Source organism: Enhydra lutris, unplaced genomic scaffold, assembly GCF_002288905.1.
Source record: "Enhydra lutris kenyoni isolate GAN:26980312 unplaced genomic scaffold, ASM228890v2 scaffoldscaffold18, whole genome shotgun sequence".
Lineage (NCBI taxonomy): Eukaryota > Metazoa > Chordata > Mammalia > Carnivora > Mustelidae > Enhydra > Enhydra lutris.
Window position 1 is genome coordinate 20,625,471 of NW_019154102.1, and position 144,179 is coordinate 20,769,649.

The 144,179-nt window shown below is 44.5% G+C and overlaps 1 protein-coding gene, 1 long non-coding RNA gene and 1 pseudogene across 3 annotated transcripts; 2 read left to right on the plus strand and 1 right to left on the minus strand.

Annotated features, from left to right (window-relative positions):
• Nucleotides 1-54,328: 54,328 nt before the first annotated feature.
• On the plus strand, nucleotides 54,329-54,592 carry LOC111148012 (annotated as a pseudogene).
• Nucleotides 54,593-71,277: 16,685 nt separating this feature from the next.
• On the minus strand, nucleotides 71,278-104,572 carry LOC111148013. Its single transcript, XR_002640667.1, has 5 exons — nucleotides 103,906-104,572; nucleotides 83,705-83,883; nucleotides 79,622-79,928; nucleotides 73,794-73,931; nucleotides 71,278-71,555 (listed from the first exon to the last, which is right to left on the minus strand). It is a non-coding gene; the product is annotated as an uncharacterized LOC111148013 (long non-coding RNA).
• A 1,422-nt stretch (nucleotides 104,573-105,994) lies between these two features.
• On the plus strand, nucleotides 105,995-107,527 carry LOC111148011 (poly(rC) binding protein 1). Of its 2 annotated transcripts, XM_022504346.1 has the most exons (2): nucleotides 106,018-106,655; nucleotides 106,812-107,527. In XM_022504346.1, exons 1-2 carry the CDS (start codon nucleotides 106,152-106,154, stop codon nucleotides 107,220-107,222), a joined length of 915 nt encoding a protein of 304 aa, XP_022360054.1. In that variant the 5' UTR covers nucleotides 106,018-106,151; the 3' UTR covers nucleotides 107,223-107,527. The 2 variants fall into 2 exon arrangements, with proteins under 2 accessions (XP_022360053.1, XP_022360054.1); XM_022504345.1 differs by having other exon boundaries at nucleotides 105,995-107,527.
• The last annotated feature ends 36,652 nt before the right edge of the window (nucleotides 107,528-144,179 follow it).

Here is a 144,179-nt window from a genome sequence, read left to right on the forward strand (position 1 = left end):
CACTGCAGTGACGGAGCTGCAGAACTCCTCACATTAATCCACTCTCCTCACACCCACCCGAGTCCTGAGATGAAGTCCACTCATGTCATCCTTTGGCTGCTCATGCCAAAATAAAATCTCAACTCACAACATAGCACGTGAAGGCCTCCTCCCTAATTCACGCTCCACATACCCCAAGTGCCTCATGGTTCCCCAAACATGATGCGCTTGCTTGTGCCTTCTCATAAGCCATTCACCTGACCAGGCTAGCCTTCCCCACAGGCCTGTTCTTCTGGAGAACCCCAACTCTTCCCATCTGAGGCACTGCCCCCTCTGGGAAGTCTCTCTCGATTTCCTTGGCAGACTTAAGGGCTCCCCATTGAGCTCCCATCACAGGGCCTGGAACCCTTATGCCACCTGCGAGGTACCAGTGGCATGACCCAGGCCCTCTTAAAGTTGGAGACACCATCTCAGCATGAAAGTCATGGTCTTTCTGACTTGGCTCATCCTGTTCCCTCTGTTCATCCATAACCGGGGCATCCTCCAATCACTGCTCACTTTCACCTTTTTCCCAAGAAGTCATGCTCTCCTCTGGACTTGGGGCGTCAGGTCTGGTGCTGTGGTCCGTATCTGCAGGGCAGTGACATTCAAACATCTGTATTTACTGGGAGTGTGGAAAGACCTTTTTCACCATATGCTAGTAAACATATGCAGTATACTACATGAAATAGATAACTGAAACAAAAGTGCCTTTTCTTTTTTTTTTTTTAATGCTGATAATTACACATTCAATTAAATTCCACAAACTGGTCCCCATCCACCATTTGAAACCTCTCGTACAGCCAGTGGGAATCACTAAGGGTTTCTAGCAGGGGAGAAATGGGGTTAGAAGAGGGGGCTAGAGGGGCACCTGGTGGCTCAGTTGGTGGAGCATGGACTCTTCATCTCAGAGTTGTGAGTTTGAGCTCCACATCAGGCACAGAGATTACTCAAAAATAAATTAAATAAATAAATAAGGCTTAAAAATAAAATAAAAAATAAATTTAATTTAATTTAAATTAAATTTAAAATTTAAAAAAAAAATAAAATAAGGGGCGCCTGGGTGGCTCAGTGGGTTAAAGCCTCTGGCTTTGGCTTAGGTCATGATCCCAGGGTCCTGGGATCGAGCCCCATGTTGGGCTCTCTGCTCAGCCGGGAGCCTGCTTCCTCCGCTCTCTCTCTCTCTGCCAGCCTCTCTGCCTACTTGTGATCTCTGTCTGTCAAATAAATAAATATATAATCTTTAAAAAAAAATAAAATAAAATAAGGGTGGGTTAGAACAGTGCTTCTCAAATATTCTAAAGGCAAGGACCAATTTTGTAAGTTCCCAATCTGTCATGCACTTTGTTTTTTAAAAATATAATAAAATGAATTATTAGAAAATAAAGTAACAAAGGTGTTAAAAAAAATGCAAGCCCCTTTCATTATTATTAGCTTCCAGTAGACACTGTTGAATGGCACAGCAAGGATGTGCTGGGAGGTAGACATGGGCCTGGGCTGCAGGCTGAGGAGGCTTTGTGGGAACTCTGATGCCTGTAAGCCCTTGGCATGTGGCCACACCTACCTGCTCATCTCTGCCCTGAAGAAATTTCTATTTGCACAGTGTGAGGGGTTCTGCCAAGGAGAGAAGTGCCACCATGCAGGTCCTGCCTTGTCAAAAGAGCCTGGTGCCTGAGTTCCCTCCTGACTCAGCCACTAACCGGCAGGGTGCTAGGGATAAAGGACTTAACCTCTCCCAGACTTGGTTTCCCCTAGGATTGTCCTGGAAGATAATACAGCAGTCCTCACAGCAGGGCTTGGCCCATGGCAGGAATCTGGTACACACCCCATCTTCTGGCCCTCACAGTTACACATCTGTGCTGTGGTCTCTGCTGTCTTCCTGAGTCAGCCTCATCCTCCCAGACCCCCCTTGGTGTTCCTCACTGCCTACTTCGGCCAAACCTCCACCCAACCTCACTTCCTCACCCATCTGCCTCTCACTCTCAAGACATAGTTTGCACCCTCCTTGGCAGAGGAAAGAGTGGGGCCCAGCTGCTTCCCACCCCAGGCTCCCTTCACTCCTACAGCCTTTCTCAGAACTCTCTCTCCAGCCCAGTCCCTCCACCTGAGCCTCACTTACCTGCCCCCAGTCTCTACACGGATGGAACCTTCTTTCCATCCATGATTCCCTCCCTCTTCTGGGAATCTTTCCAAGGAGTCCAATCTGGTCTCTGGTCACTCCTTAGCCTAAGGCAATCTGCCCACTGGTGTGCTGGTAAAAAATAACAACAGGCCCTCTGGAGGGGGAAAAAAAATGAACTCATATATGAGTTCATTACAAACTTAACTGACATTTAAAGATGTTTAGCAATTTATAAGTAGTAATAAAATATACAGTAGTCTATACTGTAAATTGCATATAGCAAATTGAGTCTTACAGAAAACTTTCATTGATTTTTACCAACCTGCTAAATCCACAACTAACCTATAATTATAACTGACAAATGAGTGTAGTTCTAACATGAATATTGGTTGCTATTTTTGCTTGTGCCGACTAATAAAAAAAAGTGAAACAATGAAGATACATGTTGCAACTTCACTCCTTTGTCAATAAGCAACTTCTTTACTGAATCAGGTAATACTTATTGAATATTGGAAGACCTTCTGGTCAATTTCTCTGGGCCATTCACAACATAATGGCTAGAGGCACAATATATATATAAGTTCAAAGTGCATTATTAACATTTTCTCCATAATTTTCCTAAGTCTAGGCAGTCAACAAAGCAATACATCAGGCCCCCATGTGTAGTGTTTATCAGTTTCCATGTTACAATTATTCCCACCATGGCCAATTTCATGCTATCAATGTGATGCCACTGAAGGCATTAGGAAGAATAGCAGAGTAACACAATGTCATATAGTATTTCCAGAGACCTAACAGATGTAAATAATTAAAGCCATAAACAATAATATTCTGAAATTCTTAGAAGTGATGAGTTGAGTACCTTTGTTTTTAATACAATTTACTTAATTGTAATTTTATGAACTTAAATGTTTTAATAATAGGCAGATTTAACTACGTTCTTGCAAATCCCTGAATATTTAAGATCAGCTCTTGGGAGCTAGTATCTTCTGGGCACACCTGGATCTGAACCCATCCCCACAGATCTGCCTTGAACAGGGACCTCAAAAAGCTCTCCAAACCTGATGGCCCCTTCTTCTGTACAATTTTCAGGTCTTTTTTTTTTTTAAAGATTTTATTTATTTATTTGATAGAGAGAGATCACAAGTAGGCAGAGAGGCAGGCAGAGAGAGAGAGAGAGAGAGGAGGAAGCAGGCTCCCTGCCAAGCAGAAAGCCTGATGCAGGACTCGATCCCAGGACCCTGAGATCATGACCCGAGCCAAAGGCAGAGGCTTAACCCACTGAGCCACCCAGGCACCCTACAATTTTCAGGTCTTATAAGCAAATCCAAACTCATATTCTTGCTCTCAAATCAGCTCCTCTCTGGGCTGATATCTTGGTGAGTGGCTTCGCCAGCCACACAGGAACCCATGCCAGAAACCACAATGTCACCATCCCACAAGCCCCACACCTCCTCTGGCTGTAGGTCACAGTCATCTAAACCCCACTCAAGTCTGCCCCTGCTCTTTGTCCCCTGATCTGCTTTGGCTCACCCCCCATTGCCTTCTTCCAGTCCCCCATGGCCTGCCACTGCCCATTCCTGCCCACCTTCCTAGTGGCATCAAAAGCACTCTCTATGTCCTGCTCTGTCCTATACTGGGTAGAGTCAGGCTTCCCAGATCCCGACAGTCACTGTCCCTTGTCCTGTCCCTCAGATCCATCTCTGGCATATCCCACACACTCACCTTCTGCTTCAGCTACAGAACTAGCCATAGCTTCCTTAACACATCCCATTCTCCCAAACCTCCATGCTTCGCACCTGCCATTCCTTGTCCCAGAAATTAAAATTCCTGCTTCACAAATTCTTAGTCATTCTTTTGGACTCAACCTCAGATATTATCTCCCTAGTGAGCACCCCACCTCCAAGCAGAATTCATTCGTTTGTTCACTGATGCATTCCTTCAGTACTGATCTTTACTTATTGCTAACTATGTGCCATATTCTACGCTAGGTACTGAGGAAGCAGAAATGAGCCAGGCTTTCAGAAAGCTCTATAGGGGAAGCAGAACTAGGGCAACCAGCCCCCTGACAGACATAGTTCTGTGGAGGGTGCTGGGGAAGAGCAGGAGGGGGATGCCCTTATAAAGGCTCCTGGAGGCTGTAGCCCTTGATCTGAGCTTTGAAGGATGGGATGGAGTTGGCTAGGTGAGGAATGTGGGAGAGTGCTCCAGGAAGATGGTTCAAAGGCCCTGAGGCATGAGAATGCAGGCCACTACAAGTGATTCACTTTAGCTAGCCCTTGGGGGTCAAGAGAAGACCATGAAGGAAGGCAAGACCAGATCTAGAGGGGTTTTAACTGGACCATGGAGAAAGCTTGAAAAACAGTGATTCTGATAGTAATGAAGGCAATGGGGAGCAATGGAAGCCTTCCCAGTCTAGAATTACAGGCCTTGGGGCGCCTGGGTGGCTCAGTCGGTTAAGGGTCCAACTCTTGATCTCAGCTCAGGTCCTGATCTCAGGGTGGTGAATTCAAGTCCCAACTACTTAAAAAAAAAAAAAAAAAAAAGAATTACAGGTCTTTCGGAAAGATCAATTTGAGAAATATAATGGAGAGATACAGGTTAAGAATCAAGATGCTAGGTAATGGACCACTGGCTTCTCAGAGTAGCTATGGTGGCAGTTTTCCTTGGAAGCTAAGATGCCTGAATTGAGATCTGCGGAAGGAAAAGGGTGTCCTAGGTGAGGAGAAGTGGGATCATGAGTGAGGCTCAGAGGGCCCCCACTTACCCACCAAGAGCCCAACCTGCCCTGCAAACTCACCTTTCCTTCCTTGTCACACTGCCTTCCCTCAGGTTTTTAAAGGGGCCTCGCTCCCTTTAACAGAGGGCCTTTGACCATTCTGTTCCTCTCCCTGGAGAGCCTCCTGGCCTCCTCCCCCATTCTTGAGGGAATTGGTAAGTTTGGAAAGCACCCAGAATTACTTGAGGAAAAAGGATCTGTTTGCAGCAGACACATTTGAATTTGCCAAGAAACTGCCACCAGCTTCCCTCACTTAGAAACAGAAGCCAGGTCGTGGTTTTCTCCCTGTGGTCCCATGTCTTCCTGGGTAAGATGTGGGCCTTGACTTTCACTGTGCATTGCACAAAATAAGTGCCCCCAAACTCTCTGCCAAATGAACAGCCAGATGAATGCAAGCTCCTGGCCAAGGTTGCATCTATATGTAGTGTGTGCCTGACCTTTCCCCATGGTCAATGAATTTGGGGTTTTGTTTTTGTTTTTAAGATTTTATTTATTTATTTGACAGACAGAGACCACAAGCAGGCAGAGAGGCAGGCAGAGAGAGAGGAACGGAAGCAGGCTCCCTGCTCTTTCCCTCCCAAGCCGATGGAAGGCTTGATCCCAGGACCCTGGGATCATGACCTGAACCAAAGAGAGGCTTTAACCCACTGAGCCACCCAGGTGCCCCAATGAATTTGTTTTTGACTGGACTGAGCCAGGGTCAATTTCCAGATAGCCTCAGGGTCACAGGCATATGTGTTGGAGACTGCACACCTCAGGGCGCAAAGGGTTATACCTGTTCTTGCTCAAAAATTACAGGAAATTGCTAAATGGACCAAAAGAAGAACCAGCATGCTTGCTGCTCTCTGTCTCTCCCCTGGCCCCCAGCTGTTGCCTCATGGAGGGTCAAAAGAAGCAAGATAAAATCTGTCCGACTCATAGCTCAAAAAAAAACAACAACCAGGAGTTAGAAATGTGACCCAAGCGCAGTTCTGCCCCACCCAGCTCTGTCTCTCCCCACTGTGTGGCCTAGGGAGGCTCTGACCCAGGACTGGCCACTCAGGCCTGCATCTGCACCACGTTCCCCAGCCTTCTGTCTTGAGACTCTATCCTGATCTCTCATGAGATCCAAATCTGGGTTCATTTCCAGGTAGTGGGCCTGGCTTTCATCTTCTCTAACAAAAAGTCCAGTGTAAGTCAGGGAGGGATGGAAACTCATGACCCTCCAACTCCGGAGGCTTGGCCCCCTGGCTTGCTGTGGTAGTACTTTCCCTGAGAAGCCAGGCCCAGCACCACAGTACATCGCTCCCTCCAGTCTGGGCTTGGTGAGGCAGCAGATGGATGTGCAGTCTTCATCCCTATCCCAACCCTGGGAGCCAGGAATCAGCTCCAAAGCCGATGAGATTGAGTTGGGAGCCCTCAGAACCCCAGCCCACAGGCGACGGGACCTGCAGGAGACTGATTCTCTCCTGGACCACAGAGACCAGCCTAGACATTTCCCTGGATACAGAACACATCCTTCCTGGGACCTGACACAGCGCCTTTGCCCAGAGGGGATTTGTTGAATGTTCTCCAGAATTACTTGAGTGAATGAATGACTAATACGGACAATGAATCAGGAGCCTTCAAAACTGGACACTTCTGGGTTAAGAAAACCCCTCATCAGCCTCTTTCTTCTCACCCTGAGACCTCACTTCACCCCACCAGGGGAAGCCATGCAGACCTTCTCTCCCTCCCCATTCAGACGATCCCAGTTAGTAAGATGGCAGGACTTCTTCCCATTTGGGCCTGAGTTAGGTCTTCCCCACACTTCATTGCCACTTTCCTCTTTGTCACTGTGCCCTGTGCAAAGCACATATGGGGCACCCTAACCCAGATCAACCTATGTGAAATTGCCTGAGGACAGGAACTGCTAGAACACCCCATAACCACACACACACACACACACACACACACACACTCACTCTGAAGAAGCACAAACTGGGCAAAAATGTAGGAATTTAATTTCACCAAATCGTTTTTTTAAATTATGGGATTTCCCAGTGTCTCAAAAGAAAATTACAACTCCCAGACAAGCATCTATAAGCAAAAAACATAAAGATACTGGCAGCAAGCCCACTGTGGGTGGGAAATCACCAGCAAGGGGAACTCTGCTCCCCTCTAAGAGTTCTAGAAATTGTTCCAGAGCCAGTGTTCCTGCTCCTGCAACCAACTGTACTATAAGTTGTGTAAGATGCTGTTGAAAGAGCACAGGGCTGAAAGTCAGGAACCTCACGTTCCAAACCCACAACTGCTCTAAGTAGCTGTGTGACCTTAAATGAGCTCCTTAGCATCTCTGGGATGTCCTGTTTCCATCTGTTAAATGGAAGATGGGCTTTAGATCTTCTGTCTTGGATTTCCACTATATTCATAGTGCCTGGCCCAGCACAACCTAGGAAGGACTTAATATGTACAAATGAGAAGAAATGATCCAATGTGATTTTTTTTAAAGATTTACTTATTTAGGGGCACCTGGGTGGCTCAGTGGGTTAAGCCTCTGCCTTCGGCTCAGGTCATGATCTCAGGGTCCTGGGATCGAGCACCGCATTGGGCTCTCTACTCAGCGGGGAGCCTGCTTCCCCCTCTCTCTCTGCCTGCCTCTCTGCCTGCTTGTGATCTCTCTCTCTCAAATAAATAAATAAAATTTTTACAGAAAAAAAAAAAGATTTACTTATTTATTTGAGAGAGAGAGCATGAGTAAGGGGAGAGGCTGAGAGAGAGAGAGAGAAAGAGCATGAGCAGGGGAGAGGCTGAGAGAAAGAGAGAAGCAGACTCCACGTTGGGTATGGAGCCGGACGCGGGGCTTGCTCTCACAGCCATGAGATCATGACCTGAGCTGAAAGCAAGAGTCGGAGACTTAACCAACTAAGGCACCAAGGAGCCCTGTCCAACATGATTTTTGAGTGATATAACCCCAAACCTGGCTTAAGATACCACTTCCCAACAAGTTCATCAGGGAAGTTGGATAGAATGCATCTTTGGAAGGTCACAAGGTCTTGGGGTTTTCTCTTTTTCCATAGCCAATGTTTAGCCCATGGGGTGAAAAGGAGAGAAGCAGGAGTAACTCTGAGGGGACAGTGGAGGGACTGGTGGGCCAGAACCACTGAGGGGGAGACTTGCTTGTGTCAGTGTGAGCTACACCATTCCAGGCTGCCTTGGACCTGCCTCTGCATAATGAGCCTGCATGTGCGTCCCTGCCCTTGGGTGGTGATGACAGTGGCAAGTATCTGCCCAGTGAATGGGTGTAAACCCAGACATCATCGCTCCCACCCCAGCCCAAGAAGGAAGCACGCTGGCGCACTCTCAGACCACCTTTGCATGAACACAACTAGCCAGGCACCTGTCCCAGCCACTGGAGAGGGGAGGACAGGGGCACCTGGGTGGCTCGGTCAGTTAAGCATCTGCCTTCGGCTCAGGTCATGATCCTAGGGTCCTGGGATTGAGCCCCGTGTCGGGCTCCCTGCTCAGTGGGGATTCTCTTCTTCCTCTGCCTCTCCCCCAACCCCTCTGTCTCTCATGAATGAATAAATAAAATCTTTAAAAAGAAAAAAAAAGGAAGGAAGGAAGGGAAGATGGAAGGAAGGAAGGACAGCCCTCTGCAGGGTCAGCATGCAGCCAGGGTCCCGGGCCTTACGTCCAGGTAGCAACCCACCCCCAGAGAACTCTAGAGAGGGGGCTCCCATGCTCCCCCCAACACTGTCTCCATCTCTGCAGGCCCCGGGGAGACATGAGTACCTGGCAGTTGCTTCACGGAGGGTTTTCTAGACTGGTTCTTAGGAAGATCACACAGTCTTCCCAGGACATTTGCCTTCCAGTTCCATCTGCCTCCCTGAGGGAACACAACCCAGTGGGCTAGAAAACTCAGCTTCAGAATCAAGCCAGCTCTGTCCCATACCTACCGTCTTGCTGTGGGAAAGCTACTTGGCCTCTGTTTCCTCTTTCATACAATGACAACAGTAGGACCAACCCAACAAACAGTTACATGGATTAAATGAGATAATGCAGAGACAGCACTGAGCCCAAGCCCAGAGCTAGCTCCCATTTACCATGATGATTACACAGAGCAACAAAAGAAACGATCATAGATCCGACCAACCACAGGCCTCAGGAAAAATCTGTTGGCAATGCTGCTACAGGGGTCATGTTCAGGTCACGTGATAGTGACTACAAAAGACCAAGAAGGTCAAAATAAAAAAAAAGCTCAGCCTTTCTCAGGAAGTATTAACTGTAGGATGGTGAGTGTCCAGGGTTGCTCTAGAGGGTATGAAACCAGCCCCTCACTGCACGGTGGAGGAAACAGCCTCGGAGACAATGCATGACATGCCGGAGGACACAGGTCTGTGACAGTATTTGGGCAAGAGGACATATTTTCCAATTTCTTCTTGGTGTGGCCAGATTATTTTCTCAGATATTAATTTGTGTTTAGAAGGTTGTGGTTTTCCTTTGCCTTCTCATTCCAATAAGGCCTGGGATCTGTCCTCTTGGAGTCTCAGGACTAGACAGAAGCCACCCCTAGGTCCTTCTCCCCTTTGCATCTGTTTTCCTGAGCCTGAGCTCCTTGCAGACTCAGAGGAGTGTTCTAAAGGCCACGCTGGGAGGGAAAACGTGAAAGGGGAGAGGAAGAGGGGTCTTGGGAAGTGGGAAGAGGAGCCAGACTAGTGCTCTGCACCTTCAGAGAGCAGTGGGCCTCAGCGGTGGGGAGGCATGGCCCTGGGGACGAAAGCCTCAAGCGAGGCCTGCGGGCAGAGTCTGAGCCTCACAGGGTACCAGGGCCCATGAGAGAGAGCACAGCCTACAGAAGTGCCCCTTTCCTGGGCAGCACCAGAAGCCTCCTGGATTCTGGGGTGACCCTTATTAAGAGGGGGCCTATAATGACAGCAATAAATTTCCTCCCCGTCAGGTAAGATGTGAGTTCAGGGTTGGAACTGAATCGATCTCAGGAGCATTTTTTGCCCTCCCGGGATGGTGGATTGAGACTCGCACTACCCACATAAGGCACTCCTCAGTCTGCTTCAGGACAGCATCTCCTAGGACTGTACCACCTACCTGTCCAGTGCTTTTCAAAGTGCTTTGCAACAGTCCATTTAGTCCCTGAGATCCTGACCATTAACCAGACGAGAAAAAGAGAGCCCAGAAAATGGGCCAGATTTGCTTAAGTTCGCACAGGTAGCAAGAGAACCGGGACGAAACTGCCGTGCTGCGGACTCCTGGACAGTGCTGTTTAGGACATGTCACTGCCTGCCCTGTACCACTCAGGACACAGCTGGCCTCTGGGTCACCAGCAGAGCTCGCTCCCTCAGAGAGCACCCAGGTTCCACAGCCCTGGGCAGACCCCTGCAGGAAAAACAAGGCCATCAGGAAACATCTGGCAGGCCTCCCTTCCTGGGTGACACTGCCTCGGTGCCTCTGCAGGATCCCGTGGTGGCTTTCTGGATGTTCATCTGACACTGGCTCTATGTCAGCTTGAATGGAAGCTAAAGGCTTAGATGTTGACAAAAGCCCCTACCGATGACTGGGAAATAAAAAACAAGTACAAGTAGTTACCAAACAGATGAAAAAAATCTGTAAAGCCTCTTGCCATTCAGAAATGCTCACTAACTTAAAAAATGGTCAGGAGACACCAACGGACATTTCTCCAAAGAAGACAAGCAGACAGCCAACAGACACATGAAAAGGCGCTCACCATTACTCACCACTGGGGGAATGAGCATCAAAACTACAATGAGATATTACCTCACACCTGTCAGAATGGCTAAAATAAAAAATTTCTTAATAACAACTGCTGGTCAGGATGTGGGAAAAAAGGAGCCCTCGTGCACTGTCAGTGGGAAAGCATATCAGTACAACAACTGTAGAAAATAGTATGGACGTTCCTCAAGAAGCTAAACATAAAAGTACCCTGTGATCCCGCAGTCGCCCTGCTGGGTATTTACCTCAAAAATACAGAAACACTAATTCAAAAGGATACATGGATACGTGCGTACAAACCCCTACGTTTATAAGCAGCATCTCTGCAACAGCCCAAGTACGGAAGCAGCTCGGGCATCCGCGGATGGAGAAATGGGTATATGGCAGGCAGCGCGTATGCAACGGAACGCTACTGAGCTGCCCCAAAGAACGAGATCTTGCCGTGTGCAGCAACATGGATGGAGCCGGAGAGTATTACGCTACGTGGAGTCAGTCAGAGAAAGACAAATATCGTATGATGTCACTCATGCGGAATTTAAGAAAGAAAACAAATGAAAAAAGAGACAAACCAACAGCCGGAGAACAAACTGAGGAAAGACGGGTGGGGGATGGGTGAACTAGGCGACAGGGGCAGAGAGCGCACTTGTGACAGGCACCGGGGGGATGTACAGAATTGTGGAATCTCCGTACTGCACCCCTGAAACTAATATAACACTGTATGTTAACTATACCAGAACTCACATTTTTTAATTTTTTTTAATTAAAAAGAGAAAAAAATCCAGAAAGAATAATATTTTAAAAGACTGACAAACATTGTTTCCAAAACTGTATGTTTATTTCTATAACTGGCATCATACTATTTAAAGGTCCTCATTTACGAAGTGGTTTTAAAACTCTCCTGCATAGGGGCGCCTGGGTGGCTCAGTGGGTTAAAGCCTCTGCCTTTGGCTCAGGTCATGATCTCGGGGTCCTGGGATCAAGCCCCGCATCAAGCCCCGCATTGGGCTCTCTGCTCAGCGGGGAGACTGCTTCCTCCTCTCTCTCTGCCTGCCTCTCTGCCTGCTTGTGATCTCTGTCTGTCAAATAAATAAAATCTTTAAAAAACAAAAAAAAAAACCCTCTCCTGCATATATTCTTTAATAACATATCCATATACTTTAAAAAAAGGAAAAATAAATGTCCACTAAACTGATGTTATTGCTGTTGCTATAATACCTATTAGGTTGACAAAGTCTTTCCCCTATACTATTCTTTTAAAAGATTTTATTTGTTTATTTGAAAGAGTGAGAGAGAGCATGAGAAGGGAGATGGTCAGAGGGAGAAAGAGACTCCCCATGGAGCTGGGAGCCCAATGTGGGGCTTAATCCCGCGACTCTGGGATCATGACCTGAGCCAAAGGCAATCGCCCAACCAACTGAGCCACCCAGGCACCCTCCCCTATACTATTGACGGGAATATAAATTGACACAACTTTCCTAAACACACACACACACGCGCACACACACACACACCCCAAAGACTTAAAAATATTCACACGCTTAAATACAACATGGTGTCTTGGACTGAATCCTGGAATGGATAAAGGACATTAGTAAGAACACTAATAAAAGGCAAATATAGTCTGGAGCTTAGTTAATAGTAACGTATCAAAGTTAATTTATTAATTTTGATGAATATACTCTGGTTAGGTAAGATATTCACATTAGAGGGAGCTGTGTGAAGGCTACATGGGAACTCTCTGCACTATCTTTGCAACTTTTTATAAATCTAAAATTATTTCAAAGCAAAAGGTTTATTTTTTAAAATGTTCATTCTTTTACCCAAAAATTTCATTTCTAAAATTTTTTTTTAAGATTTTATTTATTTGACAGACAGAGATCACAAGTAGGCAGAGAGGCAGGCAGAGAGAGAGGAGGAAGCAGGCTCCCTGCCGAACAGAGAGCCTGACGCGGGGCTCGATCCCAGGACTCTGGGATCATGACCTGAGCCGAAGGCAGAGGCTTTAACCCACTGAGCCACCCAGGCGCCCCTCATTTCTAAAATTTTATCTCAAACTTTTCAGAGATATATGGGGCTCCTGGCTGGCTCAATCAGTAGAACATGCAACTCTTTTTTTTTTTTTAAAAACATTTATTCATTTAGGAGAGAGAATGCGAGCAGAGGAGGGGCAGAGGGAGAAGGAGAGAATCTCAAGAAACTCCCAGCTCGAGCACAGAGCCTGATGTGAGGCTGATCCCATCACCCAGAGATCATGACCTGAGCTGGAACCAAGAGTCGGACGTTCGACCTACTGAGCCACCCAGGCGCCTTGATCTTGGGGTCATAAGTTCAAGCCTCATGTTGGGCATAGATCTTACCTAAAAATATATATTAAAAAAAAAAAACAACACCTAGCAGATTAAAACAAAACAAAAAACAAACCCCCAGCATATTAAAAAAAACTTATCAGAGAGGTAGATGGACATTTACATACAAAGATACTGCACCACCTGTGATAATCACAAAAATGTAGAAATTATCTACATGTCCAAGAATAGCCAGTTAATTAAATAAGTTATAATACATCAGATGATGACAGAATGTGGTCAGAAATAATATTATAATATTTGTTGACATGGCAAATGCTTACAACAGAAGGTAAAGTGAAAGAATTAAGACACAAACTATATATATTTTAAACTCAATACAATTTTTAAGTGATATATGTAAACAAGACAAGAAATACACTGATATATTAAAGGTAGTTATTAATGGGTCATATAGAGAATCTTACTTTCTTCTCTGTACATTTGTATATATTGTAAATTTTCTACAACAAACTTTTGTTTATAATCAGGGAAAAAAGGTATCAAAAATCCCCAACCATGGCAGTTCCTCAAAAACTTAAACAGAATTACCATATGACCCAACAATTCCACTCCTAGGATACACTCAAGAAAACTAAAAATGAAACAAAACCAAAAAACTGAGAACATATGTCCACAATAACATTTGTACATAAATATCCATAGAAATATTATTTATAATAGCCAAAAACTAGAACCCCTTCACACATCCAGCAGGATAAACAAAATGTGGCATATCCACACGATGGAATATTACTCAGCAGGAAACAGGAATGGAGCACAGACACAAGCTACAATGTAGATAACATTATGTTAAGTGAAAGACACCAGACACAAAAGGGCATTTATTACAGGATTTCATTCCTATGAAACATTCAGAATAAGCAGATCCACAGAGACAGAGAGTACAGTCTACTAGTGGTTGCTGGATGCTGGGGGACAGGGAGCAACTGCTCATGGGTCCAAGGTTTCTTGTTGGGGCAATGAAAATGTTCTTCAGTTAGTGACAATGGTTGCACAACCTTGCAAATGCACTAAAAACTATTCAATTTTACACTTTAAAGGCTGAATTTTGTGATTTCTGGATTTTTATATCTCAAAAAAAGGAAAAGGAAAAAATTCCCGTCTGGATGCCACATTTCACTGCTTCTTACAGTTTTCTTTCACAAAATCCTTTTCCTTATTTTTAAGTGATGCTCAGGCTGGTAGAGTCCAGCTGCCCCCCAAGCCAGGCCCATGTAGGCAGACACCTAGGTGGCCGTTCGTTTATGTGATGGACAAACTTCTGAGAAGGTGACTGTGATTATGAATCTCTCCCCATTGGTTCCTTCCATCCTCATTAGTTCATTTATCTGTGTGTCCTTTCGTCCCTCCCTCCCTCCAGCACTAAAACTATACTATCCACGGGGCCCCCACAATAAGGAGCTAATCCTTAGAGCTACCCTTTGAAACTGACACTCTGTCCTTTTAAATGTCCCCTATAAAATACAAATTTTCTGGGATTTTGAATTTACCACCTCTGTGGGAATAACTGATCTAACATAGAGCAGGCTGATAAGAGATAGAGAAGCTTTAATAGGGGCAGAAGGATGGGGCAGGCTCACAGCAGGCAATAAGTTCCTAGAATGGACAAGCCTTGGCAGGGTATGAGGGCACTGGAGCTAGGAATCTTCTAGGAGGCAAATATTCTGACTGGCCAGTACTGAGAAGGTGGGCCTCTCTCCCTTATTGGGCCTGAGGCGGTCATCACGAAATCGTCCACCTCCCAAGTGCCACCCTCAGGCTTAGAGGCCTTTTAGACACCCCGACTGGATGACATTGTTGCAGTAGAATATGGGGCACGGAAAAAGGGGAGAGGAGGAAAGCAGAAAGGACTGGCAACGTGGGGAGTTGATCCCTCCTCCGGCCCTGTAGAGGGCTCCATACTGAAGGACGCTCGGCAAGCCTCAGTACTCGGGTTTTCCATTAGTCTCAGCTGAGCCTTCTCATCCTACTGGAAACCCAAGGTCTCCCAGCAGCCTTCCTAAGAACACATTTCCTGCAGGACTGGGCCAAGGGTAAAGTAAAAAGAAGAGTCAGTACTGAAAAAGTAAAAGTAGGAAAAAGCTAACGAAAAATTTAAAACTGGCCTGAGGTTCTTTTCTGTAGGGCGTACGGAACTTTGTAAAGAGCAGGTGAGGATTTGAGTCTGGGACCCTTTGGGAGGGTCAGGGAGGAGGCTGGAGGCCCTGGAGCAGGGGAGCCCTTTGAGTAAAGATGCCACATTCCCGCTCAAGGCAGAGTGGGCCCCGGCTGAGCAGAGTGTGTTGAAATGGAAAACTGATGGAGGAATTAAAAGAAAACAGGGGAGGTGAGCAGTAGTTACATCGTTTTGCACTTGAAGGCCCACCTGGCAGGCCTACAGGAGCACCAGGATGGGGGAGAGGGGAGTCTCGTGTGTGATGGTCAACAGTTCTGCCTGTCTTGCAATCTCCCCCACCATTCTTCTGGATTCAGCACCTCACTTTTCTGAGGGAGAACTCCATCTCCCTCAATCCCCAGTGGGACTGTCTGGACAGGATCCAGACCAGCCAGTGAGACTCTGTCTCGATCACACAAAGAGGCTGGCATGGCTTCTACCTAATGGCAGCCTTCTTTTTCTTGAAAACCCAGGTCCAAGTTTTCTGGTCTTCCTGAAGCCTCAGAGCTGACCCTTTCTTCAAGGCTACGAGCTAGAAGTCTTCCAATAAATGACCCTTTCTTGGCTTATGTTAGCTGGACCCTCACTGAGAAAACATGAGAAACATGATGCCAGGCACCTGGGTGGCTCAGTCGGTTAAGCGTCTGTCTTCAGTTCAAGTCCCAATCTCAGGGTTCTTGCATCAAGCCCTGTGTTGGGCTCCCTGCTCAGCGGGGTGTCTGCTTCTCCCTCCACCAGCCCCTCTCCGCTGCTCATGCACGCACACTCTCTCTTTCTCTTTCTCTGTCAAATAAATAAAAAATCTTTTTAAAAAATTAAAGAAAGAAAGAAACATGATGCCATGGTACTAATAATTCCCATTATTTACTGTCTGCCATGTGCCAAGAACAGTTCCACAGATCCAGAAACTAGGACTCTGAGAGATTAATACCATGTCTGGGAGTTCCTTATTTAAAGGAGATGAAAAGGGGAGTCAGATCCACTTTGATTTAGCTTCCAAGCCCAGGCTCATTCTCTCTCCTTCTCCTTCCCCTTCCCCTCCTCTTTCTTTTAAATTTGGACACTGAGGGGAGAGAGCTGAATTAACCAAATTTCTCAGTTTCTGGCACTTGAGCACCACTGGCCACCTCTCCTGTTTCACCACCCAAGTGTTTCCCACCTCACCACACCGCCTTCCCAATGCCCAGGATCACAGCACACATGCGGTAGGGTCTGACCAATCCCTGACAGACATTCCTGATATTTGGGAGTCTAGACTTTGGTTTCTTTGTTTCCTTGAGGATCAAAATCTAGTTTGACCTGAGAAACTTTTCCCGATGACTCTCCAGCACTCCCATCCAACAGCCAACCTATTAGCCTTATTATTGGCTTAGCTCTGGGCAAGAATGAGATGTGGAACTGGTAAGAAACAGGAAGACTCAGTCTGTACCCTTAAGAAGTTTAAAACTCATACAATGGCCCACTGAACAAATACATATGGAGAACTGACCTCATGTGCCAGCCAGGGATAGGAAGGATAAATGCAACAGTGGCTGCCCTCTGAGAGCTAAGAGTCTACTAGGGGAGAAGACAATTAAACAATTAGACCTTTGTCACAAGGCTGTGGTAGGAGATAGGCAGTAAAGCTGGGTAGACAGAATCCAGGCCTGGGCATGACTCAGATAGTAACATTAATCCAGAAATCATGAAGCAATACAAATCTATAAATATATTTGTTTCCGCTCATTTGCCCAGGTGTCATGCAACAGTGGTGGGTGGAATTTCCTTGGAGGGGAAGTGTGAGACTGGCCAGAACTAAAATGAAGACTATGTGGCATGCAGTAAATTAAGTACAAGGAGTCTAGAGAGACACTTAGAGAAGGAAGCAGTCATCCTAGACTAGCCCTGGGGAGACTGGGACCAAGGGAGACCTGCCTATCGGGTGGGACAAAGATGTCCCCACATACAGATGCCTTCACTGGAGAAAACAAACAGAGTACCTAATACAAATCCCACTCAAAGGACACAGAGGACTCTGCCCTACAGGTGAGAACAATGTCTGGGCTGCTTCTCACAAGGGTAATTCCTCATGTGGTCCAGGAAACGTGGCAGTGGGGGCAGATTAGCTAATAGTGGTGAATGTTCTCCTGAACAGCCCAGCTGCCCAGCAGGTAAGAAGGCAGCACTGAGAACCCTTATCACTACCACCTCCGGTTAGATACAAGTGTGCTCAGGACACAGCATTGGGGTGGCTCAGTCAGTTAAGTGTCTGACTTCCACTCAGGTGATGATCCCAGGTCCTGGGACCTAGTCCCACATCAGGCTCCCGGTTCAGTGGGGAGTCTACTCCTCCCTCTCCTTTTGTCCCTCCCCCAGCTTGTGCTCTCTCTTGCTCACTTTCTCAAATAAATAAAAAAAAACTTAAAAAGAAAAAAAAGAAAAAAAGTGTGGCTGCCCCCTGGGGTAGGCTGAGGCCACCCAGATCAGCAAGTCCACATGGAGACACTTAGAAGTTTCTTTAACTTGAGTCTTTATGTCCCCAGTCCACCGTTTCTAGCAGTAGAAAGCCCTCATTTGGAAGTGGGATGAGAGTTTCCCAGACCTCATCCAAGCAGACCCCAGGAGGTGGTTCTGACATCAGTCCCCAGCCTCTCCTCCCTCAGGGCCTAGGGATCACTTACTTGACCCAGATGGTGAGGGACATGAAGGCCATCAGAACCTCCTCTGGGGACTTCACAGCTGGTCTTATGCTGACAAGAACACACTGACTGGGGCCCCTGCCATGTGTGTCTCTCACTGGGAGCCAGGAGAGTAGGAGGGGGTTGTGAGGTCATTCAATGGGGGACACTCTCATCCTGTTCGAAGCTGGAGCTGAAGAGGGTTCCCCATAGGGGCAGTGTCAGAACACAGGCCACTATTCTTCCCATTCCTGCTGGCCACAGACAGAGGGGAGCTGGAATGGTGGGGAAAGCCTTACAGAGGATGTGGGCCTTCATCTGGGCCTTGAGGGAGGAGCCACCTGGGATTATGAAGAAAGAGAAACGAGGAGGAATGGTGTTCCAGGGAGGGTGAACAGCCTGGACAAAGACACAGAGGTGGTAACACAGTGTTCAGTTAGCAGTCCAGTCCGAATAAGAAGAAACCAGGAAAAGGATTCTGAGGAATAAAGTAGAACTCTCCTCCCCACTGTCTGCCCTCTGGCAGAAAAAAACAGTGTTTCCCCGAGTGTCATATCCTCTGGGCATCTCCTGTCATTTCTATCCCCAACCTCAGGTCCAAACAGTCAAGCTCCAGCATCCACGGAAAACAAGGGTGGTCTTTCCATAGCCCCTCACTGCCTCCCTTCCTTCTGTTCCTCTGGACCTCCCGACTCTTGATCTTTGCCCTGGATGTACTTTTCCTTTCATGTAGAAATAAATAAATAATCTCTCTCAATCTTTCCCCCTCTCCCGTCCCCATACACCTACATACCTACACACACACACACACACACACACACACACACACACACACACACACCCCTGGTTAAACTCCAATGGCTTCTCACTGCTCTTGGGATAAAATCCCAAATCCTTCTTCTAGTCCTGCCACATCTGGTCCCTGGGCCCTCCCTGGGCTGGCTCAGCCATTCCCACCCCTTCTCTCACTGCCTCTTGCTCTGGGCCTTCCGCACCTCGTGGCCTTTGCCCATGCTGCCTCCTCTGCTGAGAAGGCTTTTCACCTGCAGGCTGCAACTGAACCATTACTTCCTCACAGAAGCCTTCTCCCCCTAGTCTAAATCAAGTACCCCTTTCACCCTTTTCCACAGGACCCTGTTATTTCCCATCACACTGTTCACCTCACTTTCAATATCCATCTATGTTTCTTTACTTTATACCAGCTCCCTATACAGGGATGATGGTTTCTCAGGTTTCATTGACCCGAATTCCCCAGAGCCCAGTATACATCCTGACAAGCATTTGTTTTCTAAATATTGAAAAGACACCCCTTTGCCTGTAGGATGAAAATCTAAGCTCTTGACACAAAGACCTTTTCACATCTGAGCTTTGCCTACTCTCTTGCCTCACGTCCCCCAAAAGTTGGCCATCCCTACTCCTGACCTCCTTAGGAACCTTGGACTCAGGATGCCTGGGTGGCTCAGTCAGTTAAGGGTCTGCCTTCGGTTCTGGTCATGAGCACGGGGTCCTGGGATTGAGTCCCACACTGGCTCCTTGCTCAGCATGGAGCCTGCTTCTCCCTCTGCCTGCCATTCCCCCTGCTTGTGCACGCTCTCTCTCTCACAAATAAATAAAATCTTACCAAAAAAAAAAAAAAAAGGAACCCTGGACTCCAGCCAGACCAGATTACTTGCCATTTTTTTAACACAATTTGCCCTTCCTCATCTTCATACTTTCCTGTAAGTTTTTCTCTTGGTAGAGAGTAGCAAATCATTATTCAACCTTAAGGCTCATTTTGGCTCCTTCCTGGACTCCTCCAGGCAGCATTCCCAGCTCTCCTCTCCCCTCCCTTCCCACATCATTCTGTCCCCTTATTGTTCTCCTACCTCTCTTCTCCATTAACTCCTGAGGGCACCTTTACTCTTCAACTCATGTGCCCACTATGCATCCTAGCACACAGAAGGACCTCAAAGGAAAGATCTTTCAGTGGAATGGTTTCTGCTCAATAAAGGAAAAACATTCCAATATTCCAACAGACCCCCAAGCAGCATGTGCTCCCTCGTAAGGCAGTAAACCCTCCCTGGCATAGGGAATTCTTTAAGCAGAGGCTGTATACCTTATCCAACAGTGTTTTTCAAATTCTTTGTGATCCATTATAAACATACATAAATATCACACTAAAAACAAAAGTTTCACAAAATGATATTTACTCTTTCTTCCATGGGGTATCCATGGAATTTTTTTGTATTTCATTTTTTAAAATTCCTGGTTTTAACCCTTAAAAATGCGGTTTCCGGAGCCAGAAATGAGTCAAGACCCACAGTCTGAAAGCCTCCCACGCGTGTTAAGAGTCTCAGATCTCCACAGTGCCACCATTTCCTCTTTGACATCAGTGGCCACTTCCAGGTAACTTACCCAATCAAAAGGGGGATTCTCCTAGAGCAGAGCAGGGACTGGAGGGGAAGGTTCTGTTGAGTGGTTAACAGGTAGGAGGTTTCCTGGGTACAGATGCCCAGAGACCAAGGCCTCCCACTCATTCAACCCCACACATATTTATTGAGTACCTACTATGTGTGAGGCACTGTCCCTGTCTCAGGAGATACAGCCATGAACAAGAGATTAAAAATGTCTGCCCTGATGGCAAGGATGTGGAGAAATTGGAACCCTTGTCCATTGCTGGTAGGAATATAGATACATCCTTTATGGAAAATGGTTTGATAGTTCTTCAAAAGGTTAAACATATGAGGTGCCTGGGTGGCACAGTTGGTTGAGCAGTTGAGCTTCTGACTCTTGGTTTTGGCTCAGGTTGTGATCTCAGGGTCATGGGATGGAGTCCTGCATCAGGCTCCTTGTTCAGCATGGAGTCTGCTTAAGACTCTCTCTCCCTGCATGGGATGCCAGGGTGATTCGGTCAGTTAAGCATCTGCCTTCAGCTCAGGTCATGATCCCAGGGTCCTGGAATCAAGCCCCTCATCAGGCTCCCTGCTCAATGGGAAGTCTGCTTCTCCCTCCGCCCCTCCCCCCACTCCTGCTCACTCTTTCTCTCAAATAAATAAAATCTCTAAAATTAAAAAAAGAAGACTCTCCCTCTCCCTCTGCCCCTTCCCCCCAATCCCACTCTCTCTCCCTCTTAAACAAATAAATAAGGTTAAACATTGAATTATCCCATGATCCAGCAATTCCACTTCTGGGTATATACCCCAAAGAATCATAAGCAGAGACAAGAACACATAACAAGGTTCATAACAGGATTATTCACAACAGCCACTAAGTGGAAGCAACTCAAATGTCCATTAGCAGATGAGTGAATAAACAAACATGGGATATATATACAACGGAATATTATTTCACCTTAAAAAGGAAGGAAATTCTGACACACGCTACCACATGAACAAACCTTGAAGACATTATGCTACGTAATATAAGCCACACACAAAAAGACCATTATTGTTTGATGCCATTTATGAGGTACCTAAAACAGGCAAATTTACAGAGGCAGAGTAGAATTATGGTTGCCAGAATCTGGAGGGAGAGAGGGTAAGGTGTTATTGTTTAGTGGGGACAGAGATTCAGTTTGGGATGATGAAAAAGGTTTGGAGATGGATGGTGGTGATGGTTGCAAAACAATATGAATATACTTAATGCCACTAAACCATACACTCAAAAAGGGTTAAAATGGTAAATTTTATGTTTATATATATATATATATATATAATCCTAATTTTTTTTTAAGCCTGGCGCTTAGAACGTTCTAGAGGCACAGCTGGGGAGAAGAGCTCGTTAATAGAGTAGCATTACTTCTCCCCACATCAGAACAGGAGCCATAAACTATATCTGGGTCCTGGAGAATCTGGGTGGAGTAGTAGGAGGGGGTCAGGAAACAGGAGGCATGCACAGGTTTCCCCACAATCTCCTCACACAGAATAGTTCCCTTTGTATCTGCGTTCAATTTTAAGCATGTTCAGAGGAAATTCTGTTGGGAAAAAAAGAGCCATTGCATAGATTCATCAGTTGGAACAAATGCACAGATCTGGTGGGGGATGATGATGATGGGGACAGCTCTGCATGTGTGGGGGACAGGCGGTATATAGGAAATCTGTGTACCACCTTCTTTTTATTTTATTTTATTTTATTTATTTATTTGAGAGAGAAGCAGTGAGAGAGAGCATGAGTGAGGAGAAGGTCAGAGGGAGAAGCAGACTCCCCGTGGAGCTGGGAGCCCGATGCGGGACTCGATTCCTGGACTCCGGGATCATGATCTGAGCCAAAAGCAGTCGTCCAACCAACTGAGCCACCCAGGCGTCCCATGTGTACCACCTTCTTAATTTGCTGTAAACCTAACACTGTTTCTAAAAAATTGTTTTAAGGGGCGCCTGGGTGGCTCAGTGGGTTAAGCCTCTGCCTTCGGCTCAGGTCATGATCTCAGGGTCATGGGATCGAGCACCACACGGGGCTCTCTGCTCAGCAGGGAGCCTGCTTCCCCCTCTCTCTCTCTGCCTGCCTCTCTGCCTGCTTCTGATTTCCCTCTGTCTGTCAAATAAATAAACAAAATCTTTTTTTTTTTTTATTGTTTTTAGGGGAGGAAAAGGCCACCACTACCTAAAAACATGTTTCTCAACTACTGCCTTCCTTCTCCAAAATGACCACTGGTTGACAGAACCTTTCATGAAGAGTGAGCCGGCAAGGAACACTCTGCAGGAGGGATCCCCTAGACACACTGCAGGCAGGTTCTGGCTCTGTGAGGGGTGGGGGTCCCATGAGCAGATCCAGGGATCCAGCCCTGGAAGGGTAGGACTCTCAGAGCCTCTCTAGCCCTTCCCCTGGGCTGAGGTGGTCAGTTATTGGAGCTCTGGCTCCATCTCCTCCCAAGGGCACATTTCTCAGCTGAGTCACTTCTGGTCTAGACCAGGGTGGGGTATAGAAATGGCATCCTCCCCCCGCCCCCCAATTTTGGCCTTGGAAATCTTGGTTCCAAGTCCAGGCTCTGCCCTTTATAAGACACTGAACGTCCCACCCTGTTTATTTAGCTGTAAAATGGGGATGGCCCGACACCACCCATCTCCCAGGATATGATGTGTCAGGACACCACCAGACAACGCCCAGCACAGGGCCAGGCACAGAAGAGACACACACAGGGAACTTTATGTTTGGGCCCTGACGCTCAGGAATGGTGTCGTGGGCCCCAGTTGTGGGGTGGGCCCTGCGCCCTTGAACCTGCCAGGCCAGCCTGGCCAGTCCTAGCACTCGTTCGGGGTGCATTTCTTGCACAGCCACCCCCAGAACAAATAGCCAGAGAGAGCACTGGACTGACAAAGACAGCAGCCTTCAGATGCTTAAAAATGCTTTAGAGCCAAGTCACGGTTTCAGGAGCTGGTTTCCAGGGAAGGAAGCCTCTGCCTGCCACCCCCAGGAGCCTCCCCTGAGGGGCCACACCCTGCACTGCCCTGAACTCATCCCTATTCGTGGCAGTTTTCACACTTGCCTGTGATTTCTTGATGACAGGTGGACCTTGCCCCAGGCTGGGGTTGAGGGAGGTCCACTAACATCTCTACTACTGGGTACTTCATTTCACTCCCTGTGGTCCCCCCACCCCACCCCCACCTCCTGCCATTTGAGGACTATTCTCAAAGGAGACAGAACTGGAAACATGAAAATAGGGCAATTTTTCTCTCTTACATTAACACTCTGTGCCTCTCCCTAACAGAGGGCCTGTTTTTGCCTTGTTCATCCCCCTACTCATACAGACGTCAATAAGGAAGGAGACAAGCAACCTTTGTGCTGGACAGGCTTCCTCTACAATCACCGCTAATTCTGGACTTTGGTCCTTCTGGATACACGCAGGGTATGACATACACGTGAAAAACCAGTAGGTTCATTAAAAATCTAAGCTCATCTGTCTTCTTTTGCTGCTGCCCACCCTTCTCCCTATAAAAATCACTTTGACTTCATCATCAGAATCTAATTTCCACTAGAAAGAATTGGGTGTTTTTTCTCTACCCCTCACATTTTACTTCTACTGAAAAAAATAAAGAATTTTATTACATAGTTTCTTAGAACCACCACTTGACCAAACCCTATTCTACTTCTGGCCTTGGGGACACATCAGTGAACAGCTGGGCTCGGCAAACCTCTGAAATCTTTCCAAAGACTTTTGAGATTGTTATCTTAGTTTGTTATTATTATTATTCTCCCCCATTAGAAGAAATGTTTCATCGTTTTGTAATCAAACAGCATTTGCAAATATCAACACGAGGATGTGTAATGTATTATGCATGCATACTATATAATCATCTATTGTTAAGATAGAAGCCTCCTGGTGGTGTAACACATCTCCAGTCCCACTGCCTTCCACTTAACATCCCTTTCTCAGATGGTGTGGAATAAATCATCTTTGTCTCAGAAATACTTGGCTTCTCTTTTTGCTCACTGATAGCAACACCCCTGCAGTCATTCGGGGTGACTCACAGAAGCGGATCTGGGGACTTGGTGGCCAGAGAGCCTTGAGGGGACAGGCCACCAAAGAAAAAGATACCGGGCCCTGCCCCAGTGACTGGGCAATGCAGGGTGAAGAGGGGGAAATTGGTCCTCGCCCCGCCCCGCCCCCCCCCACTACTCCCTAAAAACTCACTCCAGGCCAAAGCCTGGTGGCTTTGTCCTGCCCTCTGGTCATAGATCACCCCACCCAGGCCTGCCATCCCCAGGGAGTGTCCATCTCAGAGTCTCCTCTCTGCATCTATCTTTAGGACATCAGGGAGCCACTAACAGCAAACTTTCAGGTAAGAAAGTATTTATGCACAAATTCACTCTGATGATCAACAGAATCCAACAGAAATGGAAGGATTTTAGGCTGTGAGGCTGGGTGTGGAAGACCTGCCTTGTGAACCTGAGATCACAGCATGCCTCAAACCCATGAGGAATATGGTTAGCTCTAATCAGGATCAGCTCAACGGCATCAAATTTATCCAGATTCACTGAGGTTCCAACAAAATACCTTCTCTAAAAATGGAGCTTCGAGCACCTGAGTGGCTCAGTCGGCCTTCAGCTGACTGGAGGATCCTGGGATCGAGCCCTGCATTGGGCTCCCTGCTCAGAGGGGAGCCTGCTTCTTCCCCTGCCTGCCACTCCCCCTGTTTGTGCTTTCTCAGTCAAATAAATAAATAAATAAGTGAAGCCTAAATTGCCAAATAGTACTTTAATCACTTTAAAAGGAAATCTTGCTGAAATCTGGCCCATAATTCCCTAAAGCCTTAAAAACTATCCTTTTTGCAGCACCTTATGTGGCTCAGTCAATTATGCATCTGCCTTCAGCTCAAGTAATGATCCCAGGGTCCTGGGATTGAGTCCCCTGTTGCATCAGGCTCCCTGTTTAGGCAAGGAGCCTATCTCTCTCCCTCCCTCTGCTTGTGCTCACTCTCTCGCTATCTCTCTCTCTCTGTTGAGTGAATGAATAAAATCTTTAAAAAACAAAAAAACTATCCTCTTCCAGGATGCCTGCATGGCTCAGTCAGTTAAGTGTCTGACTTTGGCTCAGGTTATGTTCTCAGGGCCCAGCTTCAGGCCCCATGGGCTCTGAGCTCAGCGGGGAGTTGGCTTCTCCCTCTCCCTCTGCCCCCCAACCCTGCCCTGTGCTCATGCTCTTTAATAAGTAAAATCTTTAAAAAACAAACAAAAACCTATCATTTTCTCACTGAAGTGGTCATCATTATGAGCATTCCCTATGGAACTAGACAATAATGTGATTATGTTTCCTTATTGTTGCTCTGTTCTTCCCCACGGCCTTCACTTTCCTGTCATCTACACATCAGTGTCTAAAAACAACCTGCCGGCCCCACCCTTCCAGGTGGTTTCTTTTCTTCCGTAGTGGTTGGGAAATCAGACAGCGACTCTTGTTAGAACAGTGAGCTAAACACAATTTTTAAAAAAAGAAGAAGAAGAAAACAGTGTGCTAAGTGTTACCAGATCTGAGACCCTCAGAAAGCTAAAACACTGGGTTGAGAATGCAAGGATTTTGATGTAGTTTTTGCTGCAGATCCTGTTTTCAATAACTTCCAGTTCAGGGCTAAAGTCCAAAGAGACGTTTCTATTACTGTGATGTGCATGCAGAGCTCCGTGTTTTGCCCTTCTTCTGTTTGTTATTCAGAGCCTTGCTGGTGAGAGGCCCTGAGGAGCCGCACTCGGCCTGGGAACTTCGCCTCCACACGGAGCTTCAACAAGAAGGATGAAATGTACGGCCCCGTGATACTGACACCGAGCTGGCATCCTTCAGGTTTCTGGAGCCCTTTACAGACTTCAGCCTCCTGTCACAGCACCGAGACGGCATCTGTGACCATGGCCACTTGACAGTATGACCAACTGGCCCCTGAAAGGAGACGCAGGGCCACACCAGGCAGACTGCCACCAGGGGTACACGGCTGCCGGTGCCATCGTGGGGCAGCTCAGCCAGGAGCCCGGAGGGTGAGGAGGTCTAGATGGGGCCATGGGGCCTGTGTTTTCAGCTGTTCTAAGCAATGAGCTCATGCTGCATTTTTCACCCCATGGGCTGTGACCCATTACTAGGTTATGAAATCAGTTTAGTGGGTCACAACCAGCAAATTTCTTTAAAAAAATAAGTAGAATAGAAAATATCCAAGTGCATCACATACAGCGAGGATGTTATTTTTATAAAACTTTTGCTTCGGTTTTATATATCTGCATGTAGGTGTGTGGTGGTTGGGACACGAGATGGATTTCTCACAGGGAGTGGTGATCAAGTAAGTCTGAAATGCTGTCATCTAACACACATCCATCCCGCAGCTACATCTTCCTGAGACCCAGCCCTGCCACCTCCCCACCCCAATGAGAAGTGCAAAGGAATCTATTCAAGGTCCTAAAATTGGCCTCACCTGAAGGCACAGGCGTAAGGGAAGCCTTCTTGGGGGAAGTGGGGCTTGCTGTGGCCTGAGCAGGAACAGGGAGGGGGCAGCAAGGGCAGAAGGAAAGGCATGGGCAATGTACTATGGTAAGAAGGAGTTGGGTGAACACAGGGCTAAGAAAGGCCTGTGGGGGATAGCTATAGACACCTGCACTCCTGGGGAGGTAAACTGAGGGGCTGAGGCTAGAGGAGTGGGAGTTCCTGATTTGATTCCAAAGACCTATTTTCAAAATTACCTTTGGGGGACACTAGAGGGTGGGAGAGTCGAGTGGGGTGGTGTCCAGCCTAGTGCCCCTATCTTTCAGTGAGAGTGCCTGCTTTCCTTTTGTCAATTTAAATTTAACTTTTAATTAATTAAAATGAAAAATTCAGTTCCTCAGTTATACTGGCCACTTTTCAAACTCTCAGTAACCACATAGGGCTCACGGCCATCATGTTGTATAGCACAGAGCATTTCCACCAGTGTAGCAAGGTCTACTGGACAGGGGTATTCTAGAATGAGCAAATGATTAATTCATTCCAGGACTGCCTTCCCTCAGGAATCCAACAACTTCCATTATTTCTATTACCCCTGTAGTTCTAAATGCAAATGTCTCTGGGAGGGGTACTGGAATGACCTAAATTTTTACCAAATAGTAACTGGTTGATATTAATGGCCTGAAGAAAGCCAGAGCCTTCGAACCCATCCATCATAGACTGAGTTTGTGTGACAGCATGTGGGATGAAGGGATGTCAGAAGACGCTGCCCTAGCCGGATGTGCGGTCTGAGGGTACTGAAGATAAGGATAAGCTCCTCTATCAGGGGATGTGGAAAACTTGGAGAACTCTGAGGAAGTCACCCACAGTTATTATTCCTCTTCAAGTGAGAGTTTATTCCCAAAAAGTCCTCAGCAAGAGGGTTATTACACAAGAAACAAGCACTTCTCTATTTCTAGGGAGGGAGTAAGAAAGAGTGGACACAGGCCTTCCCAGAGGTGGATGCCTATGAACTTGGCCATCTTCTGCCCTTAACATTTGCTCTGTGACTAGGTCCATGGCTCTATCTCCTTCAAACCAATGACTCCCTGAAAAATATCATCAGCCCAGGCCTAGAGCCCCAAACACTAACTTGTTATTTCTACCAGGAGCCTCTATCAGCAATCCCGAGGAGAACTGTAACACTCTCTGGCCCTCCGTCCCCCTGCCCTGCTTCCTGTATTCTGGTTTCTGGCTCATCCTCCACCTGCTCACTCCATCATCCAGGTCAGCACCCTATGAGTCACCCCAGACTCCTCCCCTTCCTTCTTTGCTCCCCACCCAAGGTCACCACATCTTGGCCACCTCTCCACTCTGCCATGAATCTGCCCAGCTCTGACCCCTCCAGCCCTCACAATCATAGGAGCCACCCACAGGTCTTTCTGCTTCCCGTCAGGCCACCTCCAGTCCAGTGCTTCTTAATCACAGATAAGCAACAGAATACCTTGGAGAGGTGTTTAAAATATAGATTCTGACTCAATAGATCCGGCCAGGTTGAGCACGTGTATTTTGCAAAAGTGCCCCAGGTGATTCTGATGTGTACCCTTCATTAAGAATCACTGCCCCCCCCCAAAAAAAGGAATCACTGCCACCTCCTCCTCCTCATTATTAATAACAACAAAAACAGCAATTAACATTTTTTGTGCACTTACATGTACCACCTCGTGTAATCTTCATGACAATCTTGTGAAGTAGGAGCTATCATCTACTCCGATTTTACAGGTGGTGAAACTGAGGCACAGAAGTCCCATGGCTAGTGAGAGTAGGACCAGAACATAACCCACCACTCCTTACCGTTCTGCTCTCTACACCACTGTATAGACCTGACTTGAAGTGTGGCTCCCTTCTAAATACCCTTTAAAGACAGTTCTAGAAGGGGCACCTGGGTGGCTCAGGTCATGATCTCAGGGTCCTGGGATCGAGTCCCGCATCGGGCTCTCTGCTCAGCAGGGAGCCTGCTTCCCTCTCTCTCTCTCTCTCTCTCTCTGCCTGCCTCTCTGTCTACTTGTGATCTCTGTCAAATAAATAAATAAAATCTTAAAAAAAAAAAAAAGACAGTTCTAGAAAAAGATGTGGGGTGGGTACTTGGATAGCTCAGTCAGTTAAGCATCTGACTCTTGATTTCTATTCAGGTTATGATCTCAGGGTTGTAATCAAAGGGCTTGAGCTCCCACTCAGTGGGGAGTCTTCTTGAGATTCTCTCTCCCCCTCTTCCCCTCCCCCCTCCTCAGGCACTCTCTCTAAAATAAATAAATAAATCTTTAAAAAAAAAAAAAAAGGAGAGGCACCTAGGTGGCTCAGTCCCTTAAGTGTCTGCCTTCAGCTCAGGTCATGATCTTGGGATTCTGGGTTCAAACCCCACATCAGGCTTCCTGCTTAGCAGGGAGCCTGTTTCTCCCCCTGCTCCTGTTTTCTCTCACGCTCAAATAAATAAATAAAATCTTTAAAAATAAAAACATTTTTTTTAAAAGATAGGAGCTTAGGGACACACTATTGATTTCCCTCTCCATCTAATCTCCCACCACAGCTTCTTAACTCTACAAGAAATATTTTGATCACGGTGGTGGTTATAGAGTATACACATTATATATATTCACTGAGATGTATGCTTAGGATTTGTAGCTTTCTTGTATGTTCATTACTCCTCAGTAAAAAAGATTCTGGAAATAGTCACTTAAAAAGAAAGAGAAAAAGAAGGAAGGAAGGAAAGAGAAACAAAGAAAGGGAGAGAGAGAGAAAGAAGAAAGGAGAGGAAAGAAAGAAAGAGGGAGGGAGGGCGGGAAAGAAAAGAGGGAGGGAGGGAGGAAGAGTAAGAAAGGAAGGGAAGGAAAAGAAAGGAAGGAAGGAAAGAACGAACGAAGGAAGACAAGAAAGGAAGGAAGGAAGAAAAGGAGGGAGAAAGAAAAGGGAAGGGAAGGGGAGAAAAGGAAAGGAAAGAAAAGAAAGAGAGGGAGGGAGGGAAAGAAAGGAAAGAAAGAGGGAGGGAAGGAGGGAGGGAAGGAAAGAGGAAGGGAAGGAAGGAAGGAAAGGGGGAGTGAGGGAGGGAGAGAAGGAAGGAGGGAAGCAAGGGCCAAGCAAATGTGAAATAGGTAAAAACATGCATGCTCAGAAAAAACTAGGAAGAAGCCATTACAATGTTCGTGATTATGAAGAATTCTTTCTGGAATAACACATTTAAAAACAGATTAAGAAAAGATCCCCAGAGCTAACCCAAAGGAAATCCTTAGAGAAGACCAGGATTGAAGAGGGCACTGCCTGGAAGCAGGGTCCCCCGCAAGATGGACAGGAAAACCCCAGTATAGAATGGTCGGGCTACAACGGGGAGCACACGGCTAGGTATACAGCAGCCATAGCAGCAGAGACACAAGAGCTCTGAAGGTCCATAGGGCTGTCTTTGGGTCAGAGACTACGGAATGTCCCACATGGAGGTCAATGCGAGGGAGGGGCTTCTTCCTTAAAGAGGCCAGGTGATTTCTGCATCGTGAAGAAAGTCCAGCCCCATCAAATCCAGCTCCAAATCCAAATGTTTGGTGCTTATGAATATAAAGGACTCCACTGGGATGACCCATGTTTTCAGCTCCACTGTGCAGTCCAAAGGAGGAGGACTTAGCACACTGATTTTGAAGTCTACCTTAAAAGAACAAAGAAAATTCTGAGAAAAACAGTGTGATGGCATATACCTCACACTAGCATCTATTAAGCTATATTAAAAAAAGGTGATCAAAACAGAAGGTACTGGTGTATGAACAGACCAATTCACTGGAACAGACCAGAGTCCTAGAGCAGACCCAGGTATGTGTGGAAATATACTGTAAGATGTGGTCAGTATTTCAGATCAAGAGGCTAAGGATAGATATTTTAATCATTACTGACTAGGAAAAAGAAGTTAAACTCTTAATTCTCAGAATTTACCAAAATGTTACAAATTCCATATAGGTTAAGAACTAAATGTATTTTTTTCCTTTTTTACTTATAACTGTAACTTGTTAAAAAGAAACCATTTAAGTATTGAGAATTGATATGAATATATAATTCTGCAGCAGAAAAAAAAAAATTTCTAAGCCTGACACAAAGACAGAAACATAGGCTCCGCCTAGAGATCCAAGTATCAATGAGTTCTCTCCACCAGGAACCTCCATCAACAATCCCAAGGAGGATTATAACAATCTCCACACCAGCTCCCCACCCCAACATTTTCATATATTTCTGATTCCGGCTCATCCTCCACTTGCTTACTCTGCCATCCAGATGAGTACCTTTGAATCACCCCAGACTCTTCCTGCTCCCTCCTCATTCCCCCCTCCCAAGGTTACCATTTCTTAGCCACCTCTCATTCTGCCTTGAACCTGTACAGCTTGATCCTCACTAGCCTGGCCCTAACTGAAGGCCTCATCCTACCACCCTGTTACCAGCTCAAGGACTGCCATGGGCCTCTCTACTTCTAGTTACAGCCACCTCCAGTCCAATGGCTTGGAAAGCCTATAAAGACCACCTTGATTGCATGGACATTTTAGATTAATGAATACTTAAATATGCAAATGACAATCTAGGATAAACATTTGTTATATAAGAAAGGCAAAGAGTTAATACCTTGAATATATATCAAGTTCTCCTTTAAATCAAAAAGACAAAAAAAGAATAAGCCACACTAAACAATAATAAAACACTGCACAAATGAAATGGAAAAAATATATACCAATAGAAAACTAAATAAAGCACATAATCAATCCTTCAAAAGAAAATTACCAATGATTAATTGGCCTGTAAAAAAAAAAAGAGTCCCACTAATAAAATAATAATTTTTTAGAAAGAAAAGCAAAATAAGGCAGCAACAATAAATTACTATTTTTGCTTATCAAATTTGCAATTAAAAAAAAGTAGGGGCGCCTGGGTGGCTCAGTCATTAAACATCTGCCTGCGGCTCAGGTCATGATCCCCAAGTCCTGGGATCAAGCCCTGCATCAGGCTCCCTGCTCAGCGGGGAGTCTGCTTCTCCCTTTCCCACTCCCCCTCCTTGTGTTCCCTCTCGCTGTCTCTCTCTCTCTGTCAAATAAATAAATAAAATCTTAAAAAAAAAAAAAAGTAGTGGGGTGCCTGGGTGGCTCAGTGGGTTAAGCCGCTGCCTTCGGCTCAGGTCATGATCTCGGGGTCCTGGGATCGAGTCCCGCGTCGGGCTCTCTGCTCAGCAGGGAGCCTGCTTCCTCCTGTCTCTCTGCCTGCCTCTCTGCCTGCTTGTGATCTCTGTCTGTCAAATAAATAAATAAATAATCTTAAAAAAAAAAAAAAGTAGTATTCCCTAATATTGGGAAAGCTGCAGGCAAAGAGATGCTCTCATAAGACTGGGGGTAAGAGCCTAAGTTGATCTGTCCTCTCTGGAGGCAACTGGGCAATATAAAATGAACCCATTGAAAGTGTGCATATTTTTTGATCTACCAATTGTACTTCAAGACTGTATCCTAAGAATAAAAATAAGGATGTACACAAAGTCAGTATTTTATAGAAGCCTTACTATTAGTAACCCAAGGGGCAATAATAAGGGATTAGTTAAATCATGGTAGATATACAGTGAAATACTGCAGATCCGTAAGAAGTGTGTTTATTGTCAAGGAAAACTGTTTACAATGTATTGCTAAATACAAAAAGCAAGTCACGGAACCGTATGTATTAGACGAACCCAGTTATGTAACAAAATACATGTGTGTACACATCCACGTAATGTGCACAGAAAAAAGGTCTTTAGGCATGTAATCAAAATAATAACACATACCACTGACTAGTATTAATAATATGACTCCTTACTTCCTTCTTTGTTCTTTGTGTTTCCCACTTTTAAAAGAACCATGGTGGTGTGATATAGACCTCCTTCCCTACCATCTGCCTGGTGGGGAGTCCCTGTCCAGAATTCCCATTTAACTCTGAACATCTACATCCCTTACACATGACATATATGGTATTTCTTATGTTTCTGTTTAACTTTTCAAACTTAATCTTGTCTCTTCAATTCTCTAAACCACGGGTAAGAGTCTCACAGTGCCTCCAGGTTCTTGGCAAATGGCCCAAGAAAGACCATGTCACCTCTGTGCCCATGATCCTGTGGGCTGCCTGAGCACAGACTGGTTGGCTCCACAGGTGTGGCATTCAAGCTCAGCTCCAGGCCAGGCTTGAGGCTGCAACTTGTGGGCCACCTGTCAATTTCGATCCATTGAAGATGCTTATTGTTGCTGCTCATTACTGTTGAGTGACAAGGCTGTTTGTTTAAAGCACAGGTTACTGCCCCCACACCCAGAGGCAAAGCCAATCCTATGGCATCCTATAATTAATGAACCAATAAGTATTTCCTCTGGCTTTGATCCAACAGATCCCCTCCCACTTCTTCCGCCACCCTCACCCCATTTACAACTTCCCATTTGGCTATTGGAGGCCTCCTTTGGAAAAGCAGCCCCTTCATCAAAACTATGGGCCTAATCAGAGTAGTCCTGTGTCCCTGGTGTCCCGAGCTTGACTCACCAGCTCCTCCTTGTCCTCCTGTGTGATTAGGTCTGCTCTCATATTTAAGCGAATCTACCACCCAAGCAGTCCAGCCTACAGAATGAAAGAGCCCTAAAAGACCACTGTAGGAAGGACACAGGATTTTTTATGCAAATTCACTAAGTTAATTTTCATGGTTGTCCATAATCTCTGTAATCAGCACTTACTTCAGTTAAACTGAGTGGAGAAAAAAAATACAAAAGCCATCAGAAATGGGAGAGTCAGAATCTGGGAGAAAAGACCAGTCCTGCTTTTTTTCCCTCCTTGTATAGCTATGAACAATCCCTGGTGCTTCCAAGGTTCTAGAAGTCGCAAAGAAGGGAGGGAGGTCCTGCTGTGCTTACCATGAGCATGTGCAGAGGCTATCTGGAGACTGAGCCTAGACTGCCACCATGGGAACCGTGGACTAGGTACTTTACAGCTCCATGCCTCGGCCTCCTCATCTGCAAGATGAGATGATAACAGTGGAACCCACCTCACAGACCTGTAAGGATTAAATGAGTTAATGAAGATAAAGCACTTAGAACAGCTGCAAGCTACAAGAGAACAAGACATAAACATGCTTGGCACTGTTAACAGAAGGAGGAGCCACACGGTGACAGTCATGTTGGGAACTGTCTAGCCTCTGTAGCCAATGGTTTCTCAGCCTCAACACTAGTAACATTTTGGGCTGGTAACTCTTCCTTGTGAGCAGCTGTTCTACACACTGAAGGATGTTTAGCAGTAGCCCTGGCCTCTCTACCCACTGTATGCCAGTAGTACCCCCGCTAACCCTCCCACATACCAATTTGTGACTACCAAAAATAGCTCCAAACATTGCTAAATGTCCCCTGCTAGTGGTGTTGGGGCAAAAATGCCCCCTTTCAGACCACTGATACAATCCTATAAAAGCCACTGTCATAGGGGCACCCAGCAGACTCAACAGAGCACCAACTCTTCTTTTTTAGAGGGGACAGGAAAAGGGAGAGAAAGAATCTTAAGCAGGCTCCATGCCCAGCATGGATGGAGCCTGATGCAGGGCTCAATATTGCAACTCTGAAATCATGACCTGGGCCAAAATCAAGAGTCAGACGCTCAACCTACTGAGCCACCCAGGTGCCCCTAAAGCAAGTGACTCTTGATCTTGGGGTCATGCGTTCAAGCCCCACATTAGGTATAGAATTTACTTTTAAAAAGGTAGTGGGGAGGCGTCTGGTGGCTCAGTTGGTTGGGTGGCTGCCTTTGGCTCAGGTCATGATCTCAGGAGTCCTGGGATTGAGCCCCACACTGGCCTCCCTGCTCAGCAGGAAATCAGCTTCTCCCTCTCTGTCCACCCCTTCCCCTGCTTGTGCTCTGTCTCTCTCTCAAATAAATTAATTAAATCTTAAAAAAAAAAAAAAAAGCCACTGCTATGGAGAAGCTATGCCACACACTCCGCAGGTCTGGTATGGATCCAGGACTAAAGGTCCCACAATGGGGCCCTTTGTGGCTTGATGTAGGAGCTTCAGGTGGGGAAGTACAGAGCAGCCAGTTCTATTTCTGTAGGTGGCTGCCATTTTCTTTCCAGGCAGATGGAATGGGAAACGGGGGCCTATTCTAGTCGGAAGGTACCCTCACCCCTGAGAGACTAAGAGGGTGTGGACAGAAAGGGAGTCGAGGAGCTGACTTCTCCGACTTCTCTGGCACTTGTGTCTGTGTCGTTGAGAGGCCTCATGAGAGCCCTGTAGAGCCCAGAAGGGAGAAGGCCAGAGAGGACTCAGACCTAAAGCCCTGGCTATGGCAGAAGAAAAGGCTCTCACCTAGTGAGGCCTCTGGGCCCAGGAGCCTCTGCAGCCCCTCTGTTTTCAGGAAACAAGCAGGCTCTGCACGTGATTATTTAAAGAAATACATTATCTTTTCATAAAACAACCTCCTGACCATTCAGCACTATTAAAGCTTAACACGCACTTCTTTTGACCCAGGAGTTGCTACAAATGTATTCTATATTATTCTATATATATTCTATAATATTCTGTATTAGCACAGGTGCACAGCATCTACACAGGGCCTGTGGTGTACTAATCTAGAGTATAGGCTTGGGACCACACTGCCCGGTCCAAATCCCAGATCAATGACCTACCAGATATGTGACTACAGGAAAGTTATTGATCTGTTTGTGACTTAATTCAATCATTTGTGAAGCAGGGGCAATAATTAGGGCCTATGTCACTGGACTATTACAAGGGTTATGTGACTTACTACATGCAAAAAATAATGTCTGTGGTCAACAAATGTTAGATATTATTATGTTCGTTGTGCCCTTAACTGGTAATAGCTAAAAATTTGGAAATTTATGCCAATCAACTGGTTACATACATGTGGCACATCTATTCTACAGAATACTGGGCATCATTAAAAAAAAAAAATGAAGTTGAACTGTATCTACTTAAATGACACAATTCATGCAATAATATCAAATTGCTAAATAAAAAATACGTTGCAGATAATAGTTTGGGATTGTTTGTATACAAAAAGAGCTATATAGAAATGGATACATGTCTTTATCTGCATAGAAAAATTTCTGGAAGAACCATCAAGAAGCTGTTATTGGGGCGCCTGGGTGGCTCAGTTGGTTAAGTGTCTGACTTCGGCTCAGGTCATAATCCCAGGGTCCTGGGATTGAGCACCATATCAGGCTCCTTGCTTAGTGGGGAACCTGCTTCTCCTTCTCCTTCTGCCTGCCACTCCCCTAGCTTGTGCTCTCTCTGTCAAATAAATAAAATCTGAAAAAAGAAGAAGGAGGAGGAGAAGGAAAAACCGTTAGCAATAGTTCTATCTAGAGATAGCAATAGTTCTATCTAGGAACAGAGGACTGGAGAACTTTTGCTTTCTCCTTTGGTACTGTTAAAATTTTCTACTATGAGCATGAATGTTTTCAAAAATAATATTGTTTTTTATTGGTTTTTAAGGTTTTATGTATTCATTTGTCAGAGAGAGAAAGCGCAAGCAGGGGCAGCGGCAGGCAGGGAGAGAAGCAGGCTCCCTGCTGAGCAAGGAGCCCGAAGTTGGGCTGGATACCGGGATCCCAGGACCCTGGGATGATGACCTGAGCTGAAGGCAGACACTAACTGACTGAGCCACCCAGGCATCTCTGATATTGTTTTTTTTTTTTTTTAAAGAACAAGATAAATTTGTATCTACTGATGGAGAAACATTTTTAAGCTACATTGCAATTTTTTTGAATAGCACAAGCCATAGGAATGAATCTCAGTTCACAAATTCAAGTGTGCAGGACACTAAACTTTAGTTTCTATAACTCAACTCAAATATTTATGGTAAGCTCCCATCGTGCCAACAGGAAACTCAACTGTAGGTGTATCTGAGTTCTCCTGAATACTGAGAAGTGCCAGGCATAGAGCAGAGGAGGTGGCTGTGAAGCTGGCTGAAGCCAATCTAATACCTCTGCTGCTCTCTGCCACCCATGGGCATCCAAGAATCTTGGACCAGGCTGACTGTGTCCCTACAGCTCGGTGGCCACCCCTCTCTGGGATCTTACTCCTGCCTGCCCAGGTGATCTGCTAGAAGGCAAGTGGACTCTGGAGACCACAGATCTTTCTGCCCTGTCTCTCCTGCCCTGAGCCAGTCTGGGGAGGAGAGGTCTGCAAAGAACTGGGGGTTCTTTCCACTCCCGGTGAAATCCTTCTTTCTCGTTTCTAGTCAAGGTATTCAGTCTGTGCAAGAGAATCCTTTTCCTTCAATGAGCTATTCCACAAACCCTAAAGTTCTCGTAAGTGCCTAAGTTTTTGGCACACAAAAGCCAGAAACACCTGAAACTTGATTCTATTTTCTAATCTGGGGAGCTAGCTCAGGAGGAAATGAGCTCCAGGAATGTGAGAGTGGGAAAGGGGAAAATCCAAGAGGAAAGAGATTTCTCCAATATTATGCCAGCCAAACATATGTATAAATATGGAGCAAAAAGTCTGAACATTCCCACCAAAGAATTAACAGTGTCTACCAGTAGGGTAAGCTTTTAGGATAGGGAAAGGGCTAGAAGGGGGGCTTTACCTTTTCACTTTATGTATTTCTAAACCGCTTTTTTTTTTAAAGATTTTATTTATTTATTTGACAGAGATCGCAAATAAGCAGAGAGGCAGCTGGCGGGGGGGGGGGGGGGGGGTGGAGCAGGCTCCCCACTGAGCGGAGAGCCCGACACGGGGTTCCATCCCAGGGCCCTGAGATCATGACCTGACCCAAAGGCAGAGGCTTCAACCCACTGAGCCACCCAGGTGCCCTTTTATATTTTAATGATGACGCTCTATTCAGTATCGCTTGTATCATCTACTATTTTAAATATATAAATACACATATATTTTTCCCTCCAGGCTAGAGCTGAAGGGTGATGCAGGTCACACCTATTTAGTCCACGGAAGGGCAGAACCTTGGGGAGTATATGTGCATGAAGGGTTGCGAGACTTGTCAGGAAAGAACTCTTCCTAAAGGAAGGAGACAAGCACAGTGAACTGAACCAGGGCCAAAGCTTTGCTCAATGGAAAGGGGGGAAGTAATTCTGAGCTGAAGTCGTAGTTATGACGTACACATATCCATGGGACCAAACCTCAAAGATCTGTGAAGCACTGGGGACGCCAGCAGCCTCCCAGCCCCACTCCTACAGTGGAGCCAGCTGACCTTGTGCCAGCAGGAGTGTCAGTGGCTCCCAGCAGGCGCGGGGCATCTAATGGGTGTGGCAATGTCCAGCAGAACTGATAGCTCCACGGGGTGTGACAGGGGCAAAGGGAGGTTGTGGAGTGGAGGAGGGGAAAAGATAGCTGGGAGTGGGAGGGTGTAGCTGTCTAACCTTATCCAACAGCGCTGGGGAGACACATACCCTGGGGACGCCCAAAATGCTCACAGGGTGAGGGTGTGGGAGGTAGGCAAGACCTGGAAATCTGCACTGGCAGGTAGGAGCAAGAGTCAGAGATACACGTGGATGAGCTCTAATGATGTGACAAGTGCACAGGTGTGCAGGTGTGTGCACAGGTGGGGAGCACAGAAGAGGGAGCCACAAAGTCTACATGGGAGGGGTCATAGACGGTCTCCTGAGTCAACTGACATTGGTAATTCAGAGTGGGTGGGAAGGGTGGAGGGCATGAGGAACTGCACGTGCAAGGCCTGGAGCTGTGGGGGAGCTAGCCAGAGGCTGGGGGAACTAACTTAGAGTACCACAGATTCAATACAGGGGAGTGGTCAGTGAAGCCACGCACATTGGGTTCCATGATAAGGAATTTGAACTTTATCCTGCTGGCAATGGTGAAGCTCAGAAGAGGGCTTTTATGCAGGGAAATGAGATGAACAAATTACCAGGCAAATTTTCACCACCGCACTCCCACCACTCCTAGCTAACTCTCACCGAGTGTGTAGTCTCATAGTGTTGTTTCCTCCAGGAAGTGTTCCCTCACCACCTTTTGGGCTCAGCTAGCCCTCAGCTCAGGCTTCTAGAGGCTTGCGAACACTGCCCTCTCTTCCTTCCCCATCACGTTGTGTCTTGATTACCTGTGCCCTGTACTTTCTTCTGTCCCCTCATACACTGCGAGTGCTGGATGCCAAGGACTACGCCTGTTGTGCTCTATGTTCTATCCCCAGCACCCCACACAGGTCCTGGCATGATAAGTATTCAATATGTATTTATTTAATAGGAAATTTATTCGTAAATAAATTTATTTAGGAAATTTAATAGGAAATTTATTTAATAGGAAATAAAACAAGAAAAAGAAGATATGTGTGAGAAGATAATCTTGTGGTTTCCAGCCAGAGTTGCAGATTATAAATTGGAAAGGGGAGATGAGGGGGCCCAGGGAGAAGGTTCAAGCTATAGTTTGATTAAGGAGTGACGAGGGCCTGACCTGAGGCAGTGGTGGTAGAACTGGAGAGTGGAAAAAGATTGAGAAAATCTTTAGGAGGCAGCACTGATAGACTTGGGTGATTAGATGAGGGAAGTGAAGGGATCAGATAAGGAGAGGAGGGCTCCTGGGCTTCTGGCTTAAGCAGTGGGTAGATGACAGATTAACCAAGACTGGCTATTCTGGACGAGGAGGCAATGTGTTGGGGAAGATGATGAAATCAGTTTAGACATGTTGACTTTGACATGCCTGTAGGGCATACAGGTGAAGAGGTCCCAAGGGCAGCTGGAATCACAGCACTGGAGCCCAGGACAGACATCTGGACTGAAAATAGAGATTTGGGAGTTGTCAGCCTACAGGTGATGGCTTAAGATCAAGGAAGGGATAAGATAGCCCAAGGAGCAAAAGAGGAGGGAAAACAAGGAAGATGCCCACCTCTAAGAGGTAAGCTTGGGGTGGGGAGATATGAAGGGGAAAGAAGACATAAGAAAGGAAGGAAGAGAGCAGTATCCTAAGGGAGAAGTGGCTTCAAGAACTAGTTAACACAGTCTGTGTGTGTAGAACCCTGGCTCCCCTTAACAGCTGAGAAAACTGAGGTCTAGGGATACCGAGGTGTTCAAAGCCACAAACTATTATTGCCCATGATCACACACACTGGTGCCTCTCAAATTATGATCCCTGGAGTCCTGGGGGTCCCAAAGGCCCTTCCAGTGTGGCCCAAGAGATAAAGACCATTTTTATAATAATACTAAGACTTTTTTGCAGTACTCACTCAGTTGACATTTGAACTGATAATACAAAAGCAACAGTGGGTAAAACTGCTGGGGACTTAACACAAATCACTGAAGCCATATTCTTCACCCTGGGCACTTTGGTTTAACAAAAAGGCTAGCTTCACACAAGAATGCCCATGATAGCAGAATAATTACTGATTTTTTAACATGACCCTTGGGGTGCCTGGCTAGCCTGTGACTTGTGATCTCAGGGTTATAGATTGAGCCCCACATTGGGTGTAGAGATTACTTAAAAATAAAATCTTAAAAAAAAAATGAGGGGCGCCTGGGTGGCTCAGTGGGTTAAGCCTCTGACTTCAGCTCAGGTCATGATCTCAGGGTCCTGGGATCAAACCCCACATCAGGGTCCCTGCTCTGCAGGGAGCCTGTTTCCCCCTCTCTCTCTGCCTGCCTCTCTGCCTACTTACGATCTCTCTCTGTGTCAAACAAATAAATAAATCTCAAAAAAAAAAAATCCATGAGTACATCTTGTTAATAGTCTGTACATAAAGCACTTCTGCTATATACCAAAGTACTAGATAAATTTATGTGATTGTTTGCATTGAGAAATGAACCACCTCCTTTTTCCATGAAACATTTTTATTATAAAAATTAATAACCCCCACCCCCCCACAAAAAAAGGAAAGAACTGACAAACTACGATTACTCAGACATGGGCATTTCACAGTCATTTTCTTAAAAATCAATGAAGTGAGCTTGTCATATCAAGGAAAACTGATAGTATGTTTTGCAAAAGATAAAATTCGATCTGGCAAGTGAAAATTAGAATTTCAGAAAACTTGTCTCCACACCATGAGCTTCACAGCTTCCTGGTACTTAAAGACTTTGCTGATGACATCAGCATTAATATTAAGGAATGTAATACTATGGACCGAAATGTGTCTACATTGGGAAGATCTGCAATCACTGAGCCATTATTTTCCAAATGACCAATGCATGATGTCTCAATCATGGCTAAAGAACCATTCAAAGTGCAAGACAGAGTAATGGATTGGAATATAGCTGAGGATGAGAAATTCTCTGATATGGTTTCAGATCTCACATTGCAACTACCTATCAGAAAATACCATTTGTCCAGTTTTGGTGAAACATCAAAGAAGATATCCATAATTATCTGAAAAGCCTATTAAAAATACTCCTACTTTTTTCAACTACAAATCTGTATGAAGTGGGTTTGTATTCACCTACTCCAACCAAAGCAACATATGATAGACTGGTAAAGAAGGAGATACAAGAATCTGAATGTCTTCTGTTTAGCCAGTCATTAAAGACATTTGCAAAACTGTAAAATAATAACTCTGAATTTTTTCATTTTAGATAATATATTTTTGTTTGTTTTTATTTTAATCATTTTTTTTAATTTATTTTCAGCATAACAGTATTCATTGTTTTTGTACCACACCCAGTGCTCCATACAATCCGTGCCCTCTCTAATACCCACCACCTGGTTCCCCCAACCTCCCACCCCTCCATTTTTATAAAAAGTATCTTACATGTAAAGGATTTATTATTGTTATTTTTACATAATTAATAAATACTTTTAAAGTCTTTTTCTAATATTCTTTTCCATATTTGTATTATGGTAAATATCTACAGCCACAGCCCACATAAATAAAGATGTTTGAAGTTCTCAATAATTTTTAAGAGTGTAAAAGGGTCCTGAGACCAAAACATTTGGGAACCACTAATACAGAGCCCCCCTTCCTGCCTCCCAGTTCTTGGAGCTCATTTTTAGCACACCCACCCCTTCCATGTACTTCTCTGTAAAATACAGAATTATAATACAAAATCAAAAATAAAACTTAGCTGAAGAAGAGATGAGACAACAGGCACAGTGAGCTAAACAGAGAATAAGACCCTCCCTTCCCTTCAAAATAATGTTCCCTTAAGAGCCACGGCCTGGTAACCAACCCTGCCAAGGTAGGCTGGGTTCCTCTGCAAACTCTTCGTACTCTGCTAACTGCAGGGGAACAGACTGGGGGCAGAGGGCTCAGTGGGAGTTCAGGTCTCAACTCCTTCACTTTCAGTATCTAATCAGATACAACAGCCAATGAAGTAAGTAAGGCAGGTGGGGCCATTCTGTATTAGTCACTATTTACAGGGGAGGAAACAGAGGTCTGTGATTCCCTGATACCAATCTTAAATAAAAGATGGGGGGGGGGCAGGAGCACTGGGTTACTTTCCAGGGTTCCCTCCACTGAGCACTAGCTCTAAGATGCCTCTTTTTCCCACTCAATCCTAGAGGTCCATTATTACAGATGCATTATTTTACTTGTAAGGTCTTCTCTTACTATGTTTATAAGCCATATGTAGTTCTTTTTTTAATCCTCTCTTCTTTTGGGTAACTGATCTTTTTATAATAGTTTGTAAGAAAAAGTGATCCTTTGTGTTGCTTTTTTTTTTTAAAGATTTTATTTATTTGACAGAGCAAGGGAGAGAGAGCACAAGCAAGGGGAGTGGCAGGCAGAGGAAGAGGGAGAAACAGGCTTTCTGCTGAGCAGAGAGCCCAACATGGGACTCTATCACAGGACCCTGGGACCATGACCTGAGCTGAATGCAGACGTTTAACCCACTGAGCCACCCAGGTGCCCCTGTATTGCTTTTCAATTATAAAACTGGTTTTAAAATGGTTAAGAAGAGGGGTGCCTAGGTGGCTCAGTCAGTTAAGTGTCCAACTCAAGCCCTGTGTTGGCATTCTCTCTCTCCCTTGCCCCTCCCTCCATCTTGTACCCCCCCAAAACAAATAAATAAATCTTAAAAGAAATGATTAAGAGGGGCACCTGGGTGGCTCAGTGGGCGGAAGCCTCTGCCTTCAGCTCAGGTCATGATCTCAGGGTCCTGGGATCAAGCCCCACATCGGGCTCTCTGCTCAGCGGGGAGCCTGCTCCCCCACCCTCCGCCTGCCTCTCTGCCTACTTGTGCTCTCTGTCTGTCAAATAAATAAATCTTAAGAAAAAATTATTAAGAAGGAAAAGTTAATGAAATAAAAGGCAAAGAAACAAACAATAGATATAACACAAAAGCTGGTGCTTACAAAACAGAACTCCAACAAAACTAATGAAAAAAGCATGAAGCATTAAGTATGCAACTTTGCGAATGAAAAAGGGAAGATACAGTAGAGATATAAAAACAAGACTATGGAAATTTTATGTGGATAATTTTTAAATTTTGAGAAAAAAAATTTTTTAAGATTTTATATATTTACTTGACAGACAGAGATCACAAGTAGGCAGAGAAGCAGGCAGAAAGAGAGGGGGAAGCAGGCTTCCCACCGAGCAGAGAGCCAGATGCGAGGCTTGATCCCAGGGCCCTGGGACCATGACCCGAGCTGAAGGCAGAGGCTTTAACCCACTGAGCCACCCAGGCTCCCTGAGAAAAAAAATTTTAAGATTTTATCTTAAAATCTATCTGAGAGAGAGAGAGCATGAGCAGAGGGAGGGGAAGAGAGAGAGGAAGAAGCAGGCTCCAAGCTGAGCAGAGAGCCCAATGCAGGGCTCCATCCCAGGACGCCAGGATCATGACCTGAGCCAAAGGCAGATGCTTAACTGACTGAGCCACCCAGGGGCCCCTTGAGAAAATTTTAAATTACCAAATTACTTGCCTAGAGGAAAAGTAACAGTTATAGTAAAATTTATACAGCAGGAGTAGAAGTAATATTCTGGGGTCTCTCAAATGCAAACCCCTCAGGGAAGTAAGTGCTAGTGAGCTGGTTGCCTTTTGTGACACAAGAGATGGGTCTTTGGAACCCAGGTCTATCTGGATGGACAAGGGTGCTGAGAGACAGAGGAGGTGCTAGTACCGCTCCTTGTTTGGCAGCCCTGGTTGGCCTGAAGTCAGATCACCAGGCTATATACCAGGCTGCCAAGACATCCCTGCTCGCTTCCACAAGATTTGGCACCTTAAATAAGAGATTTATTTATTTATTTATTTATCCCCCTATCTGTCCTAGGGGAACACTGAGATGTCCCTGTTAATCTGGCTCTGCCCAGCCCAAAGGGTCCACCTACAATCCCCTCTTCCCTTACCTGATTCTTCCTTCCCTCCCTTCCTCACTCCTCCTCTCATTCTCCTCTTCTTCCCTCTCCCAACATCCTCTCCCGGACCTTCTGTTGGAAGACACAGGAACTCCAGGAGTGCCTAGAGTCATTTCAGGTGCTATATCACCTCTCCCCACATCCAGCCTCTTCCCATGCCCACCACCCAGTACTTCTGGCCACAGGAATTGCAGCAAATAATGTGGAAGCCTGAAGCCTAACCCTTGCCTGTCTTGGTCCATTCCCCAAAGTCATTTCTTTCTTTTTTTTTTTTATTTATTTTAAAGATTTTATTATTTATTTGACACAGAGGGAGGAAGAGTACACAAGCAGGGGGAGCAGCAGGCAGAGAGAGAGGAGAAGCAGGCTCCCCACAGAGCAGAGAGCAGAGAGCCTGACATGGGGCTCCATCCTGGGACCCTGGGATCACGACCCAAGCCAAACGCAGACGCCCAGCCTACTGAGCCACCCAGGCGCCCGTCCCCAAACTCATTTCTTGGTCTGATATTGGAATGGGATAGAGAAGGGATCCAAGGAGTGTGATGGTGTGTGTAGTAAAGGGAAGTAGTTGCCTAGCTCTGAGTCCTGTTAGTGGGAGTTAATGCAAGAGATCTATCCTTTATACCTTACAGTTCTGTGGCCCAAATGACTGTCCAACACATATAAGCACTACTGTGTCTCTAATTTGTCAACTGGATGAATAAAAGTTAAATCTGTTAAAATGTGTTACTCTGTCTATACCAGTTTGTGACTACGAGCCTTCTCTCAAGCAACAGGCACCAGAAAGCACCACGACTACAGTGTGTGTGTGTGTGTGTGTGTGTGTATGTGTGTTTGGGGAGTGGAAATCCATTCAATATTATAATAATGATAGAAAAGGTGATCTCCTTCAGGATGGGAATGACCGATGTATGTAACATTCCTGTGGTCAAACTGTAAGGTCATGGGCGGGTAGGAGTGGGAAGGAGGCCACAATAGAAAGTTGAGTTCAGACAGAAAAGGTTCCTTGTGGACCTTGCAATGATTTAGCATCTGACTGACCCGAAGGCAGGTGCTTCTGTGGACTCCTAATCTTGCTCAAAGCCTCAGGGATGTAGAGGACAGATACTCAGAAGCCGGACAACTTCTGCTAACTATCTGGGTCTGGAGTAGCCAGCCTGTCAGATAACAGAAAACCGATGCTGCAGTGACACTGACCACACCCAAGGTTGAGTCACAGGCACTTCCTAGTCCAGGTTGGTATTAGGATTCGAAAGGCCCTACGGAAGAGTGAAATTATGCCAATAATCCCCAAATTAGAGTTCTCTTCCTTTCACCGTACTTCCACTAATCGGGGCAGTGCTGGGTGAAGCTAGGACCAGTGTTCCTTTGAGCTGCTGGCACTCCTCCACCCCAGCTCAGACAAAGACTGAGGAAGAAGTGGGATGGAAGTAACAATGAGGACACAACTTTCTAATATTGCCTGTTACCAATCCTATCGCTGGTCTAGACTCTCAGGTCTCTCGCCCTAACCCCGCCAAAGCTATCTGGGTTCAATATTCAGAAACAGTAAGCTGCTTCTTCGAAGCACCCACCACTCCCCGCCCCCCAGATCTACTAAATCTGTGCTCTACATAGGCCCAAGGGCTAGAGGTGATTAACTCAAGACTTGCCCCTGCAGCTTGCCTCTGTATCCAGAATGGAGTGAGGGACTTCGAAGGTGACACAGTAGAAGCCTGGTATATTTTGGTATGATCTATCAGGCCCTTACATGAAGTTTCCCTTCCAAAAATATCCCCCCTACTCCAGACCCACCTGGCACCTAAAATCTCACTAGAGGGCCCTTAAAGTTACTCAGTAGGTTCCCAGAAAAACACAGAGATCTCTTCACTTGGGGTGAGGGTGGAGGATTAGTGAGAAGTCACATTAGAACAACGAATGGCAGCCCTGGAACTGCCAGATGAGGGTTTAGGGATGGCAATCCAGTGGGAAGAGAGTGACGGTGGGCAAGTTGGAGGGTTGGCAGTAGCTATAATAAAAGTGGATTTTCATAGCAAATAGTTTTTAATCACATCAAAATCAATCCCCTCCGCCCTTAGTCATTTCTCCTGTCAGAGGCAGGCAAACACCCCAGGCTTAGCTGAGAAATAAAGGAATTCTCCTCAGGGTCCTCTCCCTGGAGGAGGCCAAGGAAGAGTACAGCCCCTTGGGCCAAGAATGGCAGGAAAAGAACACAGTAAATTGTGGGCTGGATTGCCCAGTCACATGACGGGATCTCGCTGCTTCTTGTCACGTAAACTCTTTTTCCCTCCTCCTCTGGTCTCTCCCTCTCCTCCTTTCCCCTCCCTCTGCTCTGTTTTGATTTGGTTAAAATAGATGCAAACTCTGGTCTTTTCTATTTTTAATACCTAGCCATTACATAATCCACAACGTAATTGCTGACTTGAAAAAACTATTGGCAAGAGTAGAAAATCCCCAGAGTTTTAAACAGGAAAAGGATTATTACAGCACAAAGCCTTTGGCAGTTTTACTGACTGGTAAACCGTCTGTAATCGTCACTTGCCAGTGGAAGTCACATGGGCCCTGGGAAACACTCCCCACCTCAGGGAAAGCAGGCTGGGGGAAGGGAAGAACCATAGCCTAAGCTGGAAGGAGGCTGCTTTTTGTGTCGGGCAGGGGTTGGGTTGGGATGCCCCTGGAGATGGCACTGGGCCCAGATACCAGGCCCACAGGAATGAGCTTCAGGTCACCTGCCCTCCCCAGGCCACCTTTTAACTGCTTTTGTTCCTTGCTGGAGAGTGAAGTCTCCAGCATCCACATCCCTCTTCAATTTCCTGGACCTTCATACATCCTCCAACACACTCCTGAGCAAACCTAAGTGAGAGTGGACTATCCCAGTTAAATATATGATTTTATTAAGACACAGGAGCAAGGAAGACTGCTTGTTAATCACGGAGACCTGACCTACTCCTCTGCGTTCCATTTATTTCCAACCACCATACTATTCGATTCCTCAATAAAATGAGCCAATAAAAATATAATAACTAGAGATTATAAGTACTAGAGATTCTGTAAAGGGTTGGAAGGGGAGATTTTGCCACCCCCAAACATGTCTCTTTGGCATAAGGATTTTTTCTGAGCTAAAAGCAATCAAAACACAGCAAATTTAGGGGATGCCTGGGTGGCTCAGTTGGTTGGGCAGCTGCCTTCGGCTCAGGTCATGGTCCCGGCGTCCTGGGATCGAGTCCCACATCGGGCTCCTTGCTCTGCAGGGAGCCTGCTTCTCCCTCTGCCTCTGCCTGCCATTCTGTCTGCCTGTGCTCGCTCTCTCTCCCTCCCCCTCTCTCTCTCTGACAAATAAATAAGTAAAATCTTAAAAAAAAAAAAAAAATTTTTTTTTAAATTTAAAACACAGCAAATTTAGGAAAAGCTCTTTACCTCCCCCGCCTCAACTGCCTAAATTGACATTGGAAGGGTGCCTATACCAGGACGATATTACCAGAATACTTTTTTACCTAAGAAACTTATCTGCACAAAAGGGTAACCTTCGTTTTCCAAACATCTCCTCTTGTGAATAGCCTTCCTTCCCTTTGTATCCCCAGACCTCAAGCCCTTTCCTTAGCTCAGGATGTTATATAAAACTTCAATTACTTGACTGCCCTTTGGGCCTTATGTTTTTATGGGGCTCCCATATATACAAAATCTGGTTTTCTCCTGCAATCTGTTTTATATCAATTTAGTTATTAGACCATTCTAGAAAGTAAAAAGGGAACATTTTCCCACCTCTCCAGGTTTCACAACCAAATCAAAATTATCCCATTAAGACAAAATTGTCTGTATGTGTGTTGGGGATATCACTAGTGTAGGAGATACAGAGGGGACAGGGATAGCTTTCCCTGATTTTGCCAATTCTGCCACAGTCCCAACCCCAATAATCGAGGATAGCCAGTCCAATTTAGCCACCTAGAGGTGACAATTCCTTCAAAAAAATGTTTGCTGAGGGGCACCTGGGTGGTTCAGTCTGTTAAGGTCAGACTGAGCCCTGGGTAGGACTCTGCACTCAGCAGGAAGTCTGCTGGAGATTCTTTCCCCCTCCCTCTCCCTTCCCCTCTGCTCCTCACCCCCTCACCCCCACCCAACACACACACACACACTCTCTCTCTCTCTAAAAAAATATATTTAAAAAAAATGTTTGCTGAATGCCACACATTTAACTACCTGCTATGGACAAAACAGTGAGCAAAAATCACTGCCCTCATAGAACTACCAGTTCAGTGAGAGAGGTGGACGGTAACCAAAACATTACATAAACATATCATTACAAACCATGATAAAGGCTTACGGAGGGTAAAGTGTAGGGCACTGGGGCATTTAGATCAGGGGGACCTGATAGGGCTTGGGGGTTTCTGGAATATTACCCTAGGGACTTCAGGGTCCTTTTAATTCAGCATGTGACCTTCCTTCCCTTGCCCCTCGATCCCTCCCTCCTTGCTTCCTGTAGTCAATATCTACTGGGTTTCTTCCTATGTACAGAGCATAATGCTAAATTCTTTATATGTATGGTCTCATTTGATTCATATAACAAGCTTACAAGTCAGCACTTTAAGAAAAAAGAGTCTGATGAGAAAAGCCAAACCACACTTTCTAATAAGAACTATATACAATTCATAACATGAATTAAGACTCTACTGGCTGTAGGTGACAAATATCCAAGCACACTTTCAAAAATAAAACAGGAAAGCCTGGAGTCATGTAAATGGCTGGTTAGATCCAGGTGCTCTGGGGTGCCTGGCTGGCTCAGTCCTTGGGCGTCTGCCTTGGGCCCAGGTCATGATCCGTCCTGGGATTGAGGCCTGCATCGGGCTCCCTGCTCAGAGGGAAGCCTGCTTCCCCCTCTCCCACTCCCCCTGCTTGTGTTCCCTCTCTTTGCTGTCTCTCTCTCTGTCAAAAAATAAATAAAATCTTTAAAAAAGAAAGAAAGAAAGAAAGAAAAGAAAGAAAGAAAGAAAGAGAAAGAAAGAAAGAAAGAAAGAAAGAAAGAAAGAAAGAAAGAAAGAAAGAAAGAAAGGAAGGAAAAAAGATCCAGGTGCTCCAAAGATGCCACCTAGGCTCCATCTCCACCTCAGAACTCAGCTTTCACCTGTGTTGACTTCAGCACTCCCGGACCTGGGATGGCAAGATGATCACCAGCAGCCTCAGAACTATGCACATTCCACAGGCTTGGCAACTCAGTTGGAAAAAAAAATGAGAAGTCACTTCTTAATAGTTCTGACAAAAGCCCAGAGTCCTAATTGGCCTGGATTTGAGACCATACCAACATCAACCGGTGTTCTGATTGGCAGTCATGTGTCCTCCATCTAGAGCCAAGGGATGGACCTGACTACACCAGAATCCAGCCTGAGGGACACCTGCGTGGCTCAGTTGGTTAAACGGTGTAGATCCTCCCATCCAATGACCCTCCCACAATTTCTGCAAATTCCCACCAGCTAATGCTCTTAACAGCCTCTTTTGGCTCTGACTCCAGCTCCTGCTGTATTTTTTAATCTCACTCACTGAGGCCGATCTCTTCCTTCTGATCTGAGCTGTCCCAGAGGTGGGACTCAGCTCCCTTTTTTCCATGCTTTATCAAAAAGAAAAAAATACACATACACAAACTGACTCGAAACACTATGTCCTCATCAGACTTTCCTAAGTTATGAAGAGACAGAGGGGCTTTATATTGTTACCATGCTTCGTGGTTCCTTTCCCCTCCCCAGACACTGCTCATATTTGGAAGAGGTCTCCCCTTTGCTCAGGAAACTAAATTCCCCTTATATTATTCAGAGCAACTTAGCTCTCCATCCCCCTTCCTCTGACATCCAGTGACCCATACCTGGAGTCAGCCCCACTGTGAACCATCAGTCCAGGCTCCACGCCTGACCAGCACTGAGGAACAAAAGGAAGTTTTGAAATTCACTCTCTCACCACCACCATTCTATACTGGTGAAGAGAATGGAATGATTTTTCCCCCTAGAAATATGAATTAGGCCACCCCTCTTTCGAACACAACTGGCTAGAGTTGATTTTGGTTTTTTAAATAGGTTTTTATTCTACTGCTCTTTGTAAACTCTCCAGCTCACAGAAAAGCCTATGTTACAAGTCTGAAACAATCCTCACACACCCATGCTGGGGTCTACTGACACTGGTATTATAATTAAAGAAAGTGGTGCTTCTGTCCCATAACTGTTTCCTGTCTTTGAAAGACAAAGAGATTTTTGGCCTTGAGCCAGCCTCTGATGGAATTCTGTTGTTTTCAGGCTTGAGTTCTAGAGCCTGATTCCAATGAGATAGGCAAAACTAAGCTATCTGCTTCAAAGTCTGCTTTCACCTAGGTTGATGGGGGGCCTGAGATCAAGACTAAAACTGGCTGAGAGGCTTCTCCAAAGAAGAGGCAAGGACAAATGCTAGAAGCAGGTTTCCTCCCAAGATTCAGGCTGGCTCTAAGTCTTGCCTCCCTGGGCCGGTCATGTAATTTTCCTTTTTCTTGCAAGGGCAGGAGCAACAAAGCCCTCCAACCAGAGGAGGTCTCAGCTCCTTCAAATGCGTCACAGGCAGGAAGCAGAGAAGCTCTAGAAGGCTGTGAATACCAAAATGTAGCAAATCCTAAGGAAAAATAATTCTGAGCTTTGAATTCCTTTGTTCACACCAAGTGTAATTGCAGACACCATGGCCCAGTAGCCTCCTTCAGGAATTTTTTTAGTTTCTGGAAAGAGAAAGGTAGTGAGAAGTCTTGAAATTCTCAGAGGCTAAGATCAATCTTTACATAAGGGGAAGACAAAAGTTGACATTTCATTCATTAATGTAATTAGAAGAATATAATCTTAATATCTTTTTAAAGACTTTGTTTGTTTGTTTGTTTGTTTATTTATTTATTTATTTGTCAGAGAGAGCGAACACACAAGCAGGCAGAGTGGCAGGCAGAGGCAGAGAAGCAGGCTCCCCACCGAGCAATGAGACTCAGTCCCAGGACCCTGGGATCATGACCTGAGCTGAAGGCAGAGGCTTAATTAACCCACTGAGCCACCCAGGCGTCCCTAATCTTAAATATTTTTTAACCTACAGGAATCCTTTACAAAATTCAAAACAGAATAAATACATTCCAAATCAAATAGCAATGTTTTTTAAAAATAAATGGGAACATTCTACTCGTATTTCTCTATACTTGTTCCTTTCACTGATACAGAAAGTTAACTTCAAAGTTTTCACAGCTGGGGCGCCTGAATGGCTCAGCTGGATAAGTGTCTAACTCTTGATTTCAGCTCAGGTCGTGATCTCAGGGTTGTGAGATTCAGCCCTGTGCTGGGCATGTAGCCTGCTTGAGATTCTCTCTCTCTCTCTCTCTGCCTCCCATACCCACTCATGGATATGTGCACTCTCTCTAAAGAAAAAAAAAGTTTTCGCAGCCACATAGCATTTCACAGTACCCTATTCATGGATATTTACCAAAAGAGTGAACATTCCTATCCAGAGAAGTCTGTGCTCATTTTTTTTTTTAAGATTTTATTTATTTATTTGACAGACAGAGATCACAAGTAGGCAGAGAGGCAGGCAGAGAGAGAGGAAGGGAAGCAGTCTCCCTGCTGAGCAGAGAGCCTGATGTGGGGCTCGATCCCAGGACTCTGGGATCATGACCTGAGCCAAAGGCAGAGGCTTTAACACACTGAGCCATCCAGGCGCCCCTGTGCTCATTTCTTAAATGAAATTCTAGTTTCACCTGGAATGGATGAAATGAATAAGCATTTTCTAAGATGAAATTACAGTTTGCCCTGTTGTGTCTCACCTATTGTATTCTTACCCATGTTCTATTGGGTCTGTCTTTTCCTTATTGATTTATAGAAACCCTTTATAGATCATAGATATTAACCCATCACTTATTACATATATTGCAAAAATTTTCTCCCCGTCTGTTGGCTGTCTTCTAACTTTTTTTTAAGATTTTATTTATTTGACAGAGACAGACACAGCGAGAGAAGGAACACAAGCAGGGAGAGTGGGAGAGGTAGAAGCAGGCTTCCAGCCGAGCAGGGAGCCTGATGCGGGGCTCAAGCCCAGGACCCTGGGACCATGACCTGAGCCCAGGGCAGACACCCAGTGACTAGGCCACCCAGGCGCCCTTTAACTTTGTTTAAGACAGATAGACAGAAGTTGCCAGACAGAAGTACCTCATTTTTATGTGGCAAAAGCAATTAAAAATTATTCAAAAAGTACTGCCACAGGAGCAGTACACCCAAGCTCTGAGCCTCACAGCCTCTTCTGTTGGAGACCACACAATCTTGCTTGGGTTCCTGTGATGAAATGGCTGATTAGGCAATCATTTTCTTTTTTTTTTTTTTTTTTAAGATTTTATTTATTTATTTGTCAGAGAGAGAGCAACCATGCACACAAGCAGGCAGAGGCGGAGAGAGAAGCAGGATCCCTGCTGAGCAAGGAGCCTGATGCGGGACTCGATCCAAGGACCCTGGAATCATGACCTGAGCGGAAGGCAGCAGCTTAACCAACTGAGCCACCCAGGCGCCCCTAGGCAATTATTTTCTGAGCTACTCACATTGGCCAGAGTGGTGGTGTAAATGAATCAAGTAAAGAAGGAGCAAAAAGAATTGTAAAGACTTAGTTTGCTTCCAGCTGTTTGGAAGCTCTTTCTTAAACTGTTGGAATCATGTACTAACAATGTCAAAAGAATTCTGAACCATTAAAAACCCAAACTCAGATAATCTGAGTATCTCCAGACGCTTTCAAACCGTGTGAACTTTAGGGCATTATTTGCTGTCACTATGGAAGGAAAAAATAAATTCCAGACCCCACAGGAATAGAAAGCCTCAAGAGTCTATTGACTTGTAGAATTTTAAGCAAGAAACCTTCACAGTTTCCCTTCAGCCTCTCACAGATTAGCACTGACTCAATCTGATCCTGAACAGTTCAAAAAACCCTCATGGCCAAATGGGATTTTCCCTGCAAAGAGTACTTAGTCCTTACTCCTGCAAACTCCACCTAAAGGCCCAGTACTTTGTAGCGGTTGTTCCACTTGGCCAGAATCTCTCTCCTACCCCCAGTCCACAGCACTGAGGCACACAGTGCAAAAAAAAAAAGTAGGCCTAAAAGGTGCTTCCGGCTTCCCTCCCCCTAGCTGGAACCTGGCCCTCCCTGAGGAACTTGGTTCTGAGCAATGAAGATGCTGCCATAAAATCATTCTTCAGTACCCAGTGGTACCAAGAAGAAAAACAGATAGTCTGTCTCAATGTGTCTTCAAAGCCATTATTCCTACCACTTTACAAAAAAAAAAAAAAAAAAATCCTTCCTTTGCCAACATCTATACCAAACAACTACACTCCTCCTCCCTACTGTTGACTACTGACTTCTTGGTCATCCAGACCTTTGGATCCTTGATCACAGTGTGCTTTACACTCCAAGTCAGACCTTTTGCCTGGTCATGACCTCTTATATCCTTCCATATTTCCACCTCTCCTTGTCTTTTTCTTCTACAGTTTCATTCTTCAACTTCACTGACACTTCCAGCCCCTTGACACCCACCCCCATCATTCTGCTGCCTATCAGCCCTCCTCTGGAGTAACTCTTTTCTCTAACCATCTTAACAATTACCACTCTGCTACCAATATTCTAGACTCCTCTTACTCCAAGTCTTCCACTTGGATCACAAAACACAGCCCCTATTTGAATACAAATGTCCTCTGCTTTAACCCTCAATTGCTGGACACTGCCAAAGTAACCATTAATTCATGAGGGCACTCTTCGTCTAGAATGTCATCATCTCCAACATTACCCTTATCTTCTCCCTCTTAACTAGCTCTTTCCCCCACAGCACAAGGACATGCTGCAGTCTCAAAGCTCCCTAGGCTCTGTGTTGCCCCTTCACTAACTGTCCTTACTTCATAAATAAGCTTCTTGTAAGAGTGGCCTCTCTGTTCATAGCCTGGCCTCCATTCACTAGCTGCAGAGGTACTGTCTCGTAAAAGAGTGGACTGCTCTTATTTTCCAAAGGTCTGTTCTTTGGAAAACTGCTTTAGAGATTAGCAAAGAAGCTTAGTAAAAGGAAATACATTATGTTGCTATTTATTTAGTTTTAATAATATGAATGAAAATAAATTTTAATAATATAAATGAGAATAGATTTATCTTTGTATCAATACTACCTCTGACTAGAGTATAAGCAAGATTATTTAAAGTGTTCTTTAAGGGAGTGGCTCAGTGGGTTAAGCCTCTGCCTTCGGCTCAGGTCATGATCTCAGGATCCTGGGATCGAGTCCTGCATTGGGCTCTCTGCTCAGCAGGGAGCCTGCCTTTCCTCTCTCTCTGCCTGCCTCTCTGCCTACTTGTGATCTGTCAAATGAATAAATTAAATCTTTTTTAAAAAATAAATAAAATAGGGAGGCATCTTTGAGCTCACCGAGTAGACACCATGAGCAAAGCTCACCCTCCCGAGTTGAAAAAATTTATGGACAAGAAATTATCATTGAAATTAAATGGTGGCAGACATGTTCAAGGAATATTACGGGGGTTCGATCCATTTATGAATCTTATGATAGATGAATGTATGGAGATGGCAACTAGTGGGCAACAGAACAATATTGGAATGGTGGTAATACAAGGAAATAGTATCATCATGTTAGAAGCCTTAGAACGAGTATAAACAATGGATGTGTTCATCGGAAGAATCAACTGCTTCCACATGTCCCCTCTCCATAGTACCTGTTTTACTACAATATAAAAATCAGATTGTGTGCATTTTCATACTGAGCTTTTTGTTAAATAAACTTTTATAATAGCCAAATAAATAAATAAGTAAATAAATAAAATAAAGTGTTCTTTAAAACAAAGAAATCTGTTTTCCCAAAACGATCCTGATTCTCTAGATCCAAAAACTAGAAACAATCTGAGTTCCCACAGCATTCGTCTGTATCTGTCATAGCCTACCATTTTATCTCAAGTTATCACAGAACTCTCTGCAGTTAATCCGTATTTGATAAATGAACCAAATTTACAAGTACCGATTATAGACTGGATAATTCTAATCTAATCTATCTAATCCACTAATTAAATCAGGCCATCTAAAGAACCTCTACTGACATTTTGCTTAGTATAAGGCCTTTCTCACACACTGAATTTTAATAAAGTTACATTCAGTCACTTACCTCCTATAAGTTTTCACTTACTTAAATGTACCTTGCAATTTCAAACTGAGGTATTACCTTGTCGTTTTGGGTTCAATCCAAAAGGACTAAGGTAAAAGTCAGTGAGGCAGGAATTACCCAACCCAAGGGCTGTGAGCATTTGAGGAGAAGGAATGCATTCTTCCTCTCCCTAACCTAAAAATACCCCAAGAGGGACGCCTGGGTGGCTCAGTGGGTTAAGCCTCTGCTTTTGGCTCAGGTCATGATCTCAAGGTCCTGGGATTGAGCCCCGAATCAGGCTCTCTGCTCGGCAGGGAGCCTGCTTCCCCCCCTCTCTGCCTGTCTCTCTGCCTACTTGTGTTCTCTCTCTCTCTCTGTCAAATAAATAAATAAAATCTTTAAAGAAAAAAAACAAACAAACCAAGAAATGCTCCTGCAGGGGGAACTGAGACCTCCTCTCACACAATGTCTGTTCCCCTCTGCTTCAGTTCCTCTCAGATAATGTGAATATCAGCTCCTTAGTAAAGGCACAGCTTTGCCCTTGTTGAACCTCCCAAAGTTTGCTCGTATCTAAAACAAGGAAGTTCGCCTAGAAAATCTAAAAAGGTGTTTTGTGTGGTGTGTGTGTGTGTGTGTGTGTGTGTGTGTGTGTGTGTGTGTGTGTTTTAAGGTAGGCTCCACACCCAGCATGGATCCTAAGATCAAGACCTCAGCTGAAATCAAGAGTGGGATGCTTAACCAAGTCACCCAGGTGCCCCTCAAAGGTTTTTTGACGTAAGTAACTGCCGCTACTTACAGTGTAAGAATCAAATTTTATTTTGAAAAGCAGTTCAAAGGAACCCAGTGGTAAATCCTTTCATGATACTGAAGAATCTTCATATTCCAACCATCCCCAACATAGCCATTAGATCACCTAAATGAGACCAATAACTCTCCTTAAGCAGGACACAGAGATTGCTATCAGGAGCTTCAGCCAAAGCACTGACATTCTTGCTTCCCACAGTCCCTCTGAAGAAGCCAGTCCTTAAATCCTTACTGAGGCAGAATTATGGGTGTAGAGGACCATGGTAAGGGTAAAAAGGTGGCCAGGAATACATGCCAGGAAACACAGGGCAGGGCCAGGTAGGTGACAGGCTCCAGTCCCTCTGGAGCCAGAGTCAGAACCTCCCAGTTTGCTTTACCCTCACAGAGGGTGTAATTTCCAGCAAGGCTAAAAATCACCAATGGCACACAGCCAGAGGGCAGGGCCAGGCTGGGTAGAGCAAAAGCCAGTGATGAGCCAGAAAGGCTCCTGATTTAGAAGCTAAGCAATACAGAAGAAGGGTGGTGGAGAGCCTCCCACAGAAGACTTACAAAGTAGTTGCCCTCTTTGGGTAAGATCCAGGTTGCCAACAGGAAATCTCTCACCTTCATGGGCCTCCTCACTTGCTCCAGAAGCTTTCTCAGCAGCCTGATCTTTTTAGAAGGAGAGACCATGTGACTGGGACTCAAGTGACACCAGCTGATTTTGGAAACATCCACAGCTCACAGAGCAAAAACTTCCATGGTACTTGTTTCCTCTCTCCCTAACACAAAATCCAAGTGATAAGACTAGTCTCAAAACCACCCAAGTCAAACTATAGTACAAAGATTGTTCTATACAGCTCAACATGCCTCAGAGATAAAGATTCCTTCAGTCCTTTCCTCACTCGCTCATTCCTTCCTCACATGCTCCAAGCACTGGGCAGCAAGAATGCCTTGCAGAATTCTTAGCAGACACCATTCTAGCAACTGCCCAAGAACCTCTCTAAAGTGGACCTTGTTGGTTCAGAATTTCTGACAGGAGATAACTGCTTTTTGTGTTTATGCTATCAGAACCGGCTAGCTAACATATTTAATTGCATAAATATGATTGTCAGTCGGAAAACTGAAGTAACTTGAGACTTCTGATTTTCTACTGATTGAAGCAGGTCCTCTTAGGATCTCAGCTAGTTAGTACATACATGCATAAGTGAATTAACATGTGATTCCAAAACTAAACAAACTTAATGAATCCACAAAAAAAATTTTTTTCATGTAATTAAATCAGACAAGCTCTTCCCTCATGGGTCTAAGTTGATATACTTCTACTGTATTGCTTTCAAAAAATGAAGCCAGAATTCAATAAACTCTGCTGTAACCAAACTGGCCAAGCTTACTTCCAAAACACCTCAAGCTATTTATGAACAGATTAGGACTTTTTTCCCCCTTAAATCAAAAGAACATCCCACATTCTCTGGTTTAGAGAAATGTCAGGACCTACAAGGGCCAGAGGACAGGACAGTGACTGTGAATAGCATGGTATCTTCCCTGACTCTCTTCTTCCTTCCACCTCTTCACTGTGGGTATCCCTAGCTCCAGATGCTGCTTTTGCTCTAGTCTTTCCCTCCATGGAAGATTCACCTCAAAGAAATGCAAAGTGGAGAAATGAGAAATGGAATTTGAGGCCTGAATACCTGAGTCTAATTCTACTCTCTAACTGAGATTCAGTGTCCATATAAAAGAAGAAAAAAAATAATGCATAGCATACTGGACCCTATTAGCCATGTCACTATACAATGGCCTTCGTAAATTGCAGAGTGACCTTTAAATAATGTTATGGCTGTTGTTTTACTATAGTGATTAATGCCCACTCGTACCTCCCTTCAAGCTCTACTCTCAGATTCCAGTGGAGACCACTGCCATGCACTCCTTTCCACCATCTGTCAAGACTACCCAACAAGAAAGGGAGAACTAGGATAAGACCACTCCTCCCCTAAACATCTCAAGGGTGTCAAATCTAGAGTCCCACTCTTACTTACTGCTTCTACTTTAGAAGTACCTTTTCCTCTAAATGGGAATTCCCAGTCCACAGAATACTTTCTTTTGGATGTAACTCTGGCCCTTCAAATTCAAATCCAAGAAGCAAATCTGTCTCCCCTTTCTAGAAGAGTGGTTCTGGGGCACCTGGGTGGCTCAGTGGGTTAAGCCTCTGCCTTCGGCTCAGGTTAGGATCTCAGGGTCCTGGGATCGAGCCCTGCATCAGGCTCTCTGCTCATGGGGAACCTGCTTTCCCCTTTCTCTCTCTGCCTGCTGCTCTGCCTACTTGTGATCTCTCTCTGTCAAATAAATAATAAAATCTTTTGAAATATAAATTAAAAAAAAATTAAAAAGTGGTTCTCCTTTCCAGTTACCCCTTTCTGTCATGACAAGTAATTTTCCAACTTCACAGGATAGAAACATACCTTGGCATAATATAACTGTGGTTTTGGCCCACCCACCACCCTCAAGTCAGAATCTATTTCCTACTTTTTTTTTTTAAGATTTTCTTTTTTGGGGGACACCTGGGTAGCTCAGTCAGTTAAGCAGCTGCCTTCGGCTCGGGTCATGATCCCAGCATCCTGGGATCGAGTCCCACATCGGGATCCTTGCTCAAGAGAGGACCCTGCTTCTCCCTCTGCCTCCTGCTCCCCCTGCTTGTGCTTTCTCTCTCTCTCTCTCTTGTTCTCTCTCTGGCAGATGAATAAAATCTTAAAAAAAAAAAAAAAGATTTTTTTCTTTTTAATATTGTTTTTAAAATTCATATATTTGACAGGGAAGGAAGGAAGAGAATCTTCAAGCAGACTTCCCGCTGAGCACAGAGCCTGACAGAGCACTCAATCCCATGATCTATGAGATCATGACCTGAGCTGAAAACAAGAGTTGGACACTCAACTGACTAAGCCACCCAGATACCCCTACTGTATGATTTTTTTAAAATACATACATATAGTCATGGATGTATTTATTTCATCTGAAACAGGTTCATATGCTATATATTTTTTCATGCACATATTATAGCCAACTTTATGTGTAAATAATTATAGATTTACTTCATTTATCATTGTATGGATTTACCAGTTTATCTGGCCAATTCCCTACTGATGGCCATTTTGATGGCTTTATAAATTCTGTAGTGACATTTATCCTCAAATATATATCTCTGTACATTGTCCTGGGGATAAATACCTAGAAGTCAGATTGCTGATCTGAGAATGTGTGTACTTCAGGGGCACTTGGATGGCTCAGTCAGTTAAGCATCTGACTTTGGCTCAGGTCCTGATCTCAAGGGTCCTGGGATTGAGCCCTGCATCAGGCTCCCCGCTCAGTGGGGATTGAGCCCTGTGTCACAATCCCTGCTCAGTGGGGAGTCTGCTTGTCTCTGCTTCTCCCCCAACTCATACTCATACTCTCAAACAAATAAATAAAATCTTTTTTAAAAATTTGATACAGGGACGCCTGAGTGGCTCAGTTGGTTAAGCGGCTGCCTTCGGCTCAGGTCATGATCCCAGCGTCCTGGGATCGAGTCCCACATCAGGCTCCTTGCTCAGCAGGAAGCCTGCTTCTCCCTCTGCCTCTGTCTGCCTGTGCTCACTCTCTCTGACCAAAAATAAATAAATAAATAAATAAATAATTTGATACATATTGCCAAACAGAACTTCAGACAGACTGTATTAATTTAAATTCCCAGAGTATGAGTTCCCCTTTCTTCAAACTCTCATGAGCAATAAATACTATTAGTTTAAATATTTGTCAATCTAACAGTTGAAAAATGATGTCTTGGGCGCCTGGATGGCTCAGTCACAGGGCATCTGCTTTCCGCTCAGGTCATGATCCCAAGGTCCTGGGATCGAGCCTCACATCGGGCTCCCTGCACAGCCAGAAGCCTGCCTCTCCCTCTCCTACTCCCCCTGCTTGTGTTCCCTCTCTCACTGTGTCTCCATCAAATAAATAAATAAAATCTTTAAAAAAAAAAAAGAAAGAAAAATGATGTCTCATTTCTTTTTTTCTTTTAAAACCTTTTATTCAATAATGTATACTTTTTAAATTGTAATATGTAACTGCCCATCATGCCATAGATTTCCCCCATGCCCTCACTGTAGAGTCTGTGGTTGGCTAGTTAATGTGGTCTGCTGGTAAAACAGGTGGCTACAGGCTGAGTCAAGGGGGCTCAGGGGAGCAACAATAACTAACAACCATTTTTAACCCTTCACATTTCCTATGCTTTCTGGGTCAGGAGGTGAGGTCTCATTTCTATTTGTGTCTTCTAGATTATAAGGTAAACACCATTTTTCTATGGGTTTTATAAGTCATTAGTATTTGTTCTTCTATGACTTTTGCCCATTTTTTGTTTTTGCTTTTTTTTCTATTGATTTATAAGAGCTTTGTGCACGCTGAGATATGCTGAAAACTAATTTTTTTTTTTTTAAGATTTTATTTATTTGAGAGAGAGGGTACAAGAAAGAACAGAACAGTGTGGATGGGCAGAGGGAGAGGGGGATGCAAAATCCCTACTCAGCAGGGAGCCCAGGACCCCAGGATCATGACCTGAGGTGAAGGCAGCTGCTTAACCAACAGGCCCCAAAACTGTTCTTAACAACAGTTTGTCATCTACTTTTTGTTTATGGTGTTTGTTTTTTGTTTTCGTTCTTTTTGGCTAATACTGTACTTTTTCTTTTATAGTTCCTGCCCTGGGTGTCATACCAAAACAAATATTTTCACGGTGCCTGGGCGGCTCAATCGGTTGGGCATCTTCTTTTGGCTCAGGTCATGGGTGGCTCAGTTCGTTAAACATCTACCTTTGGCTCAGGTCATGATCCCAGAGTCCTGAGCTGGGCTCCCTGCTCAGCTGGGAGTCTGCTTCTCCCTCTCCCTAGGGCCCTTCTCCCTACTTGTACAATCGCTCACTCTCTCTCCCCCATAAAAATAAAATTCTTAAAAAATAAAAATTAGGGGCGCCTGAGTGACTCAGTGGGTTAAAGCCTCTGCCTTCAGCTCAGGCCATGATCCCAGAGTCCTGGGATCAGGTCCCATATCGGGCTCTCTGCTCAGCAGGGAGCCTGCTTCCTCCTCTCTCTCTCTCTCACTGTCTGCATGCCTCTCTGCCTAACTGTGATCTCTGTCAAATAAATAAATAAAATCTTTTTTAAAATAAATAAATAAAAATTAAAAAATAAAAATAAAACAAGAAATGCCTTTTTAAAAAATATTTATTTATTTATTCTAGAGAGAGAGAGAGCATGGACAGAGGGATAGGGAGAGAGAATTTCAAGCAGACTCCACATTGAGCTTGTAGCCTGACACGGCACTCAACCTCACAACTCTGAGCTCATGATCCTGAGATCATGACCTGAGCTAAAACCAAGAATCAGATATTTAACCCACTGCACTACCCAGGCACCCCAAACAAGAAATGCTTTCAAAGGAAAGAAATAATGTAAAAGAACACATCAGAGCTTCTACAAATACTTGGTGTGGCTGAAGAAGTAGATGAACTTTTAATTCAGCAAACCCATTCCAGTAGTCTTTGGAGGTACGGAGGGAAGTTTGGAGAGAGAGTAAAATTCAACTGCTTTGCATAATAGAATAAGAAGTATCTAGAATGCTTAGTGACAATAGAGTTAGGAAGGCTTACAGAGAAGAGATTATAAGAGGCCAAAGCCACACACATAGGTGATAGGAATAATGATGAATCCCTAATGCAGAGGCAGACAAAAATATATATACATATTTAAGGGACAGGGACAGCCAGTATTAGAATTTAAGTTGCTTGCTTTGTGGCAATGTAAAACAATCCCCATTACCCTAAATCTTTAATATAAAGTCTGCTACACACAAAGGCTGTAGCTGGGAGATATTTGAGTTCTACATTTGGGTGAATGTGGATAGAAACAGGAACAGCATGCTTGAGTTGGTAAGACCATCTATAATCTGAACTAATTTAGAAGAAGCAAGAGCTCAAAATTAGAATGACCATAAATACATGAGCTCCCAGGAATTTGAAGAATCTGGGTGAAGGAATGAGACTCTCTACAAGCTGTAGAATGACACTTTGAGCCAAATTTTTAAGGGAAAAGATGGTTCCAACTACCTAATGGGTGATATTAGGATACTCAATCCTCAAAAGCTTTCAAAAAGGACCAAACTACATGATGTTCAGTGGTGATTTACAGAAGAAACGAGTGGGGGAGATGCCAATTACTCTGTTTGCACAAAAGATAAGGTGAGGATTATACCTCAAACCTTCTCCATTCCACATGCTCCCACTGAGGTGTTCTGGTCCCTACCCTACTTAGCATGGTCTACTCTCATCTCTTCCATGAAGCTTTCTCCCCAGGTTTCAGCTGTCAGATGATTCCTTTCCAAAACTTCAATTTTACCAAGAATCTGAACCTCAGTGTAACCTTTATTTGTTCTTTTTTTTTTCCTATTTGTTAACTTATCTATAGAATTCAACTATAGATGCCTTGTAGACAAGAACCCCAACAAGAGAGAGAGACAGAGTGTGTGCACATGCACAAGCGAGGGAGGGTGGGAGGAAGGGACATTCTAAACATATTACATTACACTCAGAGCCTACTTAATTCCTGGTAGGGAAATGGAAGACGGTGATGCAGAAGCAAGTTTACTAATGACCCTGGATGGCAATGCTCCTGAGAACAAAAGAGGAGGAATAGGAATAGGAAGGAATAGAAGAATGAGGGGAAGAGGATGGCATAATGAAAAATACAATTTGGCTTGAGACATGTTGAATTTTAAATACCTATGGGCCACCCACGTTATGATGGTAATAGTGTTTGGCCATCCTGAGTCTGGAACGCAGAAGAGAGATTTAGGTTGGAGAGGGAGATTTAAGAGTTCCTGACATGGGGAGCCTGGGTGGCTCAGTGGGTTAAAGCCTCTGCCTTCGGCTCAGATCATGATCCCGGGGTCCTGGGATCAAGCCCCGCATCGGGCTCTCTGCTCTGCAGGGAGCCTGCTTCCTCCCCTCTCCCTCTGCCTGCCTCTCTGCCTACTTGTGATCTCTGTCAAATAAATAAATAAAATCTTAAAAAAAAAAAAAAAAAGAGTTCCTGACGTATCAGTGATGGCTAAAACCATAAGCACAGGTGATATCACCCAGGGATAATATATATACAGATGGAGGAGAGAAGGAGACTAAAAAGAGAATCTTAAGAAATGTCTTCATGTAGGAAGCCTGTTGGGTAAAACAAGCCTTCCACAGTTATACAAAGTTACAGGTACCACATCTATATAGTTATGTGCCAACTAATACTTATAACAGATGGACCAAATAACTGACTCTACTGAAGACCTCCAAATGCCCATTTCAAGCCCTCTTTCAGTCTTCCTGTAAGCGAGCTCACTCCCTGATCTTCAGTTAAAACTTGAGCGTTTCAGAGGAAGTGGCAAGAATGGAAAAGGGCCCTGGACCAAGGCCCCTGGGGTGGGGTCTGTGGGTAGAGGATGCTAATAACTGGATGAACATCATACCTAAAGGCAGGATCAAAGCTAAGCCTTTGCATATAGTTTATTTCATGATTAGCTCCTACAACTGAGTTAAGATTGGCCAGTAAAGATCTCATTTATGACAGTAAAGACACATACATACATCAAGGTCTCAAAGGGACCTAAAATTTCTTAATCAGGAGTCTTAGAGATTTCTGTCTGCTTCAAGTGGTCTTTTCCTGGCTGTACTGGTTGAGAATGGCATATAGAGGAAGCAACTAGTTTCCTCTTTGGGGACCAGCTCTGCCAGCTGCAGCTCCTGGCTCTTGGTCACCCACCTGGCCAGATTTAAATGATCTCCACCTGCAAGACTGCCTGCCTACAGGGCATGGGTTTATCTCCACTGAAGGGTTGAAAAAAAATAATAGTCTGGACTACCCATGAGCTATAAAGGAGGGATTTCATAGGCAGAACAGAAATTTACAATGCCATAATCATTCCACAAGAATGAGCTCCATCCTACTTGGCACTGATTCTGTAGGCGAAGTTGAAATCCTGAACTAGCCGTAAGACCTGAGACTGATGCTGAGACAAATACTCCCAAAGTAAGATGGAAGGGGGTCTCAGGAGTGCTAGAGAAATCCTGGAAGAGGTCAAACCTGGGCAAAGCAGCCTCAGAGAAGCTTCCTTCTTTGGATCCAGAAGCTGATGATGGCATCACCTCATTCACTACTTCCTGTTTTACTTGGTGGAAAGAGGAAGAAGATCTGAATGTGGGAGAAAGAATGTAGAATCCCTACGTCTTCCCCACCTTAGAGCTATACTCCAGATCAGAGCTGTCCTTACGCAGACAACACAGAGTTAAGCAGTCGACCACATGAAGTGATTCCTCCAGAAAGACTGGTAAACACCAGGTGCTCAGTAGGCATTTGCTGAATGAAGGGCACCAAGAGAGACTTCCTACCTGCAAACAGTGTTTTTTCACTGATTGTCCCATTACCTCCACCTGGAATTCCTCCATTTGATGTCCATTCCTTTAGGATAAAGCCTCATACTATCCAAAACTGTGCTCCACCAAACACCATATTCTGTGAGAGTTTAAAATTCCTTCCAAAAAAAAAAAATGGCTCTTTAGTTAAATAACTTTGGAAAATATTATATTCTCTATCTCCCTTCTGAAACTTTACAAATGCATATTAAAAGCTGTTTTGGGGGCAGAGGCAGTTGGAGAACTAACATGAAATTCAGGACAGAGCCCAACTAAGCTAAGAAGCTTGTTCCGAAAGTACAGCTGAGCAGACTAGCATAACATCCAATTAGCCCAAAAATGAAGAGTAGCAGGCAGAGTTCAGGATAGTCAACAACTGGGAGATCTGTGCATGGGCAAGACTCTACCCACAGAAGCCTAGATGGAACAAAGTCTCTACTGGGGGGATGAAGGGGAAAAAATAAAAGTCTCTAGTATCAGAGAAGGGACCTGGCCTGAGAAAGGCTGGAAAGCAAAAGCCCCAGCCTCTGGTAAGGTGTTGACTGAGCAGACTTATAGTCCTAGACAAGACTAGGGGGTCCAGGCAGGGCAACTGGACGGAGCCTGATGCTCTTAGGAAAAGGCCAAAATAAAGGTGAGATGAAGGAGAGGCAGAACGTAATAGAGCTGTCACTCACAGTATGGTACACCTATCCAGGAGTCCCACCCTGCTGGGAACACTGGCTCCAAAATCCTGGTGATAGCAGATCTAGCTATATTACTAGATCTTCTGTATGGGGCCATGATGGTTGGGAGGGATGAAGGGGTGTATTACATCCAGAAACTCTACAGAGCTGTGCTAATTCCACTAAGGAGGGAGGTCCAGACCCTGTCAAACTTCAGGAGGTGAGAGGTGGAGACTATTCCTAGAAGAGCCTTCTAGGGAAATGTGCTAGAAGAACCCCAGAGGCCTGAACTGAACCAAAACAAAATGCTCTAGACTTGGGGTAGGAACATGGACACTGTAGAAGTTCAAGCCTGAAGTGGAGGGCATCCATGAACCCAACTGTGAGGAGCTGGAAAAGGCACTGAAATTTGAGTTGCTTCTGTCAAAGACTCCCTGGGGGAGAAAAGATGTGAGAATTCAGATCACAAAGGCCGTCTGAAAGCAGTGCTAGATGAAAGATGATGAACAGTGAACTAGAAAGGCTCTCAGGTCAAAAAAGTTGTAGATCTGAATCACAGGTGCTATTCTGGCAGCCTACGGATTAGCTATTTTGGCTCCACAAAGTTATAGGACAAGGGGAAACTGCACCTTTGTGTGGACACCCCAAATGCTTTGTCACTGCTTTTGACATGGCGTATTTTGCTTTCTGGTAAAGCCTATCTCAGCACAGCATATTGGGAAATTAAGACCAGAAGTTGTCTGTGACCAGCAACCTCTGAGGAAGTGCCCTGCCCATGTTGTCATCAGCAGCCTCTTTTGCGCCACCATTTTACATCACTTCTGGGAAGCTGCCTCCTACTTCCTAAGATCTGTGCTGGTCTTGTCTGAGGACATCACAGCAAACCACAGACCCAAAGGTCCTACACTCCTTGTTACATTCTGCTTGTCCGCTGTCCTCCAGCTAACATTCTGCCTGAATACCCAGCATGCTCACAGCAAGTTTCTCCATGCAACACTCCCTCTTGGAATCATGAGCCTCCAACCCCATCACCCTCGGCTGCTTGTCTTCTCAGTCAAAACTGTAAAGAAAACAAAGTGTTTCTTTAGGGACCCAACTTCTCTTTTCAGGGCTTTTATCTCAAACTCAATAGTTTCTCCTTCCTGTCCCTATGATGAGGGCAGAGTGCCCTTTCCTCTCTGTCCCTGACTGAGTTCAGTTCTCAGAAATCAATCACATACACTCACTCACACTTCCATTTACAAAATGCTTCACAGTCAGACCCCTTCCTGGAGTCTCTTCATTTTTAATAGGGTCTCGAAGACTTAAATCAAGGGAAATAAATTTCACTTGTGGAATTCCGAACACTAGCAAAGAGCTAAAGCAAGTCTTTGAGGGGCAACACACATTTTTGGTGCCCCTGAAATGATTCCACTTGACAGTCCAGCTTTGTCTCTTCTTAGTCCATCACCTGACACACTCAAGCTGTCTCCTCTGTCAGCCCAGAGGCCAGGCTCCCCTGGACCTGGGCCAGCATCCAATGCCATCTGGTCTCCCTTAGAAAGGCAAAAGAGAGACACCTCTCGTTTACTCAGTAATAATTCACTGTAATAGTCACATAACAGGTGTCACCAGCTCCAGAACATACAGTAAGGGCACACCACACCCTCACCTCTGCCCCCATCATGGCTTACTCCTTGGGACATATCAACAAATTTTATTTGGAGAACAGGACAGGGCCTCTGAGTCACCAGTGGTGTTTTGACACTTGTAGATTACACTGCAATGAAAACTTACAGGTAAAGAACAAAGGCTTTCTTTTAATCCTCCCCTACGGCCAATTGGTATCCTTCCCACATATGTTGTTGCAGCGTCTCTATATATAGAACCTAGCATCTATAAACAGGATGCTCTGGCTAAACACATCTCAACGAGTAAAACTGTGAGGTAGAGAAAGATGTCATCTCTCCATCTTCTCTCCTCTCCCCAAATCTTGTCAGAGACAGAAGAGCTCTGTGAAAACAGCATACATAGGCTTTGGAACTGGACAGACCTGAGGAGAAATAAATCCTAGCTCAGCCTTTTATTAGCTATCTGACCTTGGACAAGTTACATAACTTCTTTGACCTTTAGCTTGCCCATGTGCAAAAGTGAAGATGATACTTTATTGGTTTGCATTATGATAATTAAATAAGAAAATATATGAAAAGCATCTAATACATGCCTGGCTCTCCAGGGATAAGAGTTTGTTCTCTCCCATCTGGCTCACCATGCACCTGGTGCCCAAATGTTACTCTCTGGCTATCCAAGGCCAAGGTATGTGCCCCACACAAACCTAACCTTCTTTTCCTAAACCTTATTAAAGTTCGCATCCCTTAGATGAACTGATTTAGGGGCACCTGGGTGGCTCTGTCAGTTATATGTCCAACCCTTGACTTTAGCTCCAGTCATGATCTCTGAGACCTGGGATCAAGACCCGTATCAGGCTCCTTGCTGGGCAGGGAGTCTATTTGTCTCCCTCTCCCTGCTCATTCACTCTCTCTCAAATAAATCTTGGGGGGGGGGGGGAAAGAACTGATCTAATCACACTACAAAGCAATTCTGATGAAACGAATTCAAGTAAAATGTAGGTATTAATACTGTATTAATTCGGGGCGCCTGGGTGGCTCAGCACGTTAAAGCCTCTGCCTTCAGCTCAGGTCATGATCCCAGGGTTCTGGGATCGAGCCCCGCATCAGGCTCTCTGCTCAGCAGGGAGCCTGCTTCCCTTCCTCTCTCACTCTGCCTGCCTCTCTACTTATTTGTGATCTCTGTCCGTCAAATAAATAAATTAATTAATTAATAAAATAAAAATCTTTCATTAAAAAAAACAAATACTGTAGGGGCACCTGGGTGGCTCAGTGGGTTAAAGCCTCTGCCTTTGGCTCAGGTCATGGTCTCAGGGTCCTGGGATCGAGCCCCGCATCGGGTTCTCTCTGCTCAGCGGGGAACCTGCTTCCCCCTCTCTCTCTGCCTGCCTCTCTGCTTGTGATCTCTCTCTGTCAAATAAATAAATAAAATCTTTAAAAAAAAAAAAAGAAATACTATATTACTTCTGCGGAAGAGGGGGAGGATTTCTACATTACATTAGAGTTAGGGCACCTGGGAGGCTCAGTCATTAAGCATCTGCCTTTGGCTCAGGTCATGGTCCCAGCGTCCTGGGATCAAGTCAAGATCAGGCTCCCTGCTTGGCAGGAAGCCTGCTTCTCCCTCTCCCACTCCCGCTGCTTGTGTTCCCTCTCTCACTGTCTCTCTGTCAAATAAATGAATAAAATCTTTTTAAAAAAAAAGAAGAAGAAGAGCTAGAGGGGGGCCCGGCTGACTCTGTGCACACCAACTCTTGATCTCAGGGTTGTGAGTTTGAGCCCCTAAACTGGGTGTAGAAATTACTTAATAAAAACCTTTAAAAAATTTTTTGGGGTGGCTCAGTCAGCTAAGCATCAGACTCTTGATTTCAGCTCAGGCTATGATCTCAGGGTGGTGAGATGGAGCCCTGCATTAGGCTCTGTGCTCAGTGTAGAATCTACTTGAGATTTTCTCACTCCCTCTCTCTCTCTGCCTCTCCCCTCACTTGTTCTCACTCTCTAAATAAATAAAACCTTTTTTTTTTTTTTTTTTTTTAAAAACACGAGTTAGATTTCCAAGGTCAGCTGATTCTGGAATCCTGGCTTTTTTTTTTTTTTTTCCTTTTTTAAGATTTTATTTATTTGACAGAGAGAGAGGGAGAGAGGGAACACAAGCAGAGGCACAGGGAGAGGGAGAAACAGGCTTCTCCCTGAACAGGGAGCCCAATGTGGGGCTCAATCCCAGGACCCTAGGATTATGACCTGAGGCAAAGGCAGACACTTAACAACTGAGCCACCCAGGCACCTCTAAATAAATAAAATATTTTTAAAATTTTTAAAAAGAACTAGAAATTCAAATGAAAGAAAGGACATCTAATGATGAGGCTCCCCTAGATCACAGGGGACCAATGTCAGCCTCTCTCTCTACAGGCATGGCCCACATCATTCTCTGTGCTGAAGATGAACCATCAGAGCTATAGGACAGCATCTCAGATTGTCGAATATCACACCCCAAATCAACAGGTCCAGAAAAGAACTTGGGACCTTGGCCATTGCTTCTGCTCTGGCCAGCACACACTGCTTCCTTAGCCAAGAAGTTACAGTGGTGCTTTTTTCCTAGGAAGTTTCCAACACTATTTTAAGCTCTTTGAAATGAAACAGCAACAGAGTTGATTACGGTCACAGCCTTGGAATAGCCTGTAGGAGGCCTGGGCTCTACACTTCCAGAATCATACCTTGCTCCTCTGAATGGTTTCAACAAAGCCAGAATAACAGAGATTAATTAATGGCAGAGTGGGACTGCATCTTCTCAGTGATGCAGGAAGGAGGACCAAAGGGATATTTTTCTGGGGTTTCCACATACAGGATCACAGAAGCAGATTATTACAACTAAAAATGGCCCAAGTGTAATCACTTGGCACAATGCACTATGTTGACTATAAATAGTAACCCAGCATGCAAGTTCCCTGAGGTACTCTTTAGCAGTGTGCATGTTCTACTTGACTTTCTTGGCAAGCCCTCAGTGAGCCCAGGGCATTCAGCCTAGGCTGGGGGGTCTCAGAAGCCAGACACCCCTACAGGGGTGAAAGGGACTGGCTGGCAACTTTAGCAGATGGAATAAAGACGAAATGAAGTCCAAAGGGAGGAAAGGACTGGTCCAGGCAGGATTATCCAAAAGCATGTGCTTAGAAAACTGGCAAAGCAGAGACAGTAATTGCAAATATTTTAAATTATATTTATCTAATTAGTCACCATGATAAAAAACAGAACTTTGCTAGACTTTCCTTATAGTTTGCTCAATTTCCTTATACTGATTCTGTGTTAAATATTGTTTTTCAAATACATATTGAGGGCTGAAAATATGAGGGACATCATAATCTTTCTATTGCTGAGGCCTCTGAAGTTCTTAATCTGGTTGCTGGCTTTATCAAGAAGCAAGGAAAACCAGGATTCCAAAGCTTCAAGGTCAATATTCAGTTCTTCATTCAATAAATACTTCTTGAGGGCCTAGAGAAGTGTCAGGTCTTTGCTCAGTCCTGGGATACAGCGGCAAACAAAATAAATATGGTTCCTGAGTTCCTAGAGCTCAGTCTTGTGAGCGTTGTTAAGAATAGGAGCAGGACTGGGGCATCTGGGTGGCTTAGTAGGTTGAGCATCTGACTCTTGGTTTTGGCTCAGGTCATGATCTCAAGCCCCACCTCCAGCTCCGCGTTCAGGACAGAGTCTGCTTGTCCCTCTTCCTCTTCTCTTCCCCCTGCTCACACTTTCTCTCACTTGTCCTTCTCCCTCTTCTCCTACCCCTGCTCGTGCTTTCTCTCGCTCTCTCAAAGTAAGTAAATAAAATTAAAACAAACAAACAGAAAAGAGTAAGAGCAGGATCCAAAGCAAAAGGTTCATATTGGAAAGTAGGCAAGATTCTGCAGCCAGCAATGGGATGCCAAGGGAGGAGATCCCTTCTGGGATGCCAGCAAAAGAGGCCAGGGGCAAACAAGGAGCTGCTGTTTAGGGGGATGGGCTGGGTCAGATAACATCCTTATCCCCTCCGCTCATTTGGCAGAGAAGAGAGCCACTGTAGTATGTTGGGTTAATCAAGAACAGGTGACCAGGGCCCTCAGAGTCAATGCAGTCATGATGCTGCTGCTTCTCTGCTCACAGCCATGAACTGGTATGTGCCATGTGAGCTGTGTGAGACACCCTGAAGCTCCAAAAACGATCAAGACATGAGTTGCCTACTGACAGGAATTCTAGGAAGTATAGCAGACCAGAAATGGGAAGCATTATAATAACTGCCAGAAGAAGCTGAGTGACCCTCCCCACAACTGTCACCCACATTTCTCTGACATTGCGTGGAAATGAAAAATAAAAGCCTGATTTCACCTGGAAGAGTGGGGCCACAAAGCAACCTGCTGAAATGATCAGGCTACAGCCAGAAGCCCCTGAGAGGAGTTTTGGCTTTAGGGCATGAAATGGGCAAGAATGGGGGAAAGGCTGTGGCCTGCTGTGTTAGAGAAGGAGCCATTCCAGCAGCTCAGTGCCAGCACTACCAGAAGGTGTGATGGCCATTGCGAAGGTGCAGAGCTGACAACAGCAACATCAGGAACTTCAGAGTAAGTGTCCAGCCAGCAGAGCAGCAGCCTAGACAGATCTCAGAGTACCTGACCTCTCTGGGCCTATTTTCTTATCTGAAAATGGAGATAATAAAAGAGCATGTGTTGGTTTCCCAGGGCTGCTATAACAAACACTACAAAGTTAGTGGCTTCCAACAAAGGACATTTATTCTCTCACAGTTCTGGAGGCTAGAAGTCCAAAATCAAGGTTTCAGCAGGACCATGCTCCCTGTGAAGGCTCCAGGGGAGAATCTTTCTTTGCCTCTTCCAGCTTCTGGTGGTTGCCAGTAATCCTTGACATTCTTTGGTTTGTGGCAGCACAACGCCAATCTCTGCTTCCATCTTCACACGGACATCTTCCTCTATGTATCCTGTAAGGACCTATTTAGCAAGAGGCTTTTATTAAAGTTAAACTGTCCCTGCTTCCCTACCCCCAGGGGATTCACTTAAAAACAAGTCCCGGAAACCAGCTTCAGGTAACAAAAGTCCAGACATAAGGGTGGGTCAGGCCAGGTGGAGACATCCTATCAGTAGGGGGTTGCATACTATCTCCCTAGCTACCAAGGAGTAGGGGGCCCCCACCATTTGGAACCCTTTTGGCACCAATCCTAATCAAGGTGTAATAGGCTGGGTCAAATGTCTACTACGGTAAATTGTAACTCAGCTGGTCACCTAGCATCACTGTGGAGTTTCCTGTGTGTGTCACAATTTCATTGGTCACCTGTGCGTGGCCAGGCCCGACCTCATGGTTTTGCCCTTAAAAGCTAGACTGTGAAACAGAGAAGAGTCGCCCTCTCTTGTAAGAGATGCGGCCTCCAACGTTCGGTAAGATTCTTGATGCTTGGTGCTAAATAAAGCTTTGCTTGACCTTCGCTTTGTATCAGTCTCGCTCCTTTAATCACGGACCCATTATTGGGGCATAACATATCCCTCTTCATATAAGAACACCAGTCACTGGATTAGGGCCCATCCTAATCCAGTATGACTTCATCTTAACCTGCTTACATCTACAAGGATCCTATTTCCAAATAAGATCACATTCATAGGTTCTGGGTGGATGTGAATTTTGGGGAGGACACTATGCAACTCAGTACAGAGAACCAATCTCATAAAGACTTTATATATGTAAGGTGCTTGGAACAGTTGCTGGCACATAACATATGCCATGTAAGAGTCAGCTACCCTTCTTCAACATCTTTGGCAAATGACAGCTGCCATGGGATATGAGAGAGCTCGGTTATAGAGGAATTCCTCTCCCTCCATCTTGATTAGAGGGAAGAAATTAGATGGAAAAAAAAAGTGTTCCAAAAAGAGCTGATGAGGGCACAGGTGGAACACAATGTGTTCATTACCATTCAATGGCCCCCATCAACACCCCACCAATACTCTCAGGCTGGAGTAAGGAAATATCCACCATAATCTCTTCATTTGTTTCTGAAGAAGGCAAAAACTGTCATTCCAAACTAACAATAGCCCTTCAGAGCAGCCCTCAAACTAAGATGCACTTAGAAGGCGCCTCCAGAGAAGAGCCAGCAGGGAAGCTACACTAGGGAATGCAGCAGTTTCATCGCTTAGTCAGGCTGTGAGTTCTGGTCCCAAACTGCTTTACACAGCATATTCATCCCACAGCTAAGCAACTGAATGACTGAGTCCAAACATGAAATTCATTCTCCAAAATGGAGATCTCCTATTATCTTACTTTCAGATTAGGGGAGGGGAGAAGAGATTAAAGGCTCCTGGTCTTTCTTCTTTAATAAACAGGTCTGGGGCAGTACACAACTGAAAAGAAATAGAGCCAGATCTCAACTGCTATCTTCATATCAAAATAAATTCCAGAAGGATCAAAGACTTAAAGATTAAATTTCAAGAATTAAAAGAAGGTGCGCGCACACACACACACACACCAAGTACTCAAAGAGAATGAGTAACCATTTTTTATGTTTTTGAGGTAGGGAGACATGCCTTTTCTAAACAATGACCTAGCAGCAGGAAAAACTGTAAGAAAAAAGATTATTTTGACTACCTAAAAATATAAAACTTCCCAAGAGAAAAAAATTGCATAAACACAGTCAAAAGACAAATGATAAACTAGGAACAATTCTGTTATATATTATAGTCAGTACTTTACCTCTTTTAAATTATTAAGAAAACATTACTGGGAACACATGCAAAAAACAGGGGCACCTGGGTGCCTCCTGTTAAGCATCTGTCTTCGGGTCAAGACCCCAGGTCCTGGGATGGAACCCCTTATCAGGCTTCCTGCCCAGCGGGAAGCTTGCTTCTCCCTCTCCCACTCCCCCGGCTTGTGATCCCTCCCCCTGTTGGTGTTCCCTCTCTGGCTATGTCTCTGTCAAATAAATAAAGGTCTTAAAAAAAAAAAAAAAAAAAAAAAAGACATGAATAAGTGACTAAAAAAATTCATAAATGTCCAAAATACATTTGAAAAGATGTTCAATCTTTAATATAAAAAAATATTAAGTCCTACTTACTGATTTGCATGTCTCCATTACTATTTGAAGCATTTTACTTAGATTAATTGACTTATTCTTCCTGAAACAGGTGCTATCATTATGCTTACCTTATCAAAGATGAAACTGAGAGAGAAATTAAATGACTTACCCAAGGTCACACAGTTAAGTGGCTGAGTCAGAATTCAGGCCCCAGCAGATGGGCTCCAGAGTCATATGCCGTATCACATCACATCTATCAGAGTCACATTCTCAACTACCATATTATAGTGACAAGACCACTTTTCACCTGTCAGATGTGGAAATGAAAAACATACAACACAGTATTACTGGCAATGTAGGTAATCTCATGTGCCATTGGCAGGAGTTAACATTCTTAAGGGTAGTTGGTTCCATAAATTGACATTTTAAATGTCCATATCCTTCAACTGAGCCATTCTATTTCTTAAGAATTTATCCTAAGTGGGGCGCCTGGGTGGCTCAGTTGGTTTGAAAGGTCCCCCAATAATGGGTCCGTGATTAAAGGAGCAAGACTGATAAAAAGCGAAGGTCAAGCAAAGCTTTATTTTGCGCCAAGCATCAAGAATCAAACTGACCGTCTGGAGCCGTCTCTTACAGAGAGGGCAACCCCTCCCTGCCTTACAGACTAACTTTTTTTTTTTTTTTTTAAAGATTTTATTTATTTGACAGAGATCACAAGTAGGCAGAGGCAGGCAGAGAGAGAGGAAGGGAAGAAGCAGGCTCCCCACCGAGCGTAGAGTCCGATGCGGGGCTCGATCCCAGCACCCAATGCGGATTGATCCCAGATCCGGCTCATGATCTGAGCCGAAGGCAGAGGCTTTAACCCACTGAGCCACTCAGGTGCCCCACAGACTAACTTTTATAGAGCAAAGGCCATGTGGTTGGGCCTGGCCACGCACAGGTGGCCAATGAGATTGCAACACACAGAGAAAGCTGCACAGTCATGCTAGGTCACACACGGGTGGCCAACTGAATTACAATTCACCCCATAGTAGCTATTTGAACTAGCCTATCACCTTGGTCAGAATTGGAGCCCTTTAAAAGGTGGGGCCCACACTCCTTGGTAGCTAGGGAGACAGTATGCGCGCTTTACTGATTGAATGTCTCCACCTGACCCGACTCATCCCTGCATTTGGGCTGTTACCTCCACCTGGCCTGACCCACCCTTGTATTTGGGCTTTGTTACCTGGGACTGGTTGGGGGGGGGGTCAGTTTAAGTATTACTGCATGAACAACAAAATGGCTGTTCAACCGAGGTGGGGCCGCTCCGGCTAAATAGGCCCTTACAGGTTAAGCGACTGCCTTCGGCTCAGGTCACGATCCCGGAATCCCAGGATTGAGTCCCGCATTGGGCTCCCAGCTCCATGAGGAGTCTGCTTCTCCCTCTGACCTTCTCCCCTCTCATTCTCTCTCTCACTCTATCAAATAAATAAATAAAATCTTAAAAAAAAAAAAAATTTATCCTAAGATAAGTAGACAAGTGTTTACTTATACAGTTATACAGGGCGTTTATCACAGCATGTATATAATAACAAAAATACAGCAAATGGGAGCACCTGGCTGGCTCAGTCAATAGAGTGTGCAACTCTTGATCTCAGGGTCCTGAGTCTGAGCCCCACAATAGGCGCAGAGATTACTTAAAAAAAAAAAAAATACTGCCAATAAAAAGTCCAACAAATACACCGGAAGTCCAACAAATTCATTCATTCAACAAATATTTACTGAATACCAACTGTGTGCCAGGAACTGTCCTACATAACAGAGAGCAGTGAATAAAAAAAAAGAAGAAAAAAGTCTCTGTCTTCATGGAGCTTACATTCTAATGGAAGGTGTTGGGCAATAAACAAGTAAAAGTATACAGTGTATCAAGTGGTGTTAAATGCTACAGAGAAAAACAAGAGAAAAACAAAGGAGAGAAGGGAGATAGGAAAGAAAGGGGGTTTGCTACAATTTTAAGTAAGGGAGTCAGGGAAGGTCCCATAGATAACAGATAAGATAAACAGATTAAATATTAAAAAATAAAAAGCAGGGGCGCCTGGGTGGCTCAGTGGGTTAAAGCCTCTGCGCCCCCCACCCCTCTGCTCAGCGGGGAGCCTGCTTCCCCCTCTCTTGATGCCGGCTTCTCTGCCTACTTGTGATCTCTTTCTCTCTGTCAAATAAATAAATAAAATCTTTAAAAAAAAAAAGAATTTACTCCATTTGGAAAAACAAAATCAACACACAGCAAACATGTTATAGATGGGGGCTCCAAGATTTCTAGTGCACAAACAGGAGAACAGATAAACAAATAATGGGGTATCCTGACACACACGGGTATCTTCAATTTCAAACACAATCTCCCTTTTGTTCTATTCTCAGTAGAAATGTGTTTCACTTCAGGAAAAATGTCATTTACCAAAATCGAAATACATTAAGTTAGGGACCATTCACTAGACAGAAAGGATCTTCCTTCTTCCTCTTTTCTGTGAAGTTTAGAGAGATATAACTTAATACCTCTCCAGCCAATCCCTGTTAACACACACACACACACACACATTTACATTCAACTTTTTAGGATCACTTTTAGAGGGTAAAGCAAAGTACTTAAAAAGTTTATAAAACTTGGGATATTTGGCTGGTTGTCAGTTAAGCATCCAACTCTTGATTTCGTTTCAGGTCATAATCTCAGGGTCGTGAGACTGAACTCAGGGTCGTGGGCTGTGTGTGCTCAGTGGGGAGTCTGCTAGAGATTCTCTCCCTCTCCCTCTCCTTCTGCTCCTCCCCCCACTTTCTGTCTCGCACACATATACATTCTCTCTCTCAAAGAAATCTTTAAAAATAAAACAAAAAACCAAAACAAAACAAAGAAGAGGTAATCTGGGTATAATAAGTAGACAGAATCTTCCCCTTTTGCATACAAATACTAATACTAGCATGCCACAAACATTATTCTGCACTTTGCCTTAATAATGGATCTCAGAGATTGTTCCATATCAGGATGTGAGTGTGTATGTGCCTATATGTCTCATTCTTCTTAAAACTACATAATATGGCAATATCCACTACAATTTATTCAACTAGTATTTTTGTTTTAAAGATCTTATTTATTTGTCAGAGAGAGAAAACAAGCAGGGGGAGCAGGCAGAGGGAGAAGCAGGCTCCCCACTGAGCAGGGAGCCCAATGTGGTACTCGATCCCAGAACCCTGGGATCATGACTCAAACCAAAGGCAGACACTTAACTGACTAAGGCACCAAGGCATCCCTATTCAACTAGTATCTTTTTCTTTTTTTCAAAGAGTTTATTTATTTATTTGACAGACAGAGATCACAAGTAGGCCGAGAGGCAGGAGAGGCGGGCAGAGAGAGAAAAAGGAGGAAGCAGGCTCCCTGCTGAGCAGAGAGCCTGATGTGGGGCTCGATCCCAGGACCCTGGGATCATGACCTGAGCCAAAGGCAGAGACTTTAACCCACTGAGCCGCTCATGCGCCCTATTCAACTAGTATCTTAACAATACATACTAAGATGTATTTTTAAGCAAAATGTGTTAAAGACTATGCATACCAATTTTGCATATCTTTCTCCCTTAACAAAAATATTCAGATTTAACTCTTTATATATCCTCCAAGCAACTATTAATGACCACTGATACTTGCTTTGGTTTGAATTTAATAGTGTTTCACCTTGACTTATTTCTACTAGGGTATATGTTGACTGTTTGTCACCAAAGATGATCAAGAAAACACAGGAGAGGCGTCTGGGTGGCTTAGTTGGTTGAGTGACTGCCTTTAGCTCAGGTCATGATCCTGGAGTCCCAGGATCCAGTCCCGCATCGGGCTCCCTGCTCAAGAGGGAGTCTGCTACTCCCCCTGACCCTCTCTCCTCTCATGCGCTCTCTCTCTCAAGTATATAAATAAAATCTTAAAGAAAAGAAACAGAAAAAGAACACACATTGTCCTCTGAATATTCTGGTCACCCTTTACTCCATCATCCTTATAAATTGCTTCTTTTTTTTTTTTTTTTAGATTTTATTTATTTATTTGACAGAGATCACAAGAGAGGCAGGCAGAGAGAAGGAGGAGGAAGCAGGCTCCCCGCTGAGCAGAGAGCCCGATGCGGGGCTCGATCCCAGGACCCTGGGACCATGACCTGAGCCGAAGGCAGAGGCTTTAACCCACTGAGCCACCCAGGCACCCCTATAAATTGCTTCTTAATAGTATACCTTTTACTGGGTTTAACTCTGAAAAAGTGTAAGACAAATAAACCCCCACCACCACCCCCACACACACTTTCATTACTCAATTAAAAAACAAAAAACATTGGGGAACCTGGGTGGCTCAGTGAGTTAATAAGCCTCTGCCTTCGGCTCAGGTCATGATCTCAGGGTTCTGGGATCGAGCCCCGCATCGGGCTCTATGCTCAGCAGGGAGCCTGCTTCCTCCTTTTTCTCTCTCTGCCCGCCTCTCCTGCCTCTCTGCCTACTTGTGATCTCTATCTGTCAAATAAATAAATAAAGTCTTAAAAAAAACTTAAAAAAAAAAACAAAAACATCTCTTTCACTTCAGTGTCTCTCAGTCTACTATTTGGTTTCTTTTAGATCACAGCAAGGCAGAATGAGTGAGGGCTCTATGCATACAATGGGGCTGGAATCTCAGTTCTGCCATTTCCAAGTTAATCTACTGCTCAGAGCTTCTGGTTTATCATCTACAAACCCAGGGCAATACCATCTATCTCTTATACAGATGAAATAACTACACAGGGAAATCCACTTGAGAGAACCAAAGAGCTATCTCTATTGAACTAGCTCTGCTTAGTCAAAGACTTGCTTAGGGAAGTGGAAAAGATCAAGAAAAAAATCTGACCAGGTAATGAGAGAAAGGGTGCCTTCAGCAGAGGCAATAATACATGCAAAGGGTGAGAGTTGTGCAGGGCCACAAAGCACCCCACAGCTACTGACAAGAAGGTAAAAAGTAATTTATAGTCAACAAGTACTTCCCAAGTACCTCTAAGCACTGAAGATACAACCATGAGCAAGAAGGTCCCTACCTTCATGGAATTTATAATCTAATAGGAGAGAAAGACAAACTAGTAAAAAGCAGTAAGTGGTCTAATGGAAGCAAATGAAGTATAAATAAAAAGTAACATTGAGTTGCTTTGTATAGAATGGCCAGAAAAACTTCTAAGAGGAGATAATGTGGGGACGCCTGGGGGGGCTCAGTCGGTTAAGCATCTGCCTTCAGCTCAGGTTATGATCCCAGGGTCCTGGGACTGATCCCCACATCAGGCTCCCTGCTCAGCAGGGAGCCTGCTTCTCCCTTTGCCTGCTGCTCTGCCTCCTTGTGCCTCTCTCTCTCTCTCTCTCTGTGTCAAATAAATAAATAATCTTTAAAAAAAAAAAAATAAGAGGAGATAATGTTTAACTGACACTTAAAAGTAAGGAATAGTTAATGAGGTGAAGAGCAGGGTAAAGGCTATAGTCTTAGGCAGAGGCTATAGCACTACAAAGGCTCTGAAATCAGAGAGCAAAAGAAGCGATCAAGGAACTGTGAACAGATAAGGGTGCCCAGGAGATGAGAGAGAAGGGCTTGGGATAAGACCTGAGAAAAAGGCAGGGACCAGATCATCCTCGATCTTATAGGTCATAATTTGGGCCAAATTGTGTAAGGCCGTTTATTACAACCCAAGACATTTGGACTTGATCCTATAGGTAACAGGAATGTAACAGAGGACTTGAAAAGGAAAGACAAGGTTCTAATAGAAGGATAGAGGCAGCTGGGTGTATACAATAGCAACAACGGGGAGTGAAGACAGCTTGGGAACCAAATAAAGAAAACCTACACTAGGATAGAGTCAACGTACACAGGAAAAGAGAGGCACCCTTGAGAAAATCTGCCACGCGACCAGTAGCCTTCAGGGTCCATGTTCTAGCCTGTTTTCTGAGTCCAAAGTCAAAGCTTCCTGTAAATCCCAGAGCTACTGACCTGCCATGGTTTAGTCATGAAGCCCTTGTCTACCTCATCTGGTTCTGCATCTACTGTGGCAATGAGAAGATGAGGTGCCGGTACACGCAGTTATCCATTATTCCCACTGGATGACAGACTGGGTTTCTTAGGACCTTTAGATCCAAGTAAAGTGTTCAAATCCCCTTTCTTCCCCTTTAGAGATGGGAGGTCAGTGGAATCCTCTGTCAGTTTCTCCAAATATGGTCTGCAGATGATGACTGTAGTCAGAGTCCTCTGAGAGGCAATCAAAATGCAGATTCCTGTGCTTGCTTCAGCAGCACACATACTAAAATTGGAACAATACAGAGAAGGTTAGCATGGCCCCTGCACAAGGATGACACACAAATTCGTAAAGCGGTCCATATTTTTATTAACTATCTGAGACGATTTTACACTCCGTTGTCTTGGGACTGTCTTATTTCTATTCTGGAAGCTGTCTGCTATGGCCCTAACTGGTCATTAAAAGTGATGTTTCTATTTTTTTTATTTTTTTAGAATTTTATTTATTTATTTGACAGAGAGAGATCACATCTAGGCAGAGAGGCAGGCAGAGAGAGAGAGAAAGAGGAGGAAGCAGGCTCCCTGCCAAGCAGAGAGCCTGATGCAGGACTTGATCCCAGGATCCTGATATCATGACCTGAGCCCAAGGCAGAGGCTTAAACCCACTGAGCCACCCAGGCGCCCTGATGTTTCTATTTAAAAAACAAATCAGGGGCACCTGGGTGGCTCAGTGGGTTTAGCCTCTGCCTTGGGCTCAGGTCATGATCCCGAGGTCCTGGGATTGAGCCCTGCATCGGGCTCTCTGCTTGGCAGGGAGCCCGCTTCCCCCTCTCTCTCTGCCTGCCTCTCTGCATACTTGTGATCTTTGTCTGTCAAATAAATAAAAATCTTTAAAAAAAGAAAGAAAGAAAGAAGAATTTGAAGATACCAAAGCAGCAAATAGAAGGCAGAACATCAGAGCATAAGGCTTAGAGAACAGAGGAGTCAAAGACAGGGAGCATTCTCGAGGGAATCACTAACTATGGCCATGATCTCTGGCTCTCTTAGGCCGCTTTTCCCAGCAAAACCCTAGGAGGAGAGTGCAGATAGATGCCTTGCCTCACAGAGGCAAGGTGACTGGCCTTAGACTGCCCAGGATGTGCACATAATCACTCTATCCAACCTTCAAAGAAAACATACCCATCTTCAGTAAGTACTGTTCCTATCCCCATGACTCCTCCTCACCAAGCAACCACCATGAAGCCAGCTACCACTCTGTAGCAGACCTTCAGGCCACACAGAAAACATACAGAACACCCCAAAGGGCTAATGGCAGGCACCACTCACCAAGATTCTCCACTTGGCACATCAGAGCACCTAACACTGCCATAAACTCAACGACCATTCCACGTCAGAGACTTCGAAAACCACCACCTATACACCTTCAGATCCTACATCTATGCACACCCGGCCAGTCTTCCACTACTTCTACCATGCCTCACTGACAGAATCCCATCCTATATTTTACACTTTCGTGTCCCTCCCCAAAATTCAGACAGAAATCCACAGATTCAGGCTAGGCAGAGTCCTGAACTCCTGAGGCTGCTGAGGCCAGCTCCTAGGCATGGTCTGGTGGGAGGAGGTACAGCCTGAAGGAGTGCTCACCCTATCTGAAGGGAGTATCCTCAGCCTACCTAAGGGGAGCACCAGGATGGATTGCTACAGGAAACTTTTCCAAAGATTAGCTAGTTAAACCTAATATATTTAAAAATGAGCAGAAACTGAAGTGTGAGAAAAGGTACAGTAGGATTTCTGAGGATCTGACTTTCAGATAATTAACACATAAAATACAAAGTTATAGGCAATCTAGTTCAAACCTTTGTATGTCAACTACCTGATCCTCCTTCTAATCCAAAAGCTGGTTCCACACTAAAGAGGTAAGAATGCCAAAAGATTATTTAAGTAATCCCCAAGATTATTTATGGCCTTAATCGTGAACTGCTTGCCCTGTCCATTCTTACACTCCACCCATTATCCTGATTCTCTAGGTTTCTGAATTAATGATTCAGCTTCCTGTTTCATCTTTGCCTCACCTTATCCCTAAGGCCTTTTGCTTCCTTCCTTGCATAGAAGTGCACTCCACTCTCAGTTATACCGCCATCAGCCACTCAGAGTAAATATGCTGCCTACCCAGATCCGCAACTTTTATCCTTAGCACTCATGTCCCATTCCTGGGCAAGTCCTCTGCCAGGTACACTGATTTTTATGAATATATCTCAGAGAAAGACAGTGTTTTAGATGATTCATCTCAAGCATGTTAGATAGTTCATCCAGGCAAACACTGGGATCACAAAAGATGGAATAAGAAGAATGACAATGAGCCAGGGCCAAATGACCAGACCTTACCCTGACATTCAAAGGCGTACCTTCTTAGCCCTCAATTGGTACTCTGGGTACTCCTATCCAGCACCCCACCTCAAGAGATGCTTCTAGCCCACAGCAGTTACGACTAAGAATACATGGTGAATAAGACATATGTCTTTGCCCAACAAAATTTACCATATAGTGAGGGAGACAGACAAATAATTACGGTATGTATAATTAAAGGTAATGCATGTAGAGCTGTAAGACTAAGAAGGGCAGTCAAGTGAAGTTAGACTTAAGCTGAAACATGAAGGATAAATAGGAGATACCCAGGCAGAGGCTGGGCACTTGAGAAAAAGTGTTCTAAGTAGAGGGAATAGCATATGCAAAGGTCCTGCAGCAAGAAAACACATCTGAAGAGATGGGATGAGCTGGGGAGTGGAGAGGCCAAAGCAGAGGGTGTCCTGAAGCAGAAGATGCTGGAGAGACCAAAAAGGGCTTCATAATACGTATGAAACTGTTTTATAATTCACTTCACAAGTATTCACTGAGTGCCTACAATGTACCAGACATTGTTATACATACAAGAAATGTAAGAGTGAATAAAACAGACAACATTCCTTCCTGTTCTCAGAGAATTTAATTCTAACTGAAGGAGACCAAGGTGCCTGGCTGGCTCAGTCAGTAAAGCACGCAACCCTTGATCTGAGTCTGGGCATGCAGCCTACTTAAAAAAAACAAATACATACATACATACATACATACATATATACATAAATATTAATTGAAAGAGACTATATAAACAAATACATGAATAAACTAGAAAAAAATCACATATTAAGTGCTATGGAAAGAATTAAAATAGGTGATATAGCGGAAAGGATATGGGTGGCTAATTTGGAATAATTAAGTGGTCAGGGGAAGGCCTCTCTGAGGACATGACATTTAAAAACTAGTATCTCAGGGTGCCTGAGTGGCTCAATCAGTTAAGCCAATCAGTTTGGCTCAACTCATGATCCCAGAGTCCTGAGATCAAGCCCCTCATCAGGCTTCCTGTTCAGTGGGGAGTCTGCTTCTCCCTCTCCCACTGCAGCTCCCCCTGCTTGTGCTCTCTGTCAAATACACAACATCTTTAGAAAAAATAAAAATAAAATAAAAACATATATCTCAAAACAAAATAAAACAACAACAAGAAACCCCTAAAAAGCTGTCATTCAAAGATCAAGGGGAAAAGCATTTTAGGTGGGGGTGACAAATCATGTAAAAGCAAGATCATGGAAGTTTTTTAAGCAGGAAAGTTAGACCATGAACATTCATATATATTATAAAGATCACTCTGGCTGCAATGTGCAGAGTGGAATGGAGGTGGGGAAGGATAAAACCAAGACTGGAGGTAGAGACCAAAAGGTATCATGTACACTAAGATGAGAAGAACCCCACAACGACGATGTGATGATGATAACAACATTCACATGGCACTTACTGGGAGCCGATCTATTTTTCTAAGCATTTTACGTGTTACTAATTTATTTAATACTCAGAAGTACTCTTGTTTTGTAAATCCATAAAACTAAGGTACAAGATAGTGGCAATGAAGAAGAAAAGAAAGCAAATGGATTCAAGAAATACTAGGGAGGAAAAGTCCCAGTGACATGCTGGTTGTTGGCATGTGGGAGGGGAAGGGAAGTCTTTTGGGCCTAATAACTGCGTGGTGTTTACCATGTGACAGGACACCAGGTGAGGCGGCAAGTAAGGAGCGGGAGGCCACACAGTGGTGAGTGTGCACAATATCCCTGTGATGCCGGCCACGTGAGCAGCTGGACACTGGTCTGCAGACAGAGGTGGGCATCATCCATATGCAGACGGTTAAGTGGAGCTGTCAGAAAGGTTGAGATCACCTAGAAAAGCAGCATGAGAAAAGAAGACAAAAGGCCTAAGAAAAGAACACTGACACTTAAAACACAGTAAGAATCGCTCATAACAACAAAGAAATGGAAATACCTTAATGTCTCTCAATAGGAAAATAACTGAATTTAGCATATCTGCCTATACTATAAAATATTATACCGTAGCCAAAATCAATGAGAAGTATCTTTTTGTACCAACATGAAATACTGTCAAGACACCTTACTGAATCAGAGAAATGCCAAAGTGATCCATAAAATGTGACCTCATTTGTATAAATAAGACACAAAAATTACACTTTTCTGGTTTCATACATATATATGTAAACAGAAAAAAGTCCGGTATGTACAAATTCCAAACACTAACAGGTTACCACCTCCAAGGAACACAAAAATAACAGGGGGAGCAGGAGAATTCAAAATATGATTTTATTTTTTTTAGATTATATCATATTACTACATTCCCTATAAAATAAAGATCAATTCTTCAAAAAGATCAATTTTTCAGGGCGCCTACCTGGCTCAATTGCTAAAGCATGTGATTCTTGACTTCAGGGTCATGAGTTTGAGCCCCACCTTGGGCACAAATCTTACTCAAATATAATAATAACAGGAGTCTTTGTATCTTTCCCTCAATTTAGCTGTGAACCTAAAACTGTTCTTAAAAAAACTCTTTTTTTTTTTTTTAAGATTTTGTTATTTATTTATTTGACAGAGAACACACGTAGGCAGAGGCAGGCAGAGAGAGAGAGAGGGAGGCAGGCTCCCTGCCCAGCAGGGAGCCGGATGCGGGGCTTGATCCCAGGACCCTGGGATCACGACCCGAGCCGAAGGCAGAGGCTTCAACCCACTGAGCCACCCAGGCACCCCCTTAAAAAAACTCTTAATTTTTTAAATGGGAGCCTACAAAAGATATCCTTTGTTTCAGATGCTAAATTTTCTGTCCCTTTCACCTCCAATGGTCTTGGTGTTCAGATCTTAAGGCTTCCCATCTCCCCACATCTAAGATATTAACACGAAGCTCCCTAATTCTATGGTCTACTAGACCGAGGCCAAGCCTGAACTGAATCCCTAGACCCTGAATCACTAGACCCAGGCCAAGCCTTACCACCAATCCCCCCCTAGGCTGGGCCAGAGTCCCAGGAGGAAAAGTCAGACACCAAAGTCTTAAACAAACATGGAAGAATGAGGGGCACCTGGCTGGTTCAGTCAATAGAGCATGCGACTCTTGATCTTGGGGTTTTGAGTTTGAGCCCCATATTGAGTGTAGAGATTACTTTAAAAAATAAAAACTTTGGGCGCCTGGGTGGCTCAGTCGCTGAGCATCTGCCTTCCACTCAGGTCGTGATCCTGGTGTCCTGGGATAGAGCCCCGCATTGGGCTCCCTGCTCAGTGGGGAGCCTGCTTTTCTCTCTCTCACTACCCCTGCTTGTATTCCCTCTCTTACTGTCTCTCCCTGTATGTTAAATAAATAAATAAAATCTTAAAAAAAAATAAAAAATAAAATCTTTAAAAAAATAACAACAAACCACCATGGGAGAATGAGTACAGATGTCAACCAATCTCAAGGACAGGGATCCAGCAGCCTTGCTGCCCAGTAAAAGTCTCAATGGAGAAAGGTATTTGAAGGTCTATAAGCAGCTCTGCAAAACTGAGGGATGTGGCTGCAGGACAGTCAGGTAAAATCAGGGGGAAGTGGTATGCGGTGAGTTTAAAAAAAAAAAAAAAAAAGAGCCAGGTGCATGGGTGGCTCAGTGGGTTAAAGCCTCTGCCTTTGGCTCAGGTCATGATCCCAGTGTCCTGGGATCGAGCCCCACATCAGGCTCTCTGCTCAGCGGGGAGCCTGCTTCCTCCTCTCTCTCTCTGCCTCTCTGCCTACTTGTGATCTCTGTCTGTCAAATAAATAAATAAATAGCCAGTACCAATTATAAAGATTCCAAGCCAAGTGCTGTAGTATAGTGGAAACGAGTTTCACAACAAATGGAAGAGGGGAAGCCAAATTCTGTGAAGGGAGTGGGGGCAGCACATGGTGGGTATGTGTGTCTAGGGGTACCTAGAGGAGTCACTTCACATTAAAGCAGCAATTCCAGGAGGCACGGTATAGACGTTTAGAAGCTGGAGCAGCAGAAAGAAGACAAGGACTTGGCTCCTTCCTAAAAAGAAAGGAGGCTCTAAAAGTGAGGAGAAAAGCCTCTGAAACGATGCCTTTCCTTCTTCAGTAAACCAAAGAGAGCAAGACCATGGCAGATCTCTGATGACTGTACTCTTTAACGTTCAACTGTCTAAGGATAAAAGACACCATATTTGGTCTACATGTTTTCCTGGTTACCCAAAGAAATAGCACTACCTGAGCCTTACCCAACAGCTGATTCACCATCAGTTAGTCTATATCACAGCCCACTGAGCCTTATACTTCACACAGTACATACCAGACTCTAGAAAAAAACAACGGGGTGTGAGCTGTCAAAGTCCTCTCGGTACCTGACCTCACCCTCTGGGGTAGGTTTCATTTCAAAACTGAAAGGGACTGAGAGCTGGGGAAGTCCAAAGATCAACACAGCCAGAACAGGTGGTTCCCAGCAGAAAAGGGTCCCAGGCTGGAACTCAAAACAGAAACCAGACCACTGATAAGACAGTTTACGATGTCTGTCTCCAAGCCTTCAGATATTTATGTTTTCCAATATTTACAACCGGGCATGGCCATGCTTGTCCAGCTCCTGACAATTAGATATCTAATTCTCCACGTGTTCAATTAACTTCTTGGCTTTATTAAGTTTTAGAGCTCTGGGGTAACTCCAGTGACTGGGATACCTTGTGAATTTTTTATAGCCCTTCAAATGGGCCACATTTTTTTTTTAAGATTTTATTTATCTCCTCATCCTAGGGGGAGGGAGGGGTAGAGGGGAAGGGGAAAAGACGTGGAGAGAATCCCAAGCAAACTCTGTTAACACTGGGCTTGATCCCATGACCTTTAGATCTCAACCAGAGCAAAAACCAAGAGTCAGATACCCAAATGACAGAGCTACCCTGGCACCCCAAATGGGCCACATTTTAATCATAATGAACTTTATCATCTCCTCCTCCTTCAGCTCCCCATGAACCCTCAGCAAAATTCCTGTCTCACTAAAAAATGTCCACGTTTTCCATGATGGGCCTCTCAACAGAGCAATACTCATTACAATGAAAGTCTAGTTCATCAAAGAAATCAAGTTATTGGGGCGCCTGAGTGGCTCAGTCGTTAACCATCTGCCTTCAGCTCAGGTGATGATCCTAGGGTCCTGGGATCGAGCCCCAAATCAGGTTCCCTGCTCGACGGGAGGCCTGCTTCTCCCTCTCCCACTCACCCTGCTTGTATTCCCTTTCTCGTTGTGTCTCTCACTATCAAATAAACAAAATCTTAAATAAAAAGAAGAAATCAAATTATTTGCTTAGGTTCACTATTAACTAGCTGAGTGACCTTGAACAAGTAGCTTAACCTTTCTGGACATGGTTTCCTCATCTATAAATGGAGGAGGTTGGAAACAGGTGGAAGGAAAGCAATAAAACTTCCTTGAACTAAGACAAGACAAATTTTTTTTTTTTTTTTTAGATTTTTTTTTATTTATTTATTTGACAGAGAGAGATCACAGTAGGCAGAGAGGCAGGCAGAGAGAGAGAGGAGGAAGCAGGCTCCCCGCTGAGCAGGGAGCCCGATGCGGGGCTCGATCCCAGGACCCTGGGATCATGACCTGAGCCGAAGGCAGAGGCTTAACCCACTGAGCCACCCAGGTGCCCCGACAAGACAAATTTTTAAGTCTAAACAGTTCAATAAGTGCCAAGCAGAGTTATTTTAAAAAGACACAAACCTGGGGGTGCCTGGGTAGCTCAGTTGTTAAGCGTCTGCCTTCAGCTCAGGTCATAATCCCAGGGTCATGGGATCAAGCCCTACATCAGGCTCCTTGCTCAGGAGGGAGCCTGCTTCTCCCTCTCCCACTCCCCCTGCTTATGTTCCCTCTCTTGCTGTCTCTCTGTCAAATAAATATCATTCCAATTTTAGTATATGTGCTGCCGAAGCGAGCACTCTATCAAATAAATAGGTAAAATCTTAAAAAAAAAAAAAAAAAAAGACACACACCTAAAGCGTATCAAGATGAAATGCTAAGCAAGAAAAAATTTACAAACTTCCAAAGAGAAAGAACAGGTAATTACTTAGAATCCTATTGGCACTGGACTTCCCATCTGTATCACTAGATACTGAATACAGCAGAAAGCTGCATACAGACTTTGTAGTGACTAGAACTACTATTTAAGAATCCTAAACCCAGCCAAGACATCATTCCTACATTATGGTAAAATTCAGGAGTGCCTGGCTGGCTCAGTTGGTACAACATGTGACTCTTGATGTCAGGACTGTAAGTTTGAGCCCCACACTGGGTGGAGACATTACCTGTGAATAAACACATGGGGCGCCTGGGTGACTCAGTCAGTTAAGTGTCCAACTCTTGATTTTAGCTGGGGTCAAGATTTTGGGACCATGAGATTGAGCCCCACTTCAGGCTCTGTGCTCAGCTTGTCCTTCCCCTCTCCCTTCCCCGACTTGAATGCACACATGATTTTTTCCCCTTTCTCCTATAAAATGGATAAGTAAAATCTTCCCAAATAAATAAATAAACTCTTACAAAAATATACATACACACATTGTACACACACAATTGGACATATAAGGACCTTCAAAGTACCATCCATGCCCCTTTTCTAAGAAAATCACTCACAGAAAGAAACATCCTATTCAAATTAATATTTAAAACTGGAGCAAAGCTGGAAAAGACAAAGTGTACACAAGACATGTCTTCCCTCCCCCAAAAAAGACCTTTTAATGAGGCTGAACCAGATGACTTCTGATGGCCTTTCACGTATAAACAGAAACTCCTATACACAACCATCCCTGGAAGTCTGGCTTTGTGAGTTGTTCATCACCTAGTGGCCCAATGAAGTAAATGCAGTTTTGTCAAATGCCGGGATAAACTTCCAGCCATTTTGTGAGCTCTGACAGCATGTGGCTCTGAGTCTAATGTCCTAGAGATTACAAAAGTAGAAGAATGTAAACCCTCCAGACTCATATACAATTGTAGAGACTCAGCTAACTATGCATTCATTCTCCAAAGATGTGGGAAGGGCCCATATTTTGTGCCTAACCGTAAGAAATAAAATACGTATTTGTTGTTGCAAGGCTGTACTTCAAAGCAGTAAAAAACAGCGATTGCTTTTGTGCAGACCAATCCAAATTGAAAGCAAGTTTAGATGCTATGAGAAAACTGCAAAATGCCTTATAAATAGGAAGAGTGAATTCAAACATTCATAAGACTGGAATTTGAAAGACGGATTGTATTTATCCTGTATGATTCCAAAGAACAGGTCTAAAACTGATGAGAAATCATCTCAATTAGATTTAAATTCAAAACAAAAACTAGTATCTTACCAGAGAGCTATTCAACATATAATGTGATTCCTCAAGAAGTAATGAGCTCCCCAACAATGGAAGCATTCAAAAAGAACTTGGGTGATCATCTGTTAGGGGGATAATGGAAAGCATTCCTGCAACTAGATGACAGACAGGAGACAAGGAGATTGACTATTACCTCAAGGGCCTTTCCAACTCCAAGTCTATCATTCTAAATAAAACAAAAACAAAAACAAAACAAACATCACTAATAGAGTTCCTCCCTCTGCTTTTTTTTTTTTTTAAGTTCCAACCAGGCGGTACAACACAGTGGGTTGGATACCACTTTCCACTTGAGTAACTACAGACAGACTATTTAACTCTATTTGCCTCACTTTCATTATCTGTAAATTTAGAATAGTACTTACCTCATAAGGTTACTATGAAGATTAAATAGCAAACTTCTTAACAAAGTACTAACATACAGAAAGTGTATAAAACTGGAAGCTTATAAAGGAAAGGTAGCTTGGGGGGGACCCACGGCAGGGGAGTGTGGAAAGCGAAACCTAAATGTGCTGCTTGTTTTAGTTATCTGTACCCAACTCTCAACCAAAGCATTCCTGACTGTTGCTGGCTGGAGGCTAGGTTCCCTAGGCAACTAGCCTCAAAAAAGAGCCCAGACCTACCTTCTTCAGGAAGGCAATATTCTCCGTCCTGAAATCTGGCATCCTCCCTTACACAAAGCAGGGTCCCTAAAAGCCCACAAATACCACCACTCCAAAATCAAGGAGCTGAGCAAGTATTAGTCTCCTCACTTCAAATGGTCAGTGAGAACATCAGAGTTAGAAGGGATCTCAGAGACCATCTAGAGTGACCCTTTTGTTTAATGAATGAGGACAATAAGGCTGAGAAAACTGAAGTCCTGGATGTGGCAAATTGGTGAGAAGGTTGATGAGATCACAGGTCTCCTTATTTCTAGCCCAGTAGTCAAAAGCCTCCCATTTCTCAAATGAGGAAAAATAGGACAGGCCCTACTAAGCTATCTGCCTCATACTATGTGCTCTAGACAGGTGAGAAAAGAATAGAAACAGTAAAGTGTAGAGGTTAAGAATGTGGACCCTAGAGCCAGATTGCATATTCAAATCCCAGCACTGACTATGTGAGTTTAAGCATGTTTCCGAATCTCTTTGTTTCTATAAAATAGAGAAAGAGTAACTACCTTATAGGGTTACATTAAGGAATAGATGATGCTCCCCTACTTGTGCTCCCGCTCTTGCTCTCTAATAAATAAATAAATAAAATCTTAAGAAAAGGGCGAGTGGGCACCTGGGTGGTTCAGTCGTTAAGCGTCTGCCTTTGGCTCAGGTCATGATCCCAGGGTCCTGGGACTGAGCCCCACATTGGGCTTCCTGCTCAGCAGAGAGCCTGCTTCTCCCTCTCCCTCTGCTACTCCCCATCTTTGTTCTCTCTTTCTCGCTCTCTCTCGCAATCTCTCTTTCTCTGTCAAATAAATTAATAAATAAAATCTTTAAAAAAAAATAAAGAATAGATGTCAAACACATGGCACATAAAGTATTCAATGTATACACTGCTCTGCTTCTCATCGTTACCAGTTGTATTAGGAAACACAATCATAGTAACAAGAAAGACAGGACAAGCTCCTACACAGGTCCAAAAGCAGTAAGATACAGGTGTTTATTCAGCTTCATTTCCTGGTCCCAGCCAGGGAACACTCAACCTCTCAGCAGAAGACTATTAAATGACCCATCACTCTTTCATTTCTTTGGATCTAGGGAAAAATCACTTCAGAGAATAACCAGTACATGCTATGGTGATAAGATACTTAAGATCACAAATAAACCTTACGTAGGTCTGAGCCCAGGTGTGACCTCCAGATCTATGCTCACCTCAAGTTGGACAAAGTGCAGTTCATGTCCAACTCTTCCCTTCAATCTATGATGGTGGTACAGTATAATGGTAAGAAACAAGAGTTGGCTCAGTTGGTAGAGCCTGAAACTCTTGATCTCAGCATAGTGAGTTCAAGTCCCATGTTAGAACCTATTTGAAAAAAAAAAAAAAGAAAGAAAGAAAAAAACAAGAGCCTTGGAATTTGGCTGCCCAGGAGCAAATTACTGTTCTGTTATTTATTTGCTATGTCACTTAGGCATACCTTATCTCTTTCTAAGTCTCTGCTTCTCCATCTGCTTTAACTGTTTTAAGTGACACTTAGTGAGCACTTTTTTTTTAAAAAAGATTGTATTTATTTATTTGAAACACAGCGAGAGAGAGAGAGAGATTGAGAGAGAGCGCGCGCAAGTGCGAGCACGCACGCACAAGCACAAGCAGGGGAAATGTCAGACAGGAGAGAAGCAGGCTCCCTGACAGCAAGTAGCCTGATGTGGGGCTCCATCCCAGGACCCTGGGATCATGACCTGAGCTGTAGGCAGCCACTTAACTGAATGAGCCACCCAGGCACCCCATAGTGAGCACTCCCTTTTTTTGGGGTGGGGGGTCCTTTTTTTAAAATTTAATTAATTAACATATAGTATATTACTAGTTTCAGAGGTAGAGTTCAATGATTCATCAGTTGCATTTAACACCCAGCGCTCATTCCAACAAGTGCCCCCTTAATGCCCACCACCCAGTTACCCCATCCCCCCACCCACCTCCCCTCCAGCCCATAGTGAGCACTTTCTATCTGCCAAGCACTATGCTAAGCTTTACATAGCTTACATCATTTAATCATCACCACCTTATGAGGCAGGTACTATTAGTACCCTCATTTTATAGATAAGGAAAAAGGCAGTTTTCTAATTCAAGGCCATAGCTAGTTACTGACAAAGCTGAGAAGTCAGGGCAGGAAGTATGACCCCAGAGTCTATGCTCCTTACTCCTACACTGCTCTATTTCTCATATAACCAACCTTCACATGGTTGCAATGCTATTAAAATAAGACTATTTACATAAAGTATCTGGTTCATCAGTTAGCCATTACTATTATTGCTGTTATTATTATCATCAATCCCTTTGAGCCTCTTCAAATACTACTTCCTGAGTTCCAGCTTCACTTAAAGAAAATGGTTGTTGGGCGCCTGGGTGGCTCAGTGGGTTAAAGCCTCTGCTCGGGTCATGGTCCCAGGGTTCTGGGATCGAGCCCCACATCGGGCTCTCTGCTCAGCAGGGAGCCTGCTTCCTCCTCTCTCTCTGCCTGCCTCTCTGCCTACTTGCGATCTCTATCTGTCAAATAAATAAATAAAATCTTCTAAAAAAAAAAAAGAAAGAAAATGGTTGTTGGGGTATCTGGGTGGCTCAGTGGGTTAAGCCTCTACCTTCAGCTCAGGGCATGATTCAGGATCCTGGAATCGAGCCCCGCATTGGGCTCTATGCTCAGTGGGGAGTCTGCTTCCCCCTCTCTTTCTGTTGCTCTGCCTACTTGTGATCTCTCTCTCTCTCTGTCAAATAAATAAATAAAATCTTTAAAAAAAGAAAGAAGGAAGGAAAATGGTACACCAGCTCACTGGGCAGCCTGGGGTGGGGTTCTAGTATTTTACTGCCCTCATACTACAGAAGTAAGTATCTGTGTGGAAAGACAAGGACGTATTTTCTAAAAACCTCCTACTCTAAAGTAGCTCTTTCTGCCCATGGGTCCTGTCCCCCTGCTTTAATAAAATCTCCTTTTTGCACCAAAAAAAACTCCCAGAAACCTCAAAAAACAAAACAAACAAACAAAAAAACCTCCTACTCTGCAAAAAAACAATATATTAACACCTTTGTTTTTAAAAACAAAATCTTCAGGGGCATCTGGGTGGCTCAGTTGTTAAGCATCTGCTTTCAGCTCAGGTCATGATCCCAGGGTCTACTCAGTGGGAAGCCTGCTTCTCCCTCTCCAACACCCCCGGCTTGTGTTACCTCTCTCACTATGTTTCTTTCTGTCAAATAAATAAATAAAATCTTTTAAAAAGTAAAATTGAATTAAAAAATCTTCACTCCTCTCACTAGAAAAGAAACATACACACGTTAAAATTTTTTTTCAAGGGGCGCCTGGGTGGGTTGGTTGGTTACGAATCCAACTCTTGATTTTGGCTCAGGTCCTGATCTCAGGGTTGTGGAATCAAGCCCCACACTTGATTGGGCTCCATGCTCTATTGGGAGTCCTCTGGAGATTCTCTCTCTGCCTTTTCCTCTACCCCTATGCATGCTCTCAATCCTGCTCCCTGTCTAAAATAATAAAATTTTTTTTTAATTTTTTCAAAATAGAAATATACACTAGTCACTAAAAAAAAGAAATTGTCAGGTGCCTGGGTGGCTCAGTGGGTTAAAGCCTCTGCCTTTGGCTCAGGTCACCATCCCAGGGTCCTGGGATCAAGCCACCACGCATTGGGCTCTCTGCTCAGCAGGGAGCCTGCTCCCCCCCACCCCCCGCCACCAGCCTCTCTGCCTACTTGTGATCTCTGTCTGTCAAATAAATACATAAAATCTTTTTTTTTAAAGATTTTATGTATTTATTTGTCAGAGAGAGAGAGAGAGAGAGAGAACAAGCAGGCAGAGTGGCAGGCAGAGGCAAAGAGAGAAGCAGGCTCCCTGCCAAGCAAGGAGCCCAATGCGGGACTTGATCCCAGGAACCTGGGATCATGACCTGGGCTGAAGGCAGCGGCTTAACCAACTGAGCCACCCAGGCCTCCCTAAATAAATAAAATCTTAAAAAAATAAAAGAAAGAAAGAAAGAAATTGTCCTTAGGGCGCCTTGGGTGGCTCAGTTGGTTAAGTATCCAACTCTTGATTTTGGCTCCAGTCATGATCTCAGGGTCCTGAGATCAAGCCCATGTCAGGCTCTGTGCTAGGTATGGAGTCTGCTTGATTCTCTCTCTCTCTCTCTCCTTCTCACTCTGCCCCTCCCCACAAAAAAAGAAAAGAAATTGTCCTCTATCTCTTTTCCCTTTCTACTCCCCCATTCTCAAAATCAGTCTTTAGTCATTTAATCCTCACAAGAAGATAGGTGTCATTCATCATTATCTCTATTTGACAAGTGCAGAAACTGAGGTTCTGAGAGGTTCAAGACCAAACAGCTAGTACCTGGGTGACCAGGGTTTCTGGAAAAGAATTTTCAGATATGGAGGAAGATAAAGATAGAAAACTCCTTCACTTATGCTGAGAAGAAGTGGCTATGATAGCGGGTTCCTAGAAGGTATCTGAATGAACCAAGACTGATAACAGGATTTTAAAGAAACTCCTGCTCTAGTAAGACAAGACCAAAGAAAAACTGTAACTCAAAAAGCCACTAATCCCATGAGCTATCAATCCTGCCCTCCCAGAAATAGTACAAATTATCAATAAGCCTAACAAAGTAGGACTTCATCTCTAAGGAGAGCCGTATCCTTGCAATTCAAGGATATTTTCAAAATGGTGTATCACTTTACCCTGTTAGAAAGCACAGCACTATTCAGATCAAAACATTTTTTAGACTGCGTCACTTTAAGGCAGAAACAATATGTTATTCATACAGATCTTCCCCTCATTATCTGGCACATAACCCCATACATTAATTTAAAAAACGTATTCATTCAACTCCCAAGTGCTAGGCACTATTCTAGGAGATGGTGATATAGCAACAAGCAAAACAAAATCCTAGCTATCATGAAATTTACATTTCAGTGGCAGGTGATAAACAAACTATGGTAGAGAGAATCTCTAGAACAGTGCGTGGCACATAGTAATAGCTCAATAACTATATGAATAATGAATGAATAGTATATCAAACAGTAATAACGTCTATGGAAAAAAAATTAAGTAGGGAAAGGGAACGGTGAAGGCAGAGAGCAGGAGATGGTTTTACTTTAAATAGTGAAGTCAAGGAATGCTTTACAAACTAGACAACAAAGCAGAAACCTGAAGGAGGTAAGGGAGGAGGCCATACTGGTAACTGGAAGAAGTATTCCAGGAAAGAATACAACTACAGAAGTCCAAGGCTTGGCATGTTGGAGCAACTTCAAGGAGACCGAAGTGTCCAGAGCACAAGGGGAATGTGGTAGATGATGTCAGGAGCAGCCTCAAGAGTGCTGCTGAAGATCCTATGTGGCCTCCTAGACCACTGTAAGGACTTTAATTTTTAACATGGGTGGGACCCAGATGACACTTCTCAGCAGAGGAGTGGCATGATTTGATAGACACTTAACAGGATCACTGTTCAGGTTAGACCAAGGGAAGCCTATTCCAAAAGTAGCAGGAAAGGCAGTAAGAAGTGTTCAAATCCTGGATGTTTTTAAAGGTAGAACTTACAGGACCTGCTAGTGGACTATATGAGGAAAGTAAGAAAAAGAACAGAGCCAGGGCACCTTTTTCAGTGGCTCAGTCAATTAAGCGTCTGCCTTCGCTGAGATCATGATCCCGGGGTCCTGGGATTGAGCCCTGCATCAGGGAGCAGGGAGTCTGCTTCTCCCTCTCCCTCTGCTGCTCCCCCTGGGTTGTGCTCTCTCACTCTCTCTCTGTCAAATAAATAAATTAAAACTTTAAAAAGAAAAGAACGGAGTCAAGGGAGAGTCCTCCATATATTCAATACAACTGAAACTAAAATGGGGAGGAACTGGCAGAGGTACACATTTGAAGATTTATTTATTTATTTGAGAGAGAGAGAGTGCTCCAGTAGAGGAAGGGACAGAGAGAGAGAATCCTCAAGCAGACTCCCCACTGAGCATGAAGCCTGACACACGGCTCCATCTTATGACCCAGGGGATCATGACCTGAGCTGAAACCAAGAGCCAGATGCCCAAATGCCTGAGCCAACGGGTAGCTCCCGGAGGTACACATTTGAGAGAAGTTTCAAAATTAATTTGCTGAATATGTTAAGCTCAAGAAGCTATTAAATAACCAAGTGGAGATGATATCCTGCAGGCAGTCAGATAAGAGAGTCTTAAGTTCAGGGGAAGACATCCAAGCTGATGATATACACTTGAGAATTGTCAGAGTACAAATCGCATTTAAAGTCTTGAAAGAGAACACCTAGGGAATGAGTGTAAACAGAGAAGAGATGCACGGACTGATCCGAGTACTCCATCATTAGAGGCTAAGAAGATAAGAAGGATTCAAAAGGGGGCTGTGGATGAGAGGCCAAAAAAGGGGGATGGGGTTGAGAAGGAGGGGCCAATGAGGCAGGGGAAAACCAAGGGAGTGGCATTGTAGAAGCCAAATGAAACTAAAGTGCAAGGAGGGAGTGTCAGGTGCTACAGAGAGGTCAAGATGACTGAGAAATGACCACAGAATCTGTGTGCTACTTTCTAAGCACGTTCTTCCCTATTCCACACAGTACTTTTTTTACTTTTAATCCAGGTAAAATCCCAGTATTGTCCAATGAATACACATAAGGTTTTTATTTAATGCAGCTATAACCATGTCTCAAAAAACAAAAAACCAAAAATCAATGTGCTTAATCCAGACACAACAGATTTTACACAGCAAATAATGCTGAACAAATGCTTTGTCTGGTTGAATTAACTGTGTCTCTGAAACAAAGTTCCCAACTAAGTCTTGCTTGTGCTCAGTAGGTGGGATCAGAGAAATGTGCTATTTAAATGTATTTCTTAAAAAAATAAATAAATAGGGGCACCTGGGTGGCTCAGTGGGTTGAGCCGCTGCCTTCGGCTCAGGTCATGATCCCAGGTCCTGGGTTCGAGCCCCACATCGGGCTTTCTGCTCAGCAGGGAGCCTGCTTCCTCCTCTCTCTCTGCCTGCCTCTCTGCTTACTTGTGATTTCTCTCTGTCAAATAAATAAATAAAATCTTTAAAAATAAATAAATAAATAAATAAATGAATAAATGTATTTCTTTTGTTCTGCCATAAAGTAGCAGTTATTCTTGAACTCCTTTCCCTCCTTCCTAACTCAAACATCCTAACCACCTAAACAAAAACCATAAATTTCCACACACACACACACCCCTTTGAAAACAAAGCAGAACACAACCCATGTCCAAAACTTGGATAAGAAAAGGATATACTATGCCCTGTATCTTCTTTCCTTTACTCACAGAGGGTGAACAATCATTTGCTAATTCAAAAACTGCTTTACTTACATTTTCTCCTTCGGATCTCTAGACCAGAAATACAATTTCTGATGTCTACATCTTAAATGAGAATTACTGCTACAAAATAAGACTTAACCTTTCTGTATGTAAGCACAATCAAGTCTCGATAACGTACACTTCTGAAGTAGCAGAACAATCATCACCAAACACTAGATCATGCAAGCATCCTTTCTGAAATGTCTTCAACTTCTGAATGGACTGTGCACACTCAGCCTTTAGGCCTTTGTTTCCCTTCTCAAGAGTTCTCCTTTCCTGCCCTCCACCCTACAATTTGCTAACCTGGGACTCAGCCTGAATGCCAACTTCTCTAGGTAGCCTTTCTGGATCCCCTCTAAGGCTGAATAAAGGACCCTCTTCTAAGCCCATAGCATCCTCTGCTTACTCATATTCTAAAATAGTAATGTACTATACTGTGAATCTGTTTACTTGTCAGTGTCGCTCTCCTGGTCACAAACATCTTGAAGGCAAGGACAGGATCTCATTCATTTCTGTATCCTCAGTGTTTGGGATGTATCAAGCAATCAGTAAGTATTTGCTGACTGGGGTGCCTGGCTGGCTAGGTCGGTAGAGTATGAGACTCTTGAGCTCAGGGTCCTGAGTTCAAGCCCCATGCTGGGAGTTGAGTTAATGTGAAAAAGAAAAGAAAAGAAAATTAAGAAAAGAAAAAAACTATTTGCTGACTGAATGAATAAGATCAATTTTGACCTAGAATACTTGAAGTGATCTTTGTAGCACATTTTCCTTGATATACCAACTGATCTGAGGCTAATATTAAAATTACCAGCATCTTAATTACATCCCCCAGTTGAGAGCAAAAGCAAAGCAATTTTCCCAACCTGTCATTGGGAAGAGAGGATAAAAAAGAGACATGGTGCTCAGGAGTTGTCGTATCAGCTGCTCTTTCTTGGTGCAAGACAGCAGCCTATGCTTCCCACACCACACGAGGGCCCAATGGACTTCTGAATTATTTTCTTCACATCTCTTCCAACAATCCTGTGTACTTCTCTTCCCTCTGCCCTAGTCTTTTCTCTTTCCTTTTCTTACCTTTTTTCCTTCCTTACTTTCTATACTTTGCATTTGTATTCTGTTCTCATTTTCCTTTTAACTTTTCTCTGCACTCCCTTCTCCATGCCTTATTTCAGTCAGAGTAACCCTGAGGAATCCATGGACATTACTTTCCCCAACTAGGAGAACTTATGACAAGAATGTTGCTGTACCTCCTGGGCACTTGTATAAAGCACATCAATATATTTTTTATGTTTCTGAGAAAACCCAGTAATAACCCCATAACAGCAGCACAAGATCATCAGTATATGAGATTAATATTATTACTCTTGTTACAATCCATAAAATGGGTAAAAAATATTTCTTAGGCTAGGGGCACCTGGGTGGCATCTAAACATCTGACTCTTGATTTCAGCTCCGGTCATGATCTCAGAGTCATGAGATCGAGCCCCAAGTTGGGCTCTGCACTCAGCACAGAATCTGCGTAAGACTCTCTCTCCCTCTCCCTCTGCCCACTCCGCCCCCACTTTGTGCATGGGTGTGCTCTATCTCTCCCTCTAAAATAAATAAATAAATCTTATTAAAAAAATAAATAAATAAAAGAAAAGATAGTGGGGCACCTGGATGGCTCAGTCCGTTAAGTATCTGCCTTCGGCTTAGGTCATGATCCCAGGATCCTGGGATTGAACCCTGCCATCAGGCTCCTTGCTCAGCAGAGAGCCTGGTTTTCCATCTCCCACTCTGCCTGCTCGTGCCTTCTCTCTCCCTATGTCAAATAAATAAAATCTGAAAGAAAGAGAGAGAGAGAGAGAAAGAAAGAAGGAAGGAAGGAAGGAAGGAAAGAAAGAAAAGAAAAGAAAAGAAAAGAAAAGAAAAGAAAAGAAAAGAAAAGAAAGGAAAAGAAAAGAAAAGAAAAGGAAAGAAAAAGGAAAGGGAAAGGGAAGGAAGATCTGCCTTCAGCTCAGGTCATGATCTCAGGGTCCAGAGGTTAAGCCCTACACTGGGCTCCCTGCTCAGTGGGGAGTCCATTTCTCCCTCTCAATCTCTCTCTTTGTTTTCCTGCTTTCTCTCTCTAAAATAAGTAACACCTTTTAAATAAATTAATAAAGGGGTAAATGTCATTAAAATACATATATTTACAAATACTCCTTAAGCTATACTCTGTAGTATCGCAGAAAGTGATAGGGTCAAGGCCCTCACAATTTACTATAATTTCATTTTATTTTTTAAGATTTTATTTATTAGACAGAGAAAGATACAGCGAGAGAGGGAACGCAAGCAGGGGTAGTGGGAGAGGGAGAAGCAGGCTTCCCGCTGAGAAGGGAGCCCAATGCGGGGCTCAATCCCAGGACCCTGGAATCATGACCTGAGCCTAAGGCAGAAGCTTAACAACTGAGCCACCCATGAGCCCCAATTTACTATAATTTGAAATAAAAGAAAAATGAGAAGCAAATTCTTTTTTTTTTTTTAAGATTTTATTTATTTATTTGACAGAGAGAGATCACAAGTAGACAGAGAGGCAGGCAGAGAGAGAGAGAGAGAGGGAAGCAGGCTCCCTGCTGAGCAGAGAGCCCGATGCGGGACTCGATCCCAGGACCCTGAGATCATGACCTGAGCCGAAGGCAGCGGCTTAACCCACTGAGCCAACCAGGCGCCCGAGAAGCAAATTCTAAAGGAGTAAGAGAAAAAGAAATTATGTTGTTTTTTTTTTTAATATTTTATTTATTTATTTGACAGAGAGAGATCACAAGTAGACAGAGAGACAAGCAGAGAGAGGGAGGGAAGCAGGCTCCCCGCCAAGCAGAGAGCCCGATGCAGGACTCGATCCCAGGACCCTGAGATCACGACCCGAGCCGAAGGCAGCGGCTCAACCCACTGAGCCACCCAGGCGCCCCGAAATTATGTTTTTTTTAAAAAAATGCTGCATGTTACCTTCCCTATGACCCTGCAATTGCAATACTGGGTATTTACCCCAAAGATACAGATGTAGTGAAAAGAAGGGCCATCCGTACCCCAATGTTCATAGCAGCAATGGCCACGGTCGCCAAACTGTGGAAAGAACCAAGATGCCCTTCAAGGGATGAATGGATAAGGAAAATGTGGTCCATATACACTATGGAGTATTATGCCTCCATCAGAAAGGATGAATACCCAACTTTTGTATCAACATGGATGGGACTGGAGGAGATTATGCTGAATGAAATAAGTCAAGCACAGAGTCAATTATCATATGGTTTCACTTATTTGTGGAGCCTAAGAAATAACACGGAGGACATGGGGAGATGGAGAGGAGAAGGGAGTTGAGGGAAATTGGAGGGGGAGATGAACCATGAGACTATGGACTCTGAAAAACAATCTGAGGGTTTTGAAGGGGCGGGGGGGTGAAGTTGGGCCAGCCAGGTGGTGGGTATTGTGGAGGGCACGTATTGCATGGAGCACTGGGTGTGGTGCATAAGCGATGAATTCTATAGTACACTGAAAAGTAATTAAAAAAATAAAAAATTTTTAAGAAAAAGACGGAAAAAAAAATGTTGCATGTTGGTAGGGCAAACTTAAAAAGCTATCGTATACTTGCTGGACCAGGTAGATTAAGGGGAAAAAATGTGGTCCCTGCCTCCAGAGTCTCCAGAGGATTAATTCCCACCACTCCCCAAACCCATAAATGTAAACATTAGAGAAAAAGAGAAAGAGGTTTTCTTTTCTTTTTTTTTTTTTTAAGATTTTATTTATTTATTTGACAGACAGAGATCACAAGTAGTCAGAGAGGCAGGCAGAGAGAGAGAGGAGGAAGCAGGCTCCCTGCTAAGCAGAGAGCCCGATGTGGGGCTCGATCCCAGGACCCTGGGACCGTGACCTGAGCCGAAGGCAGAGGCTTTAACCCACTGAGCCACCCAGGCGCCCCGAAAGAGGTTTTCTTAAACCAAAAAAATCAGGAACCTAACGTAAGTGGACTGGCTGCTCTAGGACAGAAGAATAAAAACTAGATTGAAAGCTTTTTGAGTTAAAAATAAAATTATTCCATGTGTCAAAGCATCAGAAGCCAAGAAGAGGAACAAGACACAACCAACACTCAAGAGACCCAGCTCAGGTTCTGACAAGCTGTGCAACCTTGGGCAAGTCACTTCACCCTTCTGATCCACAGATGGCTCTTCCATAAAAATGGGCATAATAATACTTTCCTGGCAAAGTTGTCTGTGATGATTAACATGAAATCACTTCAAAAATTACTTCACGAAACATGCCAATGTGAAGTAAAAAGAAGCAAAAGTCCTTCCTCTGAATGGAATATAAATCCTGTGGTTAAACTTCCAAAGTCTAGGCCTGACTCACCTTCACAACCTCATTAAACTCCTTAACTAATCTGCAGTCATTCAAATACGAGAAGAGTCATGCATGAGGCTCCAGGGGTGGGGCAGTGACTATTTAGTCAATTGTTCCATATCTTAGTGGCTTCATCTGTAAAATGGGTGGTGTGTAATTCACTTATATATCCACAAGATAGTGCAGGTCTGGGGAAGGGAGTGGAGAATTTACCATAAGTTATATTTACATAACCCTCCCCTCCTCCAGAGATGAAGAACCAAGATCATCAAATATCATTGCTCCCTAGACAGAATTAGAAGACATCATTTAATCTCTTGTTTTACAGATGGGAAAACCAAAGCCCAGTTTTGAATTGGGTTGTAAACTTCTCAAAGCTAGACAGTGGCAGAGCTGAAGCTGGCAGCCAGAGCCACAGATTCCCAAGTCCAGTGCCCTCTTTACCAGATTTCCAGGTCATCCACAGCACGTAGCCTGTACAAACACACTATCAACAACAAGACACATTACAATTTAATCAACAGCTAATATGGCCTATGCAGGCAGAGAGGGTTTGTAGGACTCTAGGGGAAACAAAGAGGCTGAGAGCTGGGAAGGGGAAGTCTTTATTGAGGGGCAGGAGGAGGTAGAATCCTAGAGGTACTCAGATAAGAAAAAACTAATGGAAAATTTCAGGCAAAAACGGTTTAAAACAGGCAGTCTTGGGAAGAAAGACCCGATGTATACAATTTTCTTTAGGGAAAATAAATATGTGGCAGATTTAGAGAAGCAGAATAGTTTGAATCAAGATATAATTCCTAATTATATATAATTTCTCTTTTGTCTCCTCAGTTTTTAATATTTACTAATAATTTTAATTCCCTAAACAATTCTGTCTCTCCTATAAGACAAGGTCCTCTGCAGAAACCACATCTTACATAGTGGTAAATATACAGACTCTGGATTCAGATTGCCTAGATTCAAATCCCTATTTTCCTACTTAATAACTGTGCCTTGGACAAAATCCTTCACCCCTCTGTATCTCTGCAAAATGGAAATTAACATCACTCCCATCACAGGTTTTGTGAGGATTAAATGTGTATATTAATCATTTTGGTCACAATCTAATAATGGGTTTCACAACATTTTAGTTTTGATGTGCCTTTTTATTTCATGTTAAAGAACAGAAACTACCAGAGTATACCGCACATCATAAGAACAAGTATTGTTCTGCAAAGATTTCGTTTCATATACGTGTGCATATATGAGTTATTTTGTAAAATTTAGCTCTTATGGTGGTTTGCTTTTAAAACTGTTGGGAAACCTGGTTGGCTCAGTCGGTGGAGTGTGTAATCTTGATCGTGGGGTTGAGTCCAAGCCCCATGCTGGGGATAGAGATTACTTAGAAATAAAATATTTAAAATAAAAAAATATGAAAGCCACTCAATTATCATACAGAATAAAGCTTCAAACAGTGCCTGGCATAGTGCCATTACTGTCATTGTTGCTATGACATACCCACCTACCAAAGTTGTTTGTAGAATTATATATGGTAATGCAAAAGCACTTCAGAAACTATGATATAGGGCACTAACATAAGTTAAAAGAAGCAAAAAGCCCTTCTCTCCATCTCTAACATACACGCACGTAGAGCCCTATTCAGGCACATACATATTCCTTGTTTGGCCTACAATTTATTTGTTACATTAAACTGAAGAGTTCACAGACTTACGATTTACCTAACAGTGTCATGCTCTCTCAATATTTGCAGAGAAATGGAGACTTGGTGCCAAAGTCAAATTATTTATTTTTACTCGATTAGGATATTGGGGTGAGGAAGGCCGAAGTCATGCCCATGCTTAGCTGAAGGAAGCCAGTGAGTCACACACAGAAACTGCTTGCTCCCACAGAGCCAGGTAGATTTAAATGTGCCACAGACAAGGCTGGGCTGACGGATACTTCAGCCTTTGGGTAGGGCTGAATCATTTCACCCTCCCTATCGTCACCCAAACACCTCATTAAAAAAAATAGCATTTGAGCCTCTTACAGATATAGCTCATACCAGGAAAAACTGGGAATCCCCAGATACAAACTGGGGGTAACTATGCACCAAAAGGTTACCTGAGGGGTTCCTTTAAATGACAAGCTCACCTAAACATCGAAATAGCACTGAATTCTAAAACCATAACTTACAGAAAAATTTGAAAATGTGCTCACCAATAAGGAAATCAGAAGATCGGGATTCCATCCTCCACACTGTGTGACCTTGAATTAGTCACTTCATCTCTCTGGGCCTAAGTGAATTCGTCTGTTAAAAAAGAGAGAGAGAGGTAACACCTACCTCAGAAGATCATTGTAAAAATTAAAGATAGCATGCAGTAAAATGATAGCACAGCATCTGGCACTGGTAAATGCACAGTAACATTTGTCTCTGTCCCTCCACACTTAAAGTGAATGCCAGGTGTGGGTAAACTGAGGTTCACCAGCCAGATGCCCTCTGAAAAAGGTCACTGGTATCTGAATGGCTTTATGGAAATTATCTTTTTTTTTTTTTTTAAGTTGTTTTATAAGACCATTTCTTGGTCTCTCCAGGACACCAGCCTGAAATAAAAGTCTAGAAAATCAGTAGCTTTCTATCTCATTTCTTAAAGCAGCAATTCCTAAATGCTTCGGTACTGGGGGGCCCAAATTAACCACTGGTACTGCCCCTCATTACTCAGTATTAAATTAAAAACTAACGAGAACTCAGTATTATGCCTTCATTTTTCAGTTAATAAACGTTTCCATTTTAAATTAATGGAGGAAATGCATTAAAATTCGGCAGCCGAGGTTTGGACCCGGGTGGGCAGAGCACTCGCTGCGAGGGGAAGGCTCCAGCCAAGACGCACGGGATGGGGGTGGGGGCATTCTGGAGCTTTCGGGTCGACCCCAATTTCTCGTTGGCGACAAATCCAGGACACGTGTCGCCATTTTGTGTTCTGGAAACATGGCGGCCACCCCGTGGGGAAGGAAGGGGGGGCGGAGGGACCGCCACGTTAGCCTCTCTCCCTGCGGGATTCTAAAGCACGTTGCGCACACGTCTGTCTGGGTGCCTCCTCTGTCTGGCTTAGCCGAAGTAAAGAGAAACGGACAGAAATAAACGTACACGAGCCACCCAAACGACTTTTCTTTAGCGAGAGGAACGTGCGATGGCGAAATGCAAGAAAGGCCTTCCAAGATGGCGGGGCCCGATAGGGGCCGCCCCCAAAGAAAGCGGGGCGCGGCGTCTGCGCCAAGGGGAGAAAGGCAGAGAGGGAGCTTAAACGGCGTGGGGAAAATTGCAGGAACCCTCCCCCGCACTACTCGGGACCCCTAAATAAATGCGGTCCCCAAGAGGCACACCATTGTCTTAAATGTCTGACAAGACTGCCACGACTAAAAAGACACTAGGAGATGGGGTTTCTCTAGATTCAACCGAAAGAAACTTGCAAAATGCAAACAAAGCATTATGTAAATGGACGCCATTCTTTTTTTATGGCCATGTTTCCAGCACTCCCCAGAAATCAACTGCAGAGCCGCAACTTGGGCGGCAGTAGGGGGGATTTCGGTCTTTTTCCTCACCGGCCGCCGCTGGGGGACCGGGGCAAGGGTGGGGGCTGGCGCGGGGCGCCCGGGCACCGGGGACGAAGGGGCCCCACGTGCCTGCTCGCGCGCGCGCACCCGCCCCACAAGCCTCGCCTCGCCGCCCCTCCCCCCCGGAAGACCGCCGCTGCCCCTCCCGTCTCCCCACACCCTCGCGCACGCGCTCTAGCCGCCTCACGCGCACGTTTTAAATCCGCGGCGTCCCAGCTGCCGCCTGCAGTTACTGCCGGGGCTGCCCGTGTCGCTCCGCTTCCAAACCCCTTTTGCAAGGCGGGAAAATAATGTTTCAGTCCCATTCACAACACTAACATTTCAAAACAATTGCCAGTGCCGCTTGAGTTAATAAAATGCACGTTGTTTTAAAACCTTGCCGGGCTCACAGCGTCTGCCCATCGGGGCTTTATGTTCAACGCTAGACTGTTAAAAAGAGTTTTTAAAAACTACCATGTGGAGGTTGGCGCAATCTTGTGACCTAAAAAAGACGGGTCCTCATTTTTTTTCAAGGGGTCCTGCGCGGCAAGTACTTCCGGGGTCAGAGGGTACGCGGGGTTGAAAGCGGGCTTCCCGCCCCGCCCAGACCGCCGAGGCTGCCGCCGGAGTCGCCACCGCCGCGCCCTCGCCCACCCGCCCGCCCGCCGCTCCCGGCCCCGCTCGCCCCCTCCGCCGCCGCCGCCTAACCCTGCGACGACGCCGCGGCCTCCCGCCCGCGCCCGCTCGCTCCCGCGGCCCTCGCTCGCCTCGCGCCGGCAGTTTTGGGCCTACACCTCCCCTCCCCCCGCCAGCCACCAAAGACTTGACCACGTAACGAGCCCAACTCCCCCGAACGCCGCCCGCCGCTCGCCATGGATGCCGGTGTGACTGAAAGTGGACTAAATGTGACTCTCACCATTCGGCTGCTTATGCACGGAAAGGAAGTAGGAAGCATCATTGGGAAGAAAGGGGAGTCGGTTAAGAGGATCCGCGAGGAGAGTGGCGCGCGGATCAACATCTCGGAGGGGAATTGTCCGGAGAGAATCATCACTCTGACCGGCCCTACCAATGCCATTTTCAAGGCCTTCGCTATGATCATCGATAAGCTGGAAGAAGATATCAACAGCTCCATGACCAACAGCACGGCGGCCAGCAGGCCCCCGGTCACCCTGAGGCTGGTGGTGCCGGCCACCCAGTGCGGCTCCCTGATTGGGAAAGGCGGGTGTAAGATCAAAGAGATCCGCGAGAGTACGGGGGCCCAGGTCCAGGTGGCTGGGGATATGCTGCCCAACTCCACTGAGCGGGCCATCACCATTGCTGGCGTGCCGCAGTCTGTCACCGAGTGTGTCAAGCAGATCTGCCTGGTCATGCTGGAGACGCTCTCCCAGTCTCCGCAAGGGAGAGTCATGACCATTCCGTACCAGCCCATGCCGGCCAGCTCTCCAGTCATCTGCGCGGGCGGCCAAGATCGGTGCAGCGACGCTGCGGGCTACCCCCATGCCACCCATGACCTGGAGGGACCACCTCTAGATGCCTACTCGATTCAAGGACAACACACCATTTCTCCGCTCGATCTGGCCAAGCTGAACCAGGTGGCAAGACAACAGTCTCACTTTGCCATGATGCACGGCGGGACCGGATTCGCCGGAATTGACTCCAGCTCTCCAGAGGTGAAAGGCTATTGGGCAAGTTTGGATGCATCTACTCAAACCACCCATGAACTCACCATTCCAAATAACTTAATTGGCTGCATAATCGGGCGCCAAGGCGCCAACATTAATGAGATCCGCCAGATGTCCGGGGCCCAGATCAAAATTGCCAATCCCGTGGAAGGCTCCTCTGGTAGGCAGGTTACTATCACTGGTTCTGCTGCCAGTATTAGTCTGGCCCAGTATCTAATCAATGCCAGGCTTTCCTCCGAGAAGGGCATGGGGTGCAGCTAGAACAGTGTAGGTTCACTTAAAACCCTTTCTGCTGTTTTCCCATGATCCAACTGTGTAATTTCTGGTCAGTGATTCCAGGTTTTAAATAATTTGTAAGTGTTCAGTTTCTACACAACTTTATCATCCGCTAAGAATTTAAAAATCACATTCTTTGTTCAGCTGTTAATGCTGGGATCCATATTTAGTTTTATAAGCTTTTCCCTGTTTTTAGTTTTGTTTGGGTTTTTGGCTCATGAATTTTATTTCTGTTTGTCGATAAGAAATGTAAGAGTGGAATGTTAATAAATTTCAGTTTAGTTCTGTAATGTCAAGAATTTAAAAATTAAAAAATGGATTGGTTAAAAAATGCTTCATATTTGAAAAAGCTGGGACTACTATCTTAAACTCTTTGTTGGTGGTTTTTTTTCCCCTTCCCTTTTAGCGTTAGGCCTTTGTAGGAAGAAGGGTGGGCCCATCCTTCGTGTTCTCTAGCCCTTTTCACCTATTGGTAAGATTCCATTCCCTTTCTGTCCCAACAAAGGAACACCGCAGGCTGGGCCTGCTTTGGGGTATTTGCAGACGGAGGGTCTTAACCGTAGAGTGACATTCCTCCAGCCAAGTTCCAGAGAGAGGCCTCTGCCCATTTCTCTGGTAGAAAACAAGGGTTTTCTGAGATGGAGAAAGTAGCCCCTTCCGTAGGAACCCTAATGAATGGCAGTGTGTCCTCCCGACCAGCCAGCCCCTCCCCCCAACGCAATCTCACTGGGGAAACTTAGGAACAAAAAAAAAAAATGTTCTAAGGTGGGAGGAGCCTGGGGGGGTTACCCAGAGGAGAGGTGGGGGAGGGAAAAGGGCTGGGCGGGGGCTGAGGGAGGGGCTGAGGTGGGGGAAGGGAAAGGGTCAAGGGTGGTTTTGAGGATTTGGAAGAGGGCGAGGGCGGGGTGGTGATAGGGATGGAGGGGTTTGGGGCCCCCAGGACTGAACGGGGATGGTACCAGTGGGGTGCACATGGCAAGCATGCACCTGTGGCAAGCAGCCTGTCAGAGGATGTTATTACACCTTCCAAGTGGTGAATCCAGAAACAAAAGAAGCCCAGCTTCTAATTCTTCAGCTGTGTGCAATGTTAGAGAAGTCATTATACAAGAAAATAATCCTGCCTAAATGGGGCAGCCCTCACAGGCAGGAGTGTAGCTGGATCCACTGATTGTAGCCTAAGAATGTGGTGGTAAAAATGCAGGTTCCTGGGTCCCACCCCCCAAATCTAATCAGGAAACTGCATTTTTAACAATACCCCAAAAGGTTCTTTGATTTAAGTGCCACTGATTATCTTTACCAGTGGATTAGGAAGATCTTGCTGTGAAGGCCTAATAACCTCAAGTCCACACCAACCAGTTGGAGTAGACTGGACTTGATGAAAGAAGAAAAATTCTCTATGATTAGGCAAAGACACTAGAAAAAGGCAATTCAAGACAATGGACAATTAGGTGCCAAAAGTGCTTAGTTCAAACCCCAGGCACTGTGGGAGATCCACTAACAGCAAAGAGAAACTCCTGTGAGAGGGGAGTATTACACGCAATAAATATCTGTTGAGGCTTACTCTCTACAGGGTATCTGCTTTTTTCTGAGGTACAGAGCTGCTTCCGAGAGGCCCTGGAGGTAAGCCTGGGGTCTACCATGCACTTCACACCCACCCACTGTGGAGTCAGGCAGTCACTGAAGGGAACCTAATTTCATGAGTTAAACCTGAGTTCAAATTTGAGTTCTGCCTCTTACTTGTGGCCTTGGGCAAATTATTTAACCTCTGTATAACATGGAGGTGTTAAAAGTACACATCTCGGGCTTGTGAAAAAAAATGAGCATGTTTGTAAAGCAGAGCAGTGCTTACAACGTAGTAGACTTCAGTATACTTCATACTGCAGAAAGCCAAAGGTCCATTTCTGTCCACACTGTCTTTGGACAGAAAAGACATGCTTAAAAGAACAATGTGTTCTAAATGACAAGCTGAGAGAGGACAGTTGGACTAAGGGGCCAGGACAGGTAAAGGAGGACCTAGTGAAAACTGGGTTGTCTCCTGGAGATAATGAGCATAAACCAAGTTTGCATGAAGTAGGGCAGGAGTGAGTAAGTTAAACCGTCAAACCCAGGCCAAATGGTTTTTGCGGAGTCCCTAAAATTTGCTGGGTGAAATGGTTCAAATGCCCTGTAAAAAGTAGACCTCCAATTGTCCTCAACCCCTTTCCCCTCCCACCCTTTCAAAAGCAAAGCTGGCCATAATTTGTAAAATAATGAGTTAGGCAGCAAGGCAGAGGATGAAGGGCAACTTGGATGGACTGAAGTCAAGAAGAGCAGCCAGAACATGGCCTCAAGCGGATTCTAATAACAGTAGTATTACTGGGAATAGGACAGTAGTATTACCAGGAATACATGTAGAAAAGAGCCAACGCAAGGGAGATCAAAACTGAATGTGGAGGCTAGAGTAAGCTAGAACGAGGGGAGCAGTGAGTTCAGAAATAGTGATATGACTATTTGCAGGGAGAAATAGTCAACAGGTAGCTAGAAATAGACAAACTGAAGGGAAGTCAGAATCATAGGGAGACAGGTAAGTGAGAGGAAGGGGCTAGAGACTGAGTTTTAGGGTAATGGACCTCGTCTCCGTGTTCACCACGGTAGCTCTAATGCCTGTCATCATAATATATTAACAGGAGCTCAGTAAGTATCTGTAAAATGAATACAGATGTCCCTGATGAAGAAGCAGTGGGCAAAACAGCAGGAGAAAAACCAGGATAGTGTCCTTGAGAGGAGTCAAGGAGGAAAGTTTCAAAGTTGACGGAGGACAACAATGCTACAGAGAGGTTTAATAGAATTGAACATTTGTGCAAAATACTTTGAACTAAAATTTAATGTTTTGGTACAACTGGAAGATGCGTAGTAGTCGCTAATTATAGTTAAAAGCACAGTACATAATAGAAAGGTAAGGGAAGGTGGAGGAAGCCACAATCAACTGAGGCTAAAACAGCCTTGAATGCCATAATAAAGGGTTTGAGCTTTATCCTGAAAACCAGTGGGCTTCAAAAATTTTCTTTAAATGCTCCCCTTCAGTAAAAAGTCTTAAGCATATACACTATTACACATTCGTTTATAAATTACATACATGTATTTTAGTCATGCTTATTTACAAACTATATACAAACGTAATTCTAAATATTATGTAAGAAAACAAAATTAAGAGGTGCCTGGGTGGCTTAGTCGGTTAAGCGTCTGCCTTCTGCTCAGGTTATGATCCTCGGGTCCTGGGATCAAGTCCCACATTGGAGTCTAGTAGGGAGTCTGCTTCTCCCTCTCCCTCTCTGTCCCTCCCTGCTGCTCGTGTGCACACATGTGCTCGCTCACCCTCAAATAAATAAAATTAAAAAAAATATATTAACAGTTATGATAAATTGAAATCTAATTTCTAATAGTTTTTGTTCTTGTTTTAATTCCTTCCACCCAGTCATTTTCAGAGACCACTTTAAGGGGATACCGGGGGAGACACTTCCAAAGTCATGGGTATCTTGGGGAGCAGAATTTCAGAAGAGTGATAGGAGGAAGCCAGATTACACCAAGAGAGGACAGCCTGGAGGCAAGAAAGTGGAGACTGGAGACTAAATGGCTCAAACCCTTGAGGGTGCAAAGGAGAGAGAAAAATAGGACGTAACCTGAGTGGGGGAGGACTGGATAAAAGATTTTGGTGGGGAGGGTTGTTGTTTTTGAAAGGACTGTCACTAAAGGCAGATAATAAGGAACCAATGGGAAGTTGCAAATAAAAGCTAGGTAAGAGGGCGCCTGGGTGGCTCAGTGGGTTAGGCCTCTGCGTTCGGCTCAGGTCATGATCTCAGGGTCCTGGGATCGAGTCCCACATTGGGCTCTCTGCTCGGCAGGGAGCCTGCTTCCTCCTTTCTCTCTCTGCCTACTTGTGCGCTCTCTCTGTCAAATAAATAAATAAAAATCTTAAAAAAGAAAATTTAAAAGCTAGGTAAGAAAGGACTATGGAGGGGCCTCTGGTTGGCTCAGTTAGAGGAGTGTGTGACTCTTGATCTCTGGGTCATGAGTTTGAGCCCCACATTGGGTGTGGAGATTACTATGTTTGTTTTGCTATTTTTGTTGTGATTTTTTTTGGGGGGGAGGGGTATTGTTGTCGTCGTTGTTCTATTTAGTAGGCCCCACACCCAGCATGGAGCCCAGAGCCGGGCTTGAACTCATGACCCTGAGATGGAAACCTGAGCCGAGATCAAGAGTCTGATGCTGAGTAACTGAGTAAGCTACCCAGGTGCCTCAAGATTACTTAAATTAAACTTAAAAAAAAAAAAAAAAAAGGATTATGGGGGAAAAAACCGATTATGGATAGAAGAGGGTCTTGGAGCAGTGAAAATCAGATGCCAGGCCAGGATGACTATTAGAATTTAATTCATTTTGTTCCCTCTCCTATCAGGACTTACATTTCAGGACTCTTCTCTTCTCTCTTTGGGGCAGTTTGAGTGTGCCCCATCCTCTTCTGGATTGAGGCCTGGAAATCGATAAGCCCCGTCTACAGTTGGTGTGTTTCCTGCTGCAGCCCCATTCGGGCCATCAGCTTTTGAGCCGCAACCGCTGCCACAGTTGAGAAGATGGAACAGGTCGACAAGTACCTGCTGTGTCATGGCCACGGGAGTTGTCCCACGTGTTTGGAAGGCTAGTCATCCCCCAACCCCCAGTCCCCTCTCTCACCCCACTCAACCTACACACATGTACCCCCCCCAACCCACCACGCACCCCACCCCCACCAGCCGCTGGGACATGAATCACCACTCTTGGGATCACTGTGAGAGCAGCTTCTGTCACCTGGACAGTAAGCAGTGTTTGTTAAGAGCCTGAGTTTTAAAACAAAAACAAACAAACAAACAAACAAACAAGAAGAGCTTGAGGTTTGTGAGTTGAACCAACCTCACTCCCTGCTACTCTTAGCTTCCCTTAGTAGTGAGCCACATACTGTCTAGCATCACTGGGCCTGTCACCTCCTGCCAATGAGACAGCACCTAGCCAGACATATAAATAGTCACCACCAGAGAAGCCTTCCACTGCCAAGTCCTCTGGCCACCTTGCCTGGCTTGGCCACCTGAGGGGCCTTCCTAAAATTCCAATCCGACCACATCACTCCCCTACTTAAAGGCCATTAAGTACCTCCTCCACGCATGGTCTACAAGAGAAAATCCAAACTTCTTAGCATAGCTCATGGACCCTTCAGGATCTCTTTCCACCAGCCTCACCAGTGCAAGGCCTGCTAGTCCCTTGGCTCTGCCTTCAGCCTCCCCTACAGAATGACTTGTAGTTCCCCAGTGTCCTTCTGTTTGGGCATCCTTGCATCTGGGAAATAATGGTTTCTTCATAATTTCTGACCCTGGCTGTCCTCTTTGTTACCTGCCTGGGGTTCTGGGACACCTAACTGGGGGCTTCTGGCCTTGAGCATGAACATTCTGAAAGGAAAATTATACTCTGCTGTGGATCAGGAGAGCTGAGTTCTACTCCTGACTTTGGCATCCACTCCATGGGTGATCTTGGACAAGCTTTTTGGGGCTTTCTGGATCCTTCTAGGTTCTGGGTCTCTGTCTTCTATCTGGGAAGAATGAATAAGATAATATCCACAATTCTCTGGCTGCCTTGGAAAATAATACTGCCTTTGTGGGCTCCCATCCCTGCTTCTGCGTCCTGCCACAGGGCGGACTTCTGACACACAGACCTTCTGTAAACACTCTTAAGAGAGAAAAACAGAAGTTAACTTAAAAAAAAAAAAAAAAGAACCAAAACAAAACAAAAAAAGCAACAACTGGCTGCAACAAGGCCCAGCTTGGCATTTTGGGTAACCACGCATAGGAGCTTGGTTGAAGAGGAAGCAGATGGAAGGAACTACCAGGAAGATCTACTCTGAATCTCCCAGAAGGTGCTGTCACCTTTAGATGTTATGGTGAGGAGGCAAGGACAATAGAGAGGAAGGCAGAGGGTACACACAAGAGAAGGCTACATATAGACACAGTTAGTCCCCTAGGCAGACCCAAGCCCCCCTTTTCTTTCCCTGCTCTTATGTCCTAAGAACTAGGGCTTTATGAGAGGGCTCTGGCTCTCTCTGAGCGCCCCCTGGACCCATGTCTACTGAAGTAGTGAGAGGGTAGCTAGCTGTTCCCCTTCTCCCAACGGCAAATTAGCCCTTCAGACACCTGCCACCAGGCTAAGTATACCTTAGTGGGGTACTTTAGTGACAGCAGACACACTACCCCATTAGTTACTCTTGGGTGGTAGAAGAAATCAAATCAGTTATTCCCTGAGCAGTTCACCCACAGGGAGAAGACACACTTTCTTAAATGTACCTCCATGAACGTGAAAACCTATGCCTTCATTTGTAAGTTCACCTCTACTTCAAAAAGCATTTTCTAGGGGCACCCAGCTGGCTCAGTCAGAAGAGCATGTGACTCTTGATCTCAGGGGTGTAAATTTGAGCCCCACGTTGGGTGTAGAGATTTCTAAAATAAATAAATAAACTTAAAAAAATTTTTTTTCTATAGTCAGCTATATTTCAATTAAAAAATAAATTAATTAAAAAATTTTTCTTCAAGATTTTATTTGTTTGAAAGACAGAGAACATGAGCAGGGGAAGGGGCAGAGGGAGAGAAAGAAGCAGATTCCCTGCTAAGTGGGGAGATCATGACCTGAGCCAAAGTCAGACACTTAACCGACTGAGCTACCCAGGCACCCCCAAAAATAAAATAAATTTTAAAAGCGTGTTCTGGGCTTGCAACAAGGCCCAGCTTGGCATTTTGGGTAACCTATATAGTATTCTTTTAAAGTAGCATATATATGCTACTCTTTTTAAAAATGGGATCACAGGGGCACCTGGGTGGCTCAGTGGGTTAAAGCCTCTGCCTTCAGCTCAGGTCATGATCCTGGGATCGAGCCCCGCCTCGGGCTCCCTGCTCAGCGGGGAGCCTGCTTCCCCCTCTTTCTCTCTGTCTGCCTCTCTGCCTACTTGTGATCTCTGTCAAAAAAATAAAATAAAATCTTTAAAAAATAAAAAAAGAAAATGGGATAATACTCATTTCTCTAAAAAATAATAATAATAAAGTAAAATGGGATCATACAATACAGACTAATTTGTATGCTATTTTTCTTTTTATTAAATTGAGGTATCACTTAGATACCATAAAATCCACCATTTTAAAGTGAATTTAGTAGTTTTTAGTATATTCACAAAGTTGTACAATCATCACCACTATCTTCTGCCAGACATTGTTATCACCTCAAAAAGAAACCCATACCCATGACCAGTCACTGCTCATTCCTCACCCACTCCATCCAACCCAGTCCTGGCAACCAATGATCTACTTTCTGACTCTATGAATTTGCTTGTCCACACATCTCATATAAGTAGAATCACACAACATGTGGCCTATTGTGACTGGCTTCTTTCACTTAACATAATGTTTTCAAGGCTCGTCCGTGTTGTAACATGTATCAGTACTTCATTACTTATTTTGGCTGAATATATTCCATTGTATAACTAGATCACATTTTGTTTATCCACTCATCAGTTAATACACAATTTGGGTTGTTTCCATTTTTTGGCTATTATGAATAATGCTGTTATGAACACTTGTGTACAAGTTTTTATGGGGACATATGTTTTGACTTCTCTTGGGTGTATACCTAGGAGTAAAATTGCTGGGTCATAGGGTAACTCTATGTTTAACTTTTGAGGAATGGCCGAACTGTTTTCTGCAATGGCAATACCGTTTTAATTCCCACCATCAGAGTATGAGGTTTCCAATTTTTCAACCTTCTTACTAATGCTTTTTTTTTTTTTTTTGGTGGTCACCCTACCAGGCGTGAAGTGGTACCTCATTTTGGTTTTAATTTGTATTTCCCTTATGATTTTCATTTCATTCATTGAGCATCTTTTCTTGTGCTTATTTGGTCATTTGACTATCTTCTTTGGAGAAATGTCTATTCAAATATGCTGCCAAGGTGCCTAGGTGGCTCAGTCATTAAGTGTCTGTCTTTGGCTCAGGTCATGCAGGGTCCTGGGATCAAGTCCTACATCGAGCTCCCTGCTAGGCAGGAAGACTGCTCTCCCTCTCCCACTCCCCCTGCTTGTGTTCCTGCTCTTGCTGTCTCTCTATCAGATAAAGAAATAAAATCTTAAAAACACACACACAAATATTCTGCCCATTTAAAAAATTGGGTTGTCTTTTTATTGTTGATTTGTAAGAGTTCTTTATATATTCTGTATGCTAAATTCTTATCTGGTAGATGATTGCAAATATTTTCTCCCATTCTGTGGGTTGTCTCTTAAATTTTTTTTTCTTTTGTCTCGTAACTTCCTTGATGGTTTCCTTTGAGCTACAGAAGTTTTTAATGTTGGTGAAATCTAGTTCATGTATTTTTTCTTTGATCGTTGTGTTTCTGGTGTCAATGTCTAAGAAACCACTGCTTATTAATCTAAGGTCATGAAGATTTATGCTAACGCTTTCTTCTTACAGCTCCAGCTCTCACACAATAAAATTCAAAACATAAGGATAAATCTTAATGACCTTGGACTTAGGTCTTTGATCCACTTTGAGTTAATTTTTGTGTATGGTTTGAGTAGAGGTCCTAATTAGTTCTATTGCATATAGATATCCAGCTGTCCCAGCCCTGTTTGTTGAAAAACCTACTCTTCCCTTATATCCTATTTTTTAACTTATTTTCCTATGTTTAAACTTAATAAATCATGAACATTTTCACTACAATAAACACTATTTCATAGAAGCATATTTTTATTAGTCATAAGTATTCCATTACATTGATATAATTTATTTAACCAATCTCCTAGTTAGACATTGAAGTTGTTTTTACATTTTGCTATCTTTTTTTCTTTTTTTAAGATTTTTTTCATTTATTTGTCAGAGATAGAGAAAGAGCACAAGCAGGGGGAGCAGCAGGCAGAGGGAGAAGTAGGCTTCCCGCTAAGCAGGGAGTCCGATGTGGGAGTAGAGTCCAGTGTGAGAATCGATCGCAGGACGCTGGGATCATGACCTAAGCTGAAAGCAGACGCTTAAACAACTGGGCCACCCAGGTACCCCAGAGTGGTTCTATGGGGTGCCTGGCTGGTTCAGTCAGTAGAACATGTGACTCCTGATCTCAGGGTTGTGAGTTTGAGCCCCATGTTCGGTGTTGAGATTAAATACATTTTTTAAAGGGGGGGCTAGCTCTATTTTCAAGGCTTTAGATGCATATAATTGCTTTGCTCTAGAGTAGCAGTTCTTAAACTTTTTGGTGTTGGGACCACTTTACACTCTTTTTTTTTTTTTTTTTTTTTAAAGATTTTATTTATTTGACAGAGAGAGAGACACAGCGAGAGAGGGAACACAAGCAGGGGGAGTAGAAGAGGGAGAAGCAGGCTTCCCACTGAGCTGGGAGCCCGATGCGGGGCTCAATCCCAGGATGCCGGGATCACGACCTGAACCAACGGCAGATGCTTAATGACTGAGCCACCCAGGCGCCCCTACACTCTTTATTTTTTTTTTTAAGATTTTATTTATGTATATGACAGACAGAAATCACAAGTAGGCAGAGAGGCAGGCAGAGAGAGAGAGGGGGAAGCAGGTTCCCCGCTGGGCAGAGAGCCCGATGCGGGGCTTGATTCCAGGACTCTGGGATCATGACCTGAGCCGAAGGCAGAGGCTTTAACCCACTTAGCCACCCAGGTGCCCCACCACTTTACACTCTTAAAAATAGTTGAGTTTCTGCAAAGGCTTTGTTAGGGTATTATTTCTATCCCTATTACCTGTCGTAGAAATTAAAACATAGAAAAACTTTAAACATTTATATATTCACTTGTCTTAAAATAACTACATTGCACCCATTAAATGCTAGCATAAATGATATATCTTTAATTTAAAAAAATAACTATTTCCCAAAAGAAACAAAAATACAGTTAGTGACGGGGCGCCTGGGTGGCTCAGTGGGTTAAAGCCTCTGCCTTCGGCTCAGGTCATGATCTTAGGGTCCTGGGATTGAGCCCCGCATCGGGCTCTCTGCTCGGCAGGGAGCCTGCTTCCCTTCCTCTCTCTCTGCCTGCCTCTCTGCCTACTTGTGATATCTCTGTCAAATAAATAAATAAAAATCTTTATATAAAAAAATACAGTTAGTGAGAAAAGTAGCCATTCTACATTTTTGCAACTCTTTAATGTCTGGCTTAATAAAATATGCTGGAGTCTCGTATCTGCTTCTGTATCAATCTACTGTGACATCACACTTCATCTAGACTCTGGAGAATTGTACTCTGCACTAGTGAGAGAATGGGAATGAAAAGGGCAAATAACATTTTAGTATTGTCATGAAAATAATTTTGACCTCTCAGACCCCTGTAAGTCTCAAGGAACCGTAGGGGTCCCTGACCACTCTGTGAAATGTTGCTCTATATAAAGAATTAACCAAAAGTATACTCTCACCATCGTGCCCTTTTCCCTGAACCTTCATCAACATTAGGCAGCATCCTCTTTGTTTGTTTGGTTTTTTTAAGATATTTTATTTTATTTATTTGACAGAGAGAGAGAGAGAGATCACAACCAGGCAGAGCAGAGAAGCAGGCAGAGAGAGGGGAAACAGGCTCCCTGCTGAGCAGAGAGCCCCATGCCCGGCTTGATCTTAGGACCCTGAGATCATGACCTGAGCAGAAGGCAGAGGCTTAACCCCCTGAGCCTCCCAGGTGCCCCTGTTTGTTTGTTTTTAACATTTGTAATTTGCTAAGCCAAAAGCAGGGTCCCTCTGGGATTTTAATTTGTATTCTTCAATTTCTAATAATGTTGAAAATTTTTTTTATGATTTTTGTAATTTATATTTTTCTCTTATAAATTGCCTCAGTATCCTTTGCACATTTCCTTCCTGAGATGGGCATCTTTTATCTTAATGATTGTAAGAGCACTCTTTATACTGAGGATATTAGTCCTTTGTCATGAACACTGAAAATATTTTTGATGTGCAAGAGTTTTTAAAGTTATTATTATTTTTATATAAAAATACCTGTCAGTATTTTTTTTTTCTTTTTTGAGAAAGCTCTATGCCCAATGTGGAGCATGAACCCAGGACCTTGAGGCATGCTTTACCCACTGAACTGGCCAGGCCCCGCCCCCACTATCAGTATTTTTACTGGTTTTATCCTTTCCTTTTGCCCAAAGTCAAATAAATTGTCCTCTAATCTCCTACCAGCAGTGTGTGAATATGCCTGTTTGGCCCAGGAAGACATCCGCATGTACCCGATCAGCATTTTTATAGTATTAACAAAATATCCCTATTTATATTCTATTGATTACTGGAGTATTAAACAAAGAGAGTGAAATCACATTTGAGTCAGAATGAAGATGATCTTTGATGTCACAATCCCAGGACAGTTCCCAACCAGATGCCCTTGGGAGAAAACTGCCAACCCTGAACAAGGTGACAATGGTAGTCTTTATCATTTGTGTGACAAGAGGTGGGTCTCACCTGTTCAGAAGGCTGGAGACTTGTTGAATCTTCCGTTCCCTCACAGGCGAGGAGACAACTCAAGTGGGTGGGCCTCCTGGCCTCACGCCAACACTGTGGTGCCCAGCAGGGGGCTGTCTCATCTATCCTGAGGTGGGGCCGATTTACACCCAAAATTTTAGCAAGGGATTTGGATATCCGAGAAGTTAAAGCTTTATTAGGGGACAATGGCCTAAGCACTCATGACACATTTCTTAGGAAGAGACATTTTAAAATAAGAAAAGGAAACTAGAACTAAACAGTCTGACAGGATATTCTAGCTAACCACAAATTTACAGAATTATAGTTTAGCTACAGAGATCTTCTTTCGCAACTTTCTCAGATCTCTCCAGTAAATGCAATCTTTAATAACTTGACTGCTCTCTGAAAAAAACTAATCAGAAACCATTACAAAGTGGATTTTGTGTCCAAGGTGACTGGGCCCCATTAGCTGGGATTTTCTCAATATGGTTTCCCACATTCTTCACCACACTAGACATTTTTTTTGCCAGTCTGGCAGGTGGGGGAAAAAAATGGCACAGCACTGTGTTAATTTTCATTCCTTAGATTACCAGTGACTATAATAAAATGTTGTTTCTCAGCTATTTACATTTCTCCTTTGGTGAGTAACCTAGTAACATATTTTTCACCTTCTTTTATTGGGGTCTTCATATTTTTCTTGTTAATTGAAGACCTCATTATATAGTAAAATATTAACTCTTCATCAGGTATACTGCATTTTTTTTCCTAATTTGCCAGTTTCTTTTTTTTTTTTTTTCTTTTTTTTTTTTTTTTTTTTTTTTTTTTTTTTTTTTTTTTTTTTTTTTTTTTTTTTTTTTTTTTTTTTCAAGTAGGCTCCACACCCAGCCAACATAAAGTCCAACATGAGGCTTGAACCTCATGACCCTGAGATCAAGCACCAAGCTAAGATCGGGTCAGACACTCAACCAATTGAGCCACCCAGCTGCCTTGCCAGTTTCCCTTTAATTTCTGTTCTACAGAAGTTTCTAATGATTAAGTAGCTAACTCGATCAATCTTTAACTTTATGATTTCTGTCTTAGGCCTCACGCTTGGGAAGTCCTTCCCTCACCACAATAATTACTTTTAAAAATTGTCCTTTCTTCTAATATTTTTTGCCTTTAAATCTAATCCACCTGAAATTGATTTTGGTGTATATGATAGGAAAAGCTAGTGGTTTTTCCTGGCAATTGCTAGCTAGTTGTCCCAATGATATTTATTGAATAATCTAGGAATGACAAATATGTGGTCTGAGTGTAGTTTCCCTGTCCTGGGCCCCCGAAGAGCTTTTTTTTTTTTTAAGATTTTATTTATTTATTTGACAGACAGAGATCACAAGCAGGCAGAGAGGCAGGCAGAGAGAGAGGGAGGAAGCAAGCTCCCTGCTGAGCAGAGGGCCCAGATGCAGGGCTTGATCCCAGGACCCTGGGATCATGACCTGAGCCAAAGGCAGAGGTTTTAACCCACTGAGCCACCCAGGTGCCCCCTGAAGACATTTCTAATCAAACACAGAACTCCTCTCAAAGCCGAGACTAGGCCTCATAGCCCTCCTAGAACCTTAGGCAGCCACTTCCAACCTATGAGATGTGACATCAACATGAAGTTTCTTGGGGCGCCTGGGTGGCTCAGTGGGTTGGGCCGCTGCCTTCGGCTCAGGTCGTGATCTCGGGGTCCTGGGATCGAGTCCCACATTGGGCTCTCTGCTCGGCAGGAAGCCTGCTTCCCTCTCTCTCTCTCTGCCTGCCTCTCCGTCTACTTGTGATCTCTCTCTGTCAAATAAATAAATAACATCTTTAAAAAAAAAAAAAAAACATGAAGTTTCTTGTCATTCCTCAGACTAATCCATCCTTTGCTCCAATGATGCAAGAAGCCTTTATTAGATAATACATTCTTTTTTATTCTATACTTTCCTTTCTTTTATCAACGGGCCTGTCTTTTCCTGTGCTAGTTCCACCCTGTTGGTTACCATGTCTATGTACTAAACTGTAATAACGGGTAGCACAAACCTTAGTCCCTTTGCAACATTTTTTGATGATTTCCTCTCCCCTAAACTTCTGACTAAATTTATTGCATCAAAGAATATCCAAATAATTTAAAATTCATATTAGATTTTCCAATCTAGATACCTAGTAATTCTTTCCATTTGTAAAGATTCCCTTTATGTCTTAGAATGATTTTATTCTGGCACCTGAGTGGCTCAGTTGGCTAAGACGCCAGCTCTTGATCTCAGGGTTCTGAGTTCAGGCCCTGTATTAGGCTCCACGATGGGTATGGAGCCTACTTATTTAAAAAAAAAAAAAAAAAAAAAAAAGCTCCTGGGTGGCTCAGTGGTTAAAGCCTCTGCCTTCGGCTCAGGTCATGATCTCAGGGTCCTGGGATCGAGTCCCGCATCGGGCTCTCTGCTTGGCAGGGAGCCTGCCTCCTCCTGTCTCTCTCTGCCTGCCTCTCTGCCTACTTGTGATCTGTCAAATAAATTAAAAAAAAAAAAAAATCTTAAAAAAAATAAAATAAAATAAATTTTAAAAAAAGAAAGAAAGAAATAGAATGGTTTTATTCTGAGAAGTCATACACATTTCTTGTGAAGTTTATTCCTAGAGATTTTATATCTGGGGTGGCTATTCTAAGTGGGATCTTTTAAAAAAATTATATCTATCTTTCTATCTATCTATCTATAATATGTAACTATCTATCTATCTATCTATCTATAATACGTAACTTGTTACTAAAATGTAAGCTTCATGACAGCAAAGATCACACATCTTTTGTTCATAACTATAGTCCTGGAGCTTAAGAAATTCTGTAGGCTCTCAATAACAGTTTTGGGTTTTTTTAAGATTTTATTTATTTATTTGACAGAGATCACAAGTAGGCAGAGAGTCAGGCAAAGAGAGAGAGAGGAGGAAGCAGGCTCCCCACTGAGCAGAGAACCTGATGTGGGACTTGATCCCAAGACTCTGGGATCATGACCTGAGCTGAAAGCAGAGGCTTTAGCCCATTGAGCCACCCAGGCACCCCTCAATAACAGTTTTTAAATGAGTGAAGGAATAATGGCATAAAGAAATCCCACTTTAGTGTGTGACTAATTTGTAATAGGCAACCCTGCTAAATTCTTTTATTAACTGTTTTAAAAACAATGCACTGCAATTTTCCACATCTGCAAATATTGATAATTGCCTTCTTTCCAACATGTATTACTTTTATTTATTTTTTTCAGAAGACTTATTGAATAGATTTTTCTATTCAGATTTCTATTGTTCTTTCAGAACATTTCTAAATAATAGTGATAGCAGTGGGCATCTTTAGGTGTTCCTAACTTTTATGGTAATACTTTAGTACTTCACCATTAAGCATGATGACTATAGGAAGAGCAAATTTGATGGGAAGAATACAATGGGTTCCATTTTGGACTTGTTCAGAGGAGTCTTACTGTGAAGATGTCCAACAGACAGCTGTACATACAAAAATCTGGGCTACGGACAAAGATTTGAGAGTTAACATCATACAGGCAGTAGTTGAAGACTTGGGATAGAGAAATTTGCATGGAGAGAAGGCCAAGGATAGAAATGGGGAACACCAAGGTCAAGGCTGAACAGAGGAAGAGGAAACCATCAAAGAGATGGATGGAAATCCATAAAGAGAAGAGTCATGGGGAACCAAAGGCAAGTTTCAAGGAAGAGGAAGTGATGAACACAGCCAAAGAGTAGATGGAAAACAGGCCAAGGATTTAGTATCTAGGTCACCGATGACCTACCTTAGTGAGTATCACATACATGAGTGTTGTGATGAGGCTGAAGTCCCGTGCAGTGGGTTGAGGGGAGGTGATCAAGTACAAGCTGTCATAAGGACTCCTTCAAGAAGCACAGAGGGAAAGAGAAGCCAAGAGAGGAGGTACTAAACTGAAAGGGAGACAGAATTGAGGAAAGGATTAGGGTTTTCCAGGTAGTAGTGGCATGAAGCTGTTTATAAGAAGAAACGGAAAAGACAAAAAGACTTAAAGTTTGAGAAACAGGGGGAAACCTAACCAAGCAAAGCGCAAAGGGTATGGAAGGGATGGGCTCCCATGTAGGGACCCTGTTAGGCTCCACCTCTGCTTTCTCTTAAGTGGGAGGGAAGGATGTAAGATGGGTGCAGATTGGTGTTTCTAGAGAAAATTTCCCACCTCTGTCTTTTCTCCACCAGACTTGCAGAGGCAGGAGGCAGGAGCCCTGAGAGCAGGGAAGGTGTGGAATCACTGTCCTTGGGCCTGCTGACTAGGGAGGACTGAAGGGCTGCTGGGCAGAGATTAGAATTCCCAGGGAATCTGGAAATTATAAATCCACCTGGTCAGAGTAAAGGCCTTAACAGAGTCCGATTTAATCAGTCTGATTTTTGTCCTGGGCATCAGGAATTTTAAAAGCTGCCCCAGGTATTCTAATGGGCAACCACAGTGGAGAATTGCTGGGGTCAAAAAAGGCAATTTGCCCATCTAGATGCTGAATCTCCACCCCTGGGGGGGAGGACCAGGAGACGCTGTGGTGCTCTGGTTGAAGCCACAGGTTCCTGAGGGGTAATGGGTGGGGGTGCTGTGAACGTCGCCCCAGTCAAAGGAGGACGAATTCCTGCCTTGTTCAGCTCTTCGGTGAGTATCTGAATTCTACTCCAACCTCTTGCCTGAAGTTCACCCACAGACAGCTTCCCTAACAGAGACCCTGCGATCCCTAGAACAGCCGCGGAGGGCCAGGTTCAAGGCTATGATTGTAATTATGACAAACAATACGCTTTTCCGCTTAAGAACCACGCCTTCAGCTTCGTTCCCTGCAAGTGCGAGTGCTGTGCGCCTGCGTGTGTCCGCTCTGGGCTGCCTATTCAACTGAAAAACAAAAGCGGCTCTGAGATGGAGCTTTAACAAGTGGCCACGATGACTCACGCTGCTGGGCTGCCAGGGCCACGGGGCTGCCACCCCCAGCGGGGCGGGGCCGGGGTGGGAAGAGTCACAGGTACAGCGGCTCCTGGGAACTTCCCGCCCTGCCCCGGGCAGAAGGCTTTTTTTTTTTTTTGGTAAAAATTCTGACCGAAAATTTAATTTTCCTTTTATGGGCACACATTTCCCTGGGTCAGCAGGCAAGCTGAAGCAAGGATGAGCCCAGTGGAGCTTGCCAAGGCATAGGGGCTGTTCACATAAAGACTGGGGTTTTCAAAAGGGACTCAGGTTGGAGGCCTGGGCAGAGCATAGATGCCCCTGCGAGCAGGGATCAGTAGACAGAACCAGTCCAGAGGCGCATTTTCTGGAAACTTGGAGCATGCCGGCTGTGGGGTCGCGAACCCCAGATGTCCCAACACGCAGCCCCTTGTCACAAGCATGTGGCTGCAGAGCACATGAAATGCACCTGGTCTAAATTAAGACGTAAAATACCCACCAGATTTCAAAGACTTAGTATGGGGGGAAAAGCGTAGAATAGCTCCTTATTAACTTATTAATACTGTTTTATACTGACTTCATGCTGAAACAATAATATTCGGATGTACTAAGTAAACCGTGTTATTAAAATTGATTGATTTCATTTGTTTCATTTTACTTTTTAAAGTAGGGCTGCTTGGGGGCTCCCGGACAGCTCAGTCAGTTAAGCGTCTGCCTTTGGCTCAGGTCAGGATCCCTGAGATCGAGCCCGGATCGGGCTTCCTGCTTAGTGCAGAGAGAGCCTGCTTCTCCCTCTCCTTCTCCCTCTGCCACTCCCCCTGCTGTGCTCTGTCAAATAAATAAATAAAATCCTAAAAAATACATAAATAAGTAAATACAATAAAATATGGCTGCTGGAAAATTTGAAATGACATCTGTGGCTTCCATAATGTTTCTCTTGGACAGTGCTGCCCTTATGCCCACCAGCAAACGAACTTTTATTGGACACCGACTTTGCTCAAGGAAGGATGAAGGTACAAAGCCATATATAATAATAATAATAGCTCCAGTGTTTTACAAGGTTGACTACTTGCCAGGCACTTTGCACCGATTCACTAACTTGCCCTAGGTAAGAAAGTAAGTCAGCGAAAAGAAACTCGTTATTATTTTTTTTCTAGGATATTATTTATTCGAGAGAGAGCGAGAGCACGCAACTGGGGGAGGGACAGAGGGAAAAGGAGAGGAAGAATCTCAAACAGATTCCATGCAGAGTGCAGAGCCCAACCCAGGGCTCAATCTCACAACCCTAAGATCATGACCCGAGCCAAAATCAGGAGTTGGATGCTTAACCAACTGAACCACCCAAGCACCCCCAGAACCTTCATTATTAACCAGCTGGCCACACTGCCTCCCTGGTGGCAAGGACATTGGAGTCTAACTGGGGTTCATCACAGATAACATGCTTGACACAGTGAAAGAGCTGTCACATGGCAGAGGACACCCAAGTTAAACCCACCCCCCCTCAGGAACACAGACATTTTAAATGGTTTTTAATACTATTGAAACATACAGCAATCTATCTACATTCTCTTTACCAATTTCTTCTCTTTTAAGATTTTATTTGTTTATTTGACAGAGATCACAAGATCTGCAGAGAGGCAGGCAGAGATAGAGGAGAAAGCAGGCTCCCTACTGAGCAGAGAGCCCGATGTGGGGCTCGATCCCAGGACTCTGGGATCATGACCTGAGCCAAAGGCAGAGGCTTTAACCCACTGAGCCACCCAGGCACCCCTGGGCTTGGTGTTTTTAAAAGCTGCCCAGGTACAACCAGGGATGACAATCACTGGAATGAAAAATTAACTGGTCTAATGGAGACTGGATCCCCCAGCCCCAGGCTCCTTCATTTGCCCTCCCCCAGTCCATTCTACGTTTCTGATGGCAACCAGTTGAAGCTGGCCAGTGTCCCAAACTCATGCATGATATGGGGTTGCCAGAGTAAATAGAGCTCACTACAAGGAAGGAAGGGAGATGGGATCATAGAGTTTCTTTTCTTTCTTTCTTTCTTTTTTTAAAGATTTGTTTTGGGGCCCCTGGGTGGCTCAGTCGTTTCGCATCTGCCTTCTGCTCAGGTCATGATCCCGGGTCCTGGGATGGAGCCCTACATCGGGCTCCCTGCTCAGTGGGGAGCCCACTTCTCCCTCTCCCACTCCCCCTGCTTGTATTCCCTCTCTCGCTGTCTCTCCTGTCAAATAAGTAAATAAAATCTTTAAAAATAATAAAATAAAAATAAAGATTTATTTATTTGAGAGAGAACGTGCATGCACAGGGGGAAGACCAGAGGGAGAGGGAGAGAAACAGACTCCCCACTAAGTGTGGAGCCGGATTCTGGGCTCAATCCCAGGACCCTGAGATCACAAACTGAGTCAAATTCAAGAATCAAACTGTTCAATTGCTTAACCTATGGAGCCACCCAGGTGCCCCGGGGCTAAAGAGTTTCTTAACGGCTGAGAATTTTGACTCAGGCTCTTTCTGAATTGCTGCATTTTACTGCTACTTTAGGGCACATTCTGTTCAGTTTTATTAATCTCTCAAGTTTTATTTATTTATTAACCTATACCCACATGCTAGTGGATGAAAGCAGCTGGGGACTGTGGAAAGTATACTGGACGTAAAAGGCAAGAGTTGCAATGAGTAGTAAATAAGCCCTAGAGATTTAATGCACGGTATGTTGAATATAAGCAACAACATTGCATTATAATCATCAAACTTACTAAGACCCTAGAACTTAATGACTCCAACCACTAAAAAAAAAGGATAATTATGTATCATGATAGAGGTGCTAACTATTGCTATAATGGCAATCATATCACAATATATAAATGTATCAAATTAATATGTTGTACACCTTACACAATGCTATATATAAAATATTTTTCAATTAAAAAAAGAAAGCTGGGGCACCTGGGTGGCTCAGTGGGTTAAAGCCTCTGCCTTTGGCTCAGGTCATGGTCCGGGGTCCTGGGATAGAGCCCCACATCAGGATCTCTGCTCAGCAGGGAGCCTGCTTCCTCCTCTCTCTCTGCCTGCCTCTCTGCCTGATTGTAATCTCTGTCTGTCAAATAAATAAATAAAATTTAAAAAAAAAATAAAAAAGAAAGAAAGAAAGAAAGCCAAGAGCACTTGTCTCTAGGTCTGGTCTGCCATTTCTGAGGTCTCAATTTCCCTATCTGTAAAATAGGTGGATTGGCCTTGCCAGACCTAAGGCCCCTTCCAGGATAGACATTCCGGGATTCTATATTGAGGTCAGACTCTGCCCTAGATTTTGTGTCTGATACCACAGTCAGAGAACGGGGCTGGTTCGCTTGTTAGTGCAGATCCGGCGCTGCCAGACACGATGGAGACTTCACCTTTGAAACAGAAATTTCCATCTGCAGTCTCTCTGCAGATTTGCCAATCATCATCCTCCCCGCCCCCACCCGTCCTCATGTAAATCAGCCTGGGGAATCAGATCTTGGAGAAACTTTGATCTCTTTATCTGAAGGCACAAAGATAGCATTGCAAAGCCTGCTGCTGGTGTGGAGGTGGCGTAGTTAGGAATGCTTCACATTTTTCTAGCAAGTTTCAATCCTACTATATTCTCAGAGGAGGGACTTTCCTCGAGCGGGGTGGGGAGGAGGAGTGGTGGGACTGGCAATGGAATGAGGGGAAGAACACGACTGGGTGGGAGTCCTCTTCGAAAGGAAATATCAGCAAATTCTGATATGCAGAGTCTTGAAAAATCCTTCAAATTGCAGTCACTTTGACACAGAGCTCACCTGGGATGGAGCTATGAATTTGGCTCTGTCCCTGTGGGATTTTAAAAAGACCCTCAACGTTTCCCAAGCTGTCGAGTGCAACAGGCTTCTCACACAGCCCCCAGTCCCACTTCCCACCCCTCCAGCCTACCATCTGTCTGCACTGCCACCCGCACTGGCTCTTGAGTTGCCTGCATCTGACCGCCTTTATTCCCTGGTCTTAAAATCAGACTCCAGTTCCATTACCACCCCACAGCCTTGGCTACTGACGGAAAACAACAACAACAACAACAACAAAAAACCCAAACTCTTCTCCTGTCATTTGAAGTCCTTCAACATCTGGCCCCAGACTACATTTTTCTTTTTCTTTCTTTTTTTTTTTTTTTAGATTTGTTTGTTAAGAGAGTGCACAAGCAGGGGGAACAGCAGGCAGAGGGAGAAGAAGGCTCCCTCCTGAGCAAGGAGCCAGATATGGGACTCAATCCCAGGACCCTGAGATCATGACCTCAGCCGAAGGCAGTTGTTTAACTGACTGAGCCACCCAGGCGTCCCATACATTTTTTTTTTTTTAACACTTTATTTATTTACTTGGCAGAGAGAGAGAGAAAGAGAGCTAGGCAGAGGCAGATTCCCCACTGAACAAGGAGCCAGCATGGGACTTGATCCCAAGACCCTGGGATCATACCTGAGCTGAAGGCAGATGCTTAACTGACTGAGCCACCCAGGCTCCCAGACATCATCTAAATCTCATCACCTGCAGATGTGTGTTTCTCTCTTGCCCTCCCGCGCTCGGCCCTGTGGTGCTGTGTCATGACCTCCTCTGGACAGCCACAAGCCCCACTAGGAAGGGTGGTAGCTTGGCCATCCTGGCTGGCTGTGTCCATCCAGCCCCACCCTAGTTCCTGGGACACAGGCTCAGCGAAGATTTGATGTCTGAATGACAATAAAATGGGGTTACCAGGTAAATTAAAGCCCTTGGATTGGGTGATTCCTAAATTCTCTTCCAGCACTAGCTTCTGAGAGCTATTACCCTGCGCAGAGGTCAAAACTGCTTAGGACTTGATCCAGTTCATACTAAGTCACAGTCATAACAGTTTCCATTCCACAAAAATAGAGACAAGCAGTCTGACAAAGGGTTTTAAAGTTTTTGTTCATTTTTAGGGACATCTAAACATTTTCAGTAAATTTTTAGTAACGCACACACATTAAATTACAATGCAAGTATTTTAGGTCACATTAAAAGAAGACCATCTTAGAGTTACACAACAGTACAAATGGAGTTAATGCCACTGAATTGCACACTTAAATATGGTTAAGATGGTACATGCTATGTTACATGTATTTTACCGCAAATTTTTAAAAAAGGACCGTTCTGAATGTGCAGTTGCTACCACCGCATCCCTAACCCTTCTGTCCAGTGAGATTTCAAGGTGAACTAACAAAAACCCCTTTGAGTTTGAAAAGAAAACCCTTTTTTAAAAAAATTTAATTTTACATTCAATTTTATTTACTTTCGATTAATTAACATATAGTGCATTACTAGTTTCAGAGGTAGAGTTTGGTGATTCATCGGTCTTAAATAATACCCAGTGCTCATTACATCACATACCCTCCTTTAAAAAAAAAATATGTATTTATTTATTTATTTGACAGATAGAGATCACAAGTAGGCAGAGAAGCAGGCAGAGAGAGAGGGAGAAGCAGGCTCCCTGCTGAGCAGAAAGCCCTATGCGGGGCCTGATCCCTGGACCCCGATATCATGACCTGAGCTGAAGGCAGAGGTTTAACCCACTGAGCCACCCAGGCACCCCATCATGTACCATCCTTAATGCCCATTATCGTAACCCCATCCCCTCACCCCCTCTTTTTTTTTAAGTTTTTTTTTATCTTTTTAGTAATCCCTACACCCTACTTGGGGCTCAAGCTCACAACCCCGAGATCAAGAATTACATGCTCCAATATCTGAGCCACCTCAGTGCCCCTAAAATCCTTTATTCTTAAAGAAGAGGGAGAAAGAGAAGATTCTTGGTTTAATAAAATATTCAAATATAATGATACCTAAAGTACCCTAATATCACTAATTTCCAGAAGCTACAACTGTCATTCAGTCCAGCTCTAGGAAATAAGCAAAAATGTCCCCTGAGTGATCACAATAAATATAACACGACTAATTAAAGAACGTATTTTATGAGGTTGGTGATCTATATTTCATTCACAGTCAAGAAAATCAAGGCTCCAAAGAGTAATGCCTAAATTTATACTGCTAGCCTGTTAAAGAATCAAGATTCTAGACTACCCTGGGTGTGGAAAGAGTTAAAAAAGAAAAACATCGAAAGTCTGGGCTCTTTCCATCTCACCATGCCTCTCTACTCCATGCTATTATATTTATAAAGGTTTTCTTGTTTGGCTTGGATTGGTTTTGGTTTTGGTTTTTTTTTAAACTCCCAAAGCAATTTGGACTGCCTGATTCAAATGGGACTTTACTGGAAGGAGACTGGTGGCTCAGAGAACTGAATCGAAAGCAGAGCTACCAAACAGGACCAGACCGGCAGGAACCAGGCAGCTGCGGGGACCATCTTTCTAGAATGCAGTAGTTCACGTGATACAGCCCCAAGCTTGCCAGGCACAGAGACTCTGTTCAGGTTTCAAATTCCCAGGAGAGGGAATCTAGTTTGCCTGCGTGGGTTAAGTGTCTACAGCCCTATCAGTTTACTCTGCCCAGGGAAATGGAGTCCTAGATCCCAAACATAGCCACTGGGGCTCATCTTAAGTGTTGGCTCTTCTCAGAGAAGAGGGGTGGGATCCCTGAGGGCCGAGCAGACCCTCAAGGGGTGTCCCCAGCAGGAAATTTTCTGGGGGAAGGGAGAGGACAACAGAAAATTTTTCCTGTCACCAGGAAAAACCCCTATAGAAATGTCCTGAGCTATAAATTCAGCCTAAAACTTTGCATATTGTTCCATTCACAGTTTCAGGGTTATCCAGGTTTGCAAACTTAAAACTGCGGCAGCATATCTGCCGTTACAACCTCAGCGGCCCCCTAAAAGTGTCAAAACTCATTCTTAACTGCACCAACGTGGCTACTCTGGAACTTGTCTTTCAAAAGCACCTTTGGGCATTGAGTGGGTCAGAGGGCGGCTCAGGGCAGGAAGAAAGAAAGCATACAATCCAGAAAGCCCAGAGCTGCCTGGGAGGCAGGCTGTGTTCACTCTCCAGGAACCCATGAGGCTGCTCTAGAAAAGAAAATTAAAATGTATGCCATGCATTTGACTCCATTAACTGCATTTAGGCTCACTGCAGAGAAACTTGTCCATGCACAGCCAGTCCTAACAAGCAATAACCAGAAGTGCCTGGCCTAAATTCTAAAACTCATTTAAGGCTATTAGAACCATTAGCTCTAACTCAAGTTCAGCTATAGGCACAAATCGCTAACCAAAATAAATAGCCAGTAGCTCAGCCAGGATTTCAAAGTCAGGAAGGCCTGTGTTTGAGTCAACAACAGCAGCCACCCCCATAGCATAGCACCTTACTGCTATTTCAATTGCATTTCTCTGCACCCCTGAGGAAGCTGCTATTATTATGACCATTTATGGATAAGAAAAGGGAGGCACGGAGGAGTTCTGACTTGACCTAGAACAAGTATGTTGGGAAACCCCACACAAAATGGGTACTTGATTTCAGTCTTCTGACCCAAATCCCAAGCTGATGTATCTTATGAGGACTTTCTAATGGATTCATCACTTCTTAATTCCTTTCATGTTCTTAGCCTTCTGCGAGAGTGTATTACTGAATGATTCTCCACCTTTATATGGAGGGGCTGGCTTCTCCATGCCAGTCTAAATGCACGTGCAAAGAATGCACTGGATTAGTTTCTCTGCCCAAGAAAATTGTGTCACCCTTTTCTTGGGCTCTAATTGCAGGAACAGCTGAGCTGGAGCAGATCCGGTTGACCATTTGTTGCCAAATCCCGGATTACACAGTAGACAAGAGGAGTTTTCTAGGACTACATTTAACGCAGTATAGTTAGGGTAAGGATTTGGGGACCACGGCACTAGAAAGAACTTTATTCTAAACCTCAGGACTGAAATCCCAAACCAGAGTTTTTTGCTTTTGTCTGGTAGACGTTCAAAACTTAGTGCAGCCTCAGTGCTGGTACACAGGTCTTCAGGGCTCCTCTATGGCCTGATGATGGCCTCCCCATCACCCTCCTAGAGGAGGACATGAATGCAAGTGCCATCGAAGTGGGTAAGATCTGGGGAAGGAGAAAAATCAGCCTCTTCATGGTTTGTATGTGTTTTGCAGACTCTGGGTCAAGACTCCATTAATGTGTTGTTAAATCAATGCACTGGGTCGAGATCAACACTTTGTTTTAATGAAATAAAATAGAATTAATCAAACAGGAAATATCAGACTATATCCCATGCAGTTAGGGTAAGATTTTATGAAACATTTTAAAATAATTCTTTAAATAAAATGAATAATTTTTTGTGGGTAGTGGTTTGCAACATAAACTGTATTTTTATTACAAATCACAGGATAAAAGTTTGAAAGCCCCTGGTAGGTGGATTGAGAGCTGGAATGTCAATCGAGGTTTATAATCCTCTCCAGTTAATACGAGGTCTCAGCTGTCAGGGAATATCACTGGGGCTATTTAAAACTTGCCACCTAGAAGCACGAAACCAAAACCAAAAGCTATAGAGGAAAAGATTCAGAAACCTGTGAATATTTCTAAATTTTCCCTTTCTTTAAAGGTTTTATTTATTTATTTACTTATTTATTTATTTTACAGAGAGAGCAAGCAAGCATGAGCAGAGGAAGGGGCAGAGGGGTAGGGAGGACTCCACGCTGAGCCCCACGTGGGGACTGTGGGGATCAATCCCACGACCCCAGGATCACAACCCAAGCTGAAACAGAGTTGAATGCTTAACCGACTGAGCCCCCCAGGAACCCCTATGTCTAAATTTTCTATGTTAAAAAGAGCAAAACAGAATAGAAATGCGAAAAACTGAAAAAAAAAAAACTTGCATACACATTTCAAATAGAAAATTTATTTTTAAATTATTTTATTTTTAAGTAATCTCTACACCCAACATGGGGCTTGAACTCACAACCCCAAGATCAAGAATTGCATGTTCCACCAACTGAGTCAGCCAGGTGCCCCATAAAAAAAATTTTTTTTTAAAGATTCACCCATTTATTTGAGAGAGAGAGAGAAAGAGAGAGAAAGCATGGGGGGAGGGGGCAGAGGGAGAGGGAAAAGAATCCCAAGCAGACTCCCTGCTGAGCACAAGCCTGATCTCATGACCCTGAGATCATGACCTGAGCCAAGATCAACAGTCAGACGTTCAACCAACCAAACCACGCAGACCTATAAATATTAATATAAAAATAAAGATTATAAATCAGGAGAAAAAGCCTAATCTCCCAACAGAAGAGAAAAGGGGAGAGGCAAACCATTTTTTAAAGGGGAAATTAGGGGGCGCCTGGGTGGCTCAGTGGGTTAAGCCGCTGCCTTCGGCTCAGGTCATGATCTCAGGGTCCTGGGATCGAGTCCCGCGATCGAGTCCCGCATCGGGCTCTCTGCTCGGCAGGGAGCCTGCTTCCCTCTCTCTCTCTTTCCCTCTCTCTCTCTCTCTCTCTCTCTCTTTGCCTGCCTCTCTGTCTACTTGTGATCTCTCTCTGTCAAATAAATAAATAAAATCTTTAAAAAAACAAAAAAATAAAGGGGAAATTAGTTAACTAATTAACTAATTAATTAAAAAGGGAAACAAAAAGATGTCCCAACTTCTCTGATGTCAATTAAGACAAGCTACAATTTTTTCACCTCCCAGTGTTTCTTTTTTTTTTTTTTAATTTATTTATTTATTTGACAGACAGAGATCTCAAGTAGGCAGAGAGGTAGGCAGAGAGAGAGAGAGGGGAAAGCAGGCTCCCCGCTGAGCAGAGAGCCTGATGCCGGGCTCAATTCCAGGACCCTGGGACCATGACCTGAGCCGAAGGCAGAGACTTTAACCCACTGAGCCACCCAGGCGCTCCCTTCCCAGTGTTTCTTAAATACCCAGTTTTGCCAGGGATGTAAAACATAAAAGCCATCACATGGGACTATAATCAGTTAAACTGGAGGAAAATCTGGCAATACACATTAGAAGCCTTGAAAATCATGTACCCTTTGGCTCAATAATTCTTGTTCAAATAATTTATGTCAAGGAAACAATCATGGGTGTGTTCAAGGTTGCCTACAATAGTAAAAACTTGGAAAACATCTTAACTGTCCAACAATAGGAATGTTATGATCTCCTTTGTGTAAAAAAGCATAATGAATAAATAAACACATGCAAGCACAGGAGTGGCAGAGTTCCCTAGCAAGGTCTGACCTGGCCTTGAGTTTGAGCCATTTGTTGGGGGAAAGCCAGGTAGCTCCTTGGGAGTTCATTTTTCTGAGCTGGCAGGTGAAGGCAGGAGGAGGGAGGAGTTTGGGGAACCTAGGCTTGGGGGTGGGGAAAGGTGGACAATGGGACTGTTGAATATCAAGAGAGAGGTTTGAGACTGTAGTAGAAAAGCTTTTTTCAAGAGAGATTTTTTTGAGTTTTTAAAGCTGGTGGGGAGGGGCCTGGGATTACAAAACAGATATCCTAGGTGTGGTAGTGAAAAGTGTCCTGGAAGAAACTAAAGCAGATTAAGAGGGTAGAGCAACTGTGGGATACACAGGAACTTTGCAGGGTTTTTTTTAGGGCGGTCAAGAAACCCAACTCTGATGAGTTGCCATTTCTCAGAGACCTGAAGAAAAGGTGAGAACTACCAAAAGAATCTGGGCAGAGGGAACATCAAGTGCGAAGGGCCTGCAGCAGCAACATGCTTGCTTGAAGAATGGCAAAAAGGCGGGGCGCCTGGGTGGCTCAGTCCGTTAAGCATGCCTTCCTCTCAGGTCAGGATATCAAGTGCTGTATCAGCTCCCTCTGCCCCTCCCCCTGCTCTTGCTCTTGTGCTCTCTCTCAGCTAAATGAGTAAGATCTTTTTCTTTTTTTCTTAAATTTTGTCCTTGAAGCATAGTGCCTTTTTTTAAAAGACTTTATTTATTTATTTATTTATTTATTTAAGATTCTATTTATTTACTTTATAGAGATCACAAGTAGGCGGAGAGGCAGACAGAGAGGAGGAAGCAGGCTCCCTGCTAAGCAGAGAGCCGGATCCGGGGCTCAATCCCAGAACCCTGAGATCATGACCCTAGCCGAAGGCAGAGACTTAACCCACTGAGCTACCCAGGCGCCCCTAAGATTTTATTTATTTAACAGAGAGAACAAGAAGAGGGAGCGGCAGGCAGAGTGAGGAAGAAGCAGTTTCCCCGCAGAGCTGGGGAATCCCAGGATCTGGGATTATGACCTGAGTTGAAAGCATGACCTGACCTGAGCTCCAGGTGCCCCAAAGGAATAAGATAAAAAAAAAAAAAAAAAAAGAATAGCAACGAGGCAGTGTGGTTGGAGTACCCTGAGCAAAGAGGAGAGCAGAAGACAAGTCAATGAAGTAGCTAGGTCATGTCTTATAGGGCATCGTGACCATTCTAAGGATTGACCTTTTACTCTGAGACAGGGAGCCGTGGGGGGATTTTGAGTAGAGAAAACACATGACCTAATTTATGCTTTTAAAGGATCACTCTGGGGGTACCTGGGTGGCTCAGTCAGTTAAGCATCTGCCTTCGGCTCAGGTCATGATCCCAGGGTCCTGGGTTCGAGCCCCACATCTGGCTCTCTGCTCAGCGGGGAGCCTGTTTCTCCCTCTCCCTCTGCCTGCCACTCTGCCTACTTGTACTCTCTATGCATCAAATAAATAAAATCTTAAAAATAAATAAATAAATAAATAAAGGATCACTCTGGAAAGTGCAATGTAGAGACCAGACTTGGGAGTCAGATCTGAAGATAGAAACTGGAGGCTAGTTAGGAGGCTGCAGCAATAATCCAGGAAGAAGGGGCCCCTGGGGGGGCTTGAATCAGTTGAGCATTGGATTCTTGGTTTCAGCTCAGGTCATGAGCTCAGGGTCTGGGGATGAAGCCCTTGGCTGGGCTCTGTGCTCAGCATGGAGTTGGCTGGAGGTTATGTCTCCCTCTCCTTCTGCTCCTCCCCTGTGTGCTTTCTCTCAAATAAATAAATAAAATCTTAAAAAATAAACAGCCCAGGCAGAAGGCAGGACTAGAATGATAGCAGAAGAGGTGGTAAGAAGGGCTCAGATACTGGACATATCTGAAGGTAAGCTGGCAGGATTTGCTAACGGATGCGGTGAGCATGAATGTATGTGTATGTGTTGGAGAGGGGGCAATGGGATCTCACCTCATTCCAAGTCATCAGAGTCTCTGCAGATAGTTCACAGTATTGCTTAAAGCACAGGCAAGAAGCGCCTGGGGGGCTCAGTCAGTGGAGCATGTGACTCTTGATCTTGGGGTTGTGGTTTGAACCCCATGTTGGGTATACAGATAACTTAAAAATAAAAAATCTTTATTTTTTTTTTAAAGATTTTATTTATTTATTCATGAGAGACAGAGAAGCAGAGGGAGAAGCAGGCTTCCCGCCAAGCAGGGAGCCTGATGTGGGACTCCATCCCAGGACTCTAGGATCATGACCTGAGCTGAAGGCAGACGATTAACTGACTGAGCCACCTAGGCACCTCAAAATAAAACATTTTTTAAAACAGCAACAACAGGGGCACCTGGGTGGCTCAGTGGGTTAAGCCTCTGCCTTCGGCTCAAGTCATGATCCCAGGGTCCTGGGATTGAGCCCCATGTAAGGCTCCTTGCTCAGCAGGGAGTCTTTTTCTCCCTCTACCTCTGCCTGCCGCTCTGCCTACTTGTGCTCTCTGTCAAATAAATAAAATCTTTAAAAAAAAAAACTATTAAGAGTGGTGGGCAAATCTCTTCCTCTCTTAAACCTCTCTACACATACACTATTTAGTGTTCAGCTTTTTAAGGAAACTTTTATGTATAGGGACGCTTGGCTGGCTCAGTCAATGGAGCATGAAACTCTTGATCTCAAGATTGTGAGTTCCATCCCTAGGCGCTGGGCCGCTGGGCGTAGAGATCACTTAAAAAACAACAACAACAACAACAAAAAGGGTCGTCTGCGTAGCTCAGTCAGTTAACTGTACTTCTTAAGTACACAAGCGATATCTGTCGTGGCCTGGGGTGGGGTGGGGGTGGGGAAAGGGGCCTTTTTCAATCTCTGGAAACCAAGGACCGGTTTCCTTGCACTGGTATTTGCTAAGAAATACGGGATCAACCACCAGGGGCAAGACGAGGTACCAACACCAGACCTCGGGGAAGGGACAGCCAGGAGACTACAGCAGTGGCTTGGCAAGGTGACAAATGAGGCCCAAAGAAGGCGGAGTCAGAGGAACAAAAAGGAGGGACGGGAGAAGTAAACACTGCAAAACCTGCAGTGTCTGCGCCCAAGGCACCTGATAAGATAAGGGAGGGAGCATAGCGGGAGGATCTAGATGGAGTTTCCAGGTCCTGAAAGGGCAGAAGGGGAGGATGGGGCAGAGGCTGGTGAGGAGCCAGAGAGAGCAGGTGGACTTCCAAGAAGTTCTGCGCCAATGCAGAGCGGTCAGCGCTTCTGCGGCTGTTTGTGGGACACACACACACCGCTAGAACTCTGCGGGGGTAAAAGTATACAAGCGTAGTCGAGGGTGGCCTGGGGGTGGGGGGGTGAGCAGACAAGGGTCGGCTGGCTCCCCCCTTCAGAGTCCATCTTTGGATGATGAGTCATGGGCATATAAAATCGAAGTCAACTAACCAGAAACAGTCTTCCAAGTTGTGTAGTAAATGTCAGGAGAGAAATAGGACATTAGCAGAAGGGAGTGGCCGCTCCTTTCCTCCTGAGAGCACCTTGGCAGGAGGAGACTGAAAATGTGAGGGGGAGGGGTTAGGTGGACAGAGGCCCAGAGTGGGCGGAGAGCGCAGCGAGGGCCCCGGGGAAGCTCTCGGTGCGAGGAAGGAAGAAGGGGCCCTGGGGAGCGGCGGGTGGGACTGGTGAGGAGGCGGCGAGGAAAATGGAGAGGGCGCTGCGCGGATGGCATCCCGGCGATTCCGGGCGCGGACGTGGTACTGCCCGCCCCGGTGGGACCTTCGTAGAGCTCTCGGGCCGGCGGAGAGCGCGCTCTCAGACCGCACTGGCGCAAACGGGAATCGTTCGGCGTTGGGGGCCGGGTGCTGAGGGCGGCGCCGGCCGTGGTGGTGAAACACAGCAAACAAAGGGGAAGGGCATGATCCACAGAACTGTTACATGAGCTGAGACGCCTTCACGCCCTGGACTAATATTCGGCCCCTTGGTAGCGTGAACCCGCCTGGGACCTGGGGTTGCCACCGTGTGCCAGAAAAGCAAGATGCCAATGGCGTAGGTTCTGGGATGCCATTTTGGAAAACAAAAGGAAACGTGTGTGCGTGCTGAGTGTGTGAGTGTGGTTTTACGTGAGCACGGGAGAAATTACGGAATTATCTGCTGGCTGGCTAAAACTGGGATGGTGGAAGAAGAGGAAGAGAGAGGGGGGAAATCCTCAATATTTGAAGAGTAAAAGGAGCAAGTGCAAAAGGAAAACAAAAAACCACCTAGGGCCCCAGGCTCGGGGGTAAAGACCGCGAAGCAGGGAAGATGCCGGCGCAGGCCGAGCGGCACGGGACCCCTGGCACCTCCCGCTTCGCTGCCGGCGGCTGCTTCCAGTTTGTGGACTTCCGCGCGGCGAGCATGGTCGGTGCGGGGTTCCCTCGAGCTCTTTGTTAACCGAGGGTGGGGAGAAGCGGAGCTCGCGGGACTGGGGGCGGCCGGCGACGACTCTGTTGTTGCCAGGCGCCCCAGCCCCAGCTGCCCAGGTCGCGTCTTCTCTGCAGCCGGCACTCCCCGGCCGGGACTGCTGCCGCCGCCCACCCACATAAAGCCGCGAGCGCCCTGGCGGGGAGCGCAGGAGCCCGGCGCTCACAGGCTGCGGGCCTTCTGTCTGCACCCCTCTCCCTGACGCCGCCGCGCCCCCCACTCCCTCGTCTCTTCCTGCACCAGCAGCCATTTACTCCCCACCTCCCCCACTCCGCTCTGGGTAATCTTCGATCTACTTCTAGCCTCTCCGAATTTGCCCATTCTAGATTATCTCATGGAACTGGAACCCTACGATATTTGTCCTTTTAAAAATCAAGCTTATTTTGCTTAGCATGATGTTTACAGGGTTCTTCCATACTGTAATATGTATGAGTTTCATTTTTATGATTATTGTACATAAAAGGCACATACCATAAAACTTACCGCTGTAACCAAATTTAAGTGTACAGTGTTCAGTTGCACTAAGTACAGTCACATGGTTGTGCAACCATGGCCACTGTCGATCTCCAGAATGTTACCAACATCCCTAACGGAATATAGCCCTTAGACAGTAACTGCCCCCAACCCCTGGAAACCACCATTCTACTTAGTGTCTGTGAATTTGGGGGGATCATCTTTGTATTTGCAAAGGCTGTATTCTCTCTTTAGGAGGTTGTGGGAGACAAAGCCATGCACTGGAAGATACCCAGATATGGATGACAAGGTGGTAAAACCTGGTCAAATGAGAAAGAGTGGAGGGAACTAAGAATATTCAAGAAAGTGAGGTCCTGGAATGATTTTAGATCATACAAAACAAAAAACAAAACTGGAGATTTTAGTTTAACGATAAATTTAAAAGCCAACAGAACGATAACCATGAAAGACACAAGGGACCATGAAGACTGCCTTCACCAAAGAACAGCAGTATTAAGAAAGTGGTTAGAACTGTCCTATGTTTCATATTTAAAATGTTCTAGCAGCTACATTAAAAAAATAAAAATAAACACTAAAATACTTAGCCCAATGTATTCAAAATGCTGGTTCAACATGTAATCAAAATTAATAATGAGGTTACCTCCTATTCTTTCTTTCATACTTAGTCTTTCAAATCAGGCTAGCCACATTTCAAGTGCTCAAAAGCCATTTATCACTACTGTATTGGACAGTGCAGTGTTGGAACATGGGACATGCGTATCAGATGGGTTTGGGATCAAGACCCATATTCCATCCCTTAGTAGGCTGTGTGATTAGGCAAATTACCCTCTTATCTCAGTTTCTTCACTTCTTTTTTTTTAAAGATTTTATTTATTTATTTGTCAGAGAGAGAGAGGGAGGGAGAACACAAGTAGGCAGAGAGGCAGGCAGAGGCAGAGAGAGAAGCAGGCTCCCCACTGAACAAGGAGCCCGATGTAGGACTCGATCCCAGGACCCCGGGACCATGACCTGAGCCGAAGGCAGCGGCTTAACCAACTGAGCCACCCAGGCGTCCCTCAGTTTCTTCACTTCTAAAGTAGAACTGACAACAGCACCCACACTGTAGGCTAACTGTGGGGATTAGTAGCACTTGAAGCTCTTCGTACATGTTCACTAAATGTTGAGGATTATTAGTGGTAAACAAGGTGATTGTTAATTTGAAATAATGAGATTTCAGTATTACTGTTAGTATGACCTCATTCATTTCCATCAGATGATGTGGCTTGGAGACATTCCAGAGGAACAAAATTAAAAGACAATGGACAAACTGGGAAAACCTATTTGTAACACATATAACAAAATGTTATTTTTGATATGTAGGATGTGCTTCCAAATAAATAAGAAAATGAGGACTATGAATGGGAAGTTCAAAAAAGAAACATCTGACGTAATTTCTTTTCTAAAGAAGACCGATTTGAAGTAAGTACAACTCTCATAAGAACTGAATGAACACGAGACCATTGTTGAGTAATAAATTGCCAACAACCAGAATTTTTTTTTCAAAGATTTTATTTATTTATTTGACAGATAGAGATCACAAGTAGGCAGAGGCAGGCAGAGAGAGAGAAAGAGAGAGAGGAGGAAGCCGACTCCCTGCTGAGCAGAGAGCCCAATATTAGGCTCCATCCCAGGACCCTGGGATCATGACCTGAGTCAAAGGCAGAGGCTTTAACCCACTGAGCCACCCAGGTGCCCAACAACCAGAATTTTATGGCACCTAATACTGAAGAAAATGTGAAGAGATCAAATCTGTTTTCAAATCAAGATTTTCTGAAGTTTTGATAAATCGGATTCCAAATTATCAGGATAAACAAACTCAGTTCTTGCTTATGAGGGTACTGATATGGGAAACAAAGGCAGAAGAAAAACTACTAAAGTCCCTTTGACAAATAGCCCATTGACAAAGTCCTTGAAACAGTCAGGGTGACATTTCTCTAGGGACTCTAACTGCCTCAATGTTAACACTTTGTTAAGGGCAAAAGGCAATCCTAGCCCTGAACCGTTCCCCCATCAGGATCCTGTAAGTCTACTATAAAGTATAAAAATTCCTTTGGAAACTTCTTTTATCTCTAAACCCCCCAAGATACGTATTGGCAATCATCCCCCAAGCATATGGCCCACTGATATATATCTGAAGGGTCTCATGACTAAGGTTTTATTAGACGGTAATAAATGACCTTTTCCCAACAATAGCTAGCCCCCTCAAGGTCCTGGAAACCTTGCTTCCAAAATTCCTCAGAGACTTACTCTATCCCGAAGGCCCTCCCAACTTGAAAGTATATAATGGTCACTCCTCATGACCGAATTGCAGCTCTTTCTGCCCACGGATCCTGTCCCCGCGCTTTTATAAAATCACCTTTTTGCACCAAAGAGTCTCAAATATTCTTTCTTGGACCTCAGCTTCAAACCATAACATTATCTTTCCTACATCAGGTACTACCCAGACAGCCTTTTCTACCCACCATCTGCCTTTTCCAAATGAAGCTGGACAGCCAACGCACACCTAGCAAGTTTGAATTTTTCCTTATCACATGTGCATTCACTTCACATTTGCTTTGCTAATCGTCCTCTGCCACTACTGTTGACATTTCACGTGGCTTGAAATAGCCCCAACATTGTTCCAGATTTGGGCAGGGCTAACTTACATTTTTACTGAAGCCATAATACCCCCAGAATATTCTTAGACTTCTGGCTAACTCCTTTGGGAATGCCTTACCCGCCAGCGGGGTCACCTATGTAATTTGTGGGCCTCAGTGTGAAATGAAAATGTGGGCCCCCCTTTTTCATGAAAGAAGGGAAGAGGCTCTTCCTTTCTTCTGCAATTGTTCTCTTGGTTTCTTGTGGTGTTTTTAACTTACTATTTATTGTTGTGCTTTCAGGTACAGGGATACTTGAGGGGGCAAGTTTGGATCCTCACAGGAGCCCAGTGCCAGGGTCTTGCCCTAGACAGTGTCCATTTCCCAGTCTGGGAAAACTTGATCTGGTGGGGGTGAAGGGTGAGGACTAATCAGACAGATATAAGTCCTTAGTCTTCTGTCCCCTGCACTGTGCTATTGAGTGGTGCCTTGAGACAAAAGACGCCTCACAGTATACTGCCATGTCAGAGGGAGGGAGGGTTAGGGGGCCACAGGAAACTGAGAGAAAAAAACATTGGTTAGGAGAACAAAATACGATCCTTGCATGTACATCGGTGTCTGAGAGCTGGGTTAATGAGTCAGGCCCCTGAGAGCTGATCCAGTCTTTGTGTGTTAATAAATCAGCTCTTGAGCCAGGCAAGGCTGAGGGCCAGTCAGACTAAGTTCTGAGGTGAGTTGACACCATAGGGATCTCTGTGGGTGGTCAGCCATTCTTATCACAGGGAACCCATTCTGTCTCCCTGCATGTACTTCTAGAAAGTTCCTAGACCGTTCAGGGGCCTGAGTGGAAGAGAAGATGTGCTTAGTTAGAGACTAGAGATGGGGTCTCATCCTATGCAGTTACCTTCCTTTAAATCCTGTTTTATTGCACCACAAAATGCCTCTCTTCGGGGGCACTTTCGGGGGAAGTGAGGGAAGTGGAGGAGTAGCCAGAGAAAGGGGAGATCCTTTCTGAGTGACAAATCTGAAGGCCAAGACTAGCTGTCCTACCCTTGTGTCCCCTGCAACCTTTACTATGCCTGGCATCCAACAGACAGTCAGTGAATGTTTGCTGATGGGGTGAACAAATGAGTGGATCAGAAGATAGATAACATATCCAAAAGGGGGGTGGTGGCAAGAGGATTTTCAGATTTTCAGAAGAAGGTGGTTAAGGCCACCTGGGGCCCCTCTTTTTTTTTTTTTTTAAAGAAGGAGTGGCATGGGCACCTGAGTGGTTTAGTCGTTAAATGTCTGCTTTCAGCTCAGGTCATGATCCCGGGGTCCTGGGACTGAGCCCCACATGGGGCTCCCTGCTTGGCGAGAAGCCTGCTTCTCTCTCTCCCTCTGCTGCTCCCCTGCTTGTGTTCCTCTCTATTGCTGTGTCTCTCTCTGTCAAATGAATAAATAAAATCTTAAATAATAATAATAATAATAATAATAATAAAAAGGAGTGGCAGAGGAGCAATGGGAGAGGGAGAGAGAGAATCCCAAGCAGGCTCCACGGCCAGAGCAGAAGCTGACATGCGTGGTGCTCCATCTCAGAGTCCTGAGACCATGACCTGAGCCTAAATCAAGAGTTGGATCCTTAACTGACTTAGCCACCCTGGTGCCCCTAGGTTGGTTTCTTTTAATGCTGGATTTCCAGTGAGTGGGGGAGTAAAGAATACCCGTGCGCAGAATCTTGCTTTACATGGAGTGGGGAAGATTGGTCTCTGAGCTTCAACTAAAGGCATCCTTAGGACCAGCTTGTTAAGTATCCTTTTCCTTTGGTCCTTTACCTTTCTCCTGCATGTCTTCACTCCTATAACTCCAATACCAACGCAGTGCAAAAGTCCCTTAAATCCTATCCCAGTTTAAAACCTGTTCCTGGGGACGCCTGGGTGGCTCAGTTGGTTGGACGACTGCCTTCGGCTCAGGTCATGATCCCGGGGTCCCGGGATCGAGTCCCACATCAGGCTCCCAGCTCCATGGGGAGTCTGCTTCTCCCTCTGACCTTCTCCTAGCTCATGCTCTCTCTCACTGTCTCTCTCTCAAATAAATAAATAAAATCTTTAAAAAAAAAAAAAAAAACCTGTTCCTGACCTCTAGAACTGATTTTCCAACAGCTGACCAGTTCTCTCTCTCTCTTTTAAAAAAGATTTATTGATGTAATCTCCACACCCAACGTGGGGCTTGAACTCACAACCCAGACATCAAGAGTCACATGCTCCACCCACTGAGCCAGCCAGGCACCCCACTGACCAGTTATCTCTATCATGATGTCCCACTAGTAACTCAGTAGGGTTCAATAAACCAATTCTTCAATTCCCCGTCACCCCCACCCCATCCTGCCTCACTCCTCCTCCTGACCACCTTATCCTCCTGACTTCAATGCTTATGTCAACAGAAACACTTGTTTTCCCAGGTAATCAGGATAAAACGTTTGGTGTGTTTGACTCCTCACCCACGCCTCTGCCCCTCCACTGATCATCAGTAGTCAACCTCTATAGATTCTATAGCCATGCTGTGTTCCACGATGTGTCTTCACTTCCATTCCCACCACCACCCTGGCTGAGGCTCTCCTAGACTGCTTAATAGCCTCCTACCTGGTTTCCTTGGTTCTGACTTTTCCTCTTTTTAATACAGCACTCCCAATGTGCTATTTTCTTGCCTGAAAAGTCTCCAGGGGTTCACCACTGCCACCAGAATAAAATGGAGAATCCCTAACCTCACATCTAACACCTCATCAAGACAGTTCTGTCCCTTTCCCACATTTTCTGTTTTTCCTGAACACAGACCCTGAGCTTCTGCCACAGGGCTCCACGGCATTCTCCTCCTTTGCTC

What these genes read in the sequence shown, in the direction of transcription:
- LOC111148011 (XM_022504345.1), top strand. Translation starts at nt 106,152, where the DNA reads ATGGATGCCGGTGTGACTGAAAGTGGACTAAATGTGACTCTCACCATT.